Source organism: Perognathus longimembris, chromosome 3, assembly GCF_023159225.1.
Source record: "Perognathus longimembris pacificus isolate PPM17 chromosome 3, ASM2315922v1, whole genome shotgun sequence".
In the NCBI taxonomy this organism is placed as follows: Eukaryota; Metazoa; Chordata; class Mammalia; order Rodentia; family Heteromyidae; genus Perognathus; species Perognathus longimembris.
Genome location: NC_063163.1, coordinates 121,103,204 through 121,243,316, shown reverse-complemented (window position 1 = coordinate 121,243,316; position 140,113 = coordinate 121,103,204). Strand labels below are relative to the sequence as shown.

Here is a 140,113-nt window from a genome sequence, read left to right as displayed (position 1 = left end):
CACTCCCACCCCTCCCAACCCAAGCCTGGGCACCCATGGCAGTGGCCGTCCAACCCAGATGCTGCTGTGCTCGGCTGACGGTGCCCAGCGAGGGCCTGAGTACCGCCCTGGGGCGCGGGAGTACCCAGCCTCGAGCTCAGTCAGCACCTCCCCTGGAGCACAGTGAGCACCTCCCCTGGAGCGCAGTGAGCACCTCCCCTGGAGCACAGTGAGCACCTCCCCTGGAGCACAGTGAGCACCTCCCCTGGAGCACAGTGAGCACCTCCCCTGGAGCGCAGTGAGCACCTCCCCTGGAGCACAGTCAGCACCTCCCCTGGAGCACAGTCAGCACCTCCCCTGGAGCACAGTCAGCACCTCCCCTGGAGCACAGTCAGCACCTCCCCTGGAGCACAGTCAGCACCTCCCCTGGAGCACAGTGAGCACCTCTCCTGGAGCACAGTCAGCACCTCTCCTGGAGCACAGTGAGCACCTCTCCTGGAGCACAGTCAGCACCTCCCCTGGAGCACAGTGAGCACCTCCCCTGGAGCACAGTGAGCACCTCCCCTGGAGCACAGTGAGCACCTCCCCTGGAGCACAGTGAGCACCTCCCCTGGAGCACAGTGAGCACCTCCCCTGGAGCACAGTCAGCACCTCTCCTGGAGCACAGTCAGCACCTCCCCTGGAGCACAGTCAGCACCTCCCCTGGAGCACAGTGAGCACCTCCCCTGGAGCACAGTCAGCACCTCCCCTGGAGCACAGTCAGCACCTCCCCTGGAGCACAGTGAGCACCTCCCCTGGAGCACAGTCAGCACCTCCCCTGGAGCACAGTGAGCACCTCCCCTGGAGCACAGTGAGCACCTCCCCTGGAGCACAGTGAGCACCTCCCCTGGAGCACAGTGAGCACCTCTCCTCCAGGTTTCCAAAGAGCCGCGCCCCTGGGGCTGAGCCCAGCCCTCGCACTCAGAGCTCTGAAGCAATTCCTCCACCTGCATCTCGGCTGTGCTCCCTGGGGTCCGATATGAGATTCTCCATCTCCATCCTGGGGTTTGGAGCGCATCCTGGGCCTTCCTCTGCACCTGGCGCAGAGGTTTAGAGGCTGGGAGGGAGCGGGAGGCCGAGCGCATGCAGCCTGACAAGACCAGCAGCGCCCAGGGGAAAGCAGGCGGGGGCAGAAAGGACCGCTTCAACACCCTCGGCGAACACGCAGCCACACCGCCCTTCTGAAGCCTTCACTGGGCTGGGCATGTGGCCTAGTGGTGGAGCACTTGCCTCGCATACACGAGGCCCTGGGTTTGATTTCCCCGGCACCACATATATAGAAAACGGCCAGAAGGGGCGCTGTGGCTCAAGTGGCAGAGTGCTAGCCTTGAGCAAGAAGAAGCCAGGGACAGTGCTCAGGCCCTGAGTCCAAGCCTAGCTGGCAAAAGCAAAAAGAACCTTCTGAAGTCTTGACTGCCGTGACCACATAACCTGTTTGCACATGCATGCATGCATGTAACATATATGTACACATGCATGCCCTGTGTGACACATGTGCTCGTGCATGCTGGTGTGTAACGTGCATACACATAGATGTTTGCATGTAATATTCATACACACACACCCCACATAGCACTGCATACACATGATCACATATAACATGTGCACACATACATGCTAGTGTATAACCTGCGTGCACACACATGCATGTGTGTAACAACACAATGCATGTCTACATGTTACATGCACACACATATATGCTCACATGTAGGATGGGCATGCTTCACTATCACATGCAACATGGACATGCATGTCCTGTATCATGTGTGTGCATGCATGCTCGTGTGTAACTGTGCATGTGCATGCCTTGCATAACATGTATGCACATACATGTGTGTGTAATATGCATACACGGGCATGCCCTGTGTGACATGTACACGCGTGCATGCTTATGTGTGATATGTATACACATGCAAGCTCGTGTGTGACCTGTACCCACATACATGCCAGTAGGTAACATATGCACACGCATATGCTGGTATGTGAGTATAAGGTTCTATTCTCTCTGGGTTCTGGGAGGTTCCACGGTCATCGCCCAGTGGCCCTTTCAGACCTGAGTTGACTTGGCTGGCTCCTGAGAGGCTGCCCCTCTGGCTCTGAACCAGGCCCCCCTGCCCGGCCGGCAGGGTGGTGAGGGTTACAGCTGCGCCCTCCTGGCTGCCCGGCCTCTTGCTCCTGGGTGGGGCAGGCTGAGCGTGGGAGCAGTGGGGTCACGCTTGCGGGGACGCGGCGGACGGGGGAGACGGAGGTGTCCTGACAGCGCGCTAACTCCGTGGGGGACAGCGCGTCTCAGCTCAGAGGGGAGAGAGGAACGCACGCTCCTCCCGTGAGCGGCGTCCTAACCGTGAATTGTGAGAAATGTAGATTCTTCCGGCAAAACTCATTCCCAACAATGCATTTCTGGTGACTTGAAACCGCCTTGCATTTCCCACCTACAGTTCAACAAATAATAACGATTTTGAGCATAACAACAAGAAGCGCCTTAAAACATCGGAGATACTGGATCCATCAATGCAATGCAAGAAGAAAGGAAAGTCCGTAGCCTTCACTTCAGAATAGAGTCTGCATAGCTTCTGGGGACTGATGGCTGAGATGCCCAACGGTGAATTCTGACTGTTAAGTGCCATGTGTGCTGGCAGATCCTGAGTGCAAGTCCAGCCCGGGCCACACAGCAAGACCTCAGAGAGAGAGAGAAGGGAGGTGGGGGAGAAGCTGGAAGCCAGTGGCTCGGTCATGTAATCCTGGTTACTAAGAAGGCTGAGATCGAGATCAGCGTTCAAAGTTGGCCTGCTCAGAAAAGTCTTCCAAGACTCGATCTCCAATAAACCAGGTGAAATGATGGGTTGTTGGTGTGGCTCAAGTGGTAGAGCACCCACCATGCACAAGCAAGCCAAGTAAGAAGGAGGCCTTGAGTTCAAGGTCCAGTACCAACATCAGAAAAGAAAAGGAGGAGAGGAAAGAGAGAGAGAGGGAGAGAGAGAGAGAGAGAGAGAGAAAGAGAGAGAGAGGAAGAGGGAGAGAGGGGGAGGGAGGGAGGGAGATGGGGAGAGGGAGGAGTCTAGTTAGGCGGAGCCAGAAGCGTCTGCTACACTTGGGTCTCCGTGGCCATCACCCCCGGCTCTGGAGATCTGGGCGCAGGGGCCGCTGCAGCCCCCGGGACCCCCCCCTCACCTCCCCAAGACCATTTGATCTCGGCAATGAGAAGCACCCACAGCGCCCCCCCCCCGCAGCGTTACCCCTCAGCCAAGTGTAGAGCAGTGTGTTCTGCAAAGAGCTGTTGGCCCACTTGATTGCATATAATCTTTCATCCTGCGTAGAGAGATATTTACAAATGATGTCTAGCAAAATAGAACTGGATATATATTTTTCTCTCCCCCAAATACTCGCTCTGCTCTGAACAGCCCTCGGCTGTCTGTTTCCCCTTGACAATGCGGGTCGGGGTGGGGGGCTGTTCTCTGAAGAAACACACATTTTCCTGGGCAAAGAATTCCTGCGGATGAACCACCAGCTCTATTTTTAGGGCAAACGCTGTTTGCCCGATAGGAAGATTACTTCATGTAATTACAGCCATTAGAACCGGGGATGAGACAGCGGCTGGTGAGCTGGCTTCTCCATCCGGCGAGGAGGAGGATCCCCGGTGGCCGCCTGGCTCAGCTCGACCGCGGGCCGCGTGCAGCAGGGGCCCCGTGCACAGGGGTTCGTGTACACGGGGCTTAGCACACAGCCCTTAGCACACGCCGGAAAGCCACGGGAGCACACTGGGCCTAGCCGGGCTCGTTCCCAGCACCTGCGCTCCAGTGCTAACTGGGTCCAAGGCCAGATTATAAACTTCCAGATCCAGTTAAAGCACGCCAGTCATGTCTTATCACCTCCGCTCGTGCATGTGTGCATGATCTCACGCCCGTGTGCATTCCCTCGCGCCCAGACAGGCCTCCGTAACGGGGTTCATCAAATGGTTAACTACAAAAAAAGGTCAAGCACATAATAACTGGCGCTATTGCTTATCGGGTGCGTATGACGTCACAGGCTTTTGTTTTCTAAATTATTTCTTAAATTATTTACGTAATGTATCGTCTCCCTACCAAGTCTGCAAAGTATTTATAATTGTCCCCAGCGCATGGTGCAGAAATGAAAACTCCCGAGATTGAAGTCACCATTCAAAGGAAATCTAGAATCCTTTTATTTATTTATTTTTTTGGCCAGTCCTGGGCCTTGAACTCAGGGCCTGAGCACTGTCCCTGGCTTCTTTTTGCTCAAGGCTAGCACTCTGCCACTTGAGCCACAGCGCCCCTTCTGGCCATTTTCTGTATATGTGGTGCTGGGGAATCGAACCCAGGGCTTCATGTGTAGGAGGCAAGCGCTCTACCACTAGGCCACATGCCCAGCCCCAGAAGTCTTTCTACCCAGTGGTGCTGCGTCGGGAGGCCGTCCCCAGGCTGGGCGGGCCTGCAGGAGCAGCCTGAGTTTGTGTCATGATTTGAACTTGGCCCAAACCTTCACTCTGGGATCAGGACGGAAATCCACGGCGCCGGAGCCTCGCAGTGCCCGCGCCTCGCAGTGCCCGGAGCCTCGCAGTGCCCGCGCCTCGCAGTGCCCGGAGCCTTGCAGTGCCCGCGCCTCCCAGTGCCCGCGCCTCCCAGTGCCCGCGCCTCGCAGTGCCCGCGCCTCGCAGTGCCCGCGCCTCCCAGTGCCCGTGCCTCGCAGTGACCGCGCCTCGCAGTGCCCGCGCCTCGCAGTGCCCGGGCCTCGCAGTGCCCGCGCCTCGCAGTGCCCGGAGCCTCGCAGTGCCCGCGGCTCGCAGTGCCCGCGCCTCGCAGTGCCCGCGCCTCGCAGTGCCGGGAGCCTCCCAGTGCCCGCGCCTCGCAGTGCCCGCGCCTCGCAGTGCCCGCGCCTCCCAGTGCCCGCGCCTCCCAGTGCCCGGAGCCTCGCAGTGCCCGTGCCTCCCAGTGCCCGTGCCTCGCAGTGCCCGTGCCTCGCAGTGCCCGCGCCTCGCAGTGCCCGCGCCTCGCAGTGCCCGCGCCTCGCAGTGCCCGCGCCTCGCAGTGCCCGCACCTCCCAGTGCCCGTGCCTCGCAGTGCCCGTGCCTCGCAGTGCCCGCGCCTCGCAGTGCCCGCGCCTCGCAGTGCCCAGAGCCTCGCAGTGCCCGTAGCCTTGCAGTGCCCGCGCCTCGCAGTGCCCGCGGCTCCCAGTGCCCACGCCTCGCAGTGCCCGTGGCTCGCAGTGCCCGCGTCTCGCAGTGCCGGAGCCTCGCAGTGCCCGCGCCTCGCAGTGCCGGAGCCTCGCAGTGCCCGGAGCCTCGCAGTGCCCGCGCCTCGCAGTGCCGGAGCCTCGCAGTGCCCGCGCCTCGCAGTGCCGGAGCCTCGCAGTGCCCGGAGCCTCCCAGTGCCCGCGCCTCGCAGTGCCCGTGCCTCCCAGTGCCCGCGCCTCGCAGTGCCCGCGCCTCGCAGTGCCCGTGCCTCGCAGTGCCCGCGCCTCGCAGTGCCCGCGCCTCGCAGTGCCCGCGCCTCGCAGTGCCCGCGCCTCGCAGTGCCCGGAGCCTCGCAGTGCCCGGAGCCTCCCAGTGCCCGCGCCTCCCAGTGCCCGTGGCTCGCAGTGCCCGCGCCTCGCAGTGCCCGGAGCCTCCCAGTGCCCGCGCCTCGCAGTGCCCGTGGCTCGCAGTGCCCGCGCCTCGCAGTGCCCGGAGCCTCCCAGTGCCCGCGCCTCGCAGTGCCCGCGCCTCGCAGTGCCCGTGGCTCGCAGTGCCCGCGTCTCGCAGTGCCCGTGCCTCGCAGTGCCCGGAGCCTCCCAGTGCCCGCGCCTCGCAGTGCCCGTGGCTCGCAGTGCCCGCGCCTCGCAGTGCCCGGAGCCTCGCAGTGCCCGCGCCTCGCAGTGCCCACGGCTCCCAGTGCCCGGAGCCTCGCAGTGCCCGCGCCTCGCAGTGCCCACGGCTCCCAGTGCCCGGAGCCTCGCAGTGCCCGCGCGCTGAGGGCAGCTGCCCCGGGCCAGTGTGCTGCGTGGTGCGGAAGGAAACCTGGTAGACGTCAAGTGTGCTCTGTGCTCCGTCCTGGGGAACCGAGTGACCACATGAGCACTGGATCGCAGGATCCGCTCACTGGCGAGCGCTGTCCGCGGCCGGAGCCCCCCCCGCCCCCCCCCGCACGGAGCCGGGCGCAGAGATGAAAAGAAAACCAACACTCCACCAAGAACCCAGCAAAACCAGCATCCAGAAGCAGTGGAGAAACGCAGGAAAACAAAAAGGAGCAAAAAAGAAGAACCGAAAACCTACACGGAGCCGGAGATTCATCGGGGCACCCTCCCCCCACCAGCCGGCCCTGGCCCAAACAGGGTCAGGCTGGGAAAGGGAAACCCGGCGATCGGCAGACAGGTTGCCAGGAGTGCAGAAGCCATATAGCGGGAGACCCCACGGACACAAGGCAGGGTGCGGACCAAGACACACCCGGCAGCGACGAGAAGTTCGGGTCCACACCGGATTCGGACAAGGGAACCCAGCGCGGCAGAAAGAGGGAACGGGGGAGCCACCACGACACTTCGCCAACCCCTGAAGGGCCAACGGCGGTGCGGGACACACACACAAAGCAGCAAAAGTGAGTCCCCCATAATCCCTTCCCCCAACGGGAGACCCAAGCCCGACAAAGAAGCTATAGCTCCCTCCCTCCCCCTCCCCACTCCCGTGGGAACAAAGGACCCCCAAATCAGGCGGGAAGCTCCCATCAGGCGCTGGGAAGCCAGTCTAGCAGGGGAAGGGCGGAACAGCCCCAAGCCCCCAAAGGTTCCTGAACTGGCAGAACCAGCCCCGTCCCCTTCCCAACAGGGGCCGGGGGACGGCCGGCAGGGCAAGCCCCACCCGAGGTGCCTGGACCTTGTGGACTCTTACAACTAAAATCACAGGCGCTGGTGGTCAATACCAGCCCAGCAGGGTCACCTGAGCCTGATCATGTCCCCCCTCCTCGCAGCGGAGGCGAGGTCTGAGGGTGCCAAGCCACACCCGGACAGTCGATCCCACTGGGCCCCACACATACTGCCTCCCCCCCCCAACGGACTCGCGGGAGGGCGCAAGCACAACCCAACAACCCAGGGCTCGCTCTGGGAGGCAGACCCCACTTAAGTGCCTGTTGTAGGGGACTCACAGTGCACAGGAGGGCGGGGCCCCGGCGAAAGCACCCGCTCTGATAGGCGTGCCCTGCACTGGTGGGCGGGGCCACAGCGACAGCACCTGCTGACGCAGACACGCCTACACAGAAGGGAGGGAAGACCTACACAGACCTCCAGATGCACAAATCACAAAGAAACATAACTCAGTTCATCAAAGGACAAGCCAACTCGCCAGCTCCAAAAAGCAGCACGACTGGAGAGGAGATGGAGAATAAAAAAGCAAATGAGGACATGTTAACAGGAATGATCGAAACCGTCAGAAATGAAATCAGAAAACAATTCCAGGAGTTTAGAGCGGAAATCTGGAAGGACACCCAGGAAGCCAAGAAAGAAATGGAAGCAAAACTGGATACAATGCAAGCCTCGTTTAAAGAAATGGAAGCAAAAATGGATACAATGCAAGCCGCCTTTAAAGAAAATCTCCACACCCTGAGAATTGAAATGCATGAAAAAATAGATTTAAAATACAACTCTTTAAAGGAAGAAATTTCCACGATCAGAGCTGATATGACAACCATGAATAGCTCTCTGACATCCATAAACTCCGCAATTGAAACCATAACACAAAGAGTGGACCATATGGAATCCAGAATCTCTCGCCTGGACGATGAAGCAGCTGACAACAACCAGAAAATGACCACACTCCAAGAAAAGGTGAAGCTTCAGGGAAGATTACTCCAGGAACTAATGGACAAAGACAAGAGATATAATCTGCGCATAATTGGAATAGAAGAAGGAGCCGAATATCAGAGCAGAGGGCTTAATCATGTTCTCAATAAAGTTATTGCAGAAAACTTCCCCAATCTCACAGGGGACCCCATCCAGGTAACCGAAGCCTATAGGACACCTGGCAGGCCAGACCCCAGGAAAACCACCCCAAGGCACATAATATTCAAGACTACAGACCTCAAGATTAAAGAGCAAATTCTGAATTCAGCCAAAGCGAAGAAGGAAACTTTTTTCAATGGGAAGAGGATTCGAATAACATCCGACTTATCCACACAAACTTACCAAGCTCGAAGTGAGTGGAAGAACACCATCCAAGTACTTCAGAATAACAATTTACAACCTCGGATCAAATATCCAGCGAAACTGGAGTTCACATTCGAAGGGAGAACCAGATCTTTCCACACCAAAGAGGAGCTAAAGGAGTATGTGAATAAAAAACCAGCCCTACAGCGAATATTAAGAGGGGAAGCCCACCCAACAGAGATCGTAAAAGACACACAGACAGATTCAGAAAGAAACTTCAATAGCCAAAGTCCAGCAGAAACACAAGCTCACTAAAGACAAGAAGAAAAAAAAAAACAACAGGAAAAAACAGCCCAACAAGAAAATGGAAGGAGAAAAAACACCCTTATCCTTGATCTCTTTAAATATAAATGGCTTAAACTCCCCGATCAAGAGGAGCAGACTGGCAGAATGGATCCGCAAGCAAAAAGTTGACATCTGTTGTCTACAAGAGACCCACCTTACAGCAAGGGACAAAAACAGGCTTCGAATGAAAGGATGGAGCAAGATCTACCAAGCAAATGCACCCACCAAAACGGCAGGTGTAGCCACCCTGATCTCAGACAAGCTGGATTTCTCTTTAAAGTCCACTCAAAAAGACAAAGAAGGACACTACATATTGATACAAGGAAAAATCCAGAATCAAGACATCACGGTGATAAATGTATACTCACCGAACAAAAGAGGCTCGACATATGTCAAGCAAATTCTCACAGAATTACAGAGCAAGATAGATGCAAACACAATCATAGTGGGTGACTTTAATACTCCTCTCTCTCCAAGAGACAGATCCAACACCCAGAGGATTAGTAAGGGAGCTGAGGACCTAAATAACACCATTGCCCAAATGGATCTAACAGACCTATATAGAACCTTCCACCCTACAGAGACCCAATACACCTTCTTTTCAGCAGCCCATGGATCATATTCCAAAATAGACCACGTCATAGCCCACACAAAGAACCTCAGCAAATACAAAAGAATTGACATCATCCCATGTATTATATCTGATCACAGTGGATTAAAGGTAACCCTCAACAACAAAGGATACCACAGAGCCTATACACACTCTTGGAGGCTAAACCCCACGCTGCTATCCAACACTTGGGCCACAGATCAAATTAAAGATGAAATCAACGAATTCATAAGCCACAATGACAAAGAAAACACATCACAAAGAAACCTATGGGACACAGCTAAGGCAGTACTGAGGGGCAAGATCATTGCACTCAGTACCCACATTAAAAGAATGGAAGCAGAGCAGGTGAATACCCTCACGATGAAACTAAAACAACTGGAGAAACAAGAAATGACAGAATCTAAAACGACTAGGAGGGGAGAGATTACAAAGATTAAAGAAGAGATAAATCTGATTGAAAATAGAAAGACCATTCAACAAATAAATAAGACTAAAAGCTGGTTCTTTGAGAAAATAAACAAAATTGACAGACCCCTTGCAAGACTCACAAAAAAAAGAAGAGAAGAGACTCATATTCGTAAAATCAGGGACTCCACAGGAAAAATTACAACAAATACACACGATATTCAAACAATCATAAGGAGCTATTTCCAAAACCTCTACTCAACAAAAAACAATAATTTTACAGAAATGGATCAATTCTTAGAGAAGTACAAACTGCCCAAACTGAACCAAGAAGAAATAAATCAACTAAATAAACCAATAACTTACGGTGAGATACAGGAGGTAATCAAGAACCTCCCTACTAAGAAAAGCCCAGGCCCAGATGGATTCACCAACGAATTCTACAAAACCTTTAGTGAGGAGCTAATTCCAATACTCCTCAAACTCTTCCGCGAAATAGAAACGGAGGGAAAAATCCCGAACTCATTCTACGAAGCTAATATCATACTCATCCCCAAACCAGGCAAAGATCCAACAAAAAAAGAGAACTACAGACCAATATCACTAATGAACACAGATGCAAAGCTCCTCAATAAAATATTAGCTAACAGGATCCAGAAAGTGATCAAGAATATCATACATCATGACCAAGTAGGCTTCATCCCTCAGTCACAAGGATGGTTCAACATCCGTAAATCAATCAATGTAATTCACCACATAAACAGAACTAAAATCAAGAATCACATTGTTATCTCAGTCGATGCCCAAAAAGCCTTTGACAAAATACAACATCCATACCTATTAAAAGCTTTGGAGAGAACAGGAATAGATGGAACATTCCTCAAAACAATAAAAGCCATATACAACAGACCAACTGCTAATATCATATTAAATGGAGAGAAACTTAAATCATTCCCCCTAAACACAGGAACAAGACAAGGATGCCCACTCTCCCCACTTCTGTTCAACATAGTACTGGAATCCCTAGCCATAGCAATAAGGCAAGAGGAGGACATCAAAGGGATCCACATCGGCAAGGAAGAAATCAAGTTATCCCTATTCGCAGACGACATGATCTTATATCTCAAGGACCCAAAAAACTCAGTACCCAAACTCCTACATCTAATAAACCAATTTGGCAAAGTAGCAGGATACAAAATCAATCCACAAAAGTCAGCAGCTTTTCTGTACACCAGCAATAGACAAACAGAAAAGGAAATTATGGAAACGATTCCATTTACAGTAGCCAAAAAAAGAATAAAGTACCTAGGGATCAACTTAACCAAGGACGTGACGGACCTATTCAATGAAAACTACAAAAATCTAATAAGGGAAATCAAAGAAGACACAAGGAGATGGAAAGACCTCCCATGCTCATGGGTAGGCAGAATCAATATAGTGAAAATGGCCATACTGCCCAAATTGTTATACAAATTCAATGCAATACCTATCAAAATCCCAGCCACATTCTTCACTGAAATAGAGAAACCAATCCATAAATTCATATGGAACAGCAAAAAACCTAGAATAGCCAAAGCAATTCTAGGCAAAAAACATAGTGCAGGAGGTATCACCATACCAGACTTCAAGCTCTACTACAAGGCCATCATAACAAAAACAGCATGGTATTGGTATAAAAACAGATCGGAAGACCAGTGGATTAGAATTGAAGACCCAGAAATAAAACCGCACTCTTACAGCCAACTGATATTCGACAAAGGAGCTAAAGACATACAATGGAATAAACATAGCCTCTTCAACTACTGGTGCTGGGAGAACTGGGCAGCCATATGCAGAAAACTCAAAGTAGACCCAAGCCTATCACCATGCACCAAGATCAACTCAAAATGGATCAAGGACCTCAACATCAGACCTGAATCCTTGAAACTACTGAAGGACAGAGTAGGAAAGACACTAGAACTTATAGGCACAGGAAGGAACTTCCTGAATAGAGTCCCAGGGGCACAACAAACAGGGGAAAGACTCAACAAATGGGACTACTACAAATTAAAAAGTTTCTGCACAGCTAAGGTCATAGCCACCAAAATAGAAAGACAGCCAACGATATGGGAAAGGATATTTACCAGCACAGCAACAGACAAAGGCCTGATATCTGTCATCTACAGAGAACTCAAAAAACTAAGCCCCTCCAAGCCCAATAAACCTATTAGGAAATGGGCAAAAGAGCTAAAGAGAGACTTCACAAGAGAAGATATAAAAATGGCAAAGAAACACATGAGGAAATGCTCAACATCCCTGCTAGTAAAGGAAATGCAAATAAAAACAACCCTGAGATACCACCTCACCCCAGTTAGAATGGCCTATACTCTGAACTCAGGAAACAACAAATGCTGGAGGGGCTGTGGGGAAAGAGGAACCCTTCTCCATTGTTGGTGGGAGTGCAAATTAGTACAGCCACTTTGGAGAACAGTATGGAGGTTTCTCAAAAAGCTCAATATAGACCTACCCTATGACCCAGCCATACCACTCCTAGGCATCTATCCTAAACAGCAAAACCCAAGATATCAAAAGGACATTTGTACTTCCATGTTTATCGCAGCACAATTCACAATAGCCAAAATATGGAAACAACCCAGATGCCCCTCCACAGATGAATGGATCCAAAAAATATGGTACTTATACACAATGGAATACTACATAGCGATTAGGAATGGTGAAATATTGTTATTCGCAGGGAAATGGTCAGAACTCGAACAAATAATGTTGAGTGAGACAAGCCTAGAACACAGAAAACAAAGGGGCATGATCTCCCTGATATATGACTGTTAACAAAGGGAGACGGAGAGACAGTAGAGACCAAGTCTGTGAACACTGTATATGTGCTTGATACATTGTATACTGCATATGGGTCTACCTGACCTAGACAAGGGATGGGAAAACAGGTTGTAAGATATCACAAGAAATGTACACAATGCCCTACTATGTAACTGCACCCTCTTTGCACAACACCTTGTAAAAAAAAAATTTATGTTCAATTGATAATAAAAAAAAATTAAAAAAAAAAAAAAAAGAAAAGAAAACCAGCCAGCCATTCCACCGGCCAACATGGGGGGGGGCAGGAAGAAACTTCACAAAAATCCGTGCAAACTTCCCTGTGGGGCGCTTCCCGCATGCGTGATGTCACTGCCGCGTTACCACAAAAACACTTCATATTTTCAGACCGATTTCCTTTAATTATATCTCTCCGTACTGTCATTATAATAATGACATGCCCTGCTCGTTAGCGTCGCAAATGTTAGAGTGGACGAGGGCCGTGGGGGTCGTGGGGGTCGTCGAGGGCCGTGGGGGTCATCAAGGGCAGTGGGGGGTCATCGAGGGCCGTGGGGGTCGTCCAGGGCCGTGGGGGTCGTCGAGGGCCGTGGGGGGTCATCGAGGGCCGTGGGGGTCATCAAAGACAGTGGGGGGGTCATCGAGGGCCGTGGGGGTCATCAAAGGCAGTGGGGGGTCGTCGAGGGCCGTGGGGGTCATCGAGGGCCGTGGGGGTCATCGAGGGCCATGGGGGTCATCGAGGGCCGTGGGGGTCATCGAGGGCCGTGGGGGTCGTCGAGGGCCGTGGGGGTCATCGAGGGCCGTGGGGGTCATCAAAGGCAGTGGGGGGTCGTCGAGGGCCGTGGGGGTCATCAAAGGCAGTGGGGGGGTCATCGAAGGCCGTGGGGGTCATCGAGGGCCGTGGGGGTCGTCAAGGGCCGTGGGGTCGTCGAGGGCCATGGGGTCGTCCAGGGCCGTGGGGTCGTCGAGGGCCGTGGGGTCGTCCAGGGCCGTGGGGTCGTCGAGGGCCGTGGGGTCGTCGAGGGCCGTGGGTCGTCCAGGGCCGTGGGGTCGTCGAGGGCCGTGGGGTCGTCGAGGGCCGTGGGGTCGTCCAGGGCCGTGGGGGTCGTCCAGGGCCGTGGGGTCGTCGAAGGCCGTGGGGTCGTCGAGGGCCGTGGGGTCGTCCAGGGCCGTGGGGGTCGTCCAGGGCCGTGGGGTCGTCGAGGGCCGTGGGGTCGTCCAGGGCCGTGGGGGTCGTCGAGGGCCGTGGGGTCGTCGAGGGCCGTGGGGTCGTCCAGGGCCGTGGGGTCGTCCAGGGCCGTGGGGTCGTCCAGGGCCGTGGGGTCGTCGAGGGCCGTGGGGTCGTCGAGGGCCGTGGGGTCGTCCAGGGCCTGTGCCATTTCCTCCCGGCGGGGGAAAGTGTCCCCACGTGGGGAGCAGCAGGCCTAGGCCTTGTTTGCTTGGCCCGGGTTCCCCTCCACCCCCCGAGTTTTCACAGCCCACAGATTCAGCCAACCACAGGTGAAACATTACTCTTGTGCTAAACATGTGCAGAGTTTCCCCCTGACATCGCTCCCCCAATAACACAATAGAACACAATATAACGACGGGCAGGGCTTTAAGTAACGTAGAAGTTATTTTTAAAATAGGAGAGGATGTCTGTGGCGCATATGAAAATAATAGGCCATTGTGCAGTAGCGACTTCAGCATTCATAGTTTATGATGTCCTCAAGGGGGTGCAGGGGGTGTCCTAGAACAACTCCCACAGACTCTGAGAGCTACTTTTTCATGACAAAGTATTTAAGTACTTACAAAGTTATTTTAAAACAAACTTTAAAAAATGGCATCCAGTCTATTATGATTATTTAGATAGGGGGCCATAAATGTTTAACCCAGAGCTGTGGCAACAGGAATGGAAAACCGGGGAGAAATGTGGCAGACGTGTTGTTTAGAAATGCGTGAGTGTGGAAGGAAGACGTAAGACTGGTTCTTAGAATCGTGGCAGAATCGCGCTGGGGGAGCGGGGGCCATTCGGGGAGGACGGCGAGGCTGGCGGACTCGGAGCAGAGCGCCGTGGCCATTCCTAGAGAACAGAGAACCGAGAGCCGACGTGCAAGACGTGAGTTGGCTGTGTGTGAGAAGTGTGTCAGAGGAGACACGGCCTCGCCCATCTGTGTCAAGTACAGTGCCTCCCGAGGATGAATGATAGAGACTCACAGGGCAGAGCCTCAGAGACCACGATGATGTTGGAAGAACCGTCACCCAACGATATCACCCCCCAACCCAAGCCCCCGCTAGCCCCGGGGAGTGACTGAAGTTAGGGCCCCGGAGGCCTCGAGTGAGCACGCACATGTGGCTTTTTCCAGCAGCACGCCTTGGGAGAGGCGGCACATCTGCGGTGGGGGAGGGGAGGCCGCCAGCACCTGCTGTGGGCCGGGGTCCCCGGCTCAGCCTGCCCGGCCGAGGCGCTCCCAGGCCGCCCGGAGCCACAGAAGATGAGAGAGGGGCTGGGAACGTGGCCCAGCGGTACAGTGCTCGCCTGGCATGCATGGAGCCCTGGGTTCGATTCCTCAGCACCACATACACAGAAAAAGGCACAGGTGGCGCTGTGGCTCAAGTGGTAGAGTGCTAGCCCTGAGCAAAAAGAAGACAGGGACAGGCCCTGAGTTCAAGGCCCAGGACCAGCAAAAAATAAAATAAAAAAGAAGAAGAAGAGAGAGAATGAGAAAGAGGAAGAAAGCCTGGCCCCGTGCTTTGTAGGAAGGGGGAATCGCCGCATTCACTGAAGGGCTTCGCACCTTCAGGTATTGGTGAAATAAATCGAGCCAGACAGGTGGTGAACTTCTGCATCATGCTCTGTGTGGAGGGAGGTAACATCAGGAGGACAAGGGACGCACCACAGGAAAACCCCAGCTCCATTCCCTTCTCACGGACCGTGAGCGGCTCCGCGTGGATGGGGGGGTGGGGGAGCCGTCCTGGGGAGGGGGAGGGACGCACGTCCGCTCTCCTACTGCCCTGGCCCGCCCTGCCCTCCCCTGAACCACACTCTGCCCAGCTGCCCCGACCTGGAAGGCCTCACACACACGCACACTCCCACGCGTGCACATGCACACACGCCCACGCACACACACACACGCCTGAGCAGATGGCAGCGCCATCACTTCTGGTCTTACTCCCTGTCACACTTCCTGCCTCACTGCCTGTCTCGCTCTGCCCAGGCCCTCGCGGGGTTCCTGGGCGGGCGGGCTGCTCTCCGCTGCCTTCTCCACGTTCCGTGTCTGTTGAAGATGGCGGTGCGCTCACACACGGGACGCTGAGCCTCCTGTCCAGCACATCTGCATGTCCGTCACCGCTCACAGGTGCCCCGTGCAGGAGCCGGTAACAGCTCCTGAAATCAACTCTCTTGGGAAGTTTCCAGAACACAGCCTGGGGCTGTCACGTCGTCCTCGGTGTCCAGCATCTCTGAGTTTAGCCAGGATACCAAGCGTCCACCCCCTCCAAAGGAAGAGAAACAAAGTCCTCCAGACTCTCCAACCTGCCAAGCACACAGGAAAGGCAACTTTGGACGGGGGCTCACGGGAGAGAGCGTGGGCAAGCTCCATTCAGCTCCCCCCCACCCCCCCCCCACGGACCCCGCAGAGACCTGCAAGTAGAAACGCGCTCTTCATGAGCTCCTGGCCTGGATTCACAGGGCTTGGGTTGGCAGATGATACGCTTCACAATAAACAAAACGGTGTGGACTGGACCCTGGACTCTGTTGTTCTGTTCTTCCCTTGGTGATAACCAACACGAGCCCCTGAATCTACCACTGAAAATAGACTCTGATTCACTGTGAAGATGGATTGGGGTTGGGTTTTTTTTTGGGGGGCGGGGTGAGGAATTCTTCTTATAGTTGTTTGCTCACAATTGTAGGTATATATGTATGTAAATATGTATGTATATATATATACACACACATATTATTAAAGAATTTGAGGGGCTGGGGATATGGCCTAGTGGCAAGAGTGCTTGCCTTGTATACATGAGGCCCTGGGTTCGATTCCCCAGCACCACATATATAGAAAACTGCCAGAAGGGGCGCTGTGGCTCAAGTGGCAGAGTGCTAGCCTTGAGCAAAAAGAAGCCAGAGACAGTGCTCAGGCCCTGAGTCCAAGGCCCAGGACTGGCCAAAAAAAAGAAAGAATTTGAAATTTGGTGTTTCAAATAACATTTCTTAAAGGATGCTGCTACTCGTTTCACTTTTCCCTCCAGCCAGTGGGTCCTTCTCTGGCTGGTCAGAGCCATCCCATGCCTCCGTCCCTGACTAACTCACCTGAGTGTGGAGGTAAGTATCGCGGGTTCATACGCCGACCAATGAAGGCCACCAATTGTTCTCTGCGTTTTCCAGCTTTCCAAGGTGGGTACCAGGCCGGATTCCTACTGAGCTACATGGAGCATCTTATTTAATTTCCAGGTCAGCGAATGCCAGCCGCCGAAGGCTGAGCCCATCTGCAGCAGGGAGTCTCGGGCAGCCCGAATCCGCATCTGCTTCCCGCCCTCCAGAGACCTAGTAACAAGTGCAGCTCTCAGCAGCCCTCTCTCCTCTCCCTTGAGCTAGCACAATAGCCAGGATCTGCAGGAAAAGAACAAGGCCTTTATGACTCGCTATCCATACTCGTGTAAAATCTTCATAAGGATTTTCTCCTTGTTACTTAGGAAGGCATAGATTAACATGCAGATCTTACTATTTGACCTGATAAGGAAGAAATGCAGATCACCATGGAAGGGATCCATTCTGAAAGTGCAGAGACATCATAGGTAAGGAAGCAGAAATCAACAACATGCACTGAAGAAGCAACGTGCACCGTCACTGTGGGGTTGAGATGCGGGGTTGCGGGGCAGCAATGCCATGTAGGACAGCCATCTTGGGCAGGAGACTTCTTTCTGTATCAGATCAGTCTTCCTTTTCTTTCCTTTCAAAACTTACTGCACAATCTGAGTTTATCACAGATTTTTTAAAGGGCTGTGCTGCTTTTAAAAACGTGTTTAGAAGCAGGTCGTGCGCATGGAAAACTGAAGCTGTGGAAATGTATCAGCATGATGTAACATGCAGTGCTAAAGCCATGTAACACCGGCGTGGGACCCCAGATCCCGCACGCACTGTACGCTCCCACGTATTCCTGTAATCGTCATGCCTCCTCTCTTGTGATTTAAAAAGTCAGTGCCCCATCGCTTCTGCTCACGCCACAGTCTGAGCATGTAGCTCACTGGGCTGCTTCTTCAACGGCCTCTTTCCTGTTTGTCTGCCTTAAAGCAGCGTCCTACACAGCCCCCTGCTAGGCTTCAGCCAGCTCCTTGCTACTCTGGCTAATCATAAATTGTATTCAAGGATTTAGAATATAGCTCCTGTGCTTGCTGAGCGATCACGAGGCCTGGGGTTCAGTTGTCCACACCCCCGCCAATTGGTACATCAGCCAGCAAAATTGTACTCAGTCATGCTGATAAGTAAAAGGACACTCCCTGTGCACTCTAAAGGGCAGGAACATCGTGTTGCGAAGCTCTGCCTGTCTGCCTAAAGAGGAGGCCCAACAAGACCCTGCTGTCACGCCTGTTCAAAGACAGGGAAAATGCCAGACAGCCTAGGAAAGTAGCTACCACCACCAGACCATGACCTATGCCTATGAAACTGGGGACTGCCCATGTTCCTCCAATAATGAAAGATGTCGCCCATCAGCCGGGTCCCGACCAAGTACCCTCATGGGCACACAGTTCAACTTCTGATACCTTTCTTATCTCCCTTGTTAATTATGGGTCTCCAGGCTAAGTTTCACTACTCATCTTCATAGTATAACATGGCATAACTAATTAAGTGCTTATGCTCTCAACTCAAGCAACACACACCACTAAATGGATCTCAAAATAATGATGAGCAATTTCTAAAGCATCAAAATGATTCCTTCTTCTTACAGGGGTGGGAGGGTAGTTCTACATGTTTGTGAAGATCTCAAACTTACATCGCAAATGTGTGGTCCATCTGTAACTTAAAAAGAGAGCTGGGTACCAGTGGCTCACACTTGTAATCCTAGCTACTTAGGAGGCTGAAATTTGAGGATCATGTTCAAAGCCAGCCCAGGCAGGACAGTTTATAAGACTTATCTCCAGGGCTGGGAATACGGCCTAGTGGCAAGAATGCTTGCCTCGTATACATGTAAGCCCTGGGTTTGATTCCTCAGCACCACATATATAGAAAAAGGCCAGAAATGGCGCTGTGGCTCAAGTGGTAGAGTGCTAGCTAGCCTTGAGCAAAAAGAAGCTCGGGGACAGTGCTCAGGCCCTGAGTCCAAGGCCCAGGACTGGCAAAAAAAAAAAAAAAAGACATCTCCAATTAATCACAAAAACCTGGAAGTGGTGCTGTGGCTCAAGTGGTAGAGCACTAGACTTAAACAAAAGCAGCGCAGAGACAGTGCTCAGTCCCAGAGTTCAAGCCCCAGGACTGGAAAGAGGGGGTGGGGGAAGTGCTCAGATCGTGGCATACACCTTTAATCCCAGCACAAGGAAAAATGGGGTGAGCCAATAACCAGTTCAAAACTGGCCTGGAAGATAGAAAGAGAGCTTTGCTCAGACAATCCCCATCAATGAACAGATAACATAAATCAGGTTGGTTCACTGTTTCAAAGCTTGTTCAAAGCAAAAGGTTTTGTTTTTGTTTTTTTTGAAAACCACAAATCACACACGAAAAAGACAGCCCACAAAAGCCCACAATCACAACAGATACAGCCAGAGAAATGTCTGTCTGGGGGGAGCCACACAGGGCTTGGCTGTTTGGAAAACAAAATTGGTACATGCACTAGAGGCCTGGGTGGGGCTGGCGGCTTCTCCCCAGCCTCCATCATCTGGGACCCAAGGCCCGGGCTGCCTGGTGCATTCCGTCCCCAGTCTCCATCATCTGGGACCCGAGGCCTGGGCTTCTCCCCCAGCCTCCATCATCCGGGACCTGAGGCCCGGGCTGCCTGGTGGGAGGTAGGCATCTCAGCAATGCAGAGGTCATTGTCAAAAGACCCTGGCTGCTCCTTCGGAGGTCTCTTGCGAAGGCCGGTCAGTTCAGCTCGGATTTCTGACTGCTCTCACCGCACCTTCTAGGAAGCGAGGCTCCGGGAGCATGCGTGCAGGCCATCAGTTACACAAGTGCACAGTGGAAAATCCAATGCCATTCCAAAAGAACCGTTCCGTTCCGTTCCCGGCGGCTTTTCCGAGATGATGCAGAGGCGCGGGGACTTGCTATTCCGTGACTATTATTAGACTACTATTTACAAACGCCAGGAGCCAGAGGCTCGGGGCTGGCTGGGGGATAAATATTAATCCAGACATCACACAAACAAGTCTAGAGGGCCGAGCAGCGAGTCCCAGCAAGGAAAGGCTGAGAGTCAGCCGAGGACCTGGGCTGTCCTCAAAAGCTGGGGGGCCCAGGAGGAGGAGGGGTGTTGAGATGAGATGGGGAGCAGTGTTGAGATGAGGCAGGAGAGGGGTGTTGAGATTGGGGTGGGGGGTATTTGAGGTGAGGTGGGGAGGGGGTGTCTGGGCTGAGGGGGGTGGGGATGTCTGGGCTGAGGTGGGGGAGGGGTGTCTGGGCCGAGGTGGGGGAGGGGTGTCTGGGATGAGGTGGGGGAGGGGGTGTCTGGGCCGAGGTGGGGGAGGGGGTGTCTGGGCCGAGGTGGGGGAGGGGGTGTCTGGGCCGAGGTGGGGGAGAGGGTGTCTGGGCCGAGGTGGGGGAGGGGTATTGAGCTGAGGTGGGGGAGGGGAAGCAGGACTCCCCCCACCAAGATGAGGAGAACTGTGTTCCAAGAGAAAGAACATGTTAGAGGAAGTCCCCGGTGGAGGGAGGTTGGATGGAAGACGAGGATAAGCAGGTGGACTGGAGAAATGTTTGGAGGGTCCCGAGGAGGAAGTCTGGGGCTAAAGGGGGAGGGAAAGGGAAACAGCTTGTCGGATGCTGGCACCTGAAACCGGCAGACCGGGGCTAAAGCACAGCACCGTCACCGGTGACGTCACCGACCCTGGTGACATCAGCACACACCGCCACGCCAGCAGGCCCAGGCCCACCACCACCAGACCCAAACCCAGAGCTCACAAACGCCAGGCCTCGCCTGCGGCCAGGACGGCTCCCGGGACGCAGAACCCGCCTAGCAAGCAGAACCCCACCCCCACCCCCCCAGAGGGAAAGGCGGCACGCGTGACATGGAAGCCCAGGGCACCGCGGGGTTGCCACCCAGGAAACGGCCCGGGCGGGCGCTCCTCGGAATCTTTATTCCTAAGCTGCGGCTTCAACACTTGGTCAGATTTCTCTCTAGAAATCACAAAGAAAATCATGGCTTGAAAACCATGCAGGAAATAAAAAAGACGAAAACTTAAAGCTGTAGTTCCAGCTTCCCAGATAATAACAGGAGTTATAATCACTAATTAAACGCTCAGAAACTTCAAAGCAGCCTTCGGAGAAGAAGGTGGGAGATGTGACTGGTGGCTACACTGAGAATTTCCCAGGGTTTTGTAAATCTCAATTAATTAGTGTTTATACCCTACCATGAGCACATTGGATAAATAGCAGAGAGTAGTAATTACGGGTTATTATTACGCGAAATGCATTATTACACTTAAGCACGCATGAAGATTGCTAATATTAAAGACTGCCACATGGCAAAGCCCATAAAAATGATTAAAAAAAAAACTACACATCTTTCGCCTGAGCCCTGACAGAGGTTAGAAATTGGGAGCCAGACGAGTTGGGCTGTTTCTCATGGGCGGGGGCGGGGCGCAGGGCTGGAAACAAGGCCCGGGGTTCCTTGATTGCAGTCCCTATGTCACCTGGAGTGGAGACTGAGCGGTCACAGCTGAGGTCAGACCTGCCGGCTGGGCGAGGGCTTCGGCCCGGGTCTGTGCTGGGAGCTCAGCGGAGGGACCAGGCGGTGAAGGCCCGTGACCCCCCCCCCCCCAGGTTATTAGTTTGCACATATTGCTGTTTCTTCCTTACTACACTGTACTGCATTTAGAATAATCTTTTTTGATTGTTGGCAACTAGCTGCAAAGTATTCCAGATTTCTCCCCAGGTCATAAAGGTACCAAGCTACTCCTCGGAGCCAGTAAGTCCACACGCCTGTCTCTGTCTACGGCCCCATCCTTCGACCTGACGATCAGCAAAGATAACAGGATGGAATGAGCAGGAGGTGTGGATTCTGTTCAACCGGTCTCTCCGAGCTTCTAAACCAGGGACGTCTCCTGGGGTTTGTGGTGACACGGTGGAGATTTTTATTTTTCATGGCAGTGGCGGAGCTTGAACTTGCAGCAGTGGAGTTTGAACGCAAGGTCTCCTGCTTCTCAGGCGTGAGCCGCACTCCAGTGCCTCTTCTCTTCTCACTGGTGATTTTTTAACTAAGGTGCGGACTCCCGTGTGGTGATGTGTCTGGACCACCATCGATCTGTTTCTGGCTTCTCGTCATTGCTGAGATGGTAGGGAAACGCTTCTACATCCAGCTTCTTCTGCCGAGATGGAGTCTCGGGCTGGTCTCGAACTGTGATCCTTCCAGTCTCAGCCCTCCCAATAGCTAGAATTACTGGCAAGCACCACCAGCACCGCACTTACCACTTTAGTGCACAGTTTTCGGCTACCCCTGCCCTGCAGGAGTCCCCCACCCCCAAGTTCTGATCCCCCATTTCATCCCCCATTTCACCAGGAACTCTGCCTCCCCGCCACGCAGTTCAGACTCCACCGTTCACTCCTCAACCCCGCTGGCCTCCTGACCCAGACACTCAGCAAGGGGAACACACGCAGCTAGAGTTCGCCATCCTGGTTTCAGCGATGGGCACCTGGTAGCCCCCTCCGAGCTCTGCTTGATGAAGACAGAACCCCCCCCCCAAGACCTTCAAACGGCAGCCCTAGGCACCCCCCGGGCAGGCGGGCAGCTCTGGAGTTCATCCCCAACCGGAGCTGAGGGTCTGGGACAGCGTTAGAGAAGGACCCAGAGAAGACATTGGGGCGGATTTAACGTCAGGGCGTCCCTGAAGCCCCGGGTGAGGAACAGCCTCCGAGAGCTGCCGACCCCGGGAGCCCACGCCGGCCCCAGACGCTTCTGTCACTTGCAAGTGCAAGGGACCTGCCTAACACAGAGTGTGCAACGAGCCACAGGAGGGGTGCAAAGAGCTACCCATCCACACGTCACTTGAGCAACGCCACGCCTCCCCCCAAAGACCTGACAAATATCGTGAGCAGACACAGCCATCAGAGCAGCACCTCGCAAGTGTGCCACAGGGGTCACGGGCAAACCCTTCATCACACCGTCCGCTGTGCACACCCATCTGACCCGAGCAGCCCGCCGTGGTCACTGCTGCTCCTCGCGGTGAGGTTGTGCAGGCCACGAATGGGGTGCCTGTCTGTAATCCCAGCACTCGGGAGGCAGAGACGACAGGATTGTGAGGTCAGTACCAGATGAAGCTACGGAGGGAGACTCTCTCTCTCAAAAAGAAAAACAAACCGTAAAAAATGTATACACTTGGTCTTCCTCTTCAACACGGATGTTCAGTGAACAGATACTGTTCCATGTTTTGAATTTTTGTTTCATCCACGACTCTGATGGCTTCTCCTGTTCACCCGCCCTTTGGCACCAACCATTCAATTGGATTGTTACCTTAAAAGGCAAAAATGAGTGACTATATTTGTCCCAGTTGAAGCAGAGAATAAGCAAACAGCTGCGGTGAGTGTGTAGGCGTAAGAGGCTCAGAACGCTGGCTGTCTGGCTTCCTGGGAGCGGAGTCCTTCTAGAACACAGTCCGCAGGTGGAGCAAAGACGCCAGGGGCGAATAAAACCCAGAGACCTGATACAAAGCCACACAGACACCGCGGTGACCCACCGCAGTAAGCCTACTCTCTGACCCGTGGACTCACATTTGTGGCACTCCAGAAAATCTGGCTGGAGTCAGTGTCTCTCCCTCTGTCACATGGAAACAGTTCTGCGACCCTGCATGGAGCACTGCGCACTGGAGTGGGGCGATTGTAAGCAGGCATTGGCTCAGGATCAGGACTGGGGAGCCAGCACCGAGCCTGGGCCAGAGAGCAGCCCTCCACCAGCCGAACCCTGATGCGCCAGCAGAGCCCTCGTCCGTGACCACAGCTGCCCAGCGCGCGTGACAGTGTGCTGCTGATTATCTTCCACGGAAGATAGGCTGGTCTCGTTTTTGAACAGCTCAGGGCAAATCTGTTTTCTTCTCATCTGTGGAGTAACTATGCTCATATCCGCAGAGAGGATCGCGCAGCAGTAGCTTGCTTTTGACCCAGGCCTCCTCAGCTACTTCTCATTACCCGAGGGATAGGAAAGAAAACAGCACCCACCGCCCTGCAGGCTTTCGAGAACGGAGCAAAAAAGCTGGGCTGAGAAAAGGCAGGTGTCCGCAGCCCACGGCTGTAAGCTCAGCTGCTCAGGAGGCTGAGATCTGAGCACTGTGGTTCAAAGCCAGCCCAGGCAGGAAAGTCCGTGAGACTCTCATCTCCAATGGACCACCAGAAAGCTGGAAGTGGAGCTGTGAGTCAAGTGGTAGAGTGCCAGCTTGAAGCAAAAGCAAAAAGCTCAGGAACAGCACTCAGGCCCTAAATTCAAGCCCCAGGACCAGCACACACAAAAAAATTGGATTGTTACCCTAAAAGGCACAAATAAAGAATGGAGCAGGGGCTGGGAATATGGCCTAGTGGCAAGAATGCTCACCTCGTATACATGAAGCCCTAGCTTTAATTCCCCAGCACCGCATATATACAAAATGGCCAGAAGTGGCGCTGTGGCTCAAGTGGCAGAGTGCTAGCCTTGAGCAAAAAGAAAGCCAGGGACAGTGCTCAGGCCCTGAGTTCAAGGCTCAGGACTGGCAAAAAGAAAAAAAAAAAAAAGAATGGAGCAAACAGTCTTTTACTCTCTTACCTTTTCTTTTTAAATTACTTTTTTTTTTCAGTCCTGGTCCTTGGACTCAGGGCCTGAGCTCTGTCCCTGGCTTCTTTTTGCTCAAGGCTAGCACTCTGCCACTTGAGCCACAGCGCCACTTCTGGCCTTTTCTATATATGTGGTGCTGGGGAATCGAACCCCGGGCTTCGTGCATGCTACGCGAGCACTCTACCACTGAGCTACATTCCCAGCCACTAATTTTTTTTTAACACTACTGGTGTTTGAACGCAGGGCCTCGCGCTGGCTAGGCAGGTGCTCCTCCACTGGGGCACGTCCCCAGGCCCTGGCTTTCATTCCTGCTAAGTTGTCATCCATCAGCGGTGGAGAGGGAAATAGAAATCTGTCTCTCCCTCTCCCTCACCCTCTCTCTCTCTCTTTCTCTCCCCCCCCTTTATTCATCAAACTCTGAGCTTCTTTTCACCCTTTTGTATTCTTTCTTCACTTTCTCCCTCTGGGGAGCACCGGCACCCTTCAGCCTTCCAAGGGAGCACCTGAGGTGGGATCTCAGCACATGGCTTCCGGGGGTCACTGGCCTTGAACCCCGCTTCCTATCTTTAGGATTATATTCCAGAATTTTCTGCTAATTTGATCTACAACCGTGTTCCTGAGGACAGGGCCAAGAGAAGCCATGTGCTAATCCAGGCTCGATCATTTCCAGTTCTGAAGCAGTGTAGAGATCACCAATGAGCCTCTCGCTGCTCTCCAACAATGGTAAGATAGGCCATTGATTCAGAGTGATTTTGGAAACTTGGGGTACAATTGGCTATTTTCTATTCTAACCAAATGTTGATGCTCTTCAGCTTTCAGTTAGGTTGGTGAATTTCCTTGTTCTTTCTTGATACGAGTTGAAATACTGAAGGTTGCTACATTTACTTTAAATGGTTCATGCACAGACACATACACAAGTGACAAGAGGAAACAAATGTGGTAAATGTGGACATTCATAAAGCCGCCGTCAGCAGACATCCACTGTGGGGGCTTTCCAGCTTTTCCTGAATGTTCGAAAATTTTCATAATGCAACTTTGTGCCTAGAGCAGATGTAGAAAGTGAGGGGAGTCCACCACACAGGGCCTTCCAAGCTAGCTAGGTCTTCACTCAACGGCACCTATTTTATTTGACAGTATAGGTAACAGCTTAGAGGGCCCACAAATCTTTGAAAGACCATGAGAGGATTAGAAAGGTGAAACTGTGTTTACAGTTCAGATTAGTTCTCTTATCTATGTTTAATCTCAGAAAAACCCATGCCCGTCTCAAGACAGAACTTTAATAAACTGGAGAATCAAGACAGAACTTTAACAAACTGGAGAATCACTAACAAAACGCAAGACCGCCCCTCCTCTGGGAAAAATACTTTTGTCTTGCCGTTTTTAGACGTAACCTGGTCACGTTTTTCTAATTCTATTTGGGGCTCAGTCCACACTGACAGCCGGAATGGCATCTCGCTGGGGTGGCTGGCAGCAAGGCTGGGGCTCCGCCCTCCATCTGAACCCATTGCCGTCACCCCAGAGACCCCGGCTCTGCTCTTCGTCACTCCACCCTATCTCAGCTGCCACCGACTGAGTTATGGCTTCTCTCTCTGCTGGCTGTGGAGCCATTTAGTCGAGGTGGTTTTCTTTGGCCTTGTTGGGCTTCTTGTTTTCCCCCCTGCAGTGTCTTTTCTTGCCTCTGGGAGCGTGATCACAGCTGAAGGGCCACAGGCCTGGTGCGCAGACTCGGATCTGGAAGCCGGTAAAGAGCTCCACTCCTGCTTCCACGCTCATTGGAATCGAGCGACAAGTAGGGACCCCCATGCCAAACGGCATGCTGCAGCACGGCCCGTGCTGTGATACATTCCTGGCGTCAGAGACAGATCTGTCTATCTTGCGGTAAAGACTCCGGGTGATTTTGCTTATCTGTCTGCTTGCTCTGTGGTACCTGAGCCTCTGTCCTCCTTGTAAAATCCTTGCCTTCAGTACCAGGCCTGGTAGTCTCAGGACTAGGGAGGCTGGAGCAGGAAGATTGAGGGTTCAGGGTTAGCCTGGGCTCTACGGCAAGATTTTATAAGTAAACAAACAAGTGGCTCTTGAGGAGTTGGTGCAGGATCGGGGACGGCAAAGCCCTTCATGGAGCCTGCCTGCCTGCCTGCCTTCCTTCCTTCCTGCCTTCCTTCCTGCCTGCCTTCCTGCCTGCCTTCCTTCCTGCCTGCCTTCCTTCCTTCCTGCCTGCCTTCCTTCCTTCTTTTTTTTTTTCCTCTTCTTTTTAATTTTTTTTTTTTTTGTCTGTCATGGGGCTTGAACTCAGTGCTAGGCACTGTCGCTGCGCTCTTTTGCTCAAGGCTAGCAGTCTATCACTTTGAGCTGTAACACTACGTACGGTTTTCTGGTTGTTGATTGGAGGTAAGAGTTTCATGGACTTGAACTGTGATCCTCAGATCTCAGCCTCCTGAGTAGCTGGGTTACAGACACCCCTCCCCCAATCTAGGACCGAGGAGTCTACCCACATTCCTCAGTTTGTTTACCATAAGCTTGGTTTATTCCTAGAATAGCTGAGTCTGGGATGCCTAATTCTGTCTCATTGAGAAATATTAATAATGTGACTTATTTAGTGCCAGACATGACTGGGGCCAAAACAAAGTGTTAGGTAGAGTTGAAAACATCAGATATTAGTTTATGAGCTCCTGCTTCCTGTTGCTTTTAGAAACAAATCTCCCTGCATCCCAATTCTGAATTAAGAAAACAAACAGGGACATTTCTGAGTGTGTCAGCCAATAATATCCGCCAAGCTGACCTGGTCACCAACAGTGCCACGTATTGTGCAGTGGAAAGTTCTGGAGAGGCTGCATTTCACTGTGTTACAGTTTCCCACAAACACAGGCTTGCAGGTAGAGAAGCCCTTTGTGTGAGAACCCCTTTCTCTAGAAGGAAGCCAGCTCATTCTTTAGGGGAGAAATGCATGGAAACAACAGTTCAAAAGTGACAGTAAGTTCACCTCAGAACATTCCTCGTGTCTCTCAAGTCGCTGGGTGAATGTAGTATAAAAGAAAGCTTGACTGGCAGCTATCATGAACGTGTGATTCACAGAGGAAGCCAGGGGTAACTCCGAAGGCACCCACGAGAAAATGTCCACGTCTGTGTAACACAGCCAGCACTAGGCAGGAATGGGTCCCGGGGACGTGTGGAGGGGCCAGGGCTGGAACTACTTAACCACAGTACTAAGGCATTCTTGACAGAGCCTTCGTACAAGGCTCAGAAACATACGCGTTCACCAGCGCTGGTCCTGCGTTTTCTTTTCCGAGAGCCGCTTGGCGCGCTTTATTTATCCTCCGGTGCAAAGCGCTTTCCCCAGCCCCTCAGAGTAGACAGTCCACACCAAGCATGCAAATGTATGAATGAACCACGGGGGAATCTAGACTAACTCTGCCCTCCCATGTACAAGTCCCAGAGAAAGCGGAGAACTGACACCCAGCGCAGGGACCTGCCCAGTCAGTCAGTGGATGCATTTTTCAAGAATTAATCACAGGGCTTTTATGAGAGAATAAACAAGGAGAGGTTGTTAGATTTTATCCTGCTTCATATCTCCCCAGTTGCCTTTGCAGTTCAGTTGCCTGGAACAGCAACATAAAAGGTTGAAAGAAACCCATTAGCTTGGCCTGACTGGTTTTCTGTCTTCACTCTGTGTGAGGGCGTGTAAAATCACCTCCTGTGGTTAAGTCACCCCCTCCCAGGCCCAGGACAGTCCCTACCCTGGCAGCCAGGCGTGGCTCAGCTGCTGACTCCGCCCTTGGGAGTCAATATGACTGTAAGAGTGATTAGACACACTGGGTACTAACAATGTAAATACGGAAATACGGTTTTTAAACTGGATTTTCCTGGCCCAGAAGAGCCCAGATCTAGCTCTTAAGCATACAGTTCACACGATCTTATCTGCCTGAACGCTAATTGCATGTTTGATGTTCATGTGTGCTTACAAAAATTTAAAAAAAAAAATCTGAGCTTTCAGTTCCTGCAAGTTAATTGGGAAAAATGTAAAGCACTCTAATGGAATTTTCCCCATGATTTTCGGGAGAGTTCTTTTTTCTCTCTCTCTCTTTCTAACAGATGTTTTAAATGGACAAAGCAATGAAAACGGAGAAATGAGGAGCAGATTCCCAGGAAATGGAACCGAGTCCCCGCATCGGATGGCTGCTGACAGGACAAACAGCCGTGTGGGGTTCTCTGGCCCGCTGGGTTTCAGGAGGTCGGGGGGGGGGGTAGGACCCCCAAAGTGTTCCTTTGAAACTCCAGCGCGCATCAACAATCTGGAAGCCACGGGAATTGGGGCACCCCGTCCAGTAGGAGACAAGGGACCACCCCACCGTGCCCGCCACCAGGAACATACTTTACAGAGGCACTGCGCTCCCCAGGGCTGGTCTGGGGCGCGGACACGGGAAAGCGCGACGTTCCCACCCGGATTCTCGTGCACACGGCAGGCTTCCTTTCGCCCTCCACCCAGGACCCGCACCTTTTGGGCGGCTCAGGGTGGTTTCTCCCCCAGGAGCTGGAGGGGAGAAGTGGCAGGGGATTGGAGAACCTCTGGAGCACAGAGGACCCCGAAGTGTCACCTGGGGCCGGAGAGACGCGGCTAACGCCTGGGTGCGGGCTGGAGAAAACGCGGGCGGGCACGGGGTGGGGCGGAGCAGGTTTGGAGACGGAGGGAGGGGCAGTGGGCGCCGGGCTCGCTGATGGGTGGGTGAGTGGGTGGGGTGGGCAGGCGCTGGGTGCGAGCACGCAGTGGGCGGGGCGTGGGCCGGGCCGGGGGGGCGGGGCGCGGCGCGGGCCCGGGGCGGGGATCGGGGGACCGGGCGCGGGGGCGGGGCGCGGGGGCGGGGCGCGGGCCCGGGGGCGGGGCGCGGGCCCGGGGGCGGGGCGGGGATCGGGGGCGGGGCGCGGGGCCGGGGCTGGGCGCAGGCTCCGGCCGGCCGGGCAGCTTTGCCGCGGGCGCGCTGGGCTCACTGCGCCTCCGACGCCGCCGAGGCCCGGCGGAACGCGGAGCTGCCGGAAGTGGCCGCGCGCCGCTCTGCGCCCGGGCCGCGGCCTCCCGCCGCCCGGCTGGTTCGCCGCTCCCCGCGGCCATGCGCCCCGCCGCGCCCGCGCTGAGCCGCCCCGCGCCCCGGCCGGCGCCCGCGGAGGAAGCCTGAGCCCCGCGCGGAGCCCGGGACGGCGCGGAGCCCCGCGGGCGCCATGGGGCTGCCCACCCTGGAGTTCAGCGACTCGTTCCTGGACAGCCCGGACTTCAGGGAGCGCCTGCAGTGCCACGAGGTGGAGCTGGAGCGCACCAACAAGTTCATCAAGGAGCTGCTCAAGGACGGCTCGCTGCTCATCGGGGCGCTGAGGAGTGAGTGCGCGCGGGCCGGGGGCGCGGCGGGGTCAGGGGCGCGGGCCGGGGGTGAGGGGGGCGGGCCGGGGCGCGGCGGGGCGAGGGGCGCGGGCCGGGGGTGAGGGGGGCGGGCCGGGGCGCGGTGGGGCGAGGGGCGCGGGCCGGGGGTGAGGGGGGCGGGCCGGGGCGCGGCGGGGCGAGGGGCGCGGCGGGGCGAGGGGCGCGGGCCGGGGGCGCGGCGGGGTGAGGGGCGCGCGGGCCGGGGGTGAGGGGGGCGGGCCGGGGCGCGGCGGGGCGAGGGGCGCGGCGGGGCGAGGGGCGCGGGCCTGGGGGCGGTGCAGGGGTGGAAGCCCAGGTTCCTTGGGGAATCCTGGGCTCTGGGGTACAGTGGGGACCCCGGGGTTCCTTTGTTTGCATGGGTTTGGGGACCGGAGCTGAAGAGCTCCCCTGCTGGTGGCGGGCAGCTCGCCTGGGTGGTGTCCTGGCTTCCAGGGCCCCAGGGGTCAGCCTCCCGCCCAAGGCCGGGAACCCAGGAAACCCCCAAGTCTGCGTCTGCGAGGGGGCTGGGAAGATGGGGGGCGGGGAGGCTCGGGTCTTACTTTCGTGCTTTTGGGGGTTACCTAGCTTTGCAACCCTGTGGGGAGGAGCCCAGGACGGCGTGTAGCGCCCGCACACAGAGGTGGCTCAGGAAAGACCCGCATCCGGGGTGTGGGCTTCACGGTGTCCCCCGTGGCCCTATAACGCTGCCGTGGTCCTGGCGCCGTGTCCGTGGGGTGGTCACCGGCCTCCGCCCTCCTCCTCCCTCGCCCCTCCAGGTGGGGTGGGGTTCTCCCACCGTGCGCTTGGGGGGCCTTGGCTTGCAGTGATGGAGACACTGGGTGTAGGAAGCTTTCCAGGCCCGTCTGAAGGACTCTGAGAGAAGGCTTCCCTCCTAACTCGGCGTTGGTGGAAGCTTCTCGGCGCTCTCTTCTCCGAAGTGAGCACAGGACTCCAGCCTCCATGGCGTGCTAAGGAGGTGCTGGTCCCCACCTGGCCCAGAGTCCTTGGGGGGGGGGGGCGGTCCAGTAGTCCCGGAACCTAGCGCAGCACCCTTGTCTAGGGCAAAGGCCAGGTCGGCTTGGGGCAGGGCTGTGTGCAGCACCTGCTGCACTCAGTTCCAATATCCTGCTCTGTTGTAACCACCCAGAAGACAATGCACTTACCTGCCCCTTCTGCTTCATCGAGTCAGGTTCCACGTCCACACCTGATCGAGGGCCACGTCAGTAATCACTGTGGTCTGTGAACACCATGGCTTTACCGGCTGTCCTTCCCTCTCCTGGTTTGCACAGCTTGATTCCCTTAGCTTGCCAGAGAGCTGCCCAGGGTCTGCAGTGTCCACGCCGCCCCCTTCCCTAGGGTGGTGGTGGTGGTGATGGTGGTGGTGGTGGTGTGTGTGTGTGTGTGTGTGTGTGTGTGTAACTTCAGTGTTTGCAGAATGGGGAGCACCACACAGCTCCCACCCTCCTAGGACCCTTGAGCACTGCCTGGTCAGAACCGATTGTGCTCTTCCCTTCCGCAGCGGATGAAGTGCTTGAGAGTGTCGGCTCCTGGCGGGGCAGGCCCCAGCTTCGTGATCTTGGCCCTGTGTACTTAGGTGTATTATTTTGCTCCAGGACAAGAGCTTGAACTCAGAGCCTCGCCCGCTTTCTCAGGCCTTCCCCTAGAGCGAGAGCACTCTCCTCAGAGCGCTCACCTCTATGGTGACTTGAACATTGGGCGGTGACTCGCTTTCTTGTGGGACAAAAACGCTTTAGTTCTTGTTACAGGAATTCTCGGCTTGCGCTGCCCCAGGGAGACTGAGGTGTGGCGACCCCAGCGGGTGAGGGTGCCGCTTTCCCTCACACCACCCGCCATGCCAGCTGCGGCCGCTGAGTGCTCTGTGCTTAGTTCCTAGTTTCTGCCCTGGAGCCAGGTTATCTCTGGCCCAGTTCAGGGGTGTGTGTATGTGTTATCTTTATACTTTGCGGTTTCATGAGCAAGTACTGACGAAGACAGTATTTTGCACCTGATAATGACCAGTTCCCTCTTTCTTTCTTTCCTTTGACATCTTGCTGGTTTTTGAAGATGGTCTCACGACTCTCCTGTCTTAGGTTGGCCCTCAATCCAGATCCTCAGATCTCAGCCTCCTGGGTGGCTGGGGTGACAGGTGTGAGCTTCTGGGGCCTGGCATTCCTTCCCTTCCCGCTGATTTGTTCGCTGGTGTTTTGGCATGAGTCCTCTTGGCCTGTGGACGGGTGGCCGACCTTCCCAAAGCGTCCACACGTGCTCCTTAGCTCATAGCATTAGGATGCAGGTTTCTTTAGTTGGCTGTTTAAAAGTGTGCTTGTATGATGGTGATGATGTTGACTGGTGACACATCATGTTTATTAGGCTGGCCTTGAACTCTTGATCCTCCTGCTTCAGCCTTCCCACCAAGCATGGCCACCAGTTTTATTTGCCAGTTAAAATTGCGCTCACTATTTTGAGTTGTCTATACGATTGCTCCCCACCACTTGGCCCACAGCCCTTTCTTTCCCTGGGTTTTGAGATTTGGTCCTACTGTGTTGCTCCTGTGGGCCCTGAGCCATTGGACGGAGCAGTCGATCCTGCTGCCTCTGTCTCTAGAGACGCGTGTCTTCGTGTCACGCGCCCCATCATGTCATGTTTTCAGCTTAAACCACAGACAAGGGATAGAATCACATTCCTTAGTGGTGTCCACTGAGAGGCAGGATGCAAGTTCAGAGCCAAGGGATGGAGGTACCCCCCGCCCCCAGTCAGTGAAGAGAGCACCTCCAACAGCCTCACCACCAGGCAGGACATTCGCTTTGTTACCTGCCGCGGAGACATTGGGTGCATGATGTTTGAGAATATTCTTGGCCTGGGTGAGTCAAGGCTAGTTCAAGCCGTGACCTCGTGTGTCCGCCCTTCCGCGTTGGTCTGTGGACTTTACCCACCCGGTGTCCCTGTGAGGATTTGAGCTTGGAAGTCACTGGCTACTTTCACTTGCTCATTTTCTTCCATTAAGGGTCAGATCTGTACATATTCCACACACTTATGCTCTTGATGGCATTTCCCTTTTACTTTTTCTTATGCATACTTTTGAATTAAAAGAATCATGTATAAGTTGAATGAGCTTTGTTTTTGCAAGAATGTACACAGACCCTAGACCCACTCCTCGCAATCCAATCCAAAGCAGAGAAAAGGAAAGAGACAGGCCTAATAGAATTAAAAATTTCGCTAAGAGATTCTGAGTGAGATCAATGTAAGATCAATACATGGGACGATGCTTACGTGAGCTTAACGTAGCCAGCGAGTGTATGTGTAGATCAAACTATGATACAGTTCATACTTACAAAGTTAAGTCCATCGATCACTTATGAGGAATGTCCAGGCATTCACAATCAATGTAATAAAATCCATCTCTCAGAAACAGAAGTAAACTAAAGTCAGCCAAGCAGTGAAAACGGGCAAATGGCTCTCTAGGTCTGAGTTCCCCATCTCAGGAGTCGGCTAAGTCTGCACTGAAAATATTCAGAAGGAAAATGTGACAGGTCTGAGCATACAACTTGATTTTTTTTCTGGTCATTTCCTCCCCACACCTTACAGTTGCTGAGCCATCTAGGTATTGTTTGTGTTGTATGAGATGGCTTGGCACGTGGCCTGGTGGGTGTGCACCCCTGTACATGCTGAAGATACGGAGCCTGTTGGACTTGCCCAGGGGCGTCATTGGGGTCTTATCCCCCCTCCTTGGGGGAGGGGACTGAAATGAGCCTAGGGACAGAGCTGGTTGGGCAGGGAGAGCGTTTTGCTCCACCTTGCCCCATAGCACCTGCCAAATCTCACCAAGGTCAGAGGTGGCCAGCTCTTTGGTCAGTCTTGAAGATGGAGTGTCTCAAGCCTGCATGCTTGGGATTCTGCTGAAGGAAAAAAGACAGTGACTGGGCTCCAACTCACACTCGGTGCATTACGGCTGTTAACGTGTGCAATCATGGAGCAGTGATTCCTCTTGCGTGTGGACAGTGTTGAAGCCACACACAGCCTGGCAGCCATAGTGAATGCACCTCGGGGAGGGTGGTGGCTGTGGAAGCGATTTCCTCACTCAGGGACGGTTGATGATGTCCCCCATGGTTGGCCGCCGGGGTCAGTTCCCCTGCTTTTCCCGGTGGAGGCTGTGCTTCGGGCCCCCCTTTCCTGCCAGCCTCCATCGCCGGCTTCTGTGAAGGGGCCGGAGGGCCCGTGCCCTGGGCACAGAAGTTCCTGGAGGTGCTGAGCCGTGCGCCAAGGCAGCAGAAGGGCTCCCGGCGGTGGGCTGCGCGCAGGTCGGTGCTGCGTGCACCCGTGGAGGACGTGGCCAGGGAGGCCCAGGGCCAGAGGCCAGCACCCGGGCTCACAGGCTGAGGTGTGGAGGTGAGGGCTACGTCCACTTGTGGATGGGGACTCGGTAGCTTCTTCCCCAAGAGAAAACCCAGAGAACAAGGAACCCGCAGTGCTCTGCGGCCGCCTGGGCCTGGAGGCTTCTCGTGCTCAGCCAGGCTTCTGCGCGTTCAGGGCCAGCCAGGCCGGTCGGTGGCACAGGCCAGGAATTAGGTAAGTAGGGAAAAAAGAAAACTCTGGGACCTCAGCCAGGCCTCCTGTGTGCTCCGGGACTCCCCGCTTTCCGTGAGAGCTGCTCTCCTAGGCCATTTCCGGCGGGTGCCTTTGCACCCCGCCTTTGCTTTGCAGGGGAGGAGCCCCCAGCCGCCCGTGAGCCCGGCGTCCGCCGGCGCCCTCCATGCTTGTCGGGCTGGGCTTGGGTTAATGAGGTAATTCGGAGGGCTGTTTGAGGACTGTGGCGCTCCTGGGCTCCGTCCCAGGGTGGGCCCCGTGTCAGGTTCCCGGAGCCTGGTGCACTCAGAGCGCGTGACGCTGGCGGAACGGTGGCCTTGGTCTCCCTCTCTGTGTGGTAGCAGAGTCCCCGCTTCTCCTGGATTTCCTTCCCAGAGTCACAGACAGACGTGCTCCCGGGGCAGGAGGTGAGGGAGTGCGTGGCTGTGGGAACGGGAAGTCGGTCCCTTCCCTGGGGAGGAGGCGGCTTGGCCAGGCCCCTCCCACGCCCCCTCCCAGAGAACCATGCGGGTTTGCCCTATCTGTACCCACGGCGCCAGGCCCTTCCACGATTGACAAGTCAGGGTCTTGAGTCGGTGTGACTTAGCCGTGAAACCTTTACGGAAGGGAGATGAGAAGAGGGCGGGCAGGGAGGTGTTTGGTCTGAGTCCTGTTTCTCAACATCACAGCGAGGCCGCCGCGTGTGCGGGCCGCAGCCCTCCTCTGCTGCCGGCCGTCCCGTCCTTCCTGCGCCTTCCGCCTGGGCTCGGGCAGGTGCTGGAACGCCCACTCCCCACCTGCCGCCCACCCACCAGCGCCAGCTGCCCAGCCTATTGGACCACTGCCCAGAGTCAAATAGCCCTGGCACTGTGTCCCCAGGGGTGGGGCCTGGCCAGCCCCGCGCTTCCCGCAGGCCCAGGACGGGGGGCAGCTGCTCCACTCCCCCGCCCCCCACAGCTGCGTTCTCATGAATAGGGGTTTACCTCAACAGATCTTCTAGCGGAAGGAAAGAAACAGGAGGAGAACAGGGCAGTCAGTAGAAAGGTCCCTGCCATGGCTGTGTTTTGAATTTCACCTTCAGTCTGCTTGTCTGGGGGAGCAGGGAGCCTGCGGGGGAGGGGCGGGGGGAGGGGGAGGTTGTGTGGGTTGGTGTTTGCATCAAATTGAAGTCACTGGCTAATCAGAAGGCTCTGTTCTTTATACTGACAGCATTCTGACTTAATCGTCTTGTAAATCCACTTTTGTCTGGTCTGGAGGCCCAGGTTTTGGAGGATTTCAGTGGGAGGTCAGTCTGGGGAAAAAGTCATCATGACCCCTTATCTCCGCAAACACGCCGAGCAGGGTGCTGGGTGTCCGTCGTCCCAGGAGGATTGCAGTGCGCTCGCCGCAGGCAAGAGGCATGACATGAGCCCTCACCTGACACCCCAGGGACGAGAGAGGCTGGGGTCGGAGTTCAAGGCTGGAGTGAGCCAGCGGCCGCGTGGTGCCTCGGTTCACCAGCAGGAAACCGGATCACGGGTCAGCCAGGCCGTGGAGACTTGCGTCTTTTACAGAGCGTCTCCTGCCCAAGCGTGTATCCGTCCGTTTGCTTGTGCAATGCCCCCAGTGGTACCTGTGTTTTGGCGTGGAGGGTGGGACCCTAACCCAGCGCCCGCGTGTCGGGGCCCACCGCCGTGTGCAGGTCTCCGTGCGGCGGCAGTGCCTCTCGGGTGGGTGGGTGGGGGCGTGGGGAGGGGTCAGGAGCCTCCACGCCCTTTCCAGGGCAGCCGCCTCACCCGAGGGTGCTTCTCCTTCTCTCCTTCCGCTCCGCCAGTGCTGGGATACTTCTTTTTTTGGGGTCCCCATGGTTAGCTGTTTGGAATTAGGTGTTCTGTGGTGAGCAGGGCATCTGCGGCTATCTAGTAAGGAACAGGTGTTAGCATGCCTTTTGCTAATTGTGTGTTGGCTCTTTCTTCCCTCACCCTGTGAAGTGGATGGGTAACAGGCTCAAGGGCCCTGAAGAGTGGCGGGGGCCCAGTGACGTAGCGGTCTCCACGCGTCCTCCTCATGCGGCTGGTGGCTCTGACTCCGTGCCCTCCGCAGCCTGGCCTTTAGTCCTTCCCATGAGAACTGGGGCTTACATATTGCTGCTTCTTTGTCTTTTCCTTTTCCGCCCCCCGTGTGTGCATATCTGTCTGTCTGTCTGCCTTCTCACCCATCTGTGTATAGGAGCCAGCATGTTTGGATCTCCAGCAGATTACTGAGTTGGACAGTTGGAATCAGGGAAAGTACAGTCTTTATTCTGGATTTTTTTTTGTCTAAGACTGGGGCTTGAACTTGGAGTCTGATGCTTGCTTTTGCTCACTGGCTGGGGCTCTCCCACCTGAGCCATGCTTCCATCCACTGTTTTTGTTCTTTCATCACATTTCTTTCCAGTTCGCGAACCCACTTTTGGTCAGTTATTTGCTAGTAGCTTTTTACTGTGTAGTCTTCATGCCTTGCCTGCCTGCCTTTCCATGTGCGCATTCCGTCTGCCTGGCCCTGCTTCTCCTTCTTTTCTAGTTCTGACTAGGTGTGGAGAATGTCTTTTATCCCTTTAGAAATGACATCGATACAGGTGCGTGCACGCACACACACACGTACAGTCTTGAGGCCTGGGCTGTTTTATTCGGATCTGGAAGTGCTGGTTTTGCACGCAGAGCAGCCTGCCCAGGTGTTCCGTTGGAAGGTGTGTCTCGTGGTGATAACCACAGGGTCTCTGGAATAAGGTCTAGGTGAGGCGGCCCTGCGACTGGGCTTCTGGCACAGACTGAGCCCAGAGCCCAGAGCGAGCTTGCTTCCTCTGTGGGTGCTTTCTGAACGTGGGGAGGAGCGTGTCCGGGAGCCGCGGCCGGAGGCGTGCTGCTCCTCACTGTCTCTGGGAACCGACGCGCGAGGCCACGGCGGCGTGAGGCGGGGCCGCCCGGCGCACTTGCTCCGTGGGCAGCGTGGCGGCCAGCCAGGCCCGAGTGGCTGGGTGCGGGCTTCGGCCCCTGCTCAGCTGTGCCGGGGGTTGAGCTCTCCGAGCCCATGGCGTCTTAGGACGGGGTACACGCAGACCCCCCGCCCGCGGGTTTATCGTGGACTCCTGCTCGCCGTGCTGGCGCCAGGGGCGCGTGGAAGGGGAAAGGTCCCTGCTGGCGGGCCGGCCCCAGGGGCTCAGCCTCCGGAGGCTTGGTCGACTCTGCGCCGGCCGGAGTGGGATGTGAAAAGCCACTGGGGCCGGAGGGGCAGAGAGAAGAGGGGGCGGCACCCCACTGTCCTGCCAGTGACCCTCCATGACCTGTGCCTTCCACACAGAGCCTTGTTGGGGGGACACTCAAGACCCACACCAGTGTGGATGGCGCGGGGGTGACTGGCCCGGAGGACTCCACAGAGGAGAATTCAGTGCTCTTTACTTTCCACCAGAAGATGCATGGGAACTTCAGGGACAGAGTCCTGCGGAACCCGTGACGGGGACACATTAGCTGTGTAGTGGGGTGGCCTGGAAAGTCTCCCGGACTCACGTCCAGTTCGTGTTGGGGCAGATTCTGTATACGTTGGTCCCTGAGTTTTACTGTTTAGAGGCTGTCCTTCCTGTTGTCACACCACAGTTATCTCATCTGTTCTTTTTTTTTTTTTTCTTACAAAAAAGAAGAAAACAAGTCAAGAATGTTGGCCCCGGGGCTTCTGGCCGCTCCTTGAGGCTTTGGTTTTGTAATTGGCCCTCAGAACCCTGTCCTCTCTTCTACGCCAATCACGAGGGACCAGAGTCGGCAGAGTGACACAGGGCTTTCTCAACCTCTGGTTTTGTTTTGTGTGTGAAAATGTGCAGAATCTTTCTAGCAGAGCCTTGAAGTGCCTTGGAAGACTGAAATGTACCTTCCTGTAAAGTCATTTAAAAAATATGTATGGAGCAAGGTGAGATATTATTGTGATGGTTCATATTTCTGCTAAACTTGATAAAAGCACTTCAGAGGATCAGCAGTGAATTCCACTTGAAGTGTGCTTGCATGGGAAATCACACAGATTTGGGGGGTGCTTGTGCGTGTGTGTGCATGCGTGTGTGTGTGTGTGATCCTGAGAGGATGTGGTGCCCTTGGAAGCTGCTATACCCGCAGCCCCAATTCTGAAGTTGATCAGGAGCCTCGCTCCCCTCTGCCACCAGTGGGAAAGGAAATCCACCGCTCAAGTGTGATGCGGACCCCAGGCCTCGGGAGCGGGGCCTGGGCCGTCAGAGAGGCTCAGAGACTTTGGTTAAGGTAGAGACACATTGGCTAGGCGTTCACATTCTTTTACTTGGCCTAGTTGAAGAGTTCCAGACAGATCTAAAGGATTCATATTTAACTCAGGTTGGCTTTTCGTTCCAAATGCCTTCTACTCTTGTAAACGCTTCTCTTTTTTTCTCTCTGTCGCCACTTGGGAAAAAGATAACTTTCTGTTTGTGTATCTGTAGGACTGGGAAAGAAACGTGGGAAGGCTCTCTAGCATTGAAGAGAGCCCCCCTTCCTGTCCATTTCCTGTTCCACTTGAGGAGGACTGTCCAGGAAAGCCCAGGCCTTGTCCTGTCCCTAGTACAGGACGTCCTGCAGTTGTTTAGCTCACAGAACCTAGTGGCCCCAAGATAGATGGAGTGCAAGGAGAGAAGGCGCCCCCGGCAGCTGTGCTGAGCCCTGGGGGCTGGCTTGCTGCTGCTTCTGCCCCCCTGCCTGCCTCCCTCCCTCTTTCCCTCCCTCCCTGTTTCTATCATGTATAGATAGATACACCTTCTGTGATTGCCCCACAGTTCCGGGCTAGTCCTCTTTTTCACTTGTCATTCTTGTGTGGGAAATGTCTGCCGGCCTTTCCTGGCCATGTCCAGCCTCCCGATGAGCTCATGAAAGGCATTCTTCATCCAGTGGCAGTGTCTCTAATTGGTTGCATTTCCTTTTGAGCCTTGCTCAGAGTTTCATTTTTCCATTCGTTCTTGCACGTTTTCTGCTTTTCCCATTAGAGCCCTTACTATTCACGACGGTTTCTTTAAAATTCCCTTTGTGATGATTCAGAGCTCCGAGTCCTCCCTGGGTCTGGGTCTGATTCTTGGTTTGTCTCTCCAGACAGCTTCTTTCGGCACTGGAGCACTATGCACCTAGTAATAGAAACAGGGAGGAGGCTTTAGTGTGAGATTGTGGTGTGTCCCCCCTACCCCCGCTTCCAAGTCCCTTCCCTCCCCATCCTCATCTGTCCCCTCTTGTCATTTCGATCACAGCAGGAACACATTCAAGCCTCCAGGGATGTTAGATGGAGGTTCCTATGACAGAGAATATCAGAGTCTGCAGGCAGGCAAGAGAAGAATGTGTGAAGTTTTAAGTAAATAGTAGTTCATCAGAGTGGAAAGCTCTGCCTTTTTGTCAGCATGAAGTACATCAGGCAGGGCATGGTTTGTGATTTCCTTTTTTAAATTCATACCTGAAATCCTCTATGTGGCTTATTTACACTGCCCCTTTCCCACATTATAACACAGGATTCAAATAGAAACAATGTTTCTAAGTGGAGGTGATGAAATTGTAGCAACAAGGAGGTCTTATGGATAGAAACAATGTTGCTAAGTGGAATTGATACAATTGTAGCAACAAGGAGGTCATCTTGCCTATTATTTGCCCCAACCCTCCTGATACTGATAACAAAATGTGGCTTCCAGAATTGCCCAGTTTTGCTTCTTTATTAAAGCATTTTTTGCTGGTTCTATTTCTGCTGGTTTTACCTGTAAATGTGAGTTCACTCCAGTTAGTGCTACCCCAGAGCACTTATAGAGATGTTGTGTGTTGTTTTCTTTTTTTTTGGCCAGTCCTGGGCCTTGGGGACTCAGGGCCCGAGCACCGTCCCTGGCTTCTTCCCGCTCAAGGCTAGCACTCCGCCACTTGAGCCACAGCGCCGCTTCTGGCCGTTTTCTCTATATGTGGTGCTGGGGAATCGAACCTAGGGCCTCGTGTATCCGAGGCAGGCACTCTTGCCACTAGGCTATATCCCCAGCCCTGTGTGTTGTTTTCTACTTACGCCATTATACGCTCATTTTCTTAACAAAACAGTTAAAGTACACAATTAAGTCTTACATTGTAAAACATAGCGGGATCTCATGGACAGCTGTCAAATCCAATTCCTGAGTGCCAGCTGCTACTTCTAAGATGAGACTCACCAAAGTACAAATGAAAATCAGGCATAGGAGACCTGTAGGGTGATTGTAAATATAGAAACCAGGATGTCTTCTTCAGGGGTTTCTGGCCAAATAAGAGTAGTGTGTGGGGAGTGTGAATTCCCCAGGGTAAGATACTACTCAGATAAATTAGATAAAGACACTACTCAGTGCAGGGCCATACCTGCCAGAAATGGCAAAAATATACAATTTGCTCATGAAACATACTATTTTAAAGAAAAAACTGTCTTTGGTCCTAAGTCCCTTTCCTTCTGATTGTTTTTTCCTTTGGTGCCTCACCTGGAGCTCATTATTCCTCACCCAGTGCAATTTCGGGTGACAGGATTCTGTGGCCCAGCGCTGTACCCAAACCGTGGAACGTTGGGGGGGGGGGTTGGGAGGTGTCTATAAAACAGGAGTACCTCCATCATAGGACAAGAATCAAGATCTGTGATCCAGGATCCCATTTTACAAGGGACCCCCATTTATATCCTGTTTCAAAAGAGATGCCTGATGGTGTGGGAGACTTAGTGTTTCTCTGATTCCACAAAATCCAGCTCTCAACTTGTGGTTTGACGGCACGTGCCTCGTGCCCTGGACCGTGGGCTGGGAACGGAAGGCGTGTTTTCAGAGCAGTTGGCCCGGCCCTCCTCCGTGGAGTTAAATGGGGCCCTGGAAGATGGGGCGCTCCCCTCTTCTGACTGCCCGCTGGGTCCATGGGCCGGCAGCAGGACATCGCCCGGTAGCCGCACGGATCCAGCCTTCACCTTGGGCGCCTTTCTTCCTTCCGGCAAACCTGCCTCGTGTTGACTTCTTAATTACTGTGTCCTAAGTCTAAACATGTGGCCCGTGCTTGCCGCTTCGCCGCATGGCGTCCTGCCTGGCAAAGGGTGAGGTCGAGGTCAGCCCACCTGCTGTGGACACAGGCAGCCTCCTGGAGGGAGGAATCTCTACATCTGTTTCCCTTTGCATCTAGAATGTTCTGGGAGGCTCCTGTGTTAGAGGCTTGGCCTCCTTGGTGCCTATGGGTCAACTGGAGGGCAGGACAAGAGGGGTCCGGGCCTGGTGGAGAAGGTCAGGGCGTGAGGGGCGGGGCCTGCCGGGAGGACGTCAGGTCATTGGGGTGGGGCCTGGTGGGGGTGTGTGAGGTCACTAGGGGGTGGGGCCTGGTGGAGAAGGTCAGGACGTGAAGGGCGGGGCCTGCCGGGAGGGTGTCAGGTCATTAGGGGGGCGGGGCCTGGTGGGAGGGCATCAGGCTGTGAGGGGCGGGGCCTGGTGGAGGTCAGGACATGAGGGGTGGGGCCTGGTGGGAGGAAGTCAGGTCATTAGGGGGCAGGGCCTGCTGGGAGGAAGTCAGGCAGTGAGGGGCGGGGCCTGGTGGAAATCAGGTCCTGATGGAATGCCTGGGGGGATATTTGGACTCTGGCCTCTTTCTCTCTGTCTCTGCTTCCTGTCCGCCATGATAGGGACAGATCTCCCCTCAGCAAACACAAAGGTAACTGAGCCTTGTAGGCCCAAGGTAAAGACACCAAGTGGCCATGGACTCAAACTTCCAGCCCTCAATCAGTGCGGAGTTCCCTGCCTCACACCTGCCCGACCGGCTGGTGCCCTGTGCATGTTTGCACTGAGCACACCTGGCAGAACTGCTCCTTGGTGTCTGGGCTCAGCGGATAGCTTCTGTCCATGATGTGCATGTATGCCCGTCTGACGCCTGCGAGCAGTGTATTTTCCTGAATCAGGTGAAAAAGCAAGTTATCGGGGAACTGTGGTTTCTACTAACTACTAGAGATAGAGGAAAAGAGAAATTTTTCTATTATAAATAAAGTGAACATGTGGAAATCGGTGATTATATTCGTGTTTGACTGTTGTTTTCTTTAAGAAGAGACAGGGGCGGGTGCCTGCTGAATTCATGCCAAGGTCAGTGCCCCCTATTTTGTCTGCCTGTTTAATAACATTCACACAGAGGCAATTAGGCAGCCACTCCCATCGGTAATCCCTGCTATCAAGAAAGCATGGACTTCAGAGTTTAAGGTCAAAAGAAGTAACATTCAAATGTCAAAACCAGACCCAGTTTGAAATTGTTCTGAAGAGTGCTGTGCTCTTCCAGAGCTCCAGGATTAAGTTAAAGAAATAGACAACAGGAATGTGCAGACTTGAGAAATTATCTTGGACACCTTAAGAAAAAGGGAGATAGCAACATTAACTGTATAATTAGAGATTTATTAACAGGTTATCGTCTGTGAGTTGCCAAAGCAGCTAAAAAGTAACTGGACTAAAGTGAAATTTCAGGATTTGTCCCTTGGTTCTAAAACAATTTTGTGTCAACACAAACTCTTAACTTGAAAAACTGGAATCCTGAGAAACTTTTTTTTTTTTTATGACCCCGAAAAAAGTCAACTTCAGATTACACGTTCTGTAATGGATGCAGTAGACCCAACTGAGTTTTATTTGTGTTGTTAACTTTATGAATAATCCCACTTATTAAAGCAGTAGGGATTAAATATTTTTGCATGTTAAAAGTGTGCTAAGTCTTTAAAACTAGGTCTGGAGTTTTTAAAGGAAGGAACATAAAGAGTAATGGGCTATATAATGTGTTTTCTGTGTGTCCACATCCTCTCTCCCTCCTCCTCCTCCCCTCTTTCCTAGCTCCCCCGTTCTGTAAACACGACTTGCTATGGCTGGGTGGGGAGAGGGCTTCCAGGAAGTAGGGTGAGGAGAATGACTTTTCCCATGACCTTCACTCTCATGTCGTTCCAAGGGCTCCTACTCAGAAATGCCTTGATAACCACACTCATTCCTGACATACCCCCCTGCACACAGCTGCCCGCTACCATCTGCCCCTCCGCGCAGCTGCGGCTTCTGGAGCACAGTGGAGGAGGCTTGCACCCGCAGCCCTGAAGACCCGTGTCTGTCTTCCCCAATGACATGCTGCCCCTGTACTCTTTGACAAAAAGGAGCTCCGTTACTTGGTGCAATCTGCAAAGTTGAAAGAACTTCAAAACCTTTTTCTTTTAATTTTTGGATACACAGCATCTTGTATCTGCATGTGCAGCCTTAACTGTGTGATTTCTGGGACTTTTTTTATTGTGACAAAGTCTGAAATGCTAAAACACTTTGGTTTCTGTTCTTTCTCCTGAAAGTTTTCAAAGGATCGACAGTGCTGTTCAGCATCCTTCCTCCCCAGGCTCATTTATGATGCACCCCAAGTTTGTTCTTCTAGTATAGAAAGGGAGAAAGACATTTGCTGAGTAAGCCCTAGGCCAGGGCACTGACTTTGTGTCTGTAATTATCTGAATAACGATGAGGTGAGCATGCTGCCTTGACAGACAGGACACCGAGTGTGAGGAGAGGGAATTGGCTCGGGGCAGCCAAGATCCTCAGTCGCAGACACAGGGCTTGAGCCGGTCTCTCATCTCCAGCGCTTGAGCCGGTCTCTCATCTCCAGCGCTTGAGCCGGTCTCTCATCTCCAGCGCTTGAGCCGGTCTCTCATCTCCAGGGCTTGAGCCGGTCTCTCATCTCCAGCGCTTGAGCCGGTCTCTCATCTCCAGCGCTTGAGCCGGTCTCTCATCTCCAGCGCATGAGCCGGTCTCTCATCTCCAGCGCTTGAGCCGGTCTCTCATCTCCAGGGCTTGAGCCGGTCTCTCATCTCCAGGGCTTGAGCCGGTCTCTCATCTCCAGCGCTTGAGCCGGTCTCTCATCTCCAGGGCTTGAGCCGGTCTCTCATCTCCAGGGCTTGAGCCGGTCTCTCATCTCCAGCGCTTGAGCCGGTCTCTCATCTCCAGCGCTTGAGCCGGTCTCTCATCTCCAGGGCTTGAGCCGGTCTCTCATCTCCAGCGCTTGAGCCGGTCTCTCATCTCCAGCGCTTGAGCCGGTCTCTCATCTCCAGGGCTTGAGCCGGTCTCTCGTCTCCAGCGCTTGAGCCGGTCTCTCATCTCCAGGGCTTGAGCCGGTCTCTCATCTCCAGCGCTTGAGCCGGTCTCTCATCTCCAGGGCTTGAGCCGGTCTCTCATCTCCAGCGCTTGAGCCGGTCTCTCATCTCCAGCGCTTGAGCCGGTCTCTCATCTCCAGGCGGTTCTACAGCAATGCTGCTCAAGCCGCGACCTTTACCAGGAGATTTCTGTGTGGCAGGGAAGAGCCCCGGGGCGGGGAGAAGCTCCTGAGAAGGCAGTGAGTCCTGAGGGTGGTGAGGGCTGGGGCCAGGGGAGGGGGACAGAAGGAAGTGGGGAGTGCAGGGGAGGAGGGTAGAGGAGGGCAGGAAGTGTAGGGCAGGAGGGTGGAGGAGGGCGGGAAGTACTGGGCAGGAGGGCAGGAAGTACAGGGGAGCAGGGTGGAGGAGGGCAGGAAGTGCAGGGCAAGAGGGTGGAGGAGGGCAGGAAGTACAGGGCAAGAGGGTGGAGGAGGGCAGGAAGTGCAGGGCAAGAGGGTGGAGGAGGGTGGAGGAGGACAGGAAGTACAAGGGAGGAGGGTGGAGGAGGGCAGGACGTGCAGGGCAGGAGGGTGGAGGAGGGCAGGAAGTGCAGGGGAGGTGGGTGGAGGAGGGCAGGAAGTGCAAGGGAGGAGGGTGGAGGAGGGCAGGACATGCAGGGCAGGAGGGTGGAGAGGGCGGAAAGTGCTGGGCAGGTGGGTGGAGGCGGGCGGAGCCCCTGGGCGCTGCTCCACCTCCGCCTCCCTGGTGCCCTGTCAGGGCTGCCTGAGCGGCTCCGCCCGAGCTTGGTGCGGGCGGGAGGCTTGGGACTGGCTGCGTGGACTGTGTAAGGCCTGCGGGCTGGGCTGCCGGGGCTGGGCGGGGCGGCACTGGATGGGGGATGGACTAACCTGAGCGCCCCGGGCCGTGTCTGAGCACCTGAGGGTGTGGGCGTTCCCACCGCGGTGGGCACGTGTCCCTCCCGTGGCGGGTGTGTGCGTGTGTGTGTGTGTGTGTGTGTGCGCGTGTGTGTGTGCGCGCGCGTGCATGCAGCCCCCCGCCTGGGGTGGGTGGGATGTGGCAAGGTCGCTGTTCCAGGGTAGGGTGGCCCCGGGGGTGTTCTGAGGCCCAGGCCGCTCCACAGGGTGGAGGAGCGGCTCTTGCTCTTCCATGGGGACCGAGCGCCTCCTGCCAAACCAGGCTCTGGAAAGGCCCAGAGTGGCCTGGGTGATGGACGGAGGCCCCGTAGGGCCTGCCTACCTTGTTACTGACCTCTGACCCCTGCGGATCCTCCCCCCCCCCCCACTGCTGAGGTCCCCACCTTGGGCTCTGCTGAGACCTACGTGGACACCGCAGGAGGCCCTGCCGGTGATACAGCGGATTGCTGTGGGCAAAGCTTTTCACACGGTGCCCCATTGTGAACATAGAGATTACATTTGGTGAAATAAAATAACCTAGCACGGGAAATATTTATTTTAATCCGCAAAGTGTTATTTTGTTCTTCCCAAATGCCTCGCGCGAGCCTCCCCCTGTGCTGGGTGGGTGGGAGGGTGGGTGGGGTGTCCCGGGCTAGGGTAGGGCCGGAAGATTGTGGGCTCTAGCCAGGACATCCTGGCCCGGGCTTCGTGGTGTGGGTTTTAAAATAAATAACTTGAGAGGAAATCCTAGTGGTGATCCCTTTGGGAAATAAAAAGCCAAAGGCAGACCGTCTGCACAGAACTGTGAGGAGAGTCCTCTGGTCTTCCATCCGTCTCCCCGCTATGCTTCAGTCTGTCCCCGTGCTCCCTGGGGGGCCCGCGGCCATCGCTGCACGCAGCACCTTGACAGAAGTAGGCTGCTGACTTCCTACCAGGCGTGTGTGTTCACGCCTGTGCTGATTGTGTGTGTGTGTGCGATCATTTCCCCCGCGTTGAAACGCTGGTTATCCGAGGCCTTGGTGTTTTCCTTCCTCGCCCTTGGAGGTGACACCGAGGCTGGGTGGGCCCGGTCCCAGCCCCGGACCCCAGCCAGCCCGCGAGCCGGAGCTTCGACTTGGCGGGTTTTGTTTTGCACCGGTGTTTCAGGGCGATGGCGCTGGGCGGGGGACTGCTGAGGCGCCTGTGGAATGAAGTGTTTTATAATGGACAGCAGCAGATGCGGTTAACTGCGAAGCTTTCTCTGCTGACTCTCTGAGTCTGCCGTGGGCAGTGTTCACGTGGATCCCACCGCCCTTGTCATCTGGAGTCACCGGCAGATGAATGCCGGGTGCCACTCTTGGCTTCTGATGGTCTGTCTTGTACACATTTTTTGACACGGAAAGAACAGGAAGAGACAGTGGAGGTGGCACATGTAGGAGATTTGCTGTTAGGCTTGAGGCTCTTGGAGCTCGGCCGGGGCCGGTGGTTTTCTGTGATGGATGATATCAGAGGCGCTGTACGATGTCATCCATTCAACGTGACAGCTGCGGTAGGAAATGTGGAGACTCACCCTGACTCACGGAGCCTCAGTTGTCTAGCTCTTCTGTTGTTAGCTCCAGAATCGGGTAAAGATTTTACGGTTTAACATCTTAGAATGCATGCACGATGGCACACAAACATCGTCATACCTGAAGTTTCCAGTCGTTGAAGAATGGACAACCTTACCCAGACACTTAGGTAAATGCACTTAGCACTTCTCGTGAGAAGGTTTGGCATAAGCCAGAGCTAACAGCAAGGGAGGAGAGCTGACAGCCCCGTGTCCTTAGCACGTTTCTGCCACCGGTGGGGCCCGAACCAGCCACCTCCGGCTACGCGCAGTCTAATTAAAGGCTGGCAAGAATTGTATCATTTGTGTGGCAATGAAATAATTAGAGACAACATACTTTGTAGAGTGTGGGCGCTTTCGGGCCAGACATGGCCACGCGCTGGCGCGATGGGGATTCCTCGGTCCTCACTGTCTGGGCGCAGCCAGCGGGCGCCCACGCCATGCAGATCCCTGGCGTCATGCGTGTCCCTGGCTCCAGGGCACAGCAGAGCCTTTGCGGCGAGTGAGTTTTAGGCTGTGTTTTGTGTTTGAATAAAGGCCCGAGGTTGTCATCGGGCTGCTTTCTGGTCTCGTAGTTACTAAAGACAGGATGGGAATCTTCTTCAAAGTCACTTGCAGACGTTACGATAGCCAACCTTTGTCATCGGGAGCGCGCTGGCGGTCAGCCTGCAGATTGAGGATACGGTGAGATCCACGGGAAGCAGAATTTGCAGTCAGTAAATTATAGGCTGTGTGGTGAAGGAGGTGATTTCTGTTTCTTAGCTAAATCCAGTGTGGTAGAGTTGTGGGTTTGAAAGGAACTCACAGAAGTTGCTTAAAAACAGAAGAACCAGGCACCTAGAGCTAACAACAGAAGAGCTAGACAACCGAGGCTCCGTGAGTCAGGGTGAGTCTCCACATTTCCTACCGCAGCTGTCACGTTGAGTGGATGACATCGTACAGCGCCTCTGATATCATCCATTACAGAAAACCACCGGCCCCGGCCGAGCCTCAAGCGCCTCAAGCCTAACAGCAGATCGCCTCTCTGCGCCACCTCCACCGCCTTCCTGTCCCTTCCGGGTCGTGGCGTCAGCTCGGCTTGACCTGGACCCGAGAGGTGGGAGACTCAGTCCTGCTTCTGAGCCCGGAGCCCGCCCTCCGCCCCCTGAAAAGCGGAGAGCCCTCCCCACCGGGGCCGGGGGGCGCGTGAGGGCCCGCTGGGAACCTCATCTGCCGTGGCTCCACCCACCCTTGCCAGTGCCGTTTTCCACGGGTTCCCCAGCTCCGCTGACGCACCTCAGGACGGGGGAGGATGGGAACAGGACAGGGCGTCCATTGAAAGCCGTGCGAACGGAGAAGAATGCTCTTTGTGCCCCGGCTCTCCTGGCATCCCGCGCCGCCCGGCCTGACAGTAGCCTTTTCTGTTTCTTTTGGGAAGAGGGAGGCAGGGTGCCAGCATCCTTCTAGACGCGTCCGGTCCAAGGCAGTGGTTTCTATCTCCCCCTGTCAATCACCATTCACTTGAAGCACTTCAAGAGAACACCAGGCAGATGGCTACGGGGAAAGTTGCTTTTGTCTACACATGATATTGAGCATTCTCCTATGGTTAGGAAAAAATGAATAAAAGGACAATTTAAAAAAATCCCAGTAGGGTGAAGACACAAAGAGATGCAGCCACCAGGCTGGGCTCGCGTTCTGAGTCTGTCACTGCACACGCTGCTGCACTTCAGTGTGCGGGGGGGCAATTTGTGAAGGGGGTGTGTATGCGCGTGTGCACGTGCGCGTGTGCATGCCTGTGTGTGAGGGTTTGTGTGTGGATGTGTGGATTTGATTAAACAGATTCACTACTGGCTGTGGGAATGTTTTTCTTAAAGGAACGCTGGAATGCAGATAACTATTTTAGGGCTGGGACAGTGCCCTTTGAAGCCGTCAGGATACAGTGGGCCGCGGAGTCCTCGTGAAGGCGATGGTGTGTGTGTGTGTAGCTGGGGGAGGCGGCCATGCCGCTGTCCCAGTGTGTCATCACAGGCGGTGGTATTGTCCAGCTTTGGGGTTCTGTGGAGGTGGAGGGGGGTCTGGTGACACACCAGCATGTCTTCGCAGTCACCGGTGGTATCTTTAGGAATTAAACAATACCGAGGAATACCCAGGGCTTAAACAGCAAGGGCGAGGCTGGCTCCCCAAGGCTGCTGGCTCCCCGGGCTGGCTCCCCAAGGCTGGCTCCCCGGGCTGGCTCCCCAAGGCTGGCTCCCCGGGCTGGCTCCCCAAGGCTGGCTCCCCGAGGCTGCTGGCTTCCCGGGCTGGCTCCCCGAGTTTGGCTCCCCGGGCTGGCTCCCCGAGGCTGGCTCCCCGGGCTGGCTCCCCGGGCTGGCTCCCCGAGGCTGGCTCCCCGGGCTGGCTCCCCGAGTTTGGCTCCCCGAGGCTGCTGGCTCCCCGAGGCTGGCTCCCCGGGCTGGCTCCCTGAGGCTGCTGGCTCCCCGAGGCTGCTGGCTCCCCGAGGCTGCTGGCTCCCCGAGGCTGGCTCCACGGGCTGGCTCCCCGAGTTTGGCTCCCCAGGCTGGCTCCCCGAGGCTGGCTCCCCGGGCTGGCTCCCCGAGGCTGCTGGCTCCCCGAGGCTGCTGGCTCCCCGGGCTGGCTCCCCGGGCTGGCTCCCCGAGTTTGGCTCCCCAGGCTGGCTCCCCGAGGCTGGCTCCCCGAGGCTGGCTCCCCGGGCTGGCTCCCCGAGGCTGGCTCCCCGAGTTTGGCTCCCCGAGGCTGCTGGCTCCCCGAGGCTGCTGGCTCCCCGAGGCTGCTGGCTCCCAGAGGCTGCTGGCTCCCAGAGGCTGGCTCCACGGGCTGGCTCCCCGAGGCTGGCTCCCCGGGCTGGCTCCCCGAGGCTGCTGGCTCCCCGAGGCTGCTGGCTCCCCGAGTTTGGCTCCCCGAGGCTGCTGGCTCCCCGAGGCTGCTGGCTCCCCGAGGCTGGCTCCACGGGCTGGCTCCCCGAGGCTGCTGGCTCCCCGAGGCTGCTGGCTCCCCGAGGCTGGCTCCCCAGGCTGGCTCCCCGAGTTTGGCTCCCCAGGCTGGCTCCCCGAGTTTGGCTCCCCAGGCTGGCTCCCCGAGGCTGCTGGCTCCCCGAGGCTGCTGGCTCCCCGAGGCTGCTGGCTCCCCGGGCTGGCTCCCCGGGCTGGCTCCCTGAGTTTGGCTCCCCAGGCTGGCTCCCCGAGGCTGCTGGCTCCCCGAGGCTGGCTCCCCGGGCTGGCTCCCCGAGTTTGGCTCCCCAGGCTGGCTCCCCGAGGCTGCTGGCTCCCCGAGGCTGGCTCCCCGGGCTGGCTCCCCGGGCTGGCTCCCCGAGTTTGGCTCCCCAGGCTGGCTCCCCGAGGCTGCTGGCTCCCCGAGGCTGCTGGCTCCCCGAGGCTGCTGGCTCCCCGAGGCTGCTGGCTCCCCGAGGCTAGCTCCCTGTGCCCTTACGCCGCGCTGCACACCTCACCCTGGCCCTTTGCACACTGGCTTGCTGCCCACCGGCCGGTGAGGCGCACAGCTCCTGTCCCCCCCCCCCCCCTTGGATGGGGAAGTGGACCCTGGAGAACCTCAGTAACTCATTCGCACAGCAGCACTGAAGTGATCTACTCGCCCATCAATGCCAAGTTCATCACTCCTAGCCTCCTCTTTGTTAACGAGGCCTATGTGTGATCAGAGTCTGACGTGAGAAAATCAGAAAGCCGCCACGGCCCCATTTCCTCCAGCGATTGGTGAGTGGGGAACTTACTGTCCTGTGAAGGGACTGCTCTCTGCGGCGGGCTCCGTGCCAGCCCCGGTGCCATGCTTGGGGTGCAGTGCTGGGCCAGCACCCCCACCTCTCCCCCCCCATGCCACCCCTCCCAGTCTGAAGGCCTGGCATGAAGACCTTCTGGCCTTCCCCCCTCCCCCCCTGCTGTTTTCCTGTCACTCGCGGAGCCCTTTGCAGAGAGGAGCGTGGCCCTTGTGGTCGCCTGGCCTCTTAGCTCGCATCGCTCTTCCTCAGTCCTGGAAAGGCTCTAGTTTACCTTTCCTCCGTCCCCCCGCTTCCCGCATGCCCGATACTGCCAGCATGAAGGACTGGCAGGAAAGGCTGGGGGCGGCCGCCATCGTCAGGGGCCCTCGGGGAGGGCAGCACGATGCCCCACAGCAGGTGCAGGGTGACCTAGGGCGACTCAGTTGAGGTGCTGAAGGGAAGGCGGCGGGGAGGTCATGCTCGGAACTCCTTCTTGACGGATGTCGGTTGCAACGCAGAGGTGCTGGGACATAGCCAAAATGGAAGTCACCAGTAAGAGTTAAGTCCTACGAGTTGCAGTGTGTCAAGCAGCCGTGGGCTTCCTCGCCCAGTTCTGAAGCCAAGGTCATAGGAACTTTCTGGATTCTCTGTGTTAGCCCAGGGGTGGAGCATTTTGCACTGCCCTGCTGGGGCAGCGTGGCGTGGCTTCGGGCTGAGCTCATCTGTCGAGGCAGCTCTTGGAGGTTCTTTCCGAGGGCGGAAGGAGTTCCTCCTCTCCAGACTGAGCCGGTCGGGCTGTGCTTGTGGCTGGGCACCCGCAGAGTGCCTGTCACTGCGTCGTAGCCAGGGGGGACCTGAGGGGGCCCCCCCCCCCAGCAAGAAGGACCCGCTGTCAAGAAAGTCAAGTTAGTTCCTTGGGCTAACATGTGGAGAGTACCAAGAATCACGTGAGGGAAAAGACAAGTTAAAAACCTGAGAGGAGCGGTGATACCTCCGTGACCTAGGAACCCATGTGGGTGTGGTGGTTTGAAAGGACACCGAGCGGGTCAAATCATGACTCAACAACAAACACATCTGGCCTATGATGCCAAGAAGGGTGGGATGGAAAAAAAATGAAGTAAATTTCAGAGTTGGCAGTAGGTTGAAATGAGACAGAATGACAAAGTCGCATGAAACTCCTTCCACACGTATCGGCTGACTATCTCGGGAGTCGGTGTTAAGCAATCAGGAGAAGGAAAGTGGATTGAAACCGAGGCTGGAGAAGTGGAGATTTTCCAGCGCCAGGACACACCGTGGGAAGGTCTGTGGTGGCCGGGACTCTGGGCCGGCTGTGCGGGCGCAGTGGACACTGCAGAAGGAAGGACGGGGCCATGAGAGGCCCTGACAGGGGGCATGGCCTCTGTGGGGGCTTGGGGAGACCACCCTCTCCCCCTCCATCTGGTAGCTTGGTATTTTGTGGCTCCAGGAGATTCCATGGTGTAAGCTTAACGCACGTGTTTGTGAGCTGCTGCTCCATCCATCCACCCTCAGGTGGGACTTAATAATGGGAGTGGGCCTTGGTATCCAAGAAGGGGGCGGAAGATGAGCCCTGCGGAAGTTGAGTGTGAGGAGGAGGTGGGGGGCGGGGATTCGGCAGAGGTCCAGTCCCCAGTGGCCGCCTCCCTCCCGTGGTTTCTCCACTCTGTCTGTCTCAAGTGTGCCCCAGGGGCAGGAAGATGGGCGGTTCATTTCCTCCTTCGAACTTTCTATTTTTAACTTGAGTTGTAGCAATAGTGGAGTCTTTGTGGTTTTTAATTTTTCTGGAATTTGTAGCTTCATAGACATTGTGGATAAAATCTGCCCAAGTATTGGTTCCTCCTTTGTTATTTTTTAGGCTAGAATCTTCTGGAATTGCATGCCGAACACATAGCATTTGTGGGATTATGAGCTATTTGGTCTTCATGAGAAGCCAGCACCACTCTTTGTGTTCATTGAAGATCTGAAGATAGTAATTTGATACACAGATTAGATAGGTTATGCTTCCAATGAGAATGTTTTATGTGCTGCATTTGACATCATAACAGTGTTTTAATAGTTGGCATTTGTTGAGCCTCGCGATTTCAGCTATCCTCTCTATGGCAGACACGTAGCTAAGCGGTTCTCATGAGGTGCTCCCGGCGGTCCTCGAGGGCTGGGGTCTCCCCTCTGTGCATGAGGAGCCTGGCGTGGGCAGGAGCTCAGTGTTCCGGGGGCCCCTGCACTGGCATCATGTCTTCTACCCGTGGTGCAAAGAGCGAGGACTTGCATGCAGACAGCTCCCGTGCAGATCCGCCAGCCTTCATCACCCAGGACTCGAGTGCTGAACCAGATGCGTGGACCTGTAGTGCCGGCGGGCGGGAGGCCGTCTCCCACAGCGCAGCCCGGGCCTCAGGTGCCGCGTTGTGTGCGGCCGTCCCAAGCAAGGCTGGGTTGGGCGGTCTCCATCTTTCCGGTGCTCAGGCCTGCACACCTGCCCAGCCCGCTACAAGGGCTTCGCGGCCTGGCAGGGAACGATGGTTAGAAATAGGCGGGCACCCCTTGCGTCCTTGGCTCCCCGCTGACTGCCTCTCCAGTCACCCCACCCCAGGGAACGGCGGCTTGGTGTCACATTCACTGTGTTGCTGGACTCCTCCAGCTTCACACGCACGTGTCAGGCTCTGCAGCCTGCCGAGCGCGGGGCCTCTGAGTGAATACGCCGGGAGCAGGGAGCAGGGGCCGAGAGAACACCGCAGAGGCCCGGGCGGGACTGGCTGGGGGGAGGAGATGCTTCTCCTTCTTCCTCTGGACTCAGGTCAGTGCTTGGGATGGTGGGTTTAGGTCCAGTCCACTGTAAGTCCCACTCATTTCTAAGATGAGCTCTCAGCCCACTGCATCTAAACCAGTAGGTGGTGGTGAAGCCTTCACCCCTGCCTTCCCATCACCCCAGACCCCCCCCTCCTTCCCAGCTGCCTCCGCGGCCGCTCTTCTTTCTCCTTCCTTTTCTTTTTGAAGTAAATGCTTCCTTTATGATGTCTGAGCGATAGTTTCTCAATAAAAATAAAGACTTTGGACAGTGGGCTTCCCGATAACTTATCTCTGGCATTTTTCTCCTCCTCCCTCCTTCCTTATTTTTTGGATACAGAGTGTCTCACTACGTAGCCTAGGTTAGCTTCAAGTTTGAAATCCTCCCGCCTTATCGTCCTAGTGGCTGGGGTTACTGAAGTAAAGGTATGTTCCACTGCACCCAGCAAAACTTTCCTGAAGGGGGCAGGTCACGTGAGCCTGGCAGATTCAGAGTTGGAAGTAATTGTTAGTAGACTCTTTATATTTTGTTTAAAGCTTGCCACACTGGCGCTTTGAGAGCTGCTGGCTGCTTTGAGGAGGAGGCATCGACTCTTTTTGATTTTGGGGAGAATGTTGAACTTTGGTTTGGGGTTTCCACCACTTGAGCCGTACTTCCAGTCCATTGTGCCCCAGTAACTTTTGAAATGGTCTTGTTTCTGCCCATGCTTGCGTGGACCACGGTAGCTGAGACGTGCACGCCACGGTGCCCAGATTTTCCATCTCAGGATCTCAGCTTCCTGAGCAGCGAGCATTACGGATGGGAGCCACTCCACCCGGCTTGCTATCTGTCATCCGTCGGTCATATAGCTGTTTTCACAGTGTTCTTCAAATGGAAGGTCTTTCTATCTTCTAGTATCTTCTTCAGTTTCTTCCTTGAAAATTTTAAGCTTTCATTATGGAGGTCTTCGGCCTGCATAGTTGAGTTGATCCCTACATACTTTTTTAAGGCTATGGTGACCCGGTGCTTTTCCTCATTTCATTCTCATCCTGTTGTTATTGGTGCATGAAAAGACACTGATCTTTGTTGGGCTCCTGTTCTACTATATTTCTGGAAGTGTTTGTCAGTCTAAAAGGCTATTTTGGTGGTGTCTTTAAGATTTTTTAAAAGTAGGATCATATCATTTGTAAGTAGGATCAAAGTGTTCTATATGCATCCATGGGATAAGAACAATGAAATCCTTTAAAACTAGTTAAAAATGAGGGTGAGTAAGACAACACTCAGCAAGGTAAGGCGAATTTGATCAAGGTACATCATAGGTATGTGAAGATATCACAGTACATCATAGGTGTGTGTGATATCATAGTACATCACAGAAGTGTGGAGATATCACAGTGCATCATAGGTGTGTGAAATATCACAGTGCATCATGGGAGTGTGAAATATCACAGTGCATCATGGGAGTGTGAAGAGATCAGTATAAATCACAGTACATCATAGGTGTGTGTGATATCACAGTACATCACAGGAGTGTGGAGATATCACAGTGCATGATAGGTGTGTGAAATATCACAGTGCATCATGGGAGTGTGAAGAGATCACAGTACATCATGGGAGTGTGAAGAGATCACAGTACATCATAGGTGTGTGTGAAATCACAGTACATCACAGAAGTGTGGAGATATCACAGTGCATCATAGGTGTGTGAAATATCACAGTGCATCATGGGAGTGTGAAATATCACAGTGCATCATGGGAGTGTGAAATATCACAGTGCATCATGGGAGTATGAAGATATCACAGTACATCATAGGTGTGTGTGAAATCACAGTACATCACAGAAGTGTGGAGATATCACAGTGCATCATAGGTGTGTGAAATATCACAGTGCATCATGGGAGTGTGAAATATCACAGTGCATCATGGGAGTATGAAGATATCACAGTACATCATAGGTGTGTGTGAAATCACATTACATCACAGAAGTGTGGAGATATCACAGTGCATGATAGGTGTGTGAAATATCACAGTGCATCATGGGAGTGTGAAATATCACAGTGCATCATGGGAGTATGAAGATATCACAGTACATCATAGGTGTGTGTGAAATCACAGTACATCATAGGAGTATGGTGATATCACAGTGCATGATAGGTGTGTGAAATATCACAGTGCATCATGGGAGTGTGAAATATCACAGTGCATCATGGGAGTATGAAGATATCACAGTACATCATAGGTGTGTGTGAAATCACAGTACATCACAGAAGTGTGGAGATATCACAGTGCATCATAGGTGTGTGAAATATCACAGTGCATCATGGGAGTGTGAAATATCACAGTGCATCATGGGAGTGTGAAGAGATCAGTATAAATCACAGTACATCATAGGTGTGTGTGATATCATAGTACATCACAGGAGTGTGGCGATATCACAGTACATCATAGGTGTGTGTGAAATCAGTACATCATGGGAGTGTGGAGATATAACAGTACATCATAGGAGCACGAAGATATCACAGTACATTATAGGTGTGTGTGTGTGAAATCACAGTGCATCATAGGTGTGTGAAATCTCACAGTGCATCGTAGGTGAGTGTGAAGATATATCACAGTGCATCGTAGGTGAGTGTGAAGATATCACAGTGCCTCACAGCAGTGTGAAGATACCATAATGAAACCCTTTCTGGCAGTGATACCCCTCATGAGAAGGCGGTGAAGAGCAGAGGCGGGTTAGTGTGCACTGGGACCAGCGTGACGCCGCGTGGCCCGTGGCACGTGGACCGCCCGGGCGCCCCACAGCCCCGCTCCTCATGGCTCCTCTGTTCCCATCGCAGATCTCTCGATGGCGGTGCAGAAGTTCTCCCAGTCGCTGCAGGACTTCCAGTTTGAGTGCATTGGCGACGCGGAAACGGACGATGAGATCAGCATTGGTGAGTATGTGATACCTACGCACACCTAGAGCATGAGCACTTACAGTGTTGTCTGGCCTTCGTCAGACTGCGGGGTTGATTCGGGGTTTCCGTAGGAAGCCTCTTACAGGTCGTTATTAAATGGAAGCGGTGACTTTCCCCTTCTCCTTAAGGAAAGGACTTACCGGTTCTGTAACTCAGGTCCGCCCTCTGAGAAGATGCCGGCAGTGTTTATCATTCATTCAGGCATGCGAGCCAGGCATCTACGATGAAACGTGCTTGGCGGAGCTTCTTGGAGTTACCTCATTTTCCGCTTCTGACTGCGGGCTGTTTCTTGGTCACGCTGGCATTTGCTGATAGAGGAGACAGGTGGCCATCCGTCGGCCGTGCCGCCCGGGGTCCCAGGGCTGGGGAGGAGGGGACGGCTCTGAGCCGACTCAGCCGTCGCACCCCAGGGGAATCACGGGGCTCCTTTTCCCGCAAAGCGAGGAGACGGAGCCACATCCTCGCTGCAGTTTCTGTATCTGCGCTTTCACTGCTTAGAGGTCGGATTCCTGCAGCCTCTCTCCCCCACCTTGTTCTCTTTGGCGGTGTTAGAGCGGCGCCTTGCTGTAGGCAGGGCCCCTTCCGCAGATGGCTCCGCCTGGTATTGAGTGTCAGTCACGTGACACCATTGTAAAGCCGTTTTCTAGGAAGAAGCTTGGGTTGAAAATCAATTCATACACTATTGTTCAAGCTAAACTAATGCGAGGGAAACGCCCCGGCAGGCAGAGGGGGTCCGTCCTTACGTGCCGGCCTGGAGCCCGGGGCACGTCCACTTGACTTTGCCTGCGAGCAGCGTGCTCGGTGGGCCGTGTGCTCAGTAGGCCGTGTGCTCAGTGGGCCGTGTGCTCGGTGTGTCGTGTGCTCCGTGGGCCGTGTGGTTGGTGCTCAGCGTGCTCCGTGGGCCGTGTGCGAGGCGGGCCGTGTGCTTGGTGGGCCGTGTGCTCCGTGGGCCGTGTGCTCCGCGGGCCGTGTGCTCCGTGGGCCGTGTGCTCCGTGGGCCGTGTGCTCCGTGGGCCGTGTGCGCGGTGGGCCGTGTGCGCGGTGGGCCGTGTGCTCCGTGGGCCGTGAGCTCCGTGGGCCGTGTGCTCCGTGGGCCGTGTGCGCGGTGGGCCGTGTGCTCCGCGGGCCGTGTGCTCCGTGGGCCGTGTGCTCCGCGGGCCGTGTGCTCCGTGGGCCGTGGGCCGTGTGCTCCGTGGGCCGTGTGCTCTGTGGGCCGTGTGCTCCGTGGGCCGTGTGCTCCGCGGGCCGTGTGCGCGGTGGGCCGTGTGCTCCGTGGGCCGTGTGCTCCGTGGGCCGTGTGCGCGGTGGGCCGTGTGCTCCGTGGGCCGTGTGCTCCGTGGGCCGTGTGCTCCGTGGGCCGTGTGCGCGGTGGGCCGTGTGCTCCGTGGGCCGTGTGCTCCGTGGGCCGTGTGCGCGGTGGGCCGTGTGCTCCGTGGGCCGTGTGCTCCGTGGGCCGTGTGCTCCGTGGGCCGTGTGCGCGGTGGGCCGTGTGCTCCGTGGGCCGTGTGCTCCGTGGACGGTGTGCTCCGTGGGCCGTGTGCTCCGTGGGCCGTGTGCTCCGTGGGCCGTGTGCGCGGTGGGGCAGCAGGAGTTTTGCACACCAGATCTTAAAAATCCCTGACCCAGAAGGAGAGTCCGTTTGCTGGTCACTCTCTGAGGTGGAGGCGTGTTTCTCTGGGCACACCTGGGCACCACGTTCTTGCGGTGGCACTGCGGCCAGGCGCGTGGCCGGCCCTTGTCATCCCGGGCCCCGGCTCTGCCGTCGCCGTGGAGCCGCGAGGCCGGCAGGCTGGCGGCTCGGGTCACAGCGCATTTTGCGGCATCACCGTGCTGTGGCCTGGCCGGGGTAATCCCGCCCCCTGCTCCCTCCGTTCTGGGGCAGATGGGGCTCCCGGCGGGGTCCCCGCGGCTGATGGTCAGGTGGCACCGGCAGCCAGCTGCATTCTAACGCAGTATCTGTGCATCGCGTGGACACACGATCCGGTGGCTGCGTCAGCTCGACCCTGGCCCCGGGGCTCTCCACGCATGTGCTTCTTCCCGTGGACGGAGGCAGGGCGGCAGCTCAGGTCACAGGGGCTCTGCTGTGTCTCTCTGAGCCAGTGTTGCTTTGCCCACCGCAGATATTTGCAGCGTGATTACCTGTGCCCGAGGTGGGGGGGGGGCTGGGGTGAAGGGTGGCTGAGGGACCTCCCCGAGGTGGGGGGGGCTGGGGTGAAGGGTGGCTGAGGGACCTCCCCGAGGTGGGGGGGGGGCTGGGGTGAAGGGTGGCTGAGGGACCTCCCCGAGGTGGGGGGGGGGGCTGGGGTGAAGGGTGGCTGAGGGACCTCCCCGAGGTGGGGGGGGGCTGGGGTGAAGGGTGGCTGAGGGACCTCCCCAAGGTGGGGGGGGGCTGGGGTGAAGGGTGGCTGAGGGACCTCCCCGAGGTGGGGGGGGGGCTGGGGTGAAGGGTGGCTGAGGGACCTCCCCGAGGTGGGGGGGGGGCTGGGGTGAAGGGTGGCTGAGGGACCTCCCCGAGGTGGGGGGGGGGGCTGGGGTGAAGGGTGGCTGAGGGACCTCCCCGAGGTGGGGGGGGGCTGGGGTGAAGGGTGGCTGAGGGACCTCCCCGAGGTGGGGGGGGGGCTGGGGTGAAGGGTGGCTGAGGGACCTCCCCGAGGCGGGGGGGTCACGTTGTACCACGCGGCAGCCCGAGCACCTGTGGGTGGTGGTCGCTGGTGCGTGGCTTGCGTGGCAGTGCGGCGGTTCTGGTTCTGTGGAGGCGCGTTCCATCCTGTGTTCTCAATGACAAATCCTTTCCCGAGGGGGAGGGGGAGGGACGAGGAGGGACGGGGAGGGACGGGTGGGGGAAAGGTCTTGTTTGGGTTGGCGGGGTTTGTGTACAGTGTAGAAACACTGAGAAGTAGTACTGTGTATCCAATTAAACACACACACACACACACACACACACACACACGAGTCATAAACCCAGACGATCAAAGATTGCCGAGAAACAGTGCTTAAGAAGCCCTCGTCTCCCTCCGCGCCGCGCCGCACCTGCCGGTGGCCACCACGCTCCCCCGGGGCATTTCTTGGGTGAATGGAGCCCGCAGCACAGACCGGACTGTCCTCGCCATCACCGAGCCCTCCCAGATCTCCACCCCTGCGACCTTTTGTTCAAGGCCAGGGAGCGCGCGGGTCACTGCTCGCCAAATCCGGAGAGCGCCTCAGGAACCCACGCGGTTACGTAACCCCCCGCCCCGTTCTCCAGAATGTTCCCAAGTGCCCTAGTTGTTTACACAAATAACATTTGCTTTTGAGCTCTGAGGAGGAAATAAATTTTACCCTTTAATAGCTCTGGGTCAGACTGTTGAATTATTGTCTTCCGTGTTTTAAGACCACTCTTCTTTGCACACCCACCCAGAAACCACCCCACTGCAGCAGTAGCTGGGGCGGCTGCACATTCTGGACCACGTTCAAGAAAGATGTGTTCATTGTCGCTGTATCATTTGTATTTCAAGGAACATTGTTTGATTTAATTTGAGTGTCAAAGTCTTAGTTCTTTTTTTTTTTTATTTTAGGCTTTGATAAAAAAAAAAACAGTAAGACGGAAACTTGTCACAAGCCTGAGAAAAGTTGTCTTTCAACTTGCTGATTGTACATGAGTCCCCAGGACCGTGTGTGTGTGTGTGTGTGTGTGTGTGTGTGTGTGTGTGTGCAGTTCTGTCTTTTTCCACTGCAGGCTGTTTGTCTCCTTTGGCATGTTTTATGCTCCTTGAATCAGAAAGTCAGAAAGTATGCTTACCCTGCTTCTTTCCCGGCCCAGTGCTTTTGACCTTTAGTTGTAACCAGGCCTACTAAATATTCATCGCCCGAACAGCCTCCCTGAAAAGCCTATGGAACCCTATAGAAGCAAATCCTTTCAAACTTCAGAGTCTTGTTTAAGAATATACCAGCTGAGCTGACGGTGGTGGTGTCTGCCTGTCATCGTAGCTACTCCGGAGGGTGAGGCAGGAGGAGCTCAAGTTTGAGGCCAGGCTGAGACCTTATCTTAGACAAAACAACGCCACAAAAGGGACGTGGTGTCTGGCTTATGGGGTGGGGCCCCGGCCTTGCCACGTGATGTCCAAGTTCAAACCCCAGTGCTGTGCAAGAAAAGTAAAAACACCTTCACTTTGGATACGTACATCCAGCGTGGTGCTTGGCAGCATAACCACAAGCGAAATGTTACGGCATAGTTACTATACACATGTGCACAGCACACAGACATCTAACTATGTCAGGAACACTCGAGTTGCCTAGTATTCGTTCACATTCATCTTCAACTAGAATTGGGTTGTTCAGTATTTCCTGACCCCCTGTTGCGCTTTGAGCAGCTGGGCTCTTCCTGTGGGCCTAACTCATCAAACCTTTGCCCCCATGAGTGAACGGATTGTAGACTAACGTGGGAACGTGGCTCACCTTTTGGGATTCAGTGACTTGATAAGACCTGAGTTCAAGATGTGTTCATTGGAGATAAGACGCAAATGGACTTTTCTGCCTGGGCTGGCTTCAAGCTGATCCTCAGATCTCAGCCTCCTAAGAAGTTAAGATGGCAGGCGTGAACCACCAGCACCCAGCAATATGCCATTTCTCAAAGGTCAGCCCTCATAGTCTGATTTTTTTTAAAAAATTGGTGTTTTCCTATTTTGCTTTGTGGAGTTTATTCCACCTTTTGAGTGTGAGGTAAATTCCACCAGCTTTGACAATGATTATTTTTTAGGGGGAGAGGGGATAGGATCTGAATTGAGGGGCGTAGGGTGCTAGGCTGATATTCTACCTAGTCAATCTTGCTCTCAGCCCTGAGAACAACTTTGGAAGATAGTTTAATTTCAGAGAGACCCTGAAGGCATTTGATTGAAGTCACCCCTCAGTAGGTTTATCCTCCCATATCTGTTGATGAATTACGGGCTGGATGTTTTTGCCCTTTTAGAGTGACCTTCCCGAACACATTATTTATCAGCAAGAGAGCTCTTTTCTAAGTGTGAGTAAAAATTGTAGTTTGACTTTGGACATAAAACATTTGCACCAAAGGGTAGCATGCCTGGACTTTGGGTCTGAAAAAGGAGAGTTAAGAAGCAGGACTCCCGGGAATTAGTGAGGCTCACTGGCAAAAAGCAAGAGCAATTGTACAAGCAGTGAAGGAGAGATCGAGAGCTGATGCAGAATGTAGAAGGAGAGGCTAGAAAAGAGCACGTCGAATAATACGCCTAAACAGACAAATGTTACCTCTCTATAGTTACTTCAGAATATACTAACACTTCCCCTACCAAACAATAAAGCTGAATGTGGAGTAATTCCTGTATAGGGAATGAACTCAGAGATGCTGGGTCATGGTTTGGGGTGGTGGAGGGGAGTGAGGAGAGGAGCGATCTGGAGTCATACCTGAGTCTCCAGACCAAGCTCACATTCAGGCTGAGCACGGTTTTCCACCATGAAATCGGAGCCTCGAGCTCCAAAAGCACGTGGAGAGGTGGTCCTCAGAAATCTCCCTAAGTCTGCGTAAATGGGGTTTGCCCTTTAGTTCCCCACATGGAGCGTGCATTTTATTTTATTCTGGCGATCAGAAGTTGCCAGAATGCTTGCCATCAGAATCAACCGTGGGGTCTTAACAGTTTGATTGCCAGGCCCTACCCTGGATTTAATCAAAGGTGACCCCCTAGGTTGGGGCCTGGGGAGCCGGTAGTTTCATGGCGGCCCTTGGAGTCTGATGCATGGGAAGCTGTTGAGGCAGTGGTGGTTTCTGTAGCCCCCTTGGGTGGGGGCAGGAAGTCCTTACTCTATTCCAGATGTGTGTGCTTTGGATCACAGGGTTTCACCAGTGGAGGCACCGAAGCCGTAGAGGCCAGAAACCTGCTCGTGTCTCTCCACTCAGCCTGAGGATAAGGGGCGATTTTCAGGCCCAGTGTAGGGGTGTGCTGATGGTCCAGCCTTGTGATTAACATGATGGACAGGGTGGGGCTCGTATCAACTCGGACTTTGACTCTCTACCAGGAGCGCGTCCAGAGTGCAGAGAATCCACAGCACACGGGGACCAGAGTGACATTCCTTCTCACCTTCAGGAGGCGTACAGAGCGGGAAGGGTTAACAGAATACCGTTGCGATGTGATCACAGTCTACTGCGATGGCGCTGAGTGGCATCTGTCCAGTGGACAGGATGCCGGGAGAGGATGGATGACAGGGCGGGGGCCCCTGGCTGGGCCCAGGAGACCCCAGAGAGCGGAGTGTGCGAGCCAGGCCTGCCTGGAGGGGGGTGCGGGTGAGGGAGGGGCGGGCGGAGGGGACGGCAGCCACGCGCGTGGTTTCCAAGTGCAGAGCTCAGTATTAGACAGGGAAGCGGCTTGCACGAAGACCCGCAGGGGGCCTGTACCTGGCCACGCCACACCACGCCACGCCACGCCACGGGGCCCTGACTCACGTGCAGCGTGGAGCCTGGACCTCTCCTCGCCTGTCAAGAATTTTGAGTTGGGAAGGGATGGTGTGGGAGGAGCCTGGTGTAAGGTCCACCCCCAGGGGTGGGGGGCTCCATGCAGACGCCCCCCACCTGTTCAAGCCTGCGCCCAGTACCTGAGTTACCTAGGTGACCGGCTCACCTGGAGGCAGCTGCCTCCCCCTTCCCTGAGGTCACATCCAATCCACCCGGCCACACCTCCCGCCTTTCCCTACAGAATCCGGCTCAACACGGTCCCGCTCTCGTTCCTTTTCTCTCTCTTTTCCCTTCTTCCTTCCCCTCTGTCTCCCACGCCTCTATCTTGTGTGGGCTGGCGGTTCGCTTCCCCCCCAGTAAACTCCTTTCTGTTGGAGCCATGGGGCGGGTTTCCTTCCCAGAGAGCCTTACACCCGTGGGCGTCCAGTTGTGACGTTCACACTCACACTGAGGGGCCGGAGCCTCCAGTGGAGAGGAGCTGAGAGGAGGAGGAGGAGGGGGGAGGGGAGGGGAAGGGGGAGGAGGGAGAGGAGGAGGGGAGAGCGCGGCCACCAGCCGGGGGTGCCTGGGCGCGTGAGGGAAGCCGTGGGCAGGTCACCTCCCACTCACTGGGTGGGGCTGTGGGCACACACGCGGCTGTGTTGATTGGGCCTGGGTCTGGGCGCGGCGCAGAACTGTGGGTCTAGATTTGACAGGTGACATTGGAGATTCAAGAACATTCCCTAGGAGACATTCCTGGACAGTGATTTGATTTGCTAAACTCAGAATAGTGAGCTGGGGCGGTGGGGAGAGGGGAGCCGGTCTACATTTCAGGTCAAACAACTTGGGCTCAGAGTTTAACGCGGAGAGATGTTAGCTCTGTGACCATGCGGGTTATTAACCCTTTCCGCTTCAGTTTTCCTATCTGAACAACATGCAGAATGTGGATAGATTTGGGTACTGCAAATAGGGCGCTCTCCTAACGCAGCGTGAGCTTTTAAGACCTAACAGAGGGCCGAGGCCGGATCAAATGGGCTTCCTCCGCCCAGCGTCTTCCATGCTTCCTGAAGGTGGGAAGAACCTTCTACCAGCTTCTAGACCAGGGGAACAAAGAGGAGCTTTGAGCGGAGTGAGAAGTGAAGATGGACAGGGAGAAAGAGAGACCAGAGACACAGAGACAGAAGGGGAGGGGGGAGGGGGGAGGTTAGTAGGGGGGGGGAGGGGGGAGTTCAGAAGCTCAGTGGGGAGTTGTTAGCTTTCAGCGTGGGCATTGACAGTGTTGATCAGAGACTTGAACTTCTCACCGAGAAGCATTTGGCCTGAACATCTGGGGAGAGGAAGGGGAATCTGGGGTTGGGCTCTTGAGAAAGAAGAACATTCCTTCCCGATAGCCTCTGTGGGAAATCTGCTGAGGAGAACGCAGGGCTGGAGGAGAGGCGTGCCAAGGGCAGGGCACAGGGCTGGGTGGCTGGGGCCGAGGGCAGGGCACAGGGCTGGGGGGCTGGGGCCGAGGGCAGGGCACAGGGCTGGGTGGCTGGGCCCCGGGCCGCCCCGTGGGTTTGTGCGGGGGCCGCGGAGGCCTCTGGGGGTGGGAGGCTGTGGCCAGGAGAAGCCGCGTGGGGAGGTGGGCGCTGAGGCTTGGCTGGTGCGCAGCCTGATGTCGGGGCGCCAGGACCCCGGCCGCAGTGTCGGGCGCAACCAGGCCAGCGGCACACCCGGCCGTCCACGCGCGGTCATTGCTCAGGCCGCAGAGCGGGTAGCGCTGTGTTACTCTGCAGTGCGAACCTTCTGCACGCCACCCTTGATTTTTCTTAAGGACTCACATTGAAGTGCTCTGCGTGGGAGTTCCAAACCCAAGCTGCCTGTACGTGACTCCCGTGAAGCTGAGTGCTTTTGTTCCCCCGGCGCTGCTCACGCGTGGTCAGTGTGGCAGATTGAGGACGGGCCCCCCCCCCGCCCCGCCCGGGCCCCTAGTCAGCTCGCGTTGCTGCTGTACATTCTGGTTCTGGTCATTAGGGGAAAGTTAGTTCAGAAGGAGCTAAGGAAGGCCTGGCAGAGCCTCTGGTCCTCTTCCAGGCAGAAGGGAGCTCTCTGGGCGCTGCCTGGATTTAGAAAACGCGATCGCATTGGTTTAACCTGGCTTTTATACACTTCCCCACCATAGCCTAGCTGGAAGTCACAAGCGATTCGCTTAATCGAATAAATAATACATACAGGAGGGAAAGCGTGGAAGTTGAGTCCTTGTAGACGGGGCTGTGCTGCGTCTCTTCTTGTTCTTCCTTTCGGACACTCAACCGATTTTCCAGTCCGAAGTAGTAAGGTGGATTTGAGTCTGCTGAAGAGATTAAGTTAGGAAATAGATACTCTGGCTAGTTTAGGAATGTTGGGGGATTTATGCGTTTGGCACATGCAGAAAAAGTCATCATTCTTCATCACTGTCTAGGGTGTGATTCAGCCTTCGTTTCTGTGAACCCTTAGCTTCCTGGGACTTGCCGTAAATACTCATGAACAATAGAACTCTTTTGTTCCAGAAGTGTGGGTTTTTTTTTTCCTCCCCAATGTTATGTGGTGGAGAGTAAAAGGAAATCTATCACAGTATTTGTGACCTCACTTGTTGGGAAGTTGGAATTGATGTGCGAGGCTATTTTGATTGCTCTCCGGTAATCTCGGACTGCAGGTGGACGGGAAGGGTGGGGTGAACGTGATGGTACAGCAAGCTAAGGTCGTTCAGGTGGCAAGAATTTCCATCGCGAATGTAAGTCTCCAACGTGGCTGGCCATCTTTTTCCTGATATGCCATGAGTCCTAGAGCAAGAGTTGGTTTGTTTCTCTTGTAGAGTGCGTAGATGGTGGGAACAAAGCCTCATTCACTCATTTGGCAGTTATCTATTGGAAACCTCCTATGTATCAAATGTTGTTTTTGGAATACAGCTCTCACTAAATCACATTCCTGTCACAACATGTCAGCTTGGTCACAATCTGTAATGGAAAGTCCATATTAGATGTGAGTCTGGAATCTTTAAAAAAACAACAACAGGTAGTAAGGTGATTGTTATGTAAATATAAGTAAAGATAAGCACTGATAAATGCTTCTATTTGGGTATTAGAAATTTTCATGTGATAAGAGATCCTCCACGGCATTTTGTATTTGGAGCCTTTGAGCAGCCTCCGTACTGATTTCCATAGTGACTGGGGGATTTCAGTGCCCCCGGGGGACAGTGGGTGGGGGTCCCTCTCTCCCCACGTCCTCACTCCTTTTTTTGATAACGCTCATCTCGCCAGGGGTGAGGTCCGTCTCCCTGACAGCTGCAGGTGGCGCACGTCTGGTCACGCGGCCCTTGGCTTGGTGGCGGTGCCTATTTGGAGACTGTTCCCATAGGTCAGTTTCCCATTACCGGCTGGAGGACTCGGTCTCTTGATGTCACCGGTTGGAGTTCTTTCTAAGTTGTGGGTTTTAGTCCTCCGTCAGATAACTGGCTGCCAGAGCCATGTGCAGGAAGCTTTTGATTTGGCTTAATCCCGCCAGCCGGTTCCTGCGTGTATTTCCTGCTCAGTGTCACTCTCTCCAAGTCATCCCCCGATTTCTTTAAGCAGTTCCAGAGTTTCAGGTCCTTGCTTGAGGTGTTTGCTCCATTCTGAGCTGACTGGTGTACCGGCGACATTGAAGGGTCTAGTTTCCGTCTTCTGCACGGAGAGGCCCAGCGCCTTCATTTATTTATTTATTTATTTTGGAGGGGGCCTTGCAGGAGTTAGTTATGTGCTCCGCTTCTAAGCTCCACCCTGACACGCATCTTGCATGTTGATTTTGCACCCTGCTACTTGGTTGGATTTGTTTGTTCTGAGAATCAGCGGTCTTTAGGGTTTCCTAAGTATGTCGAAAGGATCATCTAGCTTCATTTTTCCTATTCGTACCCATTTTATTTCTTCTCTTGCCTGATTGCTCAGACCCAATTTTCAAGTATTATATAAATGGATATTCCTGTCCTTTTTCTTTCTTTTGGAGGAAATGCTTTCCGCCCTGTTGCCCCCTTAACTGTGATCTCCTGCTTTCTCGAAGCATCTGGGGGCCCTGTGTGCCACACTTGCTGGTCGCCTGCCTCTCCTGTCTTGAGGTACGCAGCACAGATCGGATCTGCCAGACAGCAGATCCTGGACACTCCTAGCGGGCCAGAGGCAGAGCGGGGGCTGCAAGCTCCCCAGGGCCGTTCTGAGGGCCGTGGTCATGATAAACCTGGCGTCCTCTGCTTGCTGAAGCAGGGGGGAATTCTTCCTTTCTGTTGTGCAGTACCTAGTCTCAATTGTTAATTATTAATTCAGTACTTTTGGATCATTTAAATAAAAAGCAGAGGAAACTGTCGTTAAGAAGTTGGTTGGCTGTGAAGTCATGAGATGAGTCTCTAGTGCTCCTAGTTCTTCATGTTTTTGTACAGGACAAATGGTAACTCAGAGCTCCCTGTTTGGACCAACTTCTCATGGAAATGGAACTGTAAAAGGAACATCTTAGTTCTTTGATTTTTTTTGGGGCGGGGGGATATGCTTTCCCTTGGAAACACGACAAAAGAAAAAGAGGGAACAAAGTTTGATTGTGAAATGGGGTTCAGTTTTCATAGTAAGGAAGCAGACATTGAGTTACTTTCACATGTTAGAGTTTTTCCTTTCAGACATTTCCAAAGTAATCAGCTATTATCTTGTGGAGTTTGTAAGCAGTATTTCTATGAAAAACAGAGGTGAAAAGCTTTCAAGAGAAACTGAAAACAGCGCCACTTATTCTGGATAAAGAGGTAGAAAAGCAAAGTGAGAACTTGAGTGTCACTACTTAATAACCAAAACCCAGCCCATCGGCTGCTGTTTCTATAAAGACAACTCTGAACTTGAACCTGGTCATGTCTTCTGTTTTATTGAGATGGTGTCACGTTGTCTGTAAGTCTTGATTTTATGCTCCTTGCCCCATCCTTCAAATATATCTCTCAATGGAGACAGTTTTGACAAAGTTAATTTTTAATGTTCGTGTTATGGCGACTTTATACCTATTAAAGAGTTACAGCTCGGCACTTAGTTTAGGGTGACTGCGTAGTTTGTGATTCCATTTGCGCAGGGGAGGAAGTGAAACCCTACCTTAGGGATGAGCGGCACCCGAAGGGCTGGGGTGCGGCTGAGGTGGAGAGCGCCTGCCTGGCTAGCACTGGGCCCTGAGTTCTAGTGCCAGCTCTACAGAAGAAAGCTAGGACAACACAGGCAGTCTGTTTTGTAAAGAAGTGCTCTGGCCTCAGTGCAGACCAGGTCCTGTGAGGATGGTGTGAGCCACAGCCGCGGAGTCTGCGCTTCTCTGCAGCGTCCTGCTCAGCACCCTCCACCGAGGGGAGAAGGGCCACGGTGCCTCCAGGCCTGCAGGAGGCGGGCTCTACGCCCTCTCCACCCCGGCTGCTACAAAGCACACCTAAGTACTGCTGGACATACTGCCTTCCAAAGTATTAAAAATGCCGCTTCTTCATAGGTCACCTTTGAGGAGCGACTCAGCTCCTATTGCATAAAAGTTCACGTACTTCCCCTTGCGCCTTGGAAGAAGACACCTGCTCAGTTTTTAATTGCAAACACACAGAGAAGTGTTCATCTCTTGACATGTTTATTAGCCTCACTGGCATCGTATTCTCTATCCTGGAATGGTTACACAGACAAAAGCACAGACTATAATGTACACAAGGTACAGCCTCCCCCCCCCCCCGTGATGCTTGTTCATGTGTCATTCGACAGTAGCAGTGCAAGAAGATCAACGTTCTTTTTTCTTTTTTGTTTTCGTTTAGCTCAATCACTCAAGGAGTTTGCAAGGCTACTTATTGCAGTAGAAGAAGAAAGGAGAAGACTGGTAAGTCTGGTCTTTATTTCTTCATAATATTGTTTTGTTTGAGCATACTAGAAGAATGCTAAGATGTCCTGAATCAGAGAGCCAGATAAGACCTTGTGATTTGATACATTCGCTAAATGCCGCATGTGTTTGTGGAAAGATTTGTGTGTATTGTTCATTTGTAAATAGCATTAATAGATACACTACTTATTCTACTTATTTCATTGGTTCAACAGATACAAATAACCTCTTGCCATTCAACTGTTGTGGGAATTAAAATCAGTGAAGAAAACTGCCATTAGAAACCATTTCTAATTGGTCAAGCATTTCTGGTCAGGCATTATCTTGTTTATAACCACTGTCATATTAGAATATAGGTGTGTGTCAAGCACTGAAGGAAGCGCCTAGAAGGAACCAACTCTGGTCCCTCTTCGCAGAAGATTTTTTTGGAAGTGTGCCATGAGCTGGCTCGTGGGAGCTGGGAGGACTTTCTTGCTGGGAAGAATGAGTAGAACTTACAGAGGACAATCCTTGGCAGACAATTTTATCTATTTTAAAAATTTGGACCCGATGTATTCAGATGTCTGTAGAGTCCCTGTGTGTCGCCTGCTCTTCTCACCGGTAATGTGGGGAAAGTGCTCATGCAAACCCTAAAGCATTGATGTTGCAAAGCGTTTATCAAGTGCCTCTGGCAGGTGGAAAATCCGAGCTCACGTGTAAAGACGTGGCTGTTTCAATACAGCATCTTTGGCACTGTTGGCTCTGGACTCAGGTGGGGGGTGTATACTGTATGCACCATAAAGAGATGCACGTGGACAGGAGTGCCCTGCTTTGCTGCCATTTTGCTACGTGGCTTAGAGAAAGCCCTCGGCGTAGCCCCCTTTGGTGACACTGAGTCATACGGCGCCTTGCTGGAGCTGTGGAAGGCGGCGCCGTGGGCCGGGCGGTCGTGTCCACGAGTGTGGAAGGCGGCGCCATGGGCCGGGCGGTCATCACGAGTGTGGAAGGTGGTGCCGTGGGCCAGGTGGTCGTGTCCACGAGTGTGGAAGGCGGCGCCGTGGGCCAGGCGGTCGTGTCCACGAGTGTGGAAGGCGGTGCCGTGGGCCAGGCGGTCGTGTCCACGAGTGTGGAAGGCGGTGCCGTGGGCCAGGCGGTCGTGTCCACGAGTGTGGAAGGCGGTGCCGTGGGCCAGGCGGTCGTGTCCACGAGTGTGGAAGGCGGCGCCGTGGGCCGGGCGGTCATCACGAGTGTGGAAGGCGGTGCCGTGGGCCAGGCGGTCGTGTCCACGAGTGTGGAAGGCGGTGCCGTGGGCCAGGCGGTCGTGTCCACGAGTGTGGAAGGCGGCGCCGTGGGCAGGCGGTCATCACGAGTGTGGAAGGCGGTGCCGTGGGCCAGGCGGTCGTGTCCACGAGTGTGGAAGGCGGTGCCGTGGGCCAGGCGGTCGTGTCCACGAGTGTGGAAGGCGGTGCCGTGGGCCAGGCGGTCGTGTCCACGAGTGTGGAAGGCGGTGCCGTGGGCCAGGCGGTCGTGTCCACGAGTGTGGAAGGCGGCGCCGTGGGCAGGCGGTCATGTCCACGAGTGTGGAAGGCGGCGCCGTGGGCAGGCGGTCATGTCCACGAGTGTGGAAGGCGGTGCCGTGGGCCGGGCGGTCCTCTCCTTTCACGCGTGACGCTGAGCTCACGCAGGCTGGCGTCGCTCATCCAAAGGCCAAATGTCCTAAAAGCCACCGTGTTTTTAGTGCTGATAGAACATTAAAAAGCTAACCGTTGGAGCATGTGGACTGAAGTCCGCTGACCCAGTGAGGTCGGTGACGAATCTCAGGAACTCAGGTATCTGAAACGCCTCTGGTGCCAAGCACTTCAGATAAGCTTTCCTGGGGCACCGATTTTAAAGAAGAGGAATCTCAAAAATAGAAGAACTACGTGAGGATCAGCAAGGACTTGAGCCCAGGATGTTGGACTCTGGAATCTTTCTGTAATTTATAATGTTCCAAACTAAATTTCTACTTAACTAAAACTGCATCGATATCAGTAGCTAACCTGTGTAGTTAATAGTATGCAGCAGGCATGGATAGTGCTTCAGGGGCCTTACTGATACGATACCTTGAAAAACATTTTTAAGATGACCACAGTTTTGAAGTTATCTTAGGTTAATTTCCAAGTACTTGATCATTCTATTTATTTATGTACTTACTTGTTTACTTACTTATTTGGTGGTACTGGGGTTTGAACCACAGGCTTCGTGGTTGCTGGCCAGGTGTGTGCTCCACTCAGTTAATGAATTCTTTTTTCTTAAAATTGAGATTGTAACAGTTGATACTTGATGGCTATCTAGAAAATTGCCAGATTGAAAGACTTGCAAGTGGTTCCATGGGAAATTGGCATTTAAACGTTATACTTTTCCTGTTTTCCAAGATCCTTTCCTATCCCCTTTTAGTGATTTATGTGGATGGTAAGGATTTGAGAGAACTTCCTCCCCAAGTCCTCTGGAAGGAGCCATCCATTTAAAATAGGATAGTCTAGGTAAAATCCTTTCACATGCTTCTGATTTTCCTCCTTGTCAAAATACATTTCGTGGTGAAGTTTCTTCTTCAGTTTTGCTACTTCAGCACAAATCTTTGGGCAGAGTTATTGTTGCTTTTGGCTGTGAATATTCTCAGGAGCCTCGGTCGCTTGCAACTCAACTCAAGCCCTGGCCTTCCACCCCGACCCTGCCCATCCCTGGTTGCCCGCCGTCACGATGGATGCCAGCTCTGCAGCCCGGCCTTCGGCGTCTCAGAACCGTGTGTCGCAGTGAAGCACTTCCCGGAGTGCCTCGGCACTTCCCACTTACTCTGTGGGGTTGTCCCTCATTTTCCGTCTTTTATTAGTAGTGTCGGGGCTGTGGGCGACTTTACTGTGTTCCTAAACGATGTTCTCCTATTGGCCACTAATAGTTGGGAAGCTCATCTTTTACTTTCTGAAAAGTGAATGTTGGTAAAGGATTATGTACTTACCTTGCAAGACTTCTTTTGACATCTGCCCGGGGAATTTAATCTTCAGGACAGGAAATAAAATAAAGCTCACGCCAGTTGCTCATGGCTCACACCTGTCATCGTAGCAACTCAGGAGGTTGAGACCTGAGGATCCCGGTTCAAAGCCAGCCAGGGAGATCTGTGAGACTCTTAGCGCCAAGTAACCACCCAAGTGCCAGAGCGGAGCCGCGGCTCAAGGGGAAGAGCGCTGACCTTGAGTAGAAAAGCTCAGGCCCCGAGTCGAGCCTCAGGGCTGGCACCAAAAAAAAAAGCTCGTTTCCTATGATGCACTGGAAGATGCTCACTGTGAAGAGTCTCAGCTAGCGTCCACTTATACTCAGGATAATTTGGTCATTTGAAGCTTCATTATTTTAATTGGCAACAGTAATTTCCTCTCCCTTTTGTTCTTTTTAGACAAATGTTTACAAGGTTTCACTGCCAGCCTCAGAAAAGAAGGCTATAAAAATGAGAAAAGCTTGATGTTCCCACAGTGAACTTCTTATTGTTGTGACCAGAGTGTACACATCAGATGGGAAATGGCAAATCGGGCAGCCGGATGCTAGCTGGGCATTGCACCGCGTGCTGGGCTGAGCTGGTGGCCTGGTCGGGCGTGTGGTGACAAGTGAAAGGCGGACACTGGACAGACAGACCGCACTGTGGGGTGTAGACTGCTGCGTCTCCGGAGCCGGCTCAGGAGAGGTGAATCAGGCCGGGTGGGTGGGGGCTGGCACCCGAGCAGCGTCCGTTTATGCTTCAGGAGGGAAGGGACTGTGGCCAGGTCCTGTGGTTACGTTGCTGCATTGCACTGTGGCGTGAACCGTGGATGTCAGGCAGTGTCACACCAAGCGTCACAAGCACACATCTCCCCTCTGGTTAAGACCACCAAACTTGCCTTCCAGACTCTGCCACGCAGCCCCACCTGAGGCCTTCCGGTGTAGACAATTTACTGGGAGTAGTCAATTCTAGAACTTCTGGATACATCTCATAGTTATCTCTTGGTGTTACCTGACTCACTGTCAGCTGGGGGGTAATTGTTAGTCTCTCTGCTTCATCTAAGTTTTCAAAACATGAGGCAGCTTCTTGATTTTATTTCATAGCTAACCTTGTCTCTTGATGTGTAATAAGTTGGAAATCACTGAATACAGATAAATACTTGGGTTCAGATAAAGTGTTTGTGAAAAGACTGCCCATCTTGACCCTAAGTATCTTAAAGTCAGATACTTGGTTGCCTGAAACGATGCATTTTGTGCTTCTTGTGTAGTGGGTGCTGTATTAACCACCCTGAAGACACACTTGCATTTACTTCCCAGAGCTGTGAGACAGGTTGCCACTTGGTTTTTCCTCTGGTGGTCCTTGGGTCTGACCACCATGCCTGTTTCTCCTTTGCCTTGTCACATGTTTCAGACGGAAGGATGAGGAAGACGTAGAGTGGACTGTGGGTTTCGGGTCAGTACATCTCCCCTGACAGGGAGTCTTCACGTAGGAATTCTCGTGTTGAGCTTGGAATCCCATCCCTGGCTTTTCCCATTTGTGTTAGTTTTGGGGCATTCCTATGTGATTTCTCAGAGTCCCACCTAATTTCTAATTTTTCACAAAAGATCCTAACCTGAGAGTACTGCTAGGACTCTTAACTAAGAGCCACGACGTGTTTGGGGTGTTGTGGAGCGGGGGAGCGGGGCTAGAGGAAGCCGTTCCTGAGGGACTCCTCGGAGACCGGCAGGTGTCCTGGCTACGTCTGCTGCCTGCTGAGAGATGCTTGAATATGTGTGGCTGTCATTCGGAAAATTACTGAAAGTTTTCCCTGGAAAATTTTTAAGAGGCTTTAAAAAGATTAAAAGAAACTTTGAACTAGCTCAAGTGATGTTTTTAAAGGATAGAGAACCTCGTTAGGTGATATTTATCATAGCTGATGGATCAGCTGTGCGAAGGCAGGTTTACAGTGTTGCTGACTGTACGCTGGTCCTTTTTAACCCATCTCTCTCCACTAGCACCCTGTGCCTGGCTCTGTGTGTGTGCATAGACTTGCAAGTAGATGCACAGAGGTGCGCGCATTCTGTGTACAAATACTCAAGCGTGAAGAACACAGTTTGGCTTGTTTTCAGGAACTCTGGAGATTTTATCATTTGAACTCAGGGCCTTGCACCTGCTTGGCTTGCCCACCTAGTGCTCTACCACCTGAGCCACAACTCTAACACAGCTTTTTGCTGGTTGTTTCGGAAACAAAGCCTTGATGACTTTTTCTGTCCTGGCTGACTTCTAACTGAGATGCTCAGGACTCAGCCTCTTGGGTAGCTAGGATTATAAACATGAATGGCTGATGTCTGGGTTCTATTCATTTGTAATGTATTATTGGTCATAGCTTCAGTCTTTTAGTATGAATATAATGATCAGTTGTTGGATATTGGTCCCATGCAGAATGGAAGTTCACACTTGCATTTCAAGGAACACAGTAAAATGGAAGTCAAGACTCGCTGTATTTCTTAAAAATCAGGTTTGCGATTGCCATTATGATTGCTTCTACTCTCCAGGGCTTTACTTTCTTGCTCTCCTGGAAGATGTGGGGGAAAGTCTCGGGTCTATTTCTGTAGACAAACCTGAACTTGAAGCCTGTGGGAAGCGAAGCCTAGCCGAGGCGTGATGAACGGTTGTGACTATAAGGGGAGGTGGGAGATGGGTGTGGATTGTGACCAGACTTGTGCCCAAGTGAGTAGGTGACATTGTCCAAAAATACCACTGTGCTCATTACCTGACTTAGGAAATGGCACCTCCTCTGTGTAACACCTTAAGAATAACAATTAGAACATACATTTAAGAAGCAAAGTGGGTCGAGGGTTGGAGTTGTGGCCCAGGTGGAAGAGCACCAGCCAGTACGTGAAGGTGTCACCTACTGAGTTCAAGTCCCAGTCTTGGAAACAAAGAAAAAAGCAGTAGGTAGGTTCTCAGCACCGGGGAGCTCGGGGGGTGGGGGTGGGGGCCCAGCAGGAACCACAGGATGCACCCCAATAGGCAGCATAGACCTCTGCCCCCCAAGGGAGCATGGCCAGGAGGAGACCAGCCAAGTTGGCCGGAGCTCGGCTGCCTCCGTACCTGGTTTCGAAACGCCTGGCCCTGCCTGCCAGGCCAGCAAGTGGAGATTCCAGCCGGCCGGGTTTCCAGAGCTGCTGGGGCAGAGGCAGCCTTGCTGGCAGCCTGTCACCCATTGTTCTGTCTAGAAGACAGAACCATAAAACCCGGCAGGGACGCCCAGACAAGCTCCCTGCCCGCCTCCGCCCAGCCCCCGCGGGACACGGAGAGGGAGAGAGAAGCCCAGTCCCTGCCCTCGTTCTCTTGCCTTCCCTTAACTTAATTTCCCTCATTTACGGTCTCGCTTCCCCAGTTCATCATCTCTCCCCATCTATTTATGTTTCTTTCCCTCGCAGTGAGTGGAGTTCAAAGCGATTCTTTATTATGGCAACTGAAACATCTTGAGCAGTGTCTGTGCGTTCCTGTGCATTCTGCTTTAATTAAAACCACATTTCTCCAATGAAGGACGGGCTTGTTTCTGAGGGCTCTGGACTTCAATCGTTTCTCAGGCAGGAGTTACATACACTCTGCTGATTCCTTACTGGACGACAGAATACTGTTGCTGTGTGTCCTGCCCTTGGAGACAGGTACCTGCCATAGCAAAACACACGCAGTGGTGGTAAAACACATGCGTGGTGGTGTGCCCCCACCTGCCAACTGGAGACACTTCCCATAGGCCCCCAGGCAGGGCTGGAACGCTACTGCTTTTTGGCATCTGTAGCTCTTTGAGTTGATGTTGGATGTTTTACTACGTATTTTCAATAACTTAGCTACAGAAAATAATTCACAATTTGTTGAAAGCATAGCCTTAATTGATTGTGTTTGTTTGCACACTTTGGAGCCTGTCCTTACAACAACTTCAGGACTTCTGATGGCTGGGTGTTTCTCCACATCAGATCAGCCTGAGTTTCTGTGGAGTCGGTGCCCTGAGGGGGGAGGGGAGGGGAGGGGAGGGGCTTGGCTCTGTGTCTATAACAGGCTTAAGTAAATGGATTTCTGCTTTTGTTGGTGGTGCTTTTGTTTCTGTTTGTCTCGTTTTTGTTTTTTCAGTGCTTAGGTTTTGAACTCAGGGCCTCCAGCTTGCTATGCAGGCCTCTACCCCCATTGAAACAGATGCCTGGACGCTCTCCAGAGCTCTGTTGCTCTTCTTGGAGAAAACATTAGCTAATTGGACCTTACTACCGCATTTCCTTCTGAAAACTGCCTCCCGCAGCGTCCTCAGCCTTGGTGGGAGCGAGTGACTCCCTTCTGCACCATTTGCAAACTGGCAGTTTAATCAGAAAGACGTCGGCCGCGGCGGGGCCGCTCCTCTCCCGACCCACGCGGCCCTGGGGTCTCATTCCGCGATGCACACGGTTTGACGCTTGCCCTTTGTTTCTAACGGGCCAGAAAGTCCTACCGTTCACAGAGGACTGGCGTGGGCCCACGAGGGAAATCTCTACCCGATTTGGCAGCGACGGAAAGCAAAGTAAACTCCAGGGGCGAACCAACATGTTTCTGCACGGGTAACAAGCTGTGGTACGAGAATTCTAGATGTGTTGCTCAGGGAAAAGCGCGAGACCCGAAGTCCTGGTGTGGGTGGGGCGTGGATGTGTGGTCACTTCCGTGGGAGACCTCGCCACCTGGCCAGACGACCGTCACCCTGCACCCGGTCACCGGCGCCGCCGGCCTCCCGAGCCAGGCTTCCCGCGCCTCGTCTTCCTCTTCGTTTGCTTTCCCCGAGCTCTGCTTTTCTGCCCAGCCCATCTGCCTCTCACGACTAAAATTTAGAAATGAACTGCGGGCGTCCCGCAGTCGTCTTGGTGAGGGAGCTTCGAGGCGGCGTTGCTGCTCTGGGGGCAGCGCCGGCTCGCTCCGGCATGGTCCGCCGTGCTCGAGAGCCCGGCCAGCTCTTCCGCCAGCGACGGCCGCAGAGCCGCCGCCGCCTCCTGTTTCTGAGGCTTTCCTGAGCAGCTGGAGGGTGCTCCGGACGGCGGGCTTGCCCAGCTCCCCGCTCACCAGCCAACCGCGTGGAGATCTCTGTGACACCCGATTTCCTTCTGGACTTGGCCCCCCTCCACCGCGCGTGTGTGCTTGAGAAACCCACACCACATGTGGTTCCGTTTTGCATGACAGAGGCTGCGTCTGGTCGGGGCTTACGATTCCCCAGCGTCTTAATTGGTTGAAAATGTCCAAATCGCCAATTTGCTCCAAGTATTACTAGAGGGAATATTTTCTTTGGAGAGATCTTCAAGTCCTTGAACTAAAGCAATAACTCGTGAAGTCTGAGATAACTTTTTAACTGGAAGAGCCTCCGCTTTATTAACCCTTCACTCATGAATCTGCAGACCAGCGGCATCCAATGCCAAGATCGTTAGCTTCCCGCCCACAAGCCGTGGTTCTGGGTGCAGGCATCCTCTGAGAAACGCCACGCTTGGTCCCCCGGGGGCCCCGGGTCTGCGGGGACCTACCCCCGCAGCTGCACCTGCGTTCAGAGGCTGCACCCGTGCCGAGGAAACCTGGAAAGAATGTGCTGTCTGAACAGGCTTGAGAAGACAGACTCGAGAACGCAAGGTTTCTCAATCAAGTAAAGCACGCGGCCCTGTCCCGAGCTGGGAGCGCAGGTGGCCAGGAGTCTGCCCGCTGGTGTCATGGAGCCGGCTTTTGTGCTTCCACCAGCCGAGTGTCTGGGAGCCGTCCATGTGTGTTTCCTTCGTACAGGCCTGGGCCTGGGGGGGATAGAAAGTGGAGGGCCAAGGGAGTGAAGCTGTAGGAATGTTCCTCTGTGAGGAGCTTCCCAGGCTAGCATGGTGCGGATTTAATTCAGGCCCACGTCTTCCCCGCCCGTTCCTTCACAGACTGAGCAGGCCATTTCAAGTGAAGGCCTGGATGCCGACTTTAAGGTTGCTCCCCTTGCTTTTCACTCAGACGACCACTAGGCTAAGTCCTGCCCCCTAGAGGGGGTGGATGTCCAGGAGGGTTAAGAGGTGGGCTTCTGGCCCTCTGGCGCTGGCTGTGTGCCCCATGGTGACCCAGTCCTGGCGACGGAGACATCCTGGGGTAGAGAGCAGAACGCAGCTTCACGGGATGTACCCCCAGCTGGCACTCGGCCGCCGTACGTCTCAGGGGTGACAGTTAATCCTGGGGTCCAGGCTTAAACCCTCCCTGCCACATGAGTTGTATCTATGACAGAAATTTGATGGGTGACCTTTGGAATAATGCATGCCCTTTCTCCTTTTCTTCTGCCCTCCTCCCTGGGACTGGGAACCTAACCCAGGGCCTTGTGTGTACTAGGCAAATAAGCTACCACCAAGCTTCATCTCTAGCTCCTATTGGGGAAATATTGAGTGCTTTTGTTACTGATAAAACTGGGGATGAGGGGCTGGGAATATGGCCTAGTGGTAAAGTGCTCGCCTCATATACATGAAGCCCTGGGTTTGATTCTCAGCACCACATATATAGAAAAAAGCTAGAAGTGGCGCTGTGGCTCAAGAGGTAGAGTGCTAGCCTTGAGCAAAAAGAAGCCAGGGACAGTGCTCAGGCCCTGAGTCCACGCCTCGGGACTGGCAACAAAAACAAAAAAACAAACCTGGGGATGAATAACACCTTAAAACTGGCACGTGTACCTTTAATTCTCGGGCAGACACCTTGCTCTCACTGGGCTGTTAAGTGGAGGGGCTTCCCCGGGCTTTTGGCTGCCGTCCTCGGCTCGTTTTACATCGTAGGTTCCTTTCTCATGCTGCGTCTTGCTTTGAATCCAGTTGCCTGCTGTCTGATGACATTGCTTATGACAAGAGGCCATCCCCAGTTGAGACTAAGACAGGGCAGCCGAAGAGACTCCGTTCCGTATCCAGAAAACCTTTACATGTAACAGCATTCGTATTGTGTTTCTATCTCTTACCCAGATTAAACACAACGCATGGTATTTCTACCATTCCTTTCGTACTGGATCTGTACATGGAGCGACGTGGGTCTCGCGGCCCCTCGGGCAGAGCCGGGCTGCCTCTGCCTTCTAGCCCCGGGCTGGAGCTCCCCAGTCTTCCCTGGCCCACGCAGCCTCTTCTGTAAATCTGGTTGGAAGTGCCTCTCCCACGTTGCGGCTTCTGTTTCTCATCTTGCGCCTGCGGTCTCTCGCCGGCTTGTGTGGGCATGCTCCCTCCGCTCTGCATGTGTTTTGTGTCTCCGGTTTAAGCAGCTATTTTTAACAAAACATACTCTTTTATGTTTATGTGTTTAGAAATGCACACCGTCGCCCGAGGCGGCCGTGAGGGGAAGAGCCTGGCGGCGCGGCCCGTGGCCGTGGGGTATTCCACTCCTCAGTCCACTGTCCACGAGGCCCAGGGCGATGTTGCTGTTCAGCTGCTGCGGTCTGTTGTTTTCCGTCTTCTTTTTCTCTGTCCTTTCTCTCCCCGCCCCCTTTGCACGGCCTGAACGCTCAGAGAAGTCGCAGAGGCGTCTGGGAGCTCTCCCGAGGGCGGTGGAGGCTGCCGCCGCTGCGTGGGTCAGAGACCGCGCGGCAGTCACGGAGCCGGTGTGGGCACGGAGCTGCGCACGGGCTCCAGGCCCGAGGACGGCGGGGAGGCTTCCTCCCCTTCCGGCCACGCCCTCGGGAAGCACTCGGGTTCTGTTCAGTCTTGTGTTTTACAACGCTCACGGGAATAGCTTCTGTGGCCCGACCTTGAGAGCTGCCTGTGTTTCATGCCTTCAGAGAGAGCTCCAGGCACACCTACAGTCTGCGCCCAACCCCCGTCCTCGGCCCACCGAGGCTCACGTGTGCCTCAGGGTCTCCGAATGAGCTCTGTGGCACTTCCGTGGCCCCCTGCGTGACCACCAGGTGGAACGAGCTCCATGATGCCTCCGTGGCCCCCTGTGTGGTCATCAGGTGGGATGAGCTCCGTGGCCCCTCTGTGGCCCCCATGTGTTCAGGTGGGATGAGCTCCGTGGCCCCCGTGGGATCAGGTGGGATGAGCTCCGTGGCCCCCTGCCTGGTCACCGGGTGGAATGAGCTCCGTGGCCCCTCCGTGGCCCCGTGGGATCAGGTGGGATGAGCTCCGTGGCCCCCTGCCTGGTCACCGGGTGGGATGAGCTCCGTGGCCCTTCCGTGGCCCCGTGGGATCAGGTGGGATGAGCTCCGTGGCCCTTCCGTGGCCCCGTGGGATCAGGTGGGGTGAGCTCCGTGGCCCCCTGCCTGGTCACCGGGTGGGATGAGCTCCGTGGCCCCTCCGTGGCCCCGTGGGATCAGGTGGGATGAGCTCCGTGGCCCCCTGCCTGGTCACCGGGTGGAATGAGCTCCGTGGCATCTCCGTGGCACCCACGAGGAGTGGATGAAGCGCAGCGCCCCACCCTCGGTCCTCAGCAGTACTTCCAGGCAGGCACAGTGCTGAATTCTGAGCGCTCGGTCAGGTCTGTGGGCACACGGCTTCGCAGCTGTGTACAGAGAGGCACACGCGTGAAATCAGAGCGAGTGCGGTCACGGCATGCGTTCCTGCCGGGAACACGAACGCACCGCGCTGGCTGCAGTCAGGAGTGGTCAGCGGCCTCCGGTCATGGGGACGGCGGTGGGGGGGGGGTGGGGGGGAGGACATTCTCATCGTTATCTTCCCAGCTGTTTGTAGTTGCTTTTTAAGTCTCCAAATTGTTACGTATACCGCCATTGTAAATTAAATGAGCAACATTAGCTGTTTCCTTCCTCTGAAGTTAATGTTCAATAAAACTTCATCTAATCCAGGCATAGAAGATGTCTACAGTGTAGATACTTTTTGATCAAAAGGCTGAGCCTGATTCAAAATCGATTGAAGGTCATGCTTTGATGGCCCTAGTGATAGCAAACGTCTATTCTATGCGTGTGTGTATGCGTGTGCGTGTGTGCATGCGCATGCGTGTGTGCACGTGCGCACATGCTGGTACTGAGGCTTGAACTCAGAGCCTGGGCACGATCCCTGAGCCTTTTTACTCAAGGCTGGCACTCTACCACTTGAGCTACAGTTCCATTTCTGGCTTTTTGGTGGGTAATTGGAGATGAGAGTCTCATGGACATTTCTGCCCAGACTGGCTTTGAACCAAGATCTCAGAGCCTAGCCTCCCGAGTAGCCAGGGCTACAGGTACAAGCCACCGGTGTCCAGCCCAACGGGACATCACTTTTGACTCTCCAAATGCTTGTTGTTTTCCAAATCCGTGTCGAGTGAGATCATCATACAAAAGCGGTCTTAGCAATGCTAAGAGGACCAAGGTCCCAGGGCAGGTTGCCTTCAGAGCCCCTGGTTAAGCAGCTCACCTGTGTATCGGAGCAATCTCACTTGGAAACAGGAGCTCCCAGCCGAAGGTCTCCTCAGCCCGGCCCGCCCTCTGCTGGCTGCTTCTGCAGAGCACAGACTGGGGGCAGCAACCCACTCAGCACAGGAGAGGGGGAAAAGTGACCGTTGATGCTAGCATTTGAGAAAATCCTACCACGTGCTCGTCACTGGGACAAACCCCCTGGGAAAGCCTTGCGAAGGGGTTGTTTCGGCTCCTGGCCTCGGCCGTGCTTGGCTGGCTTTGCAGCTTTGGGTGTGCGCGGTGGCCCTGGGTCCTGGGTCGGGAGGGCGTGGCCTGTCCCCGCCCGGAGCCCAGGATGGGGAGGGAGCCCTGAGCTCGACAGGAATTTCTCAGATCCTCTCTGACGCCAGCGGGCATGTCAGACGGTTACTCGGGTAGAATTGCTCGGCTTAGTGAGCGTCCACCGTAATGATAATGTGGTACAGCGAACGCCCGACTGGTGACCCCCGGAAGCAGTGCCGAGGGGGACGCCGGCCCTAGCCAGGTCCGCACCCTGCTCAGGGAAGGCCAGGTGGGGACCCTAGGCTGCTGTTGCAGAACCTCGGGGAGAAGGAGAGAGAAACACGGCTCTCGGAGCCTCGTGTTCCCTCCCGCCTCCAGATGCCACGCGTGAAATACGGGAAGGAAAAAGCAGTCAGGCCAGACCATCCAAAGACATGACCCAGCTCAGGTTCTGAGTTCTCCGGTGGCAGGTGGGGAAGAGCAGGCTGCCCTGCTTCCGGGGGGGGGGGCGGGGAGCTTCCCTGAACACCCCTCTTGCTCTCCTGCACGTAAGCTCCGGAGAGAAGCATCCGCCAGCCGCGTGGCTGGGAGCTCCATCTGCGGTGAGTTAGCAGTCCGCTCGGAAGTCTCGCCCGACGTGAGAGCCGGCTGCTTGCCTTTCATTCGGCGTCTCACGAGCCCGGAAGTGCCGTCTTGGGATCTGCACATCCGGGGCTGTTAGCACACGGGCTGCCAGCTAATCAGCACCACCGCCAGTACCCCAAGTCCCGGGACGAGGCCTGTGGGAGGGATGTCGTGGCAGGAAGACGTCACTGGCGGCCTCGGTGACGGTGGCAAGAGATGACAGCTGTCACAGCGTGGTCCTTGGGGCTTCGGGGATGGGAGGACCGTGGCGGGGTGGACGAGGCGTGAGCGAGCACCCTCATACCCAGCAAGGCCACCTCCGGGGCGGCTGAAGGGCTGGAAGTTTCTGAAGACGTTTTGTCTACTCGGCAGGTCGCCTGCCCCCCGCTCCTCTCCTTTTTTCTGTTTGCCTGAGCGTCAGATGGGGAGATGGCGATGGAGTGGACGGAGGAGCCACTGTCGTGCGGGTGGAGTCCTCCGTGGGCAGGCGCAGAGGCCGCAGCGGTATTCGGGGTGGCTCGTGCCTCCAGGGTTGTTCGCGGGCCTCCGTGAGGTTTTGGCTCCCAGCAGCCAGGCGTCTTGCGATGACGAGACAGCAGGGCACCGCTCACTCATCCCTGACCCACGGCCTGGCCTGGCTGCTCGCCAGGGGGCGTTTCCCCTGCCGGTTGACCCCACACCATTTCCCAAGGGCTCACTGGAGTGGATAGAGAAACAGAGAAAGTTCCAGAGCTTTGTGTCGTCCATTCGCCTTGGGTAAAGTAGCAGTGAAAAGGAGGACGTGCACTCGCCTTTGGTTTGCCGCGGCCGCGGAGCCCGTGATCTCGCCTGCCTGGCAGAGCGTGGCCCGCGCTGGTTTAGGGGGAATGAATCGTCTGCCCCGCCATCAAGGCGGAGTCTGTAGACTTCAGGGTTTCTGCCAGTGGCTCATCAGAACATCAAACGCACTGTTGTTTGAGACTGGGACTGATACGGGGTGGGAAGACGGCACTTGGGGTGCTTGCACCCCATGTTAGCACGGCACTTCTCGCAATTTAAGTTTGATTTGGGCATGTTGTGTTTTCCACTTTTCCATGTTCCGACTCGTTTCCCTGTCTGTTTTCTTCCTCAAGCCTGTGGCTGGTATCACAGTGACTAGAAGTAAATAAGCCTGGGAACCCCGAGAGTGGACGTATCAGGGCTGGGGACAGAACGTGGCTCGCCTTGGCCTCTCCTGACGCGTGAAGCCTGAGCCTGCCCCAGCTGACCCGGGAACAGAGGGTCCTTTCTCAGCGGAAGCTGGGATCTCTCGTTACCCGACTCTCCCCCAGTGGAAGGCCCCCGAGGGCCCGGGAGGCTTCTCCTGGCGGGGCCGGCAGGCTGGCTGGAGACTGCAGGAAAAGCACACGGACTCCGAGCCTGTGTCCCCTCTGAGCACGCACGCACGCACGCACGCACGCACGCACCGAGTTGTCTTTCTTTGGCAGCAATGTGGTCTAGTTTTACTTTCTCCTTGAACTACCTGCAAAGATGTGTTTTCCCCATGGTGTAACTAACAGTCACTTAGCCTGGTTCGTTGTATTGTTTCGCTAGCCAGGTGCATTTGGGACTAGGTAGAAGATGCGTCTCAAGGCCTCAGGCACCCCAGAGTCTCGTGACGCTCCCGGGAGCGGCTGGCTCGGAGGCTCTGCCTTTGGAGGCCTGGGTAGCAGTGAGGTGAGAAGCGGCTGCCCTGGGCCGTCCTCCCGGATTGGTGGGCGAGGGAGTAGGTGCGATGTCCCCTGGCGTGGGAGGAGGGCGCGAACGGCCGAGGAGCTCGCGGCTCTGCTTCTGCACAGCTTTCCACGCGTGTGCGGGGCGGTGGTGGCGGCGCGGCTGCCTTGTGGTTTCTGGTTGTGCGAGTGTCGGCGTGGAAGCCGGGCCGCCGGGCCCAGGCTGTGCGGATCTTCAGTGTTCCTTTCGGGGAGGGCTTCGAGCCGCGGTGGGGAGGACCGGAAGCAGTCCGCGATGCAGGGGTGGCCGCCCGCCGGGAGGAGGGGCGCCGTGCTTTCTGCGTGGCGTGTCACCCCCGGACCTCACAGGAGGGGCTGGGAGGGGGCCGTGATTTCATTGCGTAAGGAAGGGTTGTGACAGCTGTACAGTGTGGAAAACTGGCGCAGGGTTTACGACCAGAGCTGGATTTGGAAGGACCAGGAACGCCAGTCAGAACATATGGAACTGATTTGGAAAGTGATTCTTAGCTATGACTAAGAGCCTGTGCTCAAATGCCTGGGAAAGTTTCAAAGAAGAATTGTGCAAAGTAAATCAGACCTCTGGTTTGCAGAATTCCAGGTCTTGGCGAAGTCTTGGTTTCTCGGGAACTTCTGTCATCTATGGATGTCCCCACGCTGCCTCTTTTGACTTACTTTTGCTGGTTTTACTAGTTGGTTTTTTTTTTTTTAACACAGTGATTCTCTTTGCTGGATTACTCACTTAAGGAATTAGTTAAGAGATTATTTTCTCTTCCCCTGGAACCTCCCCTCCCACCCAGGGATTAAAGAAACATTCTCCCGGTTCACGGTGAAGCTACACGGTGGGTTTGCGTTAGCCCACGCCGCAGACTCCGCTGTGCCGAGACAGCAAGCGACCTACGCACCCCGTGTGTTCTGAGCACTTGTCCTGGTTGTTTCTGAGAAGCACAACTCTTCCCTCATTTCTCAAGCTTTAATTGCCAGCATCGTGTGGGAAAACGCTCCTGCTGTAGGTGAATCCTTCCAGGCTTCTTGCCCTCATCTGCCCTGTTGATACTGCACATTCGCACCTCTCCTTCATCGCCGCCCAGCACGTCCCAACCCTGGAGGAATCAGCATTGTTCTGCTGGGCTTGACTTGTCACCAGAAGCACAACTATGTCTCCGGCAGAGTGGAGACCTGCACTTTAAGGTACAAGGAACGATTCTGGCCCTCCCAGAAAGATTTTTAATAACAGAAAACAACCTCCCTGTTTCAAGGTTTAGCAGTCAGAAAATATGAAAACAATGCCTACTCTCACCACCAGCCCTGGAGCACCTTTTGTTTTGGATCCTTGTCTTCCTTTCCATCATCACCATCTACATATCATTATTAATATTAATGTTGTTATTATTAGGACATTTCCTGTCCCCTTACCGAGGAGTGGCCCTGCCCGGCAGCTCTGCCTCATTCCCAGGGAAGTGGGGGAATGTGAACTAAGGGGCTGGCGAGGGGTTCAGAGCCTCAGACGCGCCGCCCAGGTTCAAGTTCCAGCCTTGCCACTTACTAGGCGTTACTGACTGTGGGTTGATGGTTCTGCCTCTCCTCTGCAGAGTGGGAATCGTAACGCCAGGGCGTCTTCCTCGGGAGGCCGTGAGGACTGGGCTCCCTGGCCCCCAGGTGGAGGTTGCGAGCCCTGCAGGCCACCCCCACCCCCCGTCCGGATGGACAGCCGGGGGCGGGGGGGGGGGGGAGTCGTCTCCTGGCCCGGCCGGCTCCCGCAGCCCACCTACCAGCCCCCACCTTGGTTTCCAGACAGGGTCCGTCGCAGCCATTGGCTTTTCTTTCTCCAGGTCTGGGTTCAGGATGGCGTGGGGACGAAGCCACTTGTGGAAGTGGCTGGCGGGATCTGGACCTCTGGTGCGCGGTTACGGGTCCTTCACGCCAGCCGCCATGCGGCGCGTCTGCCGCCCTGTCGGCCTTCTTCCTGGCTCCCTGTGGGTTCTCTGAAGTTCAAAAAGGCATTGAAATGGGTTGAGTTCTGTGCCAACTGCTGTCCTAAGGATAAACATCAGTAAGCATAGCACCAGATTCCCGCCTCGCCGTGTCATAAACCATGTGTCGGAACGCCTATAAATCAAATGCTCTGCTCGGTTCCACGGTATCATTTCCTATAGGCGGGAAACAACAGCACGTATCAGAACACGTGCAATTGAAATGCTTTATCCTAGGCCGGCATGTCCTTCGTGCTGATGAGGGAGGAGGACGTACGGTTTCTAGAAGGCTGTCCGATCAGCTGGTGCTGCTCTGGTCCGTAGCCATTGCCTGGTGAGCAGCCGCCAGAGGAGGGCGCGTGGCTGGGCAGCAGGATGGAGAAATCCTTAGGAGCCGGGGGGAGGGGGAGGAAGGGGGGGAGCAGCCCTGGGCGGAGGCGCAAGGCTTTACCTGACGAGGAACGGGAGCACCGTGCCGGGAGCACTGCGCCGGGAGCACCGTGCCGGGAGCACCGCGCCGGGAGCACCATGCCGGGAGCACTGCGCCGGGAGCACCGCGCCGGGAGCCTTTGCCTGGCTCACTCCTGGATCAGAGTTCGAGCCCCATCTCCTGGGTGGGGATCGTCCGCGCAGTGCCTGGGGTCGGCAGGACGGGAAGCCTGGCTGCGGGGGTGGGGGGTGGGGGCGGGGGGCAGTGGCTTTCGGAGTCAGTGCTGTGGCTCTCGCCGCAGCCGTGCTTGTCCATGGTGGGGTCACCCGTGCGTGCAGCGCCCCCGCCCCCTCGGTCAGAGCACGGACAGCGGCCGCCAGCCGGCGGTCCACAGGGGGAGCGAGGCGCGTGCCGCCGTGCCCGCCCGTGAGGCACACGCGTGTACAGTGGAGGGGAGGCGCGTGCCGCCGTGCCCGTCCCTGAGGCACACGCGTGTACAGTGGAGGCGCGTGCCGCCGTGCCCGTCCGTGAGGCACACGCGTGTACAGTGGAGGCGCGTGCCGCCGTGCCCGTCCGTGAGGCACACGCGTGTACAGTGGAGTGGAGGCGCGTGCCGCCGTGCCCGCCCGTGAGGCACACGCGTGTACAGTGGAGTGGAGGCGCGTGCCGCCGTGCCCGTCCCTGAGGCACACGCGTGTACAGTGGAGGGGAGGCGCGTGCCGCCGTGCCCGCCCGTGAGGCACACGCGTGTACAGTGGAGGGGAGGCGCGTGCCGCCGTGCTCGCCCGTGAGGCACACGCGTGTACAGTGGAGTGGAGGCGCGTGCCGCCGTGCCCGTCCCTGAGGCACACGCGTGTACAGTGGAGGGGAGGCGCGTGCCGCCGTGCCCGTCCCTGAGGCACACGCGTGTACAGTGGAGGGGAGGCGCGTGCCGCCATGCTCGCCCGTGAGGCACACGCGTGTACAGTGGAGTGGAGGCGCGTGCCGCCGTGCCCGTCCCTGAGGCACACGCGTGTACAGTGGAGTGGAGGCGCGTGCCGCCGTGCCCGTCCGTGAGGCACACGCGTGTACAGTGGAGTGGAGGCGCGTGCCGCCGTGCCCGTCCCTGAGGCACACGCGTGTACAGTGGAGTGGAGGCGCGTGCCGCCGTGCCCGTCCGTGAGGCACACGCGTGTACAGTGGAGGGGAGGCGCGTGCCGCCGTTGCTCAGCAGCTCGAGGCGCGGGGGCCCCACGTCACGGCCGAGAGCACCACTGCGTTTATTCCTGTGGCGGGAGAAGGCTCAGCACGCAGGACTGCGCCCCGAGCCCAACTCCTCTGACCCCGGAGCCCTCCTCCTCTGACCCCGGAGCCCTCCTCCTCTGACCCCGGGGGCCCTCCTCCTCTGACCCCGGGGGCCCTCCTCCTCTGACCCCGGAGCCCTCCTCCTCTGACCCCGGGGGCCCTCCTCCTCTGACCCCGGGGGCCCTCCTCCTCTGACCCCGGGGGCCCTCCTCCTCTGACCCCGGAGCCCTCCTCCTCTGACCCCGGGGGCCCTCCTCCTCTGACCCCGGGGGCCCTCCTCCTCTGACCCCGGAGCCCTGGCCAGGCTGGATGCAGGGAGGCAGGGGAGGCAGCTCGCTTGCAGCCCTGGACGGGAGCCGGAGCTCTCTGGGTCACCAGGACACACAGCAGCACCATTCCCGCACGGGAATTCCCGCAGCAGGAAGCGGCGTCTGCGGCGCTGCCCCGCGTGCTCCGTGCTGCCCCGCGTGCTCCGTGCTCCGTGCTGCCCCGCGTGCTCCGTGCTCCGTGCCGCCCCGCGTGCTCCGTGCTCCGTGCCGCCCCGTGTGCTCCGTGCCGCCCCGCGTGCTCCGTGCCGCCCCGCGTGCTCCGTGCTCCGTGCCGCCCCGCGTGCTCCGCGCCGCCCCGCGTGCTCCGTGCTCCGTGCCGCCCCGCGTGCTCCGTGCCGCCCCGCGTGCTCCGCGCCGCCCCGCGTGCTCCGTGCTCCGTGCCGCCCCGCGTGCTCCGCGCCGCCCCGCGTGCTCCGTGCTCCGTGCCGCCCCGCGTGCTCCGTGCCGCCCCGCGTGCTCCGTGCCGCCCCGCGTGCTCCGCGCCGCCCCGCGTGCTCCGTGCTCCGTGCCGCCCCGCGTGCTCCGTGCCGCCCCGCGTGCTCCGTGCTCCGTGCCGCCCCGCGTGCTCCATGCTCCGTGCCGCCCCGTGTGCTCCGTGCCGCCCCGCGTGCTCTGTGCTCCGTGCCGCCCCGCGTGCTCCGTGCTCCGTGCCGCCCCGCGTGCTCCGTGCTCCGTGCCGCCCCGCGTGCTCCGTGCTCCGTGCCGCCCCGCGTGCTCCGCGCCGCCCCGCGTGCTCCGTGCTCCGTGCCGCCCCGCGTGCTCCGTGCCGCCCCGCGTGCTCCGCGCCGCCCCGCGTGCTCCGTGCTCCGTGCCGCCCCGCGTGCTCCGCGCCGCCCCGCGTGCTCCGTGCTCCGTGCCGCCCCGCGTGCTCCGTGCCGCCCCGCGTGCTCCGTGCCGCCCCGCGTGCTCCGCGCCGCCCCGCGTGCTCCGTGCTCCGTGCCGCCCCGCGTGCTCCGTGCCGCCCCGCGTGCTCCGTGCTCCGTGCCGCCCCGCGTGCTCCATGCTCCGTGCCGCCCCGTGTGCTCCGTGCCGCCCCGCGTGCTCTGTGCTCCGTGCCGCCCCGCGTGCTCCGTGCTCCGTGCCGCCCCGCGTGCTCCGTGCTCCGTGCCGCCCCGCGTGCTCCGTGCCGCCCCCGCGTGCTCCGTGCTCCGTGCCGCCCCGCGTGCTCCGTGCTCCGTGCCGCCCCGCGTGCTCCGTGCTCCGTGCCGCCCCGCGTGCTCCGTGCTCCGTGCCGCCCCGCGTGCTCCGTGCTCCGTGCCGCCCCGCGTGCTCCGTGCTCCGTGCCGCCCCGCATGCTCCGTGCTCCGTGCCGCCCCGCGTGCTCCGTGCTCCGTGCCGCCCCGCGTGCTCCGTGCCGCCCCGCGTGCTCCGTGCCGCCCCGCGTGCTCCGTGCTCCGTGCTGCCCCGCGTGCTCCGTGCCGCCCCGCGTGCTCTGTGCTCCGTGCTGCCCCGCGTGCTCCGTGCTCCGTGCCGCCCCGCGTGCTCCGTGCTCCGTGCCGCCCCGCGTGCTCCGTGCTCCGTGCTGCCCCGCGTGCTCCGTGCTCCGTGCCGCCCCGCGTGCTCCGTGCCGCCCCGCGTGCTCCGTGCCGCCCCGCGTGCTCTGTGCTCCGTGCCGCCCCGCGTGCTCCATGCTGCCCCGTGTGCTCCGTGCCGCCCCGCGTGCTCCATGCTGCCCCGTGTGCTCCGTGCCGCCCCGCGTGCTCCATGCTGCCCCGCGTGCTCCGTGCCGCCCCGTGTGCTCCGTGCCGCCCCGTGTGCTCCGTGGCACGCCGCGGCGCCGGCAGCTGCTCTTCCAGAGAGCCCCGAAGGCGACTCCCCCAAACGCTCGCTTCCAGACTTGGGGCGCGTTGGGCCCTGAGAAGTTGAGGCGAGAGCACAGTGATTCTGAGCTTCCCGTTGCGGGGGACGGGGAGCGGGACCTCCGGTGTTTAGGGAGCGGCCAGCGGCCCCGCCACCGGCCACCACGGACTTCACCCACGTCCCAGGAGGAGAGGGAGGGGGAGGGCACGCGCGGAGAGCGAGGGGATGGTCCCCAAGACTCTGGTTATTCCACCGCTGATTCTGACCGACAGTGGGGTCAAGTTCTTAGCGCTGAAAATGCAGAGAGGCTCGCGCCTGAAAACCCACAGCCCGTAGAGAAACAGCCACATGCAGGAAAAAACGTAAGGGAGCTCATTTGTGGACGCGTTCTTCCGACCACATAAAAGCTTCCGGAGCTGTGGCTGGTGAGTGATTTGTGAGCACCCCCGGGGCTGTTCATTAGGGCCCCTTGAAACAGCACAAAGCAAGCGAGGAAGCAGTCATCGCTTGTAACGTGACCTACCCCCGGCCCGCCAGTGTCTTCTCGGAAAATAGCGGACTCTACAGCTTCCCCTGGCATCCGATTTGCTTCACGTTCACCAAAAAGAAGTGACATCCCTCATGAATACATTTTCAGCTTCTAGTCGGGGCCAAAATGAATGTAAGAAAATCAAACTTTGTTTAAATCCAAGGTTTAGGTAGTGACTAGGAATTTTAAGTTAACCACATTTGTGTTACTAAAATAAGGTATTTCAAGACCTATACGCTAGAAAAAGAAAGGGAAGGAAGAGAGCAGTAGAGGGAAGGAGGGAGGGAGAGGTTTTTTGTGTGTGTGTTTGTATTTATGTATGTGCATTTGGCTTATACAATTCAAGAACTAAAGTTTAGCTGGGCACTGATGGCTCACACTTATGAAAATCCAAGTTCCTAAGGAGGCTGAAATCTGGAGGACTCCAATTTTAAGCCAGCCGGGGAAGAAAAGTTCTGTAGACATCATCTTCAAAATGATGAGCAAAACACAGAGCGGGTGGCTTGTTTCAAACGGTTAAAGCATTAGTCTAGCAAACATGAGGCCCTGAGTTCAGACCTGCAAGGAGCTGGGATTCTAGCAGTGAGCCAGGTCACTAGCCCATTCATCGTGATTAGTGTTTGTGTGCTATCACTTTCAGTGTTAAGGGCACCCCAGGTTGGAACATGGGGACTTAAGTACCCTTGGTTGAAATGGTAGCAGGTACTGGTCGCATTGGAGCCTTTTCTTTTCCAGCTCTGGAGTTCTAGCATCTGTCCACAAAATAGTCTCGTATGACTGACTCAGCTTTAAAAAAGCTGCTCCAACTGGTTACATCAGACCAGTGTGACCTAAGTATTTGTAAATTTAATACCCAGCGTGCAATGTCTTAGTTAACTCCCAGAGAAGAAATGGTAACATTCAAATTACAATTGCCATCAAAGTAAGTACTTATTATCCCATTATTGATAGCCAAGTAAAATAATACATGGAATTAATGTAATCATAAAGTAGAAATACGCAAGCCAGGCTCTGGTGGCTCACACAAGAGGAACTTAGGGATGGGGCCCCGGCCCTGAGTTCAAGGCCCAGGACTGGCTTAAAAAAAAAAAAAAGTAGAAACACTCCAGGTGTGGGTGTCTTTAGTCAGAAAGTCCTCTCGGAGTCGGACTCTCAGCATCGTTCTAATGGGACTACACACAGCTCAGCACATATACGTTCTGTATTTCAGATTCAGAATGCCAATGACGTCCTGATTGCGCCTCTGGAGAAATTCCGGAAAGAGCAGATCGGGGCCGCCAAGGTAAGTGTGCTTTTGGAGCCCTTCGCTGGGTCTCCCGGCAACCCGGAGTGACTGCGTTAGAAATCTCCCGCCTCTGCCATGGTGTCGACGGCACGTCCTCCCTGCTGCTTTCACACATCTGCCTGGCTCCAGATGTACATCGAGCTCCATGTCTGAGTTCTTAGCCAATGACGATACCTTTTAGGAAGCAGCGTGTGTCTGTGATAGGGGTGTGTGCGTGTGTGTGCACGTGTATCCCAAGTGTTAGGTGTGTTAGCACATGCAGCTCGCTTTGAGGAGGCTCGCAGCTCCTTCTCCGCAGGCTGAGCTGGCAGCAGGCAGCGCAACGGGGCCCAGCGCTCAGCTCCGCGGACTCGCACGCTTGCCTCTTCCCTCCTTCCATGCTGTTCTTTGCAGAAGTCTTTTCGTGAAATAGTTCATTCGTTTTATTTCATTACCATTTGGCAAGTGTTTGCTTTAGTAGATCACAGTCAAACAACACCTTCACCTGTGGCCAGCTTGGCCAGACTTGCTCCGTTCAGGTCTCCCTTGAGTTGGGGGCTCCCGTGGGCTCAGCGAGGCCCTCCGTGGACATCGAGGGCCACGTCTTCCTTTCCTCGGGGAGCGTTTCTGAAGACACTCCTTTCCGAGTTTACTGAGGTTTTCTTTTCGGTGGTACTAGAGTTTGAACTCAAAACCCAAAGCTTGCTAAGTAGGCGCTGTACCACTTGAACCACGCTACCAGCCTCCTTTATGGTGTTTTTGAGGTCGGGTCTTGCTTTGTGCCCAGCCGGTCTGTGATCCTCCTGAGCTGGGCTTTCGTGAAATCACAAGGGTCGTCCAAGCCGGCCATGGAGCCAGACACTCTGCTTTGCTTTCCAAGCCGTGTAGGACAACAGCCACCGGTCAGCATCGAGTCCCTGACCGGACCTGGAACGTCAGTCCCCCCCCCCCCCGTTTACACCGCCCAAGTCGCGGGGATGTCAGGCTTGAGCCACCATGCCTCGCTTTGATTTCCCTTTCTAAATGGCTTTAATGGAGATCATGTGAGCATTATCTTATGGTTTTAATACAGAAATGAACACCACACTATTAGTAAATTCCAGAATAGGACTTGATTTTTTTTTACATTGATGTCATGTTGGTAGGCAGTAATAGAACCCAGTAAAAACGCCTTGGATCTCTGCACAGAAGGTGTGACTCTGTCTCTGAGTATTTAAACATGCCTCACACGTGTAGCTGTCTTCCTGTGTAGTATTTAGGAGTGGGGGGAAGTCTATGGAGAATTGTCACAATTTGTGTTATAGCCTTAGATTTCCTTCGTGTACAAAGTGACAACGCTCTATTTCCATTGAAAATTCAAAGAAGAACTCAATAAGTCACAAGTATTTTATTTCGCATTCATGTTTCAGAAGCACTGTAGAAGCCTTGGGTATTGCTCGTTCCTGAGCTCCCACCACGGATGCTAACAATGGTAGCCTGGCACCTTGGCAACCTTCAGTGAGTTAAGGCATTCTGCAGTTGTTCTGGTTTATAAATATTAGTCTTTTTAAAACAGATGGGATGATCTAAGGAAGAAAGAAAACAGGAGATGAGGGAGTTAAGAAATCATCTTTGTTATAAAACACTTTGCACCTTTTCTGTGGGTCTGTTGCAAAATACATTAAGCCAGTGTTTGAGTTTCAGCTGTGCAGTATTGGACTTTTCTGTGTATTTCTCCAGTGTATATCCAGTTGGTTTTAAAACTTTATGATAGATACACGGTGAAACAATTAGAAGATACTAGACGACTGAATCAGTGAGGCAAATATTTGGGATCCTTCTCTAGCTTTTACCTTTAAATTACAAAGGGCCTCGGCCTATTTCCCTAATGACGTTAGCTCAAGCCTTCTGTTGCAACTGAAATTTAGAGGAATTTCTCGTTTAATTCACAATAAGACACGCTGAGCATCTCTTACATTAGAACTGCCGTGGGCAGGGAAGGAAAAGCATGCGGTTACCATGGCATTAAAACTCGCCAACACCAGGCTGACCAGGAAAAGGGCTCCCCCTCCAAATAAAATAGAATCTCGGAGCTCCTAAGGTAGGGCTCTTCCATGATGTGTGTGTGTGTGTGTGTGTGTGTGTGGCGCGCGCACACACACGTGTATGTTTAGGAGGCTTTTCTTTTTTTTTTTCTTTGGCCAGTCCTGGGCCTTGGACTCAGGGCCTGAGCACTGTCCCTGGCTTTTTCCCGCTCAAGGCTAGCACTCTGCCACTTGAGCCACAGCGCCGCTTCTGGCCGTTTTCTGTATATGTGGTGCTGGGGAATCGAACCTAGGGCCTCGTGTATCCGAGGCAGGCACTCTTGCCACTAGGCCATATCCCCAGCCCTAGGAGGCTTTTCTTTTGCTTTCATCTCTCTATTCCACATGGATGAGGTCTTCGGCCCGCTGGCGTGGGTGCAGAGTATGATGGATTTCCGGGGTGATGGAGTGTCTTCCGCCGCCCCAGCCTCCCTCCAGCTTGGAGCCCGAGGCAGCGTGGCCGGCCCGCTTCGGGGCTGAGTCACTGAAACGCTCTCGTGGATGGGGCGGTGCTCGTCTGCCTTTCCCGGGCGTGCTGTCTGCGTTGGGCGGTGCCACTGAAGCGCTCTCGTGGATGGGGCGGTGCTCGTCTGCGTTTCCCGGGCGTGCTGCCTGCGTTGGGCGGTGCAGATGATGCAAGATGCCTGGCTTGTGGCTCCCATGTCGCAGAAGAGGAACAAAGCAAAACCTGAAGAAGCAAAACACTCGTGACGGGGTGATATTAGTCCTGTGATCAAAGCTGACTCACAGGCACCCCCAAATGCAGTGGGAGAAGGAAGAGGCCCCTAACATGTAATGATGGGGAGCGATATCCCAGCCGCTGTGCCCTTTCCTAGAGAAAACCAGCCAGTGACACGCGGGGCGGGGAATCATGCATGGTATCACATCTGAGATCTTCGCTAATCCAGAGGCAGACGCAGAGGCAGGATCACTAGTTCAAGTCCAGCTCAGGCCAGCTCTGCACAAATTCCTGTCTCAAAAACAAATGTTAAAGAACAAAGAATAAAAGCAAAGGGCTGGGGATATGGCCTAGTGGCAAGAGCGCTTGCCTCATATACATGAAGCCCTGGGTTCGATTCCCTAGCACCACATATACAGAAAACGGCCAGAAGTGGCGCTGTGACTCAAGTGGCAAAGTGCTAGCCTTGAGCAAAAAGAAGCCAGGGACAGTGCTCAGGCCCTGAGTCCAAGGCCCAGGACTGGCAAAAAAAAAAAAAAGAATAAAAGCAAAGTATCAGTGGGGTGGGGTGGGGTGGAAGGGCTGAACACGTACCTGGCATGTTCAAGGCCTTGTGTTCAATCTTCAGCAACACATACACATGTGCACATGTGCGCGTGTGTGCACACACACTCAAGGCCCTGTGTTCAATCTTCAGTCACACACACGAGAACAAAAGTGTTTTTGTGTATTTGGATTTGTACAAGCACTCTGTTGTTGTTCAGAGATCTGGGCACTCGTGGCTCTGGTTGTAGACTCAGCCTTAGCGACTCGCAGTGTGTGCGGCAGGGAAGTAAGGACGGCCCGCCAGTGCTAGTCACAGAATGCAGACGCGAGCTGCTCCCGGGCCCTGTTCCCAGGCTGGAGGCCCGGCCCCGAGGAGCCCACGCCACCCCCTCAGCCTGCAGAGCCCCGGGACTCACAGGCTCCCTGCTCGAGGAGGGAAACCCAGAGACTCAGGGAGACGGGAAGCGAACTCAGGGTAGAGAGATTCTGCGCGCTGAAAAACTTGCTTTCTTTGGGCAGTCTGGTTAATGGCCCCGGTTGGCGATGTCAATGAGTTTATTTTGAGACTCTCTTTAAGCCAAATTCAAGAAATTTGTGAGAAATGGTGTTAAGCAGTGTCTATCCTGCTTTCCTTTTCCCTCGGTATTTCAGGGGCTGAATGAAACGATAAGTAACAGTTCTGTTTTGAAAAATCAAATGCAGGGACACTTTGAAAATTTTCCTGGATAACTTTTCTGGTCTCAGGGTGGTGGCTTAATCTCTGGGAAAGTTGGGGTTTCATTTATGCCATGCGGACAGACTCTTTTGGGGAAGCAAATCCACGTACATTGGGGGTGATTGCTTTGCGGGGGGAAGGGCTGTCTTTGCTGCCTTCCTCTGCTTGTGGAAGTTCTCTGGAACTGTAGGAGTGAACATCTAACTGTGGGTCTGTGTAGGGTGGTAACCAACCCAGCCAGTGAGCATGATGGGGGGCGGGGGGGGGCGGTCAAGAGAGCGGATTGGGAAGATGGATCGGTTATTGTGTCTAATCAGAACTGAACAGTTTGGTGCTGGCGGCAGATTGCACATGGACTTTGTCCTTAAAACTCACTTTGTGGGTAAAGTCATGTACAGGTAACTAGGGCAAGAGTCCAGAGTGTGAGGTTTCCACTCCCGTGGCCCATGCTTGCATTCACGTGGGCTTCATGCTCGTGAATTATTTGTGGTTCTCCCACGACAGCCTTGTTTCTTCGCAGGTGCTGCTAAGGCATCTGTGATCATAACGGCAATGTGGGAACTGGCATGAGTTTTTTCTCCCCCCTAGTTATTAATAAGTTGTTCAAGTCATTATTTCCTCGAAATTTTTAATAACAGTAATTAAAACGTAAAGCTTTTTTTAAAAAAAAATATTTTTTTTTGTTGTTCTTGCTGTTGGTTTAGAATAAGCCATCTTCGTGCGTTCACCCTAAATACACCAAGATCAAGTCATAGGTCATCATGTGGCATTTGTCCCTTGTCATCTGCCTTATTTATTTTATGGGGGCCAACATTTCATAGCTAGGGATTAGCTTTCCTATAAACCCAATAAACTAAGAAGGTGTTGACAAGAATCATTTCACATAGGCTAGCAAATGGAGACAGAACTCTTAGCTAGGAGCCAAAATGAAGTCACTTGATGGTGAGATCACAAAAATGAAAATTTGTCATTGCTGAAGCAAAGCAGAGCCAGGCACTTTCGTGTCTTTTTCCCAGCCTACTTCCCTCTCAATTTCCTCATTCCATCTTGATTTTTCCATAGCAACATTTATCACTCATCCTGCAAAATGTTTTCAAATCCTTAAGCATTCTCCTGCAGAGAACTAAGAGTGAGACAGAACAACTTTTGGATTCAAGAGAAATGTGTCATGTTTTGTCTTTTGAGGATAGAAAGGAGGCTCACCCAGACAGAATAGAAAATGCATCCAATCTTCAAAATGCCAGGAGAAACTGGGTTTAATCCGTAATCCCAGCACTTGAGAGATGGATGTGGGAAGATTCAAAGTTCCAAGGCAGCCTGGGCCACACAGCAGGCCAAAAATTAAATTAACCTGGACTGGTGGCTCAGGCCTGTAACCCTAGCTACTCAGGAAGCTGAGATCTAAGGATCATGGCTTGAAGCCAGACTGGCCAGGAAAGCCCATGAGACTCAACTCCAATTAAGCAGAAAAAAAGCTAGAAATGGCAGTGTGGCTCAAATGGCAGAAAACCAGCCTTGAGCAAAAAAGCCAAGTGAGAGTACAAGGCCCTGCGTGCAAGCCTCACTACCAGCACCAAAAAGAAAAATTCAAATAAAGCCGAAAGAGACAGCCCGGAAGCCCTGGGAACCGTGCCAGCAGGAGTTCTGAGTGCAGCGATGTTTGGGGGCTCCTGCTTGCTCCCTGCAGCCTCCAGCCTGAGCTCAGAGGGGTCCTCTGAGAGCAGCAGGCTCCCTCAGGGGTCACCCCAAAGCCGGGCTGGCTGGGCCTTGCGCGAGAGGCAGTGTTGACTAGCAGGCTCTCTCTCTGTTTGGGCCTTTTAATTTAATTTTACATTTGTCTTTTTCTTTATAAAGGGAAACTCATTCTATGATGAGCTTTACCGATACAAAATCCGGAGGACACGGCAATAATAGCTGATTGGTTATAGGTCTAAAATGCTTAGTCTCTAGTACACATTGAAATATGACTTGTTCCAAATTTCATCAGGACTTTTATCCTGAAAGGATGCTGGACTTTACCAATGGCTTTAGTGTATTGAGATGATTCCGTGATCCTTGTCCTTGCTCCTGTTTCTGTCAATATGTGTGCGTGTTGAGCCATCCTTGCATTCTGAGAATGGAACTAGCACAATCATGTTGTATGATTTTTCTTAATGTTTTGTCGAATTCAATTTGCTTGTCTTTTATCTAGGATATTTTGCACTTGTGTTCATCCAGGAAATTGGCCTGTGGTTATTTTGTTGTTGTTGGATATTTGTAAAAAATATTGCTGTTCTTTTAGCATATCATAGAATTCAGTGGTGAATCTTGCGTGCTTTTGATTGCTAAGGAGTATTTTTGGAATCACTATTACTGTTGTTGTTGCTGTTATTATTACTACAGTTGTATTTTTTGGATGCACAAAAGTTTTGCCATATAGCACCCACAAAGGATCTTCCAAATTGTCTTTTGTACTTAGAAGTTAGAAGTGGACTGATGGGTGGTGCTGGCCCGTGTTCTAGCTTCCATCATCGAGGAGCTGATGTTGAGTTAATACTCCGCACTGAGTCTCTTGGCCCAGCAGGGGCCATCACAAGTGAGGCTCGTCTTGTTCACGCCATTGTTCTGGGTGTCCTGAGTTCATTGGTCTCTGACTGAGTAAATCAAGATGCAGTTTGGCTTTGTTTATAAGGGAGGGATTGTAGAGGAGCCTTTACCAATTGTCCCCTGAGAAGAACATTAAGGACAAGAATGTATATGTGCGCACACTTACATATGTACGCACACATATTACAGTGTACATTTAGGCATGTAACTCACACACACATATTACAGTGCAGTGCTGTGAGTCACAGTCTCCTGTGGCTGGACAGGGGATAAAAAGGTTGTGGCCATCTATGTGAGAGCTAAGGCTTTTGTTTTGTTTGATCTGATCTGAAACAAGCACCTTTTAGGGGTCACCTGTCCCCCAAGCGACATCTCTTGTCCTGACAACCACACACCCAACTAGGGCCCATCACTGTCTGCTTCCTTAATAGTAATTAATCTGTTGTATTAGATAGTTAACATTCTGAAAAGTGGCGCTCTTATCTCTAATGCATGTAACAAAATCTGGTATTTTAGGCTTACACAAATGTCAGCCTGCAACAGGTATATCCCCCACCCCACCCCCACCCCAAGAATAAAAAACAGCACCGCTGAAATTCTAGGAAAAGCGAAACTATTTCTAAAAGAGCACAATGTAGATGTAATACGTTCGATTGATTTGCTTTGCATTGTCTTACTTGAATCTGCTGTATTTAAAAGTCTTGTTTTTCTCCCTGGCGAGAATGAGCTGTTTACAGTATCCAGTCTCTCCTCCAGCCTGGGGGTTGGAGTAGGCATGAATCCACGGAAAGGTTCTGTACTCTGTGAGCTCCTGAACTCGTGTCCATCACCAAAGTGCCTACAAAAAATAATAATACATGAATAAAACCTAGACACTGTTCTCTTGGTTGTATCCGGGTCAGAGACCTGGTATGGGAGCCGTTGTCTCTCAGTCACAAAGCTTCCTGCGGTCCTACTATGCTCCCACAAGCAGTTCCTGAGTGGCTTTGGGTGTCTGTGTGCATTTGTGTTCCTGGGGGATGGGGAATCCTCTGAGAGCAGAACACAAGCTCAGACGCCGTGTTTGCTGCACCTCCTCCTGAATGCGCTACAGGAGAAGACTTCCCATGGAGTTGGGGCTCACTCATCTTTGTCAGATGGCCGTAGGGGGCTCCCGGTGGGGGCAGGGAGTGGGCTCACTTGCTGCTCTGATGTGAATCTTTTCTTCTTCTTGTTGTCATTGCCATTTCCTAGGATGGAAAGAAGAAGTTCGACAAGGAGAGTGAAAAGTACTACTCTATTCTCGACAAGCATTTGAACTTGTCTGCAAAGAAAAAGGAGTCTCATCTGCAGGAGGTAGGGTTGTGCCGCTCGAGTCACAGTGCGCAAGCCTGCTTCCACCCCGCGTGGCGACAGCAGGGATGGTTCACTTGGCTGACGTTGCTGTGGACGAGGACGTTAGACAGGGTCCCCACTCAAGTCACTGGGGCTGGATCCTCAGCCTTGCCTTCCGCAGTGGGAACGACGTTTCCCCCTTTCTTCGCGTGGAGCTCCCTTTAAAGAGGCAAGGCGAACCGCGTGGAGACTGTGTGTGAAATGTACAGTATCCGTGACGTTGCTTTTAAAGCTTTACTTCAGCATGCAGGAAAGATACAGTCTCGCTTTTGACTTCTTAAAGCAGCGATGGGTTTTGTGGCCCAAGCGGATGGAAACACCCTGCCCCTCATAAGAACTAGGTGGTGTTGGGTGCCGCGCCTGAGCCTAGAATCTTAGCCACGTGGGAAGCAGAGTTCGGAGGGTTGTGGTTCGAGGCCATCCTGGGCCAAAAGCCCCCAAGGTTGCAGGTGGCCCGGTGTCTGGGCGTGGTGGCCGGGGCCTGTCACTCCCGCCGGGAGGGGGCGCAGGGGCGGGCTCAGCGCCGCCGCCGGCCAGGCCAGTGCGGTGGACGAGCGCCGGTGGGCCGGCCACAGTCCCGCTGGGCGCCCGCCCGTCTCTAGACCTCGCGGGGAAGGCGAGCACCCCCGTGCGCAGCACGCACCTCGTCCTCGTTCCCAGATCCTCTGCACAAGCTCGTCCCTCGTCGCTGGTCTTCCAGCCTGGCCCGCAGGCTTGGGCTGACCGGCCGCAGCTGGGCCGTGGCTCTGCGCTGGGTTGGAGGCAGGGGACGGAGGTGAGGTCGCGAGTGCGGTTTCCGCTCTCTGCGAACGCAGACACGGGCGCCCTGCTGGCCGGGAGGCGCAGCCCCTGAGCGCCGCGGGGCTGGCGTTCAAGCTGCTCCCGGGCTCCGGAGGGGCTGCCCCGCCCCGTTCCTCCCCGCAGATTCACTCTGTGTGGAGAGCTGCCGCCCCCCCCCCACGCGCAGCCCTCGGTGTCCTCTGCCCCGCCCGGGGCGGCGTGGTCTCTCCTCCGTGCGCCCCACCTGCGCGGCCGGCACAGGGGTGCACGGTGGCCGCGCCCGCGCCGTGGCTGGAGCCCGCCCGCCTCCCCGGGCACGGAGCCCCCGCCGTCGCCGCCACGCAGCCTCACGCTCCGCCCGTGTTTCCTGTTTCAGGCAGACACACAGATTGACCGCGAGCACCAAAACTTCTACGAGGCGTCCTTAGAGTATGTCTTCAAGATTCAAGAAGTTCAGGAAAAGAAGAAGTTTGAGTTTGTGGAGCCGGTAAGTCGTCCTCTTCTGGCAAAATGGTGGGCCTCGCAGCCTGCGGGAGAAGAGAAGCTTCCTCGTGGTGCTTCGAATGGAAGTTATAATTTGTGAAAATGAAAGGACCGCCGTGGTGGCCGAGGGCCGGCCATCGTCGGGGGCGGGGGGCACCGCCGTGGTGGCCGAGGGCCGGCCATCGTCGGGGGCGGGCGTGCACGGTGGGTTCCGCAACCCCTTCGGACTATCGAGTCCTCATAGGAAGCTTTAGCAGGGAGGACGGGGAGGGAAGGCGGGCCACAGGGTGGATGGAGCACTCGGAGAGAGTGAACAGTGACCGTTCACTCCCTGCACGCGGATGAACGCAGGTCACGGGGACGGAGGCCACGGCCCAGGCCTCCAGGCGGCGAGCAGCCCCGCCTGCCCCCCCCGCCCACTCTCCATGCCGAGTCGTTTGCTCCCTAAGTCGGCGTGCAACGCCGGGGATTTCCTGGCGTGGACCGCGAGCAGGTGGCCGGACGTGAAGGGCCGACTTCATTTCTCTGGCAGTGAGATCCGTGGCGTGGACACGCGGCTCCCCCGGGTGTGGGGTGCGGGGTGCGGGGAAGCCCCCCGGGAGCCCAGCTTCCCCTGCAGACAGACAGGCGGGCCTGTGTCCATGAGACAGAAAGCTAGGACTTGCCGACGCGCGGGGAGCGGCACGGCCCAGCCACGCCGTCTCCCCGCGCCAGCCCGGGAACCTCGCGTGGGCGCGTGGTGATGGTGAGGAGCCCGAGGGAGAGGCGCGGTGGAGGTGGGTTTCCCGGTGGGACCCGCCGCCCCTCGGGCGTGCGCCGCGGCGGCTCCGGGCCTGCGCTGGCCTTCTCGCGTCTGCACGGCCCGGGCTGCCTGCCTCCTCCGCCGCCCGACGCGGGCGGGCTTCCGGCACAGCACCGGGCGTGGGGGTGCAGAGACGAGAGGCCTGACGCGGGCGCGGGGGGCTATCTTTTATTCGAGGTAGCAGAGTCGAGTTGGGCTTTGTTTGCTCACCGGCTAAGCCCTTGGCCTGTCAGGTTGAAGTCGTAATTTGAGTAGCAGGGCCTTGGAGGCGCTGATTAAGTTCCATCTGGGTTTGAGGGTTCTCTGAGCCCCTGGGGGCTTCGAGGACGCCTCGCCGGTCTGAGAACCCATGTGGTATGATGACGTCCACACCGTCCCCCCCAGGGCGCCCCCTGTTCCTCCTTGATGGCCAAGCCCCCCCCCCCCCCCGAGCCCAGAATCCCACCGTGGCTCGCGGGGCTGTTGGTGGCTCGGTTCTCGGTGTCGCTGAGGTCGGAACTCGGCTCTCCGCTCTCGCTAGTCACGCGCTCTCCCACGCGGGCCGTCTGTGCAGCGATTTCTCTGCGCTTCTCTCGAGACGGCGTTCGCTGTGTCCTGGGCTGGGCCGGGCCTGCCTGGCCGTCCCCCCGTTGGCGCCCTGGACCCTCGCTCGGCGGCTGGGATGCGTGGAGCTGTCCTCACGCCCGGCTGCTGGTTGAGATGGGGTCGTCTCACGGACGTTGTTTTTGCCCGCTCTGGCCCCAGTCCTTCTTTTTTCTGCCTCCAACTATGAGCCACTGTCGCCCCCTCCCCCCCCCCCCCCCGCCACACACAGCCCTCCCGGTGGTTCTCCAAGCCACACTTCCTGGCCACCGCCCCCTGGCTCTCACGGGGGGCTCTGTCCCGACACCGGCTTCGGGGCCCATTCCGACCGCTGCCCGCGTCCTTCCTCCCGTGCGCGCGCTCGTTTCCCGCGGGGCCCGCTTCTGTGGAGCCGCCGCCCCCCCATCTGGAATGCTCTTCACTGCGCCCCTTGGGCGAGGGGCGTCTTGCCTGCCTGTCGGGGCGCGCAGGCGGCTCCCCGGCCCGCAGGGGCGTCGGGAAGTCATGACTCCCGGGCCCAGCGAGTGCGGGGAGAGGCGATGCCCGCCCTCCCCGGACGCCCGCCCTCCTCCCCGCACCACATCCTGAACCGCCACGCCCCTTCCCCCCCCCCCCCCCCCCGCAGCTCCAGGCCGAAATGCCACCTGTCCCTCCGCGTCACCGTCGCGGCCCCGGCCGGGCCAGAAGTGAGGCTGTCCCTCCGTAGCTCCGAGTGTCCCGGCCCGAGCTCAGCTGCCTTGGCTTTTTCCTTTTTCCTTTTTTCTGTCTTTCTTTCTTTGCCAGTCCTGGGCCTTGGACTCGGGGCCTGAGCACTGTCCCTGGCTTCTTTTGCTCAAGGCTAGCACTCTGCCACCTGAGCCACAGCGCCACTTCTGGCTTTTTCTGTGTATGTGGTGCTGGGGACTCGAACCCAGGGCTTTGTGCAGGTTGGGCGAGCGCTCGGCCGCTAAGCCACACTCGCGGCCTCGACCGCATTTTCATTGTGGAACAAGCGGGGGGCGGGCGCCCAGTCCACACCACAGGCCTGGACTGAGGACCCGACACACCTGCGACCTCAGTGGGGGTGGAGCCTCGTCAGCTGCCCAGAGCCAGAGCTCCCGGGATCCGCCCGTGCGGCCACACCGGGAGTCCAGCCCTGCTGCCGGAAGGGCCCCTCGCGAGGAGCGTGAGCCTGGTGCTTCTGCTGCCTTTGGGCAGAAGCTGCCGGGAGTTGGAGATCGCCCTCGCTCCCCTGCGCCCCAGCCCTTCCCCAGCTCGCGCTCTCCCTGGCGCTCTTTACTCCCGCCGGTGACTGGGGGCCCCCACGCTGGCACCGTTGGGGAGCACCACATCCGTGCTCCGTCCAGCCAGTTGTCTGGTGATGAACCGGCATGGAGAGGATGGCTCGTAGCGGGTTCTTCCAGATGCTAGATGCAGCATCTGCGTGGACCCTTCCGGTCATGAGAGTTACCCATAGTAATCTGGTCTGGAAACGTCTGGAAACGGGAGGGTGCTGTCTGGGATTCTCTTCCCAGCGGTAATGGAGTTTGCTGGTCCGGTGGAGTGTATCTTCTGGGGTTGTAAAGGTCGATTCACTTCACAGCTGCTCAGACACCTTGACCGGAGATGATGCGGGAAATACAATGCTGTCCGAGTAGGAGGTGCCCCTTAGTTTAGCGTCGTGGAATCTGCGGGAAGGAGACCGGAGGACAGAGTCAAACCTAAAATCAGCTTAGCTTTGCTGCCACCCCGTGGCCATCGTGCCAACCGCACCGATTGGGTTCCACTTCCTCAAAACCGGCACCCAGTGGGGAAGGAAGAAGAGGGGGAGGTTCTCTGACCTTGCACCTGACTCCCCTGTCTCCGCCTCTGAGCGTCCGCGATTGCACGACAGGCACGTGGACCCACAACTGGTTAGAGTGACTTCGTTTTGAAAATAGTAATCACCAGCGGGTGCAAAAGAGTATAGGATCAGCCCAGAGTTGGCCAATAGTACATTTGTGTCATGCTACTAGAACTGTTGAGCCAAAGGGAAACAGAACAACTTGAAAATAGTGGCTTTGAGAAACGACGGTAGGATGCGGTGGTGCTGAGCTTTTCATAGAAGGAAGCACTGAGGCCCCGCCGTGGGAAACGGAGCCTGCATCCGCCGCTGCCTCAGACGGAGGCTGCCCACGTATGAAAACCATTTCCACCTGGCTGCTTCCTTCATTCACCACAAGAACTTGTAGACGTAGGAGAGGCCTCTTTTCCAAAACATCTCCTACCTTTGCAGTGGGGAGAGACAGGGTGGGTGGCGTAAAATCTCAATGGAGTGCACACACACATCTTCAAGCAGTTGTTTTTCAGCTATGACTTATTTCACGTAAACTTGCGAGTGCCACAGTTCCATGCAGAGCCAGTCCGGTTGTCCTTACGGATAAAAAGCAAGCCGGAGCCCCCGGCCCCCGGGGCTCACCTGTAATCCTAACTACGCGGGAGGCTGAGATTTGAGGATGGCGAGTTGAAGCTAGCCCGAGCAGGAGAAGTCCGTGAGATTCTTCTCTTTAATGAACCACCAAGATTTACCACCCAAAAGCCAGTTTCTCCTGCTTGGTGGCCTCTTGTTTTCTATACTATAGAATAGTATAGTATAGAATAGTATAGAATAGTATAGTATAGAATAGTATTCTATACTATAGATACTATAGAAGTTAGCATGACGACTGTTGGTAGTCAACCTAAAAACCCAGCTCACTGTCTGCTGAAAAGGAAATCAAGATTCTTCTCCTGTCTGTAATTCTCTCTCCAGCCTTGCCAAACAAACAGGTTGACGTTGGTTTCTATGAAGAGTTAGGATGGAAATACGACTTCCTGGGTATTTTGCATTTGGCCGTCATCTTTTTCAAAAACCAGTCTTGGTGTTTTAGAAACGAAGTCTCTTCTCTCTTTGCAGCTCCTGTCATTCCTGCAGGGCTTGTTCACGTTTTACCATGAGGGCTACGAACTTGCCCAGGAGTTTGCACCGTACAAGCAGCAGCTGCAGTTCAACTTGCAGAACGTAAGCGCTCGCCGCTCTCTCTGCCCCCCCCCCCCCGCAAGCGAGCAAGCGGGGCCTGGGTCATACCGCAGCCTGGGGTCTCCAAGCCTTGCCTGAGCGCAGCAAGCCTCGGGAACGCCGGTGCACGCAGAGGGCTGTGCAACCCCTCGCCGCCGGCACACCCCAAGAGAGCTTACGGTAGAAAAGTGTGCGTTTGTAGCGTTTATAAAAGCAAACCTTAGAGCCCGGCACTGTGGCTCACGCCTGTAATCCCAACTGTTCAGGAGGCTGAGATGTGAGGATGATGGCTTGGTGCCAGCCTGTTCTGAAAAGCTCCTGACACTCTCCAGCTAACCACCCAAAACAGCCGGAGGTAGAGCCGTGGCTGAGCTGGTAGAGCTGGTGCCCGCGGCGAGGGTCAGCTTGATCATCGCCTCTCAGTGTGTGTGTCCATGAAGACATCGCACGCACCTTAAATGTGTACAACTTTAGTTTGGTCGTTTATACTTCAAAGCTGGGGGAACTTGCTGGCTGACCCTAAACATAGCACTTGATTACGGAGCTGCCCAGGTTCCAACCTTCAAGTGCCAAACGTCACCTAAAGAGAAGCAAAGCCGCAGCAAAAGCGGTTTTAGCCGTTCATGTCTGCATTACCCAAACTGACAAAGCATGAGGTCCCGGTTGTGGGAATGTTTCCATAAATCCAACCCGCAGTACCGGGTATAGCCACCAAAATCACTGAGGAAACCTGTGCTCTTGTTATTCTGTAAAAAGCTTGTATTTCTTTGCTTATCTGATTCTTAGTATTGCAGAGATGTTCAGTAAAACTACAATTAAAATGTCCCATGAGAAATACGTAATTGGATTTATTCTACTTGTGTTTTGAGTTTAGCATTTAGAGTTTCCAGCAGAACTGATTTCACTTTTAATTCGTTTCCATTGATTTCCAACATGGAATACATTCAGGATTTTCCACTAAATATTGAAAAGGAAAACTGTAAAATCCATGGTATTTTATAATTTATTTCTGTATTAAATACAATTAATTAAGATCCGTGGGAACCAGGAACAGGAAAAGAGGAAGAAATTGGGGGAAAATCAAATCCTTGTGTTCACACAGAAAAATAGGAAGGGAGGGAAGGAGGGAGGGAGGGAGGGAGGAAAGGATTTTTATGTTTTCAGACATGCATTATGAAGATCATGAGATCTAAATACAAGAGAGAATTTCACGGAGCAAACATTTTCTGTAACTTCAGACATGACATAAAGCAGATGAAGGCAGAATGTGGAGATCCAGTCATTTTTAGGGGCTCATTTTCGCGTCCACACCCGACTATAACTGTACTTCAGTTATATGTCTCTGGGAAACCTCTTGGTGGTGAGCGACAGCAGGGAATGTCTTGCAGCTTGACACAGTGCCACCGTGTAGGTAACAAGTATTACAGTCGTTAACTCCTCAACAAGAATTCAGGTCTACTGTCGGTTGAGTGTTGCGTGGTGCAGCTGGTATCGTCAGTGTGGGGGCGGGGAGGTCCTCTCCCCTGAGCGGGGGAGCCGGGCCGCAGGGGCTCAGGCACAGGCCCCAGCCGGGCGGGGGCCCCCTTCGTGCTCCCGGGGTCGGGCCGTCCCTCCGCCCTGAGTCCTTTCTGTCGACTTCAGACGAGGAACAACTTCGAAAGCACGCGGCAGGAGGTGGAGCGGCTGATGCAGAGGGTGAAGTCGGCCAGCCAGGACTACAGGCCGCCCAGCCAGTGGACCATGGAGGGCTACCTCTACGTCCAGGAGAAGCGTGAGTCCCCCGCGCTCCTCCCCCGTCCCCCCTCCCACCCGCCCCGCCCACCCCCAAAGGGAGGGCGGCGGGTCTGCCTCTCAGCCTCCCCTCTCGGCAGCCTCCTCCGGGGCCGCAGCTACCCGGCTTCCCCGGATCTCAGGGGCAGCTGGGAACCGGAGCCGTCGTCCGGAGCCACCCTCGTGGTGACTGTCCCGCGCGCCTCCCCTCCCGCGGTGACATTTCCCTCCGTCCCCCGCCTGCCGCTTGGCGGCCGTCAAATGGGCAATTATGTCTTGCCACGGTGACCTCCCTCCTGAGCTTCCAAGCGAGTCCCCGGCCGCGGGGCCACGGCACCGCCCTCGCCGAAGGAGCGTGGCGCCCCGGACGCTGCCTGTCAGCTGGGCGAACCGGGGGGGCCCCGGGCTGCCCTCCGGCCGTGCTAAAGGCACGGTGACTTCTGCCTCAGTTTCCCCAGGCCTGTGTCTGTGCGGTGCCTCTGCCTCCATTCTGCAGCCACGTGGGCTTGCTGCCCGTCGTGAGACGCTCCCTTCTGGACGTGCACGTCCTCGGGACCGGGGTGACGCGGACTGGGGCGTGGGGGGCACCCCAGCCCCCCCAGCCCCACGTCCTTCGTCGCTTGGGCCAGCTGTCACGTAGTTATCGAGTGACCGCTCTGTGTCTGCCCCTGTCCAAGCTATGGAGACGGTGCCCAACCCCCGGCACTCCTGCCGCCGTCAAGCTTCTAGTCCCTGACACGCGGGCGGTGATGCGCGGTGGTGTAGGGCGCAATGCGGGTGTAGGGTGCAGTCCGGGTGGGGTTGCACTCGCAGAGATCTCCACACGGCCTGTGGTGGGGTGTGGACGGACGGATGCCCGTGGGCGGGGAAGCCCGACGGTGGGCCACAGCCCCGCAGCGCAAGCCCACGCCGGCCGACTCGCGCGTGCCCTCCCCCGCGCCCCGACCGCCCCCCCCCCGGCGATGCCCACCGTTGCCGTGGAGACGGTCCGGCCGCACACGGTGTGCAGAGGCGAACCCGTCCTTTCCCCGCCTCCCGCCAGGACCGCTCGGCTTCACGTGGACCAAGCACTACTGCACGTACGACAAGGCGAGCAAGACCTTCACCATGAGCGTTTCGGAGGTGAAGTCCGGCGGGAAAGTGGTGAGCGTGCGTGGCGGCTGCTCCTCTGGGTGGAATCCTGGTCATACGTGTGTTGCACAAGTCACGAGAAGAACAGCGCACGCCCTCACTCTTCTGATGACGTGTAGACCTTCCCGAACGCGGACGTCCGTGGGTGTGGGTGGAGGGGGGGTGTGACTCACAGGTGACAGGCGCCCCTGGACGGCGCGCGCAGGGTGGGGGCGGGGGGTCGTGACCGACGGGTCCGGGCCGGGGAGGGGCCGCGGCCTTCTCCGGCTCTCGCGGCCGACGAGCTCGCGTGGTGGGCAGCTTCGGGTCGCGTGGCTCGGTCCGGGAAGCGCGTGCCGGCTCACGGCGTGGCGTGGGTCACGCGCGGTCTCTCGCGTTGCAGAACGGCCTGGTGACCAGCTCCCCGGAGATGTTCAAGTTAAAATCGTGCATCCGGCGGAAGACGGACTCCATCGACAAGCGGTTCTGCTTCGATATAGAAGTCGTGGAGAGGTCTGGACTCTTTCCCCTTTATGCCTCTAAGTGTGTTTGCTTTCTGTGTGTGTGCAGGTCAACGGCGACGTGTGTGCGTGTGTGTTTTCCGGTCTGTCACGCACGCACGCCACCAGCACTTACTTAGAAAGGAAACGAATCACACAGAGAGCAGTGTAAGACTCGCTCTGCTCACAGCCCCGCACCCAGAACGCCCCGTGGGTGCCCCACTCGTGACGATGACAGTTGAAGTCGCACGCGTGCGTGCAGTGCCTCGGTCCCCTCGTGCTCTCCGAGGCCACCTGTGTCTGCTGGGCCCTCTCTCCCCTCCTCCACGCCCTCGTCCCCCGGGCCCTCTCTCCCCTCCTCCACGCCCTCGTCCCCCGGGCCCTCTCTCCCCTCCTCCACGCCCTCGTCCCCTGGGCCCTCTCTCCCCTCCTCCACGCCCTCGTCCCCTGGGCCCTCTCTCCCCTCCTCCACGCCCTCGTCCTCCCCCTTCCTTCTGGTCACGTGCTCACCGTGACCGCTGACGGGGGGTCTGGACGTCGGGGCACACGCGGCGGCGTGGCCGGGGGCGACCTGACGCGGGGACGTTCCGCCCCCAGGCACGGCGTCATCACGCTGCAGGCCTTCTCCGAAGCCAACCGGAAGCTGTGGCTGGAAGCCATGGACGGGAAGGAACCGGTGAGCGCGGCGCGCGGGCCCCGTCAGCCATCGGCCGCGGGTGGTGGCCGTCGGTCGTGTCCGGCTGGGGCGGGGGGCTGGGGGGGGCAGCCATGGTGCTCTCCCGGTGCTGCAAAGCAAGAAAGTCCATGATCCATGTGTTTACTTTGTTATTGTAATTTGAAGCCTCTGTGCTTCTCCACAAATGGGTGAGAAGCCCCGCGCCGGCGCGGGCCACGGGGACGTTCGTGAGCGAAGTCGCGGTGGGCGGCGAACCCGAGGGGCGTCGCCCTGGGCGGTCCCTGCGGGCTTTCTGCGCACGGCGGGCGCTGTTGGCTACAGACTGAGGGGAGGCCCGGAGCTTCTCCCGGGTCGGCGCGGCCGGGGATGGGCAGGAGCCGGAGGCCGGGCGGGCCCGGCCACAGCCGGGGTCCCGTGGCAGGGTGGAGCGGCGGGGCCGGGCGCGCGGCCTGGCCCTGCTGTGTCCCGCGCTGGGCCCGTGGTGTGTCCACGCCGCAGCCGCCTCCGGCCAGTCGCCCGGGCAGGCCACGGGCTCAGGCCCCTGACCCACACCCTTCGCTTTTCAGATTTACACCCTGCCCGCGATAATCAGCAAGAAAGAAGAAAGTAAGTCACTCCCCCCCCCCCCAAACCCCGCGAGCGTCACGGCAGTGTTTTATGTGTTATTTACCTTTATGATGCGTGGACAGTTGTACAAAGGGCTTTCCAGGGGCGAGTGGGGTGCACCTTGGCAGTGCCGTCCCGTCTGTCCTCCTCCCCACCGCTCCCGGCCCCGCCCCACCCCGCCCCTCCCCGCCCCGCCCCCCCATCCCATCTCCACCTGTGCGTGGGTCGCGGGGCAACTCCCCTGGCCAGGAAGCGGATCCTCTTTGTTGACGGCCCCCCTCGTCTCAGGTGTCCACGGGGGCGCACGCAGCCCCCCTCCCTCCCGGTCCGTGTGTCTGGCACTCTCTGGGGCCGCTGCCCGAGCCTTGTCCCTGATCGCGCGTGGCTTCGGTGTGGCGGCTTCCCAGCCCGCTCTTCCCGCTGGGTCTGGGCGAGGCCCGCAGAGCTCCTCCTCCCGTGCGCCCCTCCCCGCCGCCGCTCCCCCGGCGAGGTCCCCTCCCGCCGCACCCGCGTGGGCCTAGGGCCGGGTTCCCCCCGCCATCCACGGAGCCGTGGAGCTGCTTCTACCTCCGGCAAGTGCGTCCGCCCCGGGCGTCCTCAGACATCCGGGTCACGACCCAGCCTCGTCCCTCCCTGCGGCTCTGATCCGGTGGAGTTGATTCCCGTGCAAGAGGGTGGGCCGGGACCGTGGAGGGCGGAGCAGGGTGGCGGGACCCGGGGCCGTGCTGCGCGGTGGGGGCCCCGGGCCGGGCGGGGGTGACGGCCGTGGTGCGCGTCTCTCCGGTGATTTTTCGTCTGAAATGGCAGACCAGGACGGCGCGCGGGGAGCAGGGCAGGCGGCGGGCGCCGGGCACCCCGGGCTCGGGCGGGGTCTGCACGGGCGAGGGCTTCCGTGTGGCCCACGCGGTTCCCTCCCCGCGGCCGTGGGGATCCTCTCGAGAGGAACAGCTTCTGTGCTGCTGCGCTGCCCCTGGGAACTTCACGGGGGCTTCTACGAAAGCCGAGGCCCGGGGCACGTCACGGGCGCCGGAGGGAACGTTTGCCCTTAGCTTTTGATTGCATCAAGGAAGAGTATTCAGTCAGTCTCTCCTCCACTTCTACCTCCGGAGGCCGAAACGCCATGAGTGTTACGCGGGTTCGGCTCCTGGAAATGGGGTCACAGCTGGGTTCTGAGTTTCCCTCTGGATTCATCTAAGACAGGGAAGGAGCTGGGGGCCAGGCTCCTACTCACCCTGCTAGACCCCATCAAGAAGGTACTCGAGCAAGCTCGGTGCAGCGGGATGAGTCGTCAGGAACCACTTGTTGCCCGTTCTAGAACAGTCCGGAACCTTGGTTCCACAGTCAGCTTAGGTTTTGTTGAGTCTGAAGGGAGGGAGGCGTGTGTGCTCTCGTTGAAGGGCAGTTCCACCTTCGCCCGCTTCTCAGTGGTTCCGGGGCACCGGCTCCTCGCATCCCCGCCCTGTGCCGTGTCGTCTGCCTGACGATGTTTGCTCCGACCTCTCTGACGATCAGCCTTTCTCCCGTGACCAACCTCCTCCTCCATTCCACGCGGCGGGGGGGGGGGGGCACCCGGGACGGACGCGAAGGCCGGCGTCCGGCTCCGCGCGCGGTCACGGGTCCCCTCTCCCTTCCAGTGTACTTGAACGAGGCCGGCTTCAACTTCGTGAGGAAATGCATCCAGGCCGTGGAGACGCGAGGTGGGTGGGCGCCAGCCCCCCCCCCGGGCCACGCGCCCTGCGCCGCGGGGGAGGAGCCGGGCGGGCCCCGTCCACGCTGCGCCCTCGCCTCGCCGGGAAAGCGGAGGCGGAGCGGGCCCGGGGCACGCGGGACCCCGACTCCGAGGCCGGAGACGGAGGGCTCGCCCGGCGCCTCCCGTCCTGCCGCCCTCCACGCGGAGAGCGTGGCGGAGGGCGGGCTTCCCTCCACGCGCGGAGCGGGCTCTGGGGGACCGCCTGCCCCCCCGCCCGCCTCCAGGGGGCCGCCCCCCCACCCTCCCCACCCACCTCCAGGGGGCCCCCCCTCCCCGCCCGGTGCTCAGGCCACGCTCCCCCGGTTCCCCCCCCGCCAGGCATCACCACCCTGGGCCTGTACCGGATCGGAGGCGTCAACTCCAAGGTGCAGAGGCTCATGAGCACCACCTTCTGTAAGTGCCCGCCCGCCCCGCCCCGCCCCGCCCCGTCCCGTCCCGCCCCGCCCTGCCCTCCCTCGAGGCCCGGAGCACCCGCCGCGCCCGCCCACTCCTCTCTGTGCTCTCAGCTCACATTTACCCTGAGCTCAAGGTGCTCGTGGGGTCAGCGCCTTCACGGGGCTCACACATCCGCCGAGCCCCACCCCGGCCCCGGGCCCCCAGGTCCGTGTTCAGCTATGACAGAGGAATGGGAGCCGGGGGGGAGGGGGGCATTTGGGGGCTGGGCCTGGTTTCCAGGCTCGCGTTGGGTTACCCGGTGACGAGGGAACAACAGAGGCCGCACTCTGAATCCCAGCTCAGCCTGGGGAGCTTGGGACGGTCGTGTGTCCCGCTTCCCCACGCCGATGGGGAGATGGGGTGTCCCTGCGCCCCGCCTCCCCACGCCTCGGCCCCCGCGTGGGTGACGGGGAGATGGGGTGTCCCTGCACCCCGCCTCCCCACGCCTCGGCCCCCGCGTGGGTGACGGGGAGATGGGGTGTCCCTGCACCCCGCCTCCCCACGCCTCGGCCCCCGCGTGGGTGACAGGGAGATGGGGTGTCCCTGCACCCCGCCTCCCCACGCCTCAGGCTCTGACGGGGGGATGGGGTGTCCCTGCACCCCGCCTCCCCACGCCTCGGCCCCCGCGTGGGTGACGGGGAGATGGGGTGTCCCTGCACCCCGCCTCCCCACGCCTCGGCCCCTGCGTGGGTGACGGGGAGATGGGGTGTCCCTGCACCCCGCCTCCCCACGCCTCAGGCTCTGACGGGGGGATGGGGGTGTCCCTGTACCGCCCCGGCGCCCTCCCCTGTGGGAATGGCCGCGGACGCTCGTGTGTGGCGGGCGCGAGCCTCACCTTCACTCCGGGCCTCCTAGGAAAGGACTGTCCCTCCTCCGCCCGCTCCTGTCCCTCCTCCCGCCCGCTCCTGTCCCTCCTCCGCCCGCTCCTGTCCCTCCTCCGCCCGCTCTTGTCCCTCCTCCGCCCGCTCCTGTCCCTCCTCCGCCCACTCCTGTCCCTCCTCCGCCCGCTCTTGTCCCTCCTCCCGCCCGCTCCTGTCCCTCCTCCCGCCTGCTCCTGTCCCTCCTCCGCCCGCTCCTGTCCCTCCTCCGCCCGCTCCTGTCCCTCCTCCGCCCGCTCCTGTCCCTCCTCCGCCCGCTCTTGTCCCTCCTCCGCCCGCTCCTGTCCCTCCTCCGCCCGCTCCTGTCCCTCCTCCGCCCGCTCTTGTCCCTCCTCCCGCCCGCTCCTGTCCCTCCTCCCGCCTGCTCCTGTCCCTCCTCCGCCCGCTCCTGTCCCTCCTCCGCCCGCTCCTGTCCCTCCTCCGCCCGCTCTTGTCCCTCCTCCCGCCCGCTCCTGTCCCTCCTCCCGCCTGCTCCTGTCCCTCCTCCGCCCGCTCCTGTCCCTCCCCCCACCCACTCCTGTGGGGAGTCACGTGACACCGGCAGTCCTGTTTTGAATCACACAGTTTAACTATGTGTTTGTATTCCTTCCAGCTCCTAAATCCCCTCCAGATATTGACATTGACGTGGAACTGTGGGACAACAAGACGATCACGAGTGGGCTGAAGAACTACCTCAGGTGAGTGCCGGAGATCGCGTGAACGGGGAGGGGGGCTGGGCGCGGAAGCTGTGTGCACACCCAGAGGAGGTGTGCACGTGCAGAGGTGGTACACACGCACAGAGCACACGTGGAGGTGGTACACACGCACAGAGCACACGTGGAGGTGGTACACACAAAGAGCACACGTGGAGGTGGTCCACACAAAGAGCACACGTGGAGGTGGTACACACAAAGAGCACACGTGGAGGTGGTACACATGCACACAGAGCACACGTGGAGGTGGTACACACAAAGAGCACACGTGGAGGTGGTACACACAAAGAGCACACGTGGAGGTGGTACACATGCACACAGAGCACACGTGGAGGTGGTACACACGCACAGAGCACACGTGGAGTGGTACACACGCACAGAGCACACGTGGAGTGGTACACACGCACAGAGCACACGTGGAGTGGTACACACGCACAGAGCACACGTGGAGTGGTACACACGCACAGAGCACACGTGGAGTGGTACACACACAGCACACGTGGAGTGGTACACACGCACAGAGCACACGTGGAGGTGGTACACACGCACAGAGGCTGCACACTCAGCCCCACTCCACTCACTTCCCGTCGTGGAACGTCAGCTTCTCTTCAGTGCTGCCTCACGAGCCCCCCCGCACCCCGCTCTGTGAGTCCCGAGTTCGCGTGTGTTCGGGAGAGGGCGGGGCTGGCGTGGGCTCCGGCCCTGCACTGGCCCGGCAGCTCTGCCGCTGGGCTCCCCGGTCGCTTGTGTGCGGTCGCTTGTGTGTGGTCGCGCGTCCCTCCGCGCGGGGATGTTTCCGGAGCGTGAGCTGCCCGGTGCGGGCTTGCTGGGGTGGCGTGGAGGGCTGGCGCCCCCGGGGCCTGGCCACGTGGCTGAGAAGGCCCCGCCTCTGCCTCTGCCCTGGCCACGGCTGCCGCGCGCACGGGCAGGCGTCACGGCACCCAGGGCCCCGGCTTCTGCCTCGGGTGAAGCCCGCGAGGCCCTTCCGAGTGTGCGTACGCAAATGGAGATGCGCGTGTCTCCTCTTGCTCTCCGGTGCCCGTGTCTGAGACTGGCTCTGGCCCTCATGGAAATGATGCCCTCGTCTCCTCCTGAGGCAGAGGCGGCCTGCTGAGGGGCCTCCACGGAGGATGGGAGCCTGCGTGACCCTCTCCCCGGCCACTCCCGCTGCCTCCCGGTGGCTGCCGGTTGACCGGGGAGGACCTCTGAGTTCCAGAGGGGCGCTGCGCTTGGGGGGGGGGCGCCCCGCGTGAGCGCGCTGTCTTCCGTCCCCGCGGCAGGTGCCTGGCCGAGCCACTGATGACGTACAAGCTGCACAAGGACTTCATCCTGGCCGTCAGTGAGTACCGCACGCGCGCCCCGGGCCCCCGCGGGGTGGGCGGACGCCGCGGCCGAGCGACCATGCAGCAGCGGCAGCCTGGCCCTGAGTCGGCACGGGTCGTGGAGTGCTCCCCTCGCCACGTGGAGCCTCACGGAAGCCCGGCCGCGCGTGGCGGTCCAGGCGATGAGAAAGCAGCGTGCAGAGCTGGATTCGGCCACGGACCCCGGCTTCGCAGGGCCAACGAGCAGACTCCGGCCTCGTTTCACGAACCGGCGTGACAGCCGGGCACGCACGACGCCTCCCCAGAGGCGCCGGCCACTTCATGACATAAAAAGCATAACGAGCCCGGCTGCGGTTTTTTGGTTGATTTTATTTTCCAACTCTTAGCCCAGATCGCCTTTTGTTCTTCAGTTGTTTCTATGCAAATGACAGTGATATTAGAATATGTCGTCTGGGGGCTGGGGATATGGCCTAGTGGCAAGAGTGCTCCCCTCGTATCCATGAGGCCCTGGGTTCGATTCCCCAGCACCACATATGCAGAAAATGGCCGGAAGTGGCGCTGTGGCTCAAGTGGCAGAGTGCTAGCCTTGAGCAAAAGGAAGCCAGGGACAGTGCTCAGGCCCTGAGTCCAAGCCCAGGACTGGCAAAAAAAAAAAAAAAAAAAATATGTCGTCTGTCCAGGAGTTCATCTTTCATGTGAGTCAAGGAGGAGCTAGCTGCTCCATGCCAAACTAGGTTGTTCAATGAAAGTTAGTTGTTTAGTTTGGGGTGTTTTTTTTCTTAATCCACCTGAGTAAAAAAATCAGCGATTTGAAGACTGAGAGGTTATCTCAGAATTCCTTAGCAGAACAGGCCCAGAGCCTGGGTCGCGGAACTCAAAAGTCGGGGGGTGACGCTCTTTTCTTTCGTGTCTGGTTTTGGTTTTCTTTTTCTTTGGTATTTATATCTCATCTCCCCCCCCCCCCCCGCTGGGGTTAGGTTTTCTTGGGGGACATTTGTTTACCCCAGCCCTGATTTCACCTGGTCTGACCTCTTCCGTATCCGGCAGCTAGGTGGGAGCTCTGGAGTCTCCGAGTGAACCGACCCCCCCCCCGCCCCCCCAGTGAAGCGGAGCTCTGTGGGCTCTGGGGCGGCCGTGGTTGGGACGCCGGCCGTAGAGACGCGAGCGCCTGCGACCTTTTCTCCCCACAGAGTCGGACGACCAGAACTACCGGGTGGAGGCCGTGCACGCGTTGGTGCACAAGCTGCCGGAGAAGAACCGCGAGATGCTGGACCTGCTCATCAAGCACCTGGTCAAGTAATGCTCCCGCTTTGTGCCCGCTTACTTCACTGCGCGCCCGTGTGTTGGACGTGTGGGTGTCTTTACGCGTGTACAGCCGCTGTGATATCTGGCAGTCTCAAGTGCGTCTTTGGGTACACGTGTGCCCCTCGACCTGCTTCTGTCACGCGAATAGTCATATCCTTGGCTGCTGTTGAGGTAATGGTAGCATGGATAGCTACTGGGAGGCGTATGAGGAATCCGTTTCCTTACGTGTGTGTAAGTACGTATGTTTCTTGTGAGCAGGGAGGTCAGCGGGTCCCCCCGACACACACACCAGAGTCAGTGAATGGGAAATGTCACATGCCCGTGGCCTCAGTGTCTTCTGGCATTTTCTCAGTTTGCTTACTTGTGGCTGTGGCGTGCAGGAGTGTAATCTCGTACTGTGTGCGTGTGTGTGTGTGCGCGTGCAGCCGTGCATGTGCTCCCTCCCCCATTCCCTTCCCACAGGCTGACCGGTGCCGGTGGCTAGGAGGAGGTGCTCCCGTGAGCCACCTTCCCAGGAACGCGTCCGCTCTCCAGATGAGCCCAGCGCTGCGCAGGGTTGCCTGGAGACGGGTCTCCTGGACGTCGCCCCCGGGCGGGCTTTGGCGTCTCCAGGCCTCCGTCCCCTGAGTGGCTGGGAGGGCAGGCGGGAACCGGGGGCGCCCGGCTCCCTGGGTGTTCAAGGCAGGCAAGAGGGCGGCTCCCCGTCTCACGGCTTCCCCAGTGCATTTCCAGCACGAGAGGCCGTCGGGGAAGTTTTAGAGGGAAGAGGAGGCTCGATGCCCCTTCGCTGAGCAGCCGTGTATTTGGTGAGCTCAGGGGAGCCCTTGACTTGCATTGGGGAGACTTGAGTTGAGAGGCCCCTCTCCTCCTAACTTACATGACCTCGGGGCCTTCTAGAATTTTCTGTGTGTGTGGTAAGAGGGACTGACTTGCTCCGATGATTCAGTGTACCTAGGACCACGCCTGGAAGTAGAATGTCAGCGTTTTCTTGAGCGCACAGGTAGTTGGCTCGTGTGTGCTGCTTGTAACTGCCTATTCTGAAGCAAACCAGCCCCGCAGAAATGACCCGACCCTGGGAGACCGGTGTGGCGTTCGCACTCCATTTGGGAAGCGGATGCTTTCCCTTCAGTCATTTAAGCTTGGACGTCAGCAGTCTCGGGCCCCGCGTGCCTGGCTCCCCGTCACTGGTCATTTCTTCCCGTCGGGGGGCGGGGGCGGAGGGGAGGGGCGAGGCAGGCTGAACGAGAGGCTCCGTGGCGCCGTTGGGCGTTGTGAGGGGTAGTTCCTTGTGTTTCCCAGCCCGGCCCGGTGACCTCAGCCCACAAATTACCGCGTATTCTCTGCAGAGCTTTCTGCATTCGCGGGGTGCTCGCGCCTCACTCCGGCCTGGGGGAGGGGAGTCAGCCTCGGGCGGGGGGGGGCGGCCCCCTGAGGCTGCCGACGCCCTTGGTCCGCAGGGTGTCGCTGCACAGCCAGCAGAACCTGATGACCGTCTCCAACCTGGGCGTCATCTTCGGCCCCACTCTGATGCGAGCCCAGGAGGAGACGGTGGCCGCCATGATGAGCATCAAGTTCCAGAACATCGTGGTGGAGATCCTCATGGAGCACTATGACAAGGTAGGCCGGACCCCCCCCCCCCCCCCCGCCGCGCTCACGCCGCGCCCTCCCAAGCCTGCGGCCCAGCGGGGGTGTCGCGGCCTCCGCGGAGTCCCCCGGGCTGCTCGCGGTCTTTCTGTTCCTCCCCCGCCGGTGAGCTGGGGCGCTTCCTTCTCTAGCGTTGTGGGGCCCGCGTATTACCCGCACCCCATCCATTACTCGCAGTTGCCTCACTGGCGGCCCGAGCGCCACCTAGCCATCCCGGCGAGCCCCGGGGGCAAGGGCTGCGGTGTGAGGCCAGCGTGGGCGAAGGAGGCCGAGAAACCAGCCTGGGAGGGCAGGGCAGGGGAGGGGAGGGGAGGGCATGGGAGGAGAGGGGGAGGGCAGGGCAGGGGAGGAGAGGGGAGGGCAGGGGAGGAGAGGGGGAGGGCAGGGCAGGGGAGGGCAGGGGAGGGCAGCCCTGAGCTCCTCTTCAGGGGGAGAAAGGCTCCAGCCTCCCCCTGGGCTTCTGCCCTCCTTAGAGAAGGGAGGAAGGAACTGCCCCCCAGGGCGAGGCCGTGTCTTGACCCAGACTCCCGTTCTCGTGTGCCAGGTTCTTAAAGCTCTTGGGACAGGTAACTCATGCTTCCGCGGTGTAAGGAGCAACGGAAAAGGAATCCCAAGGGAGGAAAAGTCCTGTTGCTCCAGGACTGTGTGTGTGTGCATTTGTGGCATGTGTGCGTGCACATGGTGTGCATGTGTGCGTGTATAGGTGCATGCTTGTGATGTGTGTGGTGTGTGTGCATTGGGCCGGGGTGTGTACATGGTGCGTGGCGTGTGATGTGTATGTGTGTGCAGTGCATGCACACGTGTGGTATGTGTACTATATATGATGGTGCGTGTGCATGTATGGTGTGGGGGTGTGTGCATGATGGTGCGTGTGCATGCGTGGTGTGTGGTGTGCATGCGTGGTGTGGGGGGTGTGCATGTTAGTGTGCGTGTGCATGCGTGGTGTGTGGTGTGCATGCGTGGTGTGTGGTGTGCATGCGTGGTGGGGGTGTGCATGTTAGTGTGCGTGTGCATGCGTGGTGTGTGCATGCATGGTGTGGGGGGTGTGCATGTTAGTGTGTGTGTGCATGTGTGGTGTGTGGTGTGCATGCGTGGTGTGGGGGTGTGCATGTTAGTGTGTGTGTGCATGCGTGGTGTGTGGTGTGCATGCGTGGTGTGTGGTGTGCATGTTAGTGTGTGTGTGCATGCGTGGTGTGTGGTGTGCATGCGTGGTGTGGGGGGTGCGCATGTTAGTGTGTGTGTGCATGCGTGGTGTGGGGTGTGCATGCGTGGTGTGTGGTGTGCATGCGTGGTGTGTGGTGTGCATGCGTGGTGTGTGGTGTGCATGCGTGGTGTGGGGGTGTGCATGTTAGTGTGTGTGTGCATGTGTGGTGTGTGGTGTGCATGCGTGGTGTGTGGTGTGCATGCGTGGTGTGGGGTGTGCATGCGTGGTGTGGGGTGTGCATGCGTGGTGTGGGGGCTGTGCATGTTAGTGTGCGTGTGCATGTTAGTGTGCGTGTGCATGTTAGTGTGCGTGTGCATGCGTGGTGTGGGGTGTGCATGCGTGGTGTGTGGGGTGCGCATGTTAGTGTGCGTGTGCATGCGTGGTGTGTGGTGTGCATGCGTGGTGTGGGGGCTGTGCATGTTAGTGTGCGCGTGCCACGCATCGCTCTGGTTCTGAGATTCCTGCCCGGCTCCGAGGTGCGCGGTGTGGGGTCTGTGTCCGGGTCCGTGCCGTCCGTCTCTGAGCCCTCGCGTCTCCCGCGCAGATCTTCCACTCGGCCCCGGACCCCAGCGTGCCGCTCCCCCAGCCCCAGTCCCGATCCGGGTCCCGCCGGGCGCGCGCCATCTGCCTGTCCACCGGCCCGAGGAAGCCCCGGGGCCGGTACACCCCGTGCCTGGCGGAGCCCGACAGTAAGTCCACCGCGCCCGCGCGCCCCCGCCCTCCCCGCGACGGCGGGGTGGGGCCCAAGACGCTCCTCCCCGCTCCTCCCGAGAGCGTGACCGGCGCGTGCCGCCGTGCTGCCCGGGAAGAGAAGACGGGGTTCCCCTCCGTCCAGGCCGGCGGTGTGGCTGCGGGCTTCGTCCTGGCGTCCAGGTGGTGGCCAGCCGGGCTCTCCCCACGCGGGGCCCCTCGGAGCCCCCAGATCTGCCCGCCGGCCCGTGTGGTAGCAGACGGCGTCGCCCGCGCGTTCGCTGCCCGGCCGTGCGCTGCGCTGCCGGCCTCTTCATGCTGCTCCTTCCCCAGCACTTGGCAAACGAGCTTCACCCAGCAGCCGCTGCCCGCCTTGCTCGGGGCGCCGGTGTGCAGGGGGAGGAGGGGGAGGGGGGCAGGGAGGGGAGGGAGGGAGAGGCGGCGGCCCCGGGCCGCCCACCGGCCCGACGCTGTCCCCAAAGACTCCACCCCGGCTTCCAAGTCCTGCTGCAAACAGACCGTCGGGGCTCCAGTCGGTGAATGAAACGGCCCGGAGCGGGGCGCCGCCCCCCCCTTCGGTGCCCTTTCCAGAATCTTCCTTGAGGGATAGGAAACGCAGTCCCCGAGGCCACATGTGAACTTGCGGGCCTCCCCCCGTGCCGAGGGACAGCTCTCCGCCCCGCGTCCCCCGTGGGGTCAGACGAGGACGCAGGAGGCGGAAGGCCCACCCGTGACTCTGTCCCCCCTCCCCCCCCTCCCCCCCAGGCGACTCGTACAGCAGCAGCCCCGACAGCACGCCCATGGGCAGCGTCGAGTCCCTGTCCTCCCACTCCTCGGAGCAGAACAGCACGAGCAAGCCGGCCCCGTGCGCGCCCCGGGAGAAGCCCGGCGGGGTCCCCTGGATCGCCGCCCCGGGCTCCTCCAGCGGGCAGAAGGGCCTGGGCCTCTGGACCACCAGCCCCGAGTCGAGCTCCCGCGAAGACGCCGCCAGGACCGACGCGGAGTCGGACAGCCAGAGCGTGGCCTCGGTCCCCGGCCCGGGCGACGGCTCCCCGCCCGCCGACCTGCTCAAGAAGGGGCCCTACGGGCTCGCGGGGCTCAGGCGGACCCCCGCCCCCTCCCTCAGGTCCATCGCCGCAGCGGAAGGTGAGCAGAGCGCCAGAGCGCCGTGCGGGCGTCGCTCCACGCCCGGGAGAGCTGACGGGAGACGCGGGCGCGCTCACGACTCCGCTCCGGGGCCCGGGTCTTCCTCACTGCGCTCTGCCTCGGTCTCCCCGCTCCGGGGCCTGGGTCTTCCACACTGCGCTCTGCCTCAGTCTCCCCGCTCCGGGGCCTGGGTCTTCCTCACTGCGCTCTGCCTCGGTCTCCCCGCTCGGGACCCCGGGTCTTCCACACTGCGCTCTGCCTCAGTCTCCCCGCTCCGGGGCCCGGGTCTTCCACACTGCGCTCTGCCTCAGTCTCCCCGCTCCGGGGCCCGGGTCTTCCACACTGTGCTCTGCCTCAGTCTCCCCGCTCCGGAGCCCGGGTCTCCCTCTCTGTGCTCTGCCTCAGTCTCCCCGATCCGGAGCCCGGGTCTTCCGCTCTGCGCTGCTGCAGCTCTGCCTCAGTCTCTCCGTGGGGCGGGGTCTTTCAATGGCCGTAGGTCTTGGCCTCGTGAGCGGCGGGCGGCTGCACCCCCACTCGTTCCGTGCCGCCCCCTGCAGCCCGGAGGAAGCGCCTCCCTGCGCGCGCGGCAGCGGCGGCTCCAGCGCCGTCATCTCGCCTGTTCTCCTGGGCTTTCCTTCTAGGAACCAAGAGCTACAGTGGGTCCGTTCAGAGCTTAACTTCTCTGGGCTCCAGGGAGTCGCCCAAAACCACACCGAACCCAGAGCTGCCCCCCAAAATGTTCAGGAGGCCGAGACCGGACGCCACGTCCAGCAATGGCTACCAGAGGCCGGGCTCCGTGTAAGTGTGGACACGCTCGCGTGGCCCCGGTCCCCAGGGTGCCGAGGGCCCAGCGCCAAACCCGCAGGCGAACCGCGTGGGTGCGGGGGTCCGCGCCTCGCGGCAGCAAGGGTGCGAGGAGCTCGCCGGGGTGCTGGCGTCTGCTCTCCCTCACCGTCGGAAGGCGCCGTCCGTGCGCCACCGTCTCCGTCCCCTCCTTCGGGAGCGGGGGGGGGGGGGGGGGCGTTCCCTTCCCTGCGTCCTCATCTCCTGGGGGTGTAAGCGCCCCCCCCCCCCCCGCGAGCTGGCGGTCACAGCTCCAGCTCCCTCTCAACGGAAGTGTGAGGCCCCGCTGGGGGGCGGGGGGGTCCCCGCTCCTCGTCGCTTGGTGTGCCGTGAGTGCTCGGATTGCACGCCGAGCGAGGGGTTCTGGCTGGCCTCGCTGTCGGAATCACGCGGCTCCCGGGCCCCTCGCCGGCCCGGCCGGCCCTGAGCCGCACTCAAGATGGCCTCCCCACTGTTTTTCAGAGTGGCAGCCAAGGCTCAGCTGTTCGAGAACGCGGGCTCGGCCAAGGCGGCGTCCTCCGGGCGGTGAGTGCCCTGCGACCTGTACACGCGCCGGGTTCAGAGGGCGGCGCCGGGTTCAGAGGGCGGCACCGGGGACAGAGGGCGGCACTGGGGACAGAGGGCGGCACTGGGGACAGAGGGCTGCACCAGGGACAGAGGGCGGCGCCGGGTTCAGAGGGCGGCACCGGGTTCAGAGGGCGGCACCGGGTTCAGAGGGCGGTGCCGGGTTCAGAGGGTGGTGCCGGGTTCAGAGGGCGCCGCCGGGTTCAGAGGGCGGTGCCGGGGACAGAAGGGCGGTGCCGGGTTCAGAGGGTGGTGCCCGGTTCAGAGGGCGGCACCGGGTTCAGAGGGCGGCGCCGGGTTCAGAGGGCGGCACTGGGGACAGAGGGCAGCACTGGGGACAGAGGGCTGCACCGGGGACAGAGGGCGGCGCCGGGTTCAGAGGGCAGCACCAGGTTCAGAGGGCGGCACCGGGGACAGAAGGGTGGCGCTGGGTTCAGAGGGCGGCACCGGGGACAGAGGGCGGCACTGGGGACAGAAGGGTGGTGCCGGGTTCAGAGGGCGGCGCCGGGTTCAGAGGGCGGCACTGGGGACAGAGGGCAGCACTGGGGACAGAGGGCTGCACCGGGGACAGAGGGCGGCGCCGGGTTCAGAGGGCAGCACCAGGTTCAGAGGGCGGCACCGGGGACAGAAGGGTGGCGCTGGGTTCAGAGGGCGGCACCGGGGACAGAGGGCGGCACCGGGGACAGAAGGGTGGCGCTGGGTTCAGAGGGCGGCACCGGGGACAGAGGGCGGCACTGGGGACAGAAGGGTGGTGCCGGGTTCAGAGGGCGGCGCCGGGTTCAGAGGGCGGCACTGGGGACAGAGGGCAGCACTGGGGACAGAGGGCTGCACCGGGGACAGAGGGCGGCGCCGGGTTCAGAGGGCAGCACCAGGTTCAGAGGGCGGCACCGGGGACAGAAGGGTGGCGCTGGGTTCAGAGGGCGGCACCGGGGACAGAGGGCGGCGCCGGGTTCAGAGGGCGGCGCCGGGTTCAGAGGGCGGCACTGGGGACAGAAGGGTGGTGCCGGGTTCAGAGGGCGGCACCGGGTTCAGAGGGCGGCGCCGGGTTCAGAGGGCGGCGTGGCCGCCTTGCGCTGCCCCCCCCCCCCCCCCGCGCTCACCCTCGCGGTGCAGGGCCCCACGCGGCCTCCAGGACTGCGCGTGGGTCACAGTTTTCAAAAGTGCTTGGGGCTGCCTCGGGAGGGGGTGCTTCTCGGAATTACCTGAGTGTTTCTGGAATGATCCGCGGGGACACGCATCGCTGAGGATGACGGCGGTCTTGCAGCGCGGGCTCGTGTCCCCGGCCCGGCCGGCGTGGGCGCGTCCTGGCGCGTTGGGCCCTGCGTGGGAGGGCAGCGCGGGCGGGCGCCGCCGTGGGAGCCTCCCCCCCCTCAGCCCCGCTCGCTGCCGTCCCCCCCCCCCCCCGCCCTTCCTTCTGATCCGCAGTGGGCCTTCGCGGTGCACGTGAATAAACACGTCACACGGCTTCCCTTTGCTCGTAGCTGCTTTCTGGGGGAGGCACTGGAGCACGTGCAGACGAGGGAGCGTGACAATGCGAAGAATAACCCTCCATTCCCCCCACCCGCCCCTTCTTCTTCCTTGGCGCTGTCGGCGTCGTTTCGGGCTGGGCCCGTCTGGCTAATTCAGGCACCGGGGTGAAGGAATGAGAGATCACTGAGGAATGCGAGGTGCGTCTCGCAGACGTTATCCACGCTGTGAGAGCGTGCCGCGCTTTACTCGATGCTTACGCAGCACAGCGCCTGTGCTATTTATTGATCGGAGGTAGCAGAGGCCCCGGGACTGGCGCTCCGCCCGGCCTCGCGCGTGCGTCCAGGCCTCGTCCCCGAGTTGCTTGCTTTCTGCCTGTTAGAACTCCACAGAGTAATCGCTTCCACGTCTTACCAAGGCGATGGGGGCGCCTCCGGGGTCCCCCCGGGGCCGCCTCTGTCCACGCCGTCCTCACCTTCATCGTCCTCCTTTCCCATCTTCATCCTCATCGCCTTCCTTTCTCTCGGGCCGCAGTGGAGCCCGCGAGCCAGGGCTCACGTCCCTTTCCGGGTGAACCTCCCCACTCCGCCCGGCTCCACTAGATGGAGCCCTTCCGCTAGGCAGCCCCAAGTGGTCTTGTTCAGTGACACGGCGAGCACTCCCTTCCTGTGGTGATGGGGGGTGGATTCCAGGACGCGGCACCACACACGCACACACACGCACACGCACACGCACCTGCTCAGCCCCTTCCATAACCTACGCACGCTTCCCGCACGCTCCGCAGTCATCCTCAGGCCACGACGCTGTGTTCAGGGAGCGGTGGCGTCTGAGCGTTTCCGTCTGGCTGGCGGAGTCTGTTGACGAGGAGCGAGGCGGGCTGACGGGGGTGTGATAAGAGAGACGTGTTCCCGAGCGCCAGAGCATGACCTGGCGATGCAGTCGACTAGACAGCCGGCCTCCGGTGGGCATCTTAGGGGCTTAACAACCCCCGTGCCGGTGGCACCCACATTCCGCGCTCAGGGTTCTAGAGCCCCGGCACCTGCGGACTGGGTCACAGCTTTGCACGAGCTGCACAAGGTGGGTCCCGAGGGACTCGCCCTCCGTTCTGGTTCAGAGTCGCCCGGCTCGCACGTCTGCGCCACGAGCGCACAGACGCGGGCGTGTGGCGTCCGTGGACACTCGCGTGGCAGCCTTCTGCTGTGTCCCCCACGTGTTCACTCGCGCGCTCGAGCCCGATTCGGCCAGTGCTTGTTGGACACAGCGCTGGGTCTCCAAGCGGGCCGTGGGGCTGCCCCAGAGCAGACGCGGGCTGCGGGAAGAGCCACCGGCCACCGGGGCTTCTCGCCGAGAGCGGAGCGGCGGGGTGTGGCTGCGTGGTCCGCGGCCGCGTGTGCGCGAGGCCTGATAGGGGCCGCACCGGGTTCCCGGTCCGTGGGTCAGGTCCGCCGCGAGCCACGTAGATCTTGGTCGTTAGCGTGTAGGTTAGAGGTCCGAAACGGCCTGCCCCCCCTCCACCTGCCCCCCCTCCACCTGCCCCCTCCCCATGCCTGTGGGTATTAAAATGTCCCTAGGGAAACGTGGAGTCGACGTGGGAGGCTCCTTTACGTCTCGTGGGTTCTCGACGGATTGGCTCGTTCCCGCCCGCCCCGGTCGGGGCTCGGCGGTTCCCGGCGGGGTCACGCGTCTGGCTTGGGCCGCGGCTGCGAGCAGGTCATTTTCCTAATGATGATGGAGGAAATGGCTCTCAGGACCGAGTGCCATTACCTTATTCTTGCACGCAGCCAGAGCAAGGTTTCAAAGCCCTGTTCAGAGAGGCATTAAGGCTTCTGAGAGAGACACAAAGGCTGACAGGTTATTTTCACCTGCTCTTCAGCCCACGCGGCTGGCAGAGAGGAGGCATTAGCGCCGGGAGAGGAAGCGTGGCGTCTCCCGGGCTGCAGTCACTCCCCCGGGCTCGGCGTGTGGACGCGGCTCCACCCCGCCAGGTCGCGGGGCCCGGTCACCAGAACCCGGGACAGCGCGAAGCTGCGTTCCGGCCCCGCGCAACCCTCCGGGGGTGCTCCTCCCCCCGCGACGCTCTCCGTGGGTGCCCCTCTCCCCACCGGCCAGGAGATCCTGCCAGGAGCGTGGGTCCCACCCGGAACCGGGCAGAGTGTGGTTGCGCTCACAGCAGAGGGGAGGGGACGGGACGGGGCGGGGCGGAGAGCCTCAGTGTCGGCTCCATCGCCCCTCCGGCCCCCGAGCCACGCGACCTTGCTGTTGGGGGCAGTGTGGAGGTCAGAGCGCGGAAGGGTTCAAAACCCGTTTCCTAACTGGAAAGAAACCGTGCCACACTCTCCGTGACGCGGCTGCACCGAGAGGAGGAACTCAACGCCATTCACGCCCCGGGCTGGGGGCTTCCGGGCCATCAGACTGGACAGCAACCTCGGCCCGCTGTGCTCACCAGCACACACGCCCGCCAGCCCTGCTCACCAGCACACACGCCCGCCAGCCCTGCTCACCAGCACACACGCCCGCCAGCCCTGCTCACCAACACACACGCCCATCAGCTCTGCTCACCAGCACACGCCCGCCAGCCCTGCTCACCAGCACACACGCCCGCCAGCCCTGCTCACCAACACACGCGCCCGTCAGCTCTGCTCACCAACACACACGCCCGCCAGCCCTGCTCACCAGCACACGCTCCCGTCAGCCCTGCTCACCAGCACACACGCCCGCCAGCCCTGCTCACCAGCACACACGCCCGCCAGCCCTGCTCACCAGCACACACGCCCGCCAGCCCTGCTCACCAACACACACGCCCATCAGCTCTGCTCACCAGCACACGCCCGTCAGCTCTGCTCACCAGCACACACGCCCGCCAGCCCTGCTCACCAGCACACACGCCCGCCAGCCCTGCTCACCAGCACACACGCCCGCCAGCCCTGCTCACCAACACACACGCCCATCAGCTCTGCTCACCAGCACACGCCCGTCAGCTGTGCTCACCAGCACACACGCCCGCCAGCCCTGCTCACCAACACACACGCCCATCAGCTCTGCTCACCAGCACACGCTCCCGTCAGCCCTGCTCACCCGCACACACGCCCGTCAGCCCTGCTCACCAGCATACACGCCCGTCAGCCCTGCTCACCAGCACACACGCTCCCGTCAGCCCTGCTCACCAGCACACACGCCCGCCAGCCCTGCTCACCAGCACACACGCCCGCCAGCCCTGCTCACCAACACACACGCCCATCAGCTCTGCTCACCAGCACACGCCCGTCAGCTCTGCTCACCAGCACACGCTCCCGTCAGCCCTGCTCACCCGCACACACGCCCGTCAGCTCTGCTCACCAGCACACGCCTGTCAGCTCTGCTCACCCGCACACACGCCCGCCAGCCCTGCTCACCAACACACACGCCCATCAGCTCTGCTCACCAGCACACGCCCGTCAGCTCTGCTCACCAGCACACGCTCCCGTCAGCCCTGCTCACCAACACACGCTCCCGTCAGCTCTGCTCACCAGCACACGCTCCCGTCAGCCCTGCTCACCCGCACACACGCCCGTCAGCCCTGCTCACCAACACACGCTCCCGTCAGCCCTGCTCACCAGCATACACGCCCGTCAGCCCTGCTCACCAGCACACACGCTCCCGTCAGCCCTGCTCACCAGCATACACGCCCGTCAGCCCTGCTCACCAGCACACACGCCCGTCAGCTCTGCTCACCAGCACACAGGCCCGCCAGCCCTGCTCACCAACACACGCGCCCATCAGCCCTGCTCACCAGCACACAGGCCCGCCAGCCCTGCTCACCAACACACGCGCCCGCCAGCCCTGCTCACCAGCACACAGGCCCGCCAGCCCTGCTCACCAACACACGCGCCCGTCAGCCCTGCTCACCAGCACACACGCTCCCGTCAGCCCTGCTCACCAGCACACGCGCCCGCCAGCCCTGCTCACCAGCACACACGCTCCCGTCAGCCCTGCTCACCAGCACACGCGCCCGTCAGCTCTGCTCACCAACACACGCCCGTCAGTCCTGCTCACCAGCACACACACCCGTCAGCCCTGCTCACCAGCACACAGGCCCGCCAGCCCTGCTCACCAACACACACGCTCCCGTCAGCCCTGCTCACCAGCACACACGCCCGTCAGCTCTGCTCACCCGCACACACGCCCGTCAGCCCTGCTCACCCGCACACACGCCCGTCAGCTCTGCTCACTAACACACACGCCCATCAGCCCTGCTCACCAGCACACAGGCCCGCCAGCCCTGCTCACCAACACACACGCTCGTCAGCCCTGCTCACCAACACACGCGCCCGTCAGCTCTGCTCACCAGCACACGCCTGTCAGCTCTGCTCACCCGCACACACGCCCGTCAGCCCTGCTCACCAGCACACACGCTCCCATGCTCACCAGCACACAGGCCCGCCAGCCCTGCTCACCAACACACACTCCCGTCAGCCCTGCTCACCAGCACACACGCCCGTCAGCTCTGCTCACCCGCACACACGCCCGTCAGCCCTGCTCACCCGCACACACGCCCGTCAGCTCTGCTCACCAACACACACGCCCGTCAGCCCTGCTCACCAGCACACAGGCCCGCCAGCCCTGCTCACCAACACACACGCTCGTCAGCCCTGCTCACCAACACACGCGCCCGTCAGCTCTGCTCACCAGCACACGCCTGTCAGCTCTGCTCACCCGCACACACGCCCGTCAGCCCTGCTCACCAGCACACAGGCCCGCCAGCCCTGCTCACCAGCACACGCCTGTCAGCTCTGCTCACCCGCACACACGCCCGTCAGCCCTGCTCACCAGCACACACGCTCCCATGCTCACCAGCACACAGGCCCGCCAGCCCTGCTCACCAACACACACTCCCGTCAGCCCTGCTCACCCGCACACACGCCCGTCAGCTCTGCTCACCAACACACACGCCCGTCAGCCCTGCTCACCAGCACACAGGCCCGCCAGCCCTGCTCACCAACACACACGCTCGTCAGCCCTGCTCACCAACACACGCGCCCGTCAGCTCTGCTCACCAGCACACGCCTGTCAGCTCTGCTCACCCGCACACACGCCCGTCAGCCCTGCTCACCAGCACACAGGCCCGCCAGCCCTGCCCGCTCTGCTCACCCGCACACACGCCCGTCAGCCCTGCTCACCAGCACACACGCTCCCGTGCTCACCAGCACACAGGCCCGCCAGCCCTGCTCACCAGCACACGCGCCCGTCAGCCCTGCTCACCAGCACACACGCTCCCGTCAGCCCTGCTCACCAGCACACACGCTCCTGTCAGCTCTGCTCACCAGCACACACGCCCGTCAGCCCTGCTCACCAGCACACACGCCCGTCAGCCCTGCTCACCAGCACACGCGCCCGTCAGCTCTGCCCGCTCTGCTCACTAGCACACACGCCCGTCAGCTCTGCTCTTCCCGCTGCCTCTGCCCCAGTTCTGCGCTCCATTGTGTCTGTCCGACACACGTTGGGTCCTCGGGTCACCCCCAGGCTGGCTCCCTGGAATCGGGGCACACAGAACGGCTGTGCCTCCGCAGCGTGCAGGCTTGCCTCTCTAGTGCCAGCTACTTGGGGCCGGCGATCAGGAGGATTGCAGTTCAAGGCCCACCACGCATGCTCCGTGTGGGGGTTCAGGAAGCATGGTGGGAGGGTCCTTGTCTGAGGCAGGCCGGGGCAGCTGACCTTGGACCCCCCCGCCTCCTCCCCCGTCCTGTCCCAGCTGCCAGGGACGCGGACGGTTCTTCAGGAAGCGTGGCAGGTGCGCACGCGCCTGGCTGGGGGCTGTGGTTTTCACCATCCTCTTGCTCTTTCAGGCAAGCCAAAGCCATGTACTCGTGCAAGGCGGAGCACAGTCACGAGCTCTCCTTCCCCCAGGGGGCACTCTTCTCCAACGGTGAGCGGGGGTCACCTGGGGTGGGAGGAGGGCCGGGGCAGAAGCCGGAGCCCCAGGTCCTGTTCCAGGCTGGGCTTCTTCAACTCCCAGCAGACACCCCCCCAACTACCGCTGTGGGGAGCGTGTGTGTGGCGTGCAGGGAGCGTTGTGGTGTGTGTGTGGTGTGTGATATGTGTGCGGGCCCCTGCTTCTCCCCGTGTGTGATGAACATAAACCCAGTGCCTGTAGCATGCATGCCTGTGTGTGCATGTCTGTGTGCGTGTCCACATGGGTGCGTCTGGGTGTCCGCGTGTGATCGTGTGCACGTTCTGGTCCCTCTTGTTTCGCACCATCGGTGGAAGCTAGTCCCCACTGACACCCCTCCTGCCCTCTCCTTCCCAGTGTACCCCTCCGTGGAACCCGGGTGGCTGAAAGCTACCTACGAAGGCAAGACGGGACTCGTCCCTGAGAACTACGTTGTCTTCCTCTAGCGCTGCCACACGCGCGGCCGCATCTTCATGGTATCCATGGTAACCTGGACTAAGCGCTATGATTTTATCTGACACAGATAGGAGGACCTGGCCCCGAAATGAAAACAGTCGATTTCTATCAAGTTCAGCACCAGCAGTGTGCGCAGCTCCCTGCTGATGGAGAAAGGAAAAAAACAACCCTGTGTGGAGATCAAAGCCGTTCTTTATGGCTACTTCCTTTGTTTTTGTTTTTGTGTTTTTTAGTATCTTGCTTTGTTTTTGGATAAGTGATTCTCTGTGGTGTTTCACTGACAGTTGTAGGCTCTCAAATACTACATCAATGTTCATCATTACACCCCCCAAAATGTGGGGGCCAGCACTCCGCTGCGTGGATTCTGAGCTCTGAACTCCCTCCTGCTAGTCTCCGGGGAACCTTGGAATCATGACTCTAAAGAGTAACTTAATGTGTTCATTTGTTACTTGTCTGTAAAGAAGTATACTTGCTCTATCGACGGTTGTTTTGCTGGTCCTGAACATTTCAAGGTGAGCTGAGCCTCGGTTTAGGTGAGGTTGTGCCGGCTTCTTCCCCGAGCCGACGGTGGTGGTCACGGGCAGTGGCCCGTGTGATGTCTGAGGATAGCCCCGTAGTCGCACACTGAAGGCTGGCCCTGACGCTCCGCAGCTCCCCGGGGCCACGGGGAGCAGGGACTGGCCGAGGCCCAGGCCGCGGGAGTGCTGGGGCCGGCCCAGCCCATGACACGCCCCGCTCCAGAGGCCGTGTGGACCATCTTCCCCAGCTCCGGGAGCTCACGAAGACCATCTCCCCAGCTCCGGGATCTCACGAGAACCATCTTCCCAGCTCCGGGATCTCACGAGAAGCATCTCCCCAGCTCCGGGATCTCACGAGAACCATCTTCCCAGCTCCGGGATCTCACGAGAACCAGCTCCGGATCTCACGAGAACCATCTCCCGAGCTCCGGGATCTCACGAGAACCATCTCCCGAGCTCCGGGATCTCACAAGAACCATCTCCCGAGCTCCGGGATCTCACGAGAACCATGTCCCCAGCTCCGGGATCTCACGAGAACCATGTCCCCAGCTCCGGGATCTCACGAGAACCATCTCCCCAGCTCTGGGATCTCACGAGATCCATCTCCCCAGCTCCGGGATCTCACGAGAAGCATCTCCCCAGCTCCGGGATCTCACGAGAACCATCTTCCCAGCTCCGGGATCTCACGAGAACCATCTCCCGAGCTCACGAGAACCATCTCCCGAGCTCCGGGATCTCACGAGAACCATCTCCCGAGCTCCGGGATCTCACGAGAACCATCTCCCGAGCTCCGGGATCTCACGAGAACCATCTCCCGAGCTCCGGGATCTCACGAGAACCATCTCCCGAGCTCCGGGATCTCACGAGAACCATCTCCCGAGCTCCGGGATCTCACGAGAACCATCTCCCGAGCTCCGGGATCTCACGAGAACCATGTCCCCAGCTCCGGGATCTCACGAGAACCATGTCCCCAGCTCCGGGATCTCACGAGAACCATCTCCCCAGCTCCGGGATCTCACGAGATCCATCTCCCCAGCTCCGGGATCTCACGAGAACCATCTCCCTGAGCTCCGGGATCTCATGAGAACCATCTCCCCGAGCTCCAGGATCTCACGAGAACCATCTCCCCAGCTCCGGGATCTCACGAGAACCATCTCCCCAGCTCTGGGATTTCACGAGAACCATCTCCCCGAGCTCCGGGATCTCACGAGAACCATCTTCCCAGCTCTGGGTTTTCACGAGGGTTTGCATTGAAACAAACGCTACCAAGAGCTCTGCGCGTATCTTCTGCTGTGGTGACAGCGCAGGCGTGGACTCGGGGCCTAGGGGTGGGGGTCCGCATGTGGCGTGGGGGGCGCGGCCTCCAGTGCTTCTCCATCCCCGTGGGCGTGGGACACACCTCCATGAATGTGACGCTGGGCTTTCTGACCTCCACGCTCACTCAGGACGGAACACGGCACGGGTGTGCAGGACTCGCGCATGTGCCGCCGTTGGAGCCGCGCGTCCTCTCCAGCACGGGGAGCTCAGGACCCGGGCATCTCCCGAGGACCTGTGCCGAGGCCGCGCCGCACACACACGCACCGCCACCGGGCTGTGTCCCCGGGGACTGCCGCACGCCGCCCTTCCCTGCGCTGTTCCTGTCAGCGAGTCTAGTGTCTGGTTTCTGTCCACGCGTGTGCCCCGGCCGCGGTGTGCCTCGCGTCTTTCTTCACAGCTGTCCCTGCTCCCCCGACGCTCGGGTAGCTGCTGTGTAGCTCTCCCCATCTCCGCACGTGCGCCGCGCCGTCTCCGCCCCTTCCCCTTGGACTGTTCTAGATGTCTAGACGGGGCGCACACGCCCATTGCCCGAGCGTTCTCAGGACTTTGAACTTGAGAGGTGGGTCAGGATGAACCAGTCAGGTGTGACCGTGACAGGCACACGTGGGAGGGAGGTCGGCGAATGAATGAATGAATGAATGAATGCACGACGGGAAGCGCGGTGCCGTCCGCCTGTCCGCAACGAAGGTCTCAGGAAGTTCCGATCCAGGTCTGTCCGCTGTCGTCCCGGCTGCGGACGGTGCGGATGCTGCGATTGGGTCCTGTGGGAGCCGCGTGGGGGGGCGCTGGGGGGCCTGGCCCCGGAACCTTCCCGGGCCGCCCCCTGCGCCCCCAGACGGGGCCCTGCAGCCCTGCTTTGCGCTGCCGTCCACGTGGGCACCTCGCTCCGCATCCCGCTGGGTGACCCAACACCAGCCTGCGTCTCCTTCTAGAAGCCACATCCAGTCACGCGTCCCGGCTGCCACGCAGGCGTCTCGGCTCCCTCGCGACCTTCGCACCGGCCAGGGCGGCCCCGCCTCTGCCCAGCGGCGTCCGCGCTGCTCCCTGCGGGTTCCAGCCCGGCCCGGGCAGCGCGCCACTCCCGCCCGCCACGGAGCCGGGCCCTGTCGCCTTCCGGAAGCAAGCCCGCGCCCGCCGGGCCCTGTCCCCTTCCGGAAGCAAGCCCGCGCCCGCCGGGCCCTGTCCCCTTCCGGAAGCAAGCCCGCGCCCGCCGGGCCCTGTCCCCTTCCGGAAGCAAGCCCGCGCCCGCCGGGCCCTGTCCCCTTCCGGAAGCAAGCCCGCGCCCGCCGGGCCCTGTCCCCTTCCGGAAGCAAGCCCGCGCCCGCCGGGCCCTGTCGCCTTCCGGAAGCAAGCCCGCGCCCGCCGGGCCCTGTCCCCTTCCGGAAGCAAGCCCGCGCCCGCCCGTGCCCGCCGGCCCCGCCTCGGCCTCAAGCTTTGACCTCGGCCGCGAGTGCGTACGGCTTCTTCCCGCGCACTGGTGGCTCGGCTGTGGCCACCCCGTGCCCGGCAGAGGCCCCCCCCACGGCAGAGGCCCCCCACGGCAGAGGCCCCCCACGGCAGAGGCCCCCCACGGCAGAGGCCCCCCCACGGCAGAGGCCCCCACGGCAGAGGCCCCCCCACGGCAGAGGCCCCAGATGAACACGTTCATGGGCGGCACCCCCAAGGCGTGCCCCGCAGCCCCCGCCGTGCTCTGCTCCCGTGGTGCTGTGCGGCCCCACGCGTGGCCAGGCCGACGCGGGAGCCGGGGGAGGCAGCGGGGCGCGGAGCTCGTCCTGGCCGCCCGGCAGCGCGCAGAGCCGCCGAGCCGCCCGTCCCGAGTTCCCGGCGGCCCGAAAGCCGGGCTGGCCGCAGGCTGAGGAGAGGAGGCGGCGCCCCGGGTCCACGGGGCCGGCGCCCGGGGCCGGCTGCGAGCCCTGCGTGTGAGCCCGGCTTGCGAGGCCCTCCTGCCCACCCGTGACGCGGAGCCACGTGGACAGAGCCGCCCTGCGCCGCCCCGCGGGCCTTCTTGCTGTTCCGCGGCCTCCTGCGTTTACCCACGCCGGGCGGGTCGGGCGCGCGTTCGCAGCGTGGGAGACACGCGCCCCGCTCACACGCACACTGCTGTGTTATCTCCAACCCGTGTGTGCGCAGCGTGCGAGCTACCTTAAAAACAAACCGTGTGGCACGTTTCCTCCACGCCGCCTCGTCCTTTTACACGCGATGCACAGAGGGCCGCAGTGCAGAAGTCGGGCGGTGAGTTCGTTTCCCTTGGGACGGGGCCCCCCTCCCCTCGCTCCCTCCCGTCCTCCCCCGCGAGGTGCCGAGTTCGTTTTCCACGGCCGTCCAGCGAGGCCCCCGGCCGCCTCGGCTCGCCCTCGGTCCCTCCGTTTCTGCTGTATTATCGTCACACTAAGCGCATCTGACAGGTTGACGTGCTGCCTTACTATGTACCTCTTCCTGAGTTTATTTAATACGTGTGTGGGCAGGTTGGGAATAAAATTTCTAAAAAGATGGATCTGATTCGTCTTCTGTTTCCCAGGTAGAACTTGCTCCAAATAAAGGATTCGGGGAGCGGGTGCGGGCTCAGGTGCGCGGTTCTCGTGGGCTCAGGCTTTGTTTCTCCGCGTGTAACCGTCCATCTTGACCGGACTGAGTGTGGATGCTAGGGAATTCCTCAAGGATTGTTTTTCCCACCTATTTGTGTGAATGGTTAAGTGTGCGTTACAGCCGTCTTCGTTCACTTAGCTGCTGAGGCAAAGGCCACTGTTGTGCCACGCAGAAAGACAGTGCTGACCGGATGACCGCTTTGCTTCGGCCCTTTGGTTCCTGGGCGTCCTCGCAGCCATCTGCCTCCGGCCCGTGCCGGGTGGAGGGGGCGCCCACGCCTCCGGCCCTTGGCTCCGTCTCCCCAGCCTGCCAGGAGCCGTGTGGCCACCCCGGCTCCGAACCACGCAGCGTGGGCTCCTGAGGGCCTGCGTGGCCACCCCGGCTCCGAACCACACAGCGTGGGCTCCTGAGGGCCCGCGTGGCCACCCCGGCTCCGAACCACCCAGCGTGGGCTCGTGAGGGCCCGCGTGGCCACCCCGGCTCCGAACCACGCAGCGTGGGCTCCTGAGGGCACGCGTGGCCACCCCGGCTCCGAACCACGCAGCGTGGGCTCCTGAGGGCACGCGTGGCCACCCCGGCTCCGAACCACGCAGCGCGGGCTCCTGAGGGCACGCGTGGCCACCCCGGCTCCGAACCACGCAGCGTGGGCTCCTGAGGGCCTGTGTGGCCACCCTGGCTCTGAACCACGCAGCGCGGGCTCCTGAGGGCCCGCGGGGCCACCCCAGCTTCGAACCACGCAGCGTGGGCTTCCTGAGGGCACGTGTGGCCACCCCAGCTCCGAACCACGCAGCGCGGGCTCCTGAGGGCCTGTGTGGCCACCCCGGCTCCGAACCACGCAGCGTGGGCTTCCTGAGAGCACGCGTGGCCACCCCGGCTCCGAACCACGCAGCGTGGGCTCACGAGGGCTCGCGTGGCCACCCCGGCTCCGAACCACGCAGCGTGGGCTCCTGAGGGCTCGCGTGGCCACCCCGGCTCCGAACCACGCAGCGTGGGCTCCTGAGGGCCTGTGTGGCCACCCTGGCTCTGAACCACGCAGCGCGGGCTCGCGAGGGCCCGCGGGGCCACCCCAGCTTCGAACCACGCAGCGTGGGCTTCCTGAGGGCACGTGTGGCCACCCCAGCTCCGAACCACGCAGCGCGGGCTCGCGAGGGCCCGCGTGGCAGCGGCGCCCGATTCCCGTTCGGACGCCGAGCACATTGGCATGGTGAAGTCGTCCTGTCCTGACCGCTGCTCAGCCATGGAGAGCAAACACTGGCGACCGCGTGGGAGAGGCCTTCCGAAATACACAAGACCTGCAGGATCTTCTGTTCCTTTGGGGTTTTTTCAGACATCAGTAAAAGAAAAAAAGAGGTCTGAATTTTTTTATTTTTTTTTAAATAAAAATCTCTGTTCTTGTTTTCTTTCTGTCATTATGGACATCTAAGAGAAGTTAAAATGCACAAAGTACGAAGGTCCAGAGGAGATACTTTTTGAACAAATGTCATGGGTTTCCAGGGCTGTCACGTGCGCCTCTCTCTTTACCTGGCTGTATCACGTACTGGACTTAACGTGAAGGCAGTTCTGGGCAGAGTTTTTACCCCATTTTTGAGCTTCAGGACTGCACTGTTGGTTTAACAAGAACAGGATACATTTGTATTCATTCTTCTCATCTTTATGATTAATTGTAATGCCTTTAGAAGAAAAGTTAACACTATCCGTTATAGCCTCAAACCTCAGGTTAAGAACGTCATTTAGGAAAGTATGATAGGATCCTACTGATCATTTTGCTATAAAAATTAGATTTTGAGTTTCCCAAGATAAGCTGCAAGAAATATCAAATCAACTTCTGATTGGTATGCCTTAATAAATAACGAAACAAGAAAACAAGACACCTACCATTTAAAAGAAGCACCTGGCACATAGATCTTTTAAAATGTAAGCTTTTCTGGGGGAAGAGAAGGTATCTCCAAGGGCGGGAAGCGTGAAGCATGCCTGCCCGCGCCACAGAAAAGCAAGCACCTCTGCTGCTCAGCTTTCTGTATCACTGACATGAGAAAAACATACTTAAGTGGGCTTCATTTAAAATAATTTGTGAGGCAAGTTGGATACATCTGGAGTTAATCTATAAAGAGCAATTTCAAAGACAATAAAAATAAGCTACAGTGCATGTCCTGGAAACTATTTATGGTGCTATTTAAATGTGCGTCTCTGGGTGGCTAAATTTGGACATGACACGTCGTCACCGAGCCGGGCTGGTGAGACCACGCGTTTTCCTGGACTCCGTCGGTGGCCGGCGGCCCGTTCCCCGCCACCCAGCCCCCGAATCACTGGGGGCCGTGGTCTGCGAGCGTGGGGCAGCCTGGCGGGGAGGCCGTGGTCTGCGAGCGTGGGGCAGCCTGGCGGGGAGGCCGTGGTCTGCGAGCGTGGGGCAGCCTGGCGGGGAGGCCGTGGCCCAGCCTCGCGGGAGCGCGGTCCCCTGGTCTCCATGAGTGGCGAGAAAGCAAACAAACCGGTGCTTGACAGTCATCAGGTCAGCGTGACACGGAGCCAGTAAATCCCGCGGAGGCTGACACCGGGGCCTCCTCCAGCTGTTCTGCGAGTTTCCAAGCCCCACAGCTGCACGGAGCGTGGCCAGGCCCGGCGCAGCCTCCGGCCCGGGGGGCCTGGGTCTCTGCCTCACAGTGCTGCGCTCCCTCGGGGGTGGGGGAGGTGGGGGTGGGGGGGTGAGGGTGGGGGGGCGAGGAGGGGGAGGGGAGCACTTCCCAGTTCTCTCCCGCTCGCAGCAGCCAAACGATGGCAGCTACAGATGGCTGCCGTGTCTTTGCCCCGCACCGTGGCCCTGCGGATCTTCCGTCTCCGGGGCAGAGCGGGCGGCAGCGGGCTGCGGCGCCGGGCTTCCTCGTCACCGACGCTCACTCCACCGCCAGGCCGCTCGCAAACCCCCTCTGCCGCCCCGGCCTTCCCGGAGCCGGAATTGCAGGTGTGACTCCTACGCCCGGCACACCTCAAGTTCTGTCCGCCCAGGTCACACGTGGTGTGGAGGGGCTACCCCCTGAGAGTGAACATGGGTGTGACCCCACACACACTCAGCCTGCTAGTGCTAGCTCAGCTGGGACACACCCCACCCTGTGAACACCGGTACAGTTGTATTCTGTTACACGGGCGAAGACTCCGTTGCTTTGTATTTCATTTTGGATTTAAGGCCCAGCACACGTGACACTAAACAGATGGCAGATGCGAGGAAGAGAGGGCGATGACCTAACAAGCATGACCCTGACCTTGACAGAGGATGCAGCGAAAGCCAGGGCTCCGGGGATGGGCCTGTCATTAAAATCGCTTAGGACCTAGTCCCACGGGGCTGGGAGTTTAGGATTTGGTGACCTTTTGCTCAAGCATCTCAGTATAGATTTTCTTTAACATGTGATGGCTGTTAGTACCCTGCATGTGTAAAAGCAGGATAGGAAAGCTTTGCTGGCCGGGCACTGGTGTCTCACATCTGTAATCCTAGCTACTCAGCAGGCTGAGATCTGAGGATGGTGGTTCAAAGCCAGCCCAAGCAGGAAAGTCTGAGAGACTTTAACCACCAGAAAACCAGTGGCACTGTGACTCAAAGTGGTAGAGCACTAAGCTTTGAGCACAGAGAGATCTCAGGGACAGCGCCCAGGCCCTGAGTTCAAGCCCCAGGATGGACTACAGCAAGGGAGGGAGGGGAGGAGGAAGGGAGGAAGGAGGGAATGAATGCCCCATGAACCAGACCCTGACCACTTCATCTCTCCACGGCGACACGGTTGTTGGATTAGTAATATAAAAATGAGATGTCTTTAAGTGTGAAAAACGTTTTTTCAAGTTGTGCTTCTCGTGTAACTGTGAGGTTTTGATGGTATTTAGTACTTCACAGCTTCATGCTCTGTCTTGAAAACGGACGTGTTAGGGGCGAGCGGGTCGTTCAGCTTTTCTTAGGCATACGGAGCAGGCGGGCCCCGCAGCACGTGTGATACAGAGCAGGCCCCGCGCACCACGCACGACACGGAGCAGGCCCCGCGCACCACGCACGACACGGAGCAGGCGGGCCCCGCAGCACGCGCGACACGGAGCAGGCCCCGCGCACCACGCGTGATACAGAGCAGGCAGGCCCCGCAGCACGCGCGACACGGAGCAGGCGGGCCCCGCGGCACGCGCGACACGGAGCAGGCGGGCCCCGCGGCACGCGCGACACGGAGCAGGCGGGCCCCGCGGCACGCGCGACACGGAGCAGGCGGGCCCCGCAGCACGCGCGACACGGGGCAGGCGGGCCCCGCAGCACGCGCGACACGGAGCAGGCGGGTCCCTCGGCACGCGCGACACGGGGCAGGCGGGCCCCGCAGCACGCGCGACACGGGGCAGGCGGGCCCCGCGGCACGCGCGACACGGGGCAGGCGGGCCCCGCGGCACGCGCGACACGGGGCAGGCGGGCCCCGCGGCACGCGCGACACGGGGCAGGCGGGCCCCGCGGCACGCGCGACACGGGGCAGGCGGGCCCCGCGGCACGCGCGACACGGGGCAGGCGGGTCCCTCGGCACGCGCGACACGGGGCAGGCGGGCCCCGCGGCACGCGCGACACGGGGCAGGCGGGCCCCGCAGCACGCGCGATCCCGGCCAGCATGCCGAGGGGTGCGGCGGCCGGGCAGCGCACTCCGGGAAGGTCACCCCGCACACGGCCCCCGTCCTTGGGGTAGACAAGAAGGCCGTTTCTGGGTTGATGGCTTCATCATCATTGCGTGTGACCTGTTGTTTGCAGAGTTACTGCCACTATGACAATTTAAGCCTGCAGTATGGACGTAGCCTGGCTTTCTAGAGGGGCTAAAGTTCAGCCACGCTCTTAGGATGCGACAGAGAAACTTGAAAATGTCAAGATCAGTCTGTGGTTAGATATTCATAATAGACAGGCGATAGTGGGCTCTTGAGAATTCTCATGAAACAGGTGTCAACTGGAAAAGACTGTGTCTCCTTAGGGGAGCTTAAATACTTCTAAGCCAGTGAAACATGTAACAGCATATGGTAATAAAAGAAAAGCAATGAGGTTTTCTAGATTCCTAGTTTCCCTGAGGAGCATGGCTCAGTCGATGGATAAAACTGTAGCTAGAAGTTTGGCTTAATGGAAAGACAGTGATGCTAAGTACTGTTTTCGGGTGTCCGCGGCCTCGCTTTCCTTTCCGTTGCTTGTGAGCCTTGGGTGAGGGAGATGTGGACTTGATCCTGCACCCCGCCAGCAGGTGCGTGGCAGAGTCCAGCCCTGGTCAGCACCTCTGTAGGTACCTCGCTGTAGCGGGGGGCCCTGAGCACATTCAGGGGGGGTCCCGTGGGCGGCGGGCGGCGGGGCATGGGGGGGGCGGGGGTTGCTCGTGACTACGCCCCCAGAAATGGGCGAGCGGTGTAGAAACCCGGGAAATGAGCGATGCAGAGAACAGAGGTCTCCGTTTCTTTTTGTCACGTTCTTTGGGAGATGGTCTTTGTTTTCTTCTTTCTAAACTTAGCCTCAAATATTAAGTCCTGGCGTCGAGGGATCGGCGTGAGGCCCACGGCCGTCATCACGATAGGACACTGTTGGGAGGTCGCAAAGCCATGGGGGCGTCAGCTCCCAACCCTGTGCACAGCGCTTGCCCCCCCCGGGGGGGGGGTGGCTCAGGAAAGCCGCGCTCCTGAGAAAGGGCTGTACCGCTACGCTACTGCGTGGATCCAGAGTGCTGAGCGCGGGGTCGTGCGAGGATGAGATTTCCGTGTCCTTGCTGGGATGTGAAGCCCTCGCCTCGCCCCGAATTCATTCCTCACGCCCCACGATCCGCCCTCCCTGCGGACATAAAACTCCCCTTGACACCTGATTAGAGCAGACTTTAGAAATTCTTTTATTAGGATAACATTTGTGGGCAAAAACAAAGATAATTCACACCTTTTTAAATAAACAAAGGCACACATCAATAGAATGCAGACGAGTTACTGATATTTGACTAAAGACTTAATATTAATTTTAACACAGTATCTTTGTGCTGCATCTCATTTATGTCAGTACAGTTCTATGCAAATCATCAACTGTCATGAATGGACATT

At 57.7% G+C, this 140,113-nt stretch overlaps 1 protein-coding gene across 2 annotated transcripts; it reads left to right on the top strand.

Moving 5' to 3' along the window:
* Positions 1 to 29,219: 29,219 nt before the first annotated feature.
* Arhgap42 (Rho GTPase activating protein 42) lies at positions 29,220 to 131,170 on the top strand. Of its 2 annotated transcripts, none has more exons than XM_048344053.1 (24): positions 29,220 to 29,620; positions 56,106 to 56,201; positions 68,444 to 68,505; positions 90,966 to 91,037; positions 98,842 to 98,943; positions 100,139 to 100,249; positions 104,544 to 104,648; positions 106,287 to 106,416; positions 107,458 to 107,558; positions 107,929 to 108,038; positions 108,623 to 108,701; positions 109,268 to 109,307; positions 110,942 to 111,004; positions 111,376 to 111,450; positions 112,963 to 113,047; positions 114,343 to 114,401; positions 115,575 to 115,680; positions 117,147 to 117,306; positions 119,082 to 119,226; positions 119,993 to 120,373; positions 121,015 to 121,171; positions 121,679 to 121,741; positions 129,070 to 129,149; positions 129,531 to 131,170. In XM_048344053.1, the coding sequence occupies exons 1-24, from the start codon at positions 29,467 to 29,469 to the stop codon at positions 129,617 to 129,619; spliced, it is 2,625 nt and encodes an 874-aa protein (XP_048200010.1). In that variant the 5' UTR covers positions 29,220 to 29,466; the 3' UTR covers positions 129,620 to 131,170. The 2 variants fall into 2 exon arrangements, with proteins under 2 accessions (XP_048200010.1, XP_048200011.1); XM_048344054.1 differs by lacking the exon at positions 29,220 to 29,620 and adding an exon at positions 34,123 to 34,207.
* The last annotated feature ends 8,943 nt before the right edge of the window (positions 131,171 to 140,113 follow it).

Bases quoted from the DNA above. Each gene is read 5' to 3' on its own strand.
- Arhgap42 (XM_048344053.1), top strand. From the start codon at position 29,467: ATGGGGCTGCCCACCCTGGAGTTCAGCGACTCGTTCCTGGACAGCCCG. The intron at 29,621-56,105 runs GTGAGTGCGCGC...TTCCCATCGCAG, and splicing joins GCTCATCGGGGCGCTGAGGA to ATCTCTCGATGGCGGTGCAG. The intron at 113,048-114,342 runs GTGAGTGCCGGA...TCCCCGCGGCAG, and splicing joins GGGCTGAAGAACTACCTCAG to GTGCCTGGCCGAGCCACTGA.